This window comes from Athene noctua, chromosome 2, assembly GCF_965140245.1.
Source record: "Athene noctua chromosome 2, bAthNoc1.hap1.1, whole genome shotgun sequence".
NCBI lineage: Eukaryota > Metazoa > Chordata > Aves > Strigiformes > Strigidae > Athene > Athene noctua.
Genome location: NC_134038.1, coordinates 134,152,898 through 134,297,076, shown reverse-complemented (window position 1 = coordinate 134,297,076; position 144,179 = coordinate 134,152,898). Strand labels below are relative to the sequence as shown.

Here is a 144,179-nt window from a genome sequence, read left to right as displayed (position 1 = left end):
CCTGCCCCCCATCTCTGCTAACATTCAAATCCACTATTTCTTCTGGATTTGATTTGGCAGTCGCTTCCCACTCAATATGAAGGCGTGTGAGAGAGAAAAATCAGTCTGCTAGCATACTATATTGGACCCAATTTCTTACTCATCTCATGGCACTAAGACTTCTTTTATCTGCAGGAATGCCAACTGATAGAGCAAATGACAGATGAAGCAGTCACTTGTAGCAGTTTGGCTACAGAATTTGGGATACTTTTTTCCCCATTGTGAAATGCCCTTTGGTATTGGTAAAAAAAGATTCCAAACCAATCCCCCTAAAACCCCCACCCTTGAAAAAAACAGTCACATTTTCAAAGGCACCCAAATGAGTTGACATCTAAATCTCAGATTCCTTTGTAACATTGAATGAGAGCACCACATATATTTTTTTCTATATACACAAATTGTTGACAGCCACCAATCACTGATTTGTTAAAGGAAAAGAGTGGAGTCTCCTTAGTTTCTCAGAGGCTTGGGTAACTCTTATTAACTGACAGGTTTTTTTTACTAGTTCACCAACATGTTGAATGCCATGAGAATTATACTGCAGCATAGAGAATACATACTTTTTTTTAAAAAAAAAAAAATAGTAGGACTGTAGCTTGATCTTTTCCTGTCCTAAATTCTTTTAAATTTATTCAAAAGATTTCTCCCTTAACATTTTTAGGACTTCTGATTTTCTCAAAAAATAAATTACTTGTTGAAAAGCTTTCATAGTAAGCTTTCATTTTTATTTTTATTAGCAATGTACTTCCTGCTAATTTTCATTAAATACTATTGCACAAAATCAAAAATTAGAATCACAGTATAATTTAGATAGATACCTCTGGAGATCATATGGTCTTAGCCTCCTGCTTAAAACAGGTCTGCAGGCCTAACATCTCTGAGGTTAGACCAAGGCCTCATCCAGTTGAGTTTTGAATAACTGCAAGGACAGCGATTCTACTTTGTCTCCACGGCAGTGTCTGACCATCATCTTTGGGAAGATCTCTTCCTAGTGTCTTAACTGGAAATTCACTTCATGCACATTATGTCTTTTGTCTCTTCCTGCTCTGTAGGCTAAACTGATCAGCCTGTAGTTCCCTAGATCTGCCCTTCTTGAAAACAGGTGTGACATCTGCTTGTCTCCAGTCCTGAGAGCTCCCACATATGCTAGTCCATTCAGAGATTGCAAAGTGCATCTCAGTTAAACTTGCTGGCTCCCTCAGCAGCCTCTGAGATCATTCAGTCTGGTCCCATAGAATTCTATGTCCAATTTGTTTTGAGTTTTTCACTCTTCATTTTAAAATAAATATATTTCCCAACACTGTTCCCCAGAACTTAGAAGGCAAACCTGAAAGAAGCCTTTACAAGTTAAAGCAAAGAAGTCATGTTCCTCATAATTTTCTTGTCTTCTGCCATTAACTTCTCTGCCCCATTCAGCAATGAGCCTGTATTTAGTGTTTCTTCCAAGACAAAAAAAGGTTCTTAAAGCTTTTTGCATCTCCTGCCATCTGAGCTTTGGCCTTCCTAATTTTACTACTGAATGCCCAGAAAATGTTTTTTATAACATTTTTTTGGTAGCCCAACATTGCTTCTGCTTTCTGCACAATCCCTTGTAGCATTTGAGTTCAGTCAGGATTTCTCTGTTCAGCCAAACTGTTTTCCTGTGCTTGACATTGGAATGGACACTTCTTGTGCTTTGAAGAGACTGTTGAAGGTCAACCAGCTCTCTTGGCCCCCTTTGTCCTTCAAGTCTTTTGCCCATGTGATTCTGCCTACAAGTTTGACTTGACTATTTGACTTCCTCATGTTTTTCAGAATCTTAAACTCTACTGTCTCCTGTTCAGTTCTGCCAAGGTTACCCTTGACTACCACATTCCCGAACAGTTCTTTTATTTGTAAGTAGCAGCTCTGCCAGCAAGGCATACCTTCCCTGCATCTTCACCGCCTGTGCAAAAAATTGTCCCTGACACACTCCATAAATCTTGTGGATTCTTTGTGTCTTGAGATGTCCCTGTTCCAGCAGATACCAGTGTGGTTCAAGTCTTCCTTGAGAAACAGGACCTGCAGTTACAAGGCTTCTCCCCCTTTTTTTTGAGAAGACTTTGTCCACTACGACTTTATCAAATAGTCTGTCATCCATCCATTGCAGTCCTCCAGTTATGGTGTAATCTCCTGTCATGTCAAAGTGCAATCTTTGACTGTCTCCAAAACTTTTTTTTGTTACTGAAATGTAGAGCACAAATTACTTATTTTACCTATTTGTTTGTATGTTTACCTTCCTTACCCTTTCAGAAAAACAGCTTACTCAGGTTGGGACTTGCTTTAAATGTTAAAATCTATGCACTTTGCTGTCTGGGATGCTGCTTAATGTGTTTAAAGTTTTAATATGATTTGAATTCCCTGAGTTTGTAGAAGGATGCAGCCTAAATTTTCTGAATGATTGGAATTCTTCAGTGACTAGTTCTCCTCGAAAGGACCTATACATAACTGATGTGAGATTGGGAAAGAATATCTTATTTCAGAGAGCCACAGGAGGCACCATGTTCATGAGTGACCGCAGGGACAATAACAGTATAGGAACCAGGATATGGCAATAACAGTATAGGAACAGGGATATGGCATTGCAGTTGGTCTCTCGCACCAGGCTAGCTGCAGGTTCCAGTCAACAAATTATACGGTTCAGGTAAAGATCTTCTGTTCTATAAGGTATGGCTATATTATGCCTTGAAAAACAATATCCTATCTCATGTCATGAAAACATAAGTTGTAAAGATATTCTTTTGTTTTACTGGAATTTATTCTTCATCTTCATGTGAAACAACACAAAAACCTACTCCAGATTGTTTCACAAAACAAAATGAGACCAACAAGATGAGCTTGTTCTGTCTTGAAGGAACCAAAATACTTTCATATACAAGTTCACAGCAGAATAACTGAACTTTGAAGAAACCAAGAAATGGCAGTTTCATAATCCTGTGTTTATGTTCCTTTTACCTATTCTGTTGCTCAAAGCTTTCACCTAGCAGTTGCTGAACATCTAGAAAAAGCTGAGTGATCTCTTGGAGTAGCAAAATGTATTCAATTATGTTGCAAAGACCGGCAGCAGTCTAAGGCAAGAGTTGACTCTGCAAATCTTAGTGTAAAATTCACTTGCAGGCCTCTAAATATACAGACCTCATAGATGATATTTCCAATGGATTCTTGAACTCTGGACATGACAGTATCCTTGTTACTTGTCTTCACTGAGTGGAAAATTCTGCTGCTTTTTGAGCAAACTCCCCTTTGTTGGGATTGTCTTTTCTTTTAAATACTTCAAATAAAATGTCAAATATTTCATCAGCTTGCTAAAATTAGTGCAAGCTCATTGCTAGCTATGGTGATGGTAGCTTGGTAGATAATTTTAACAGAGCATTTAAGTATGTGAATGCTCTCATTGAAGACAATGGGTCTATCACCATTCTTAAAGTTCAATATGTTTTTATGTATTTTGCTGTAACGGGGTGGTTCTTTTTAGATAAATTTCAGGACCCAAATTTTTGTAAGTAATCAGAAGGTACTCAGCTACTACAGATAAAAATAGCAATAATTCTTTTTTCCCCTTCTGTAGAGGAAATAGCTCAATTAGCTATTTTTATTTGGTTGCTTGTATACATGAGAGAGTAGTTACCATCCGTGCAGAAGTTAGATCCATCCAAGACAGTGAGTCCAGCGAACTTCATCATCAAATGCTACCCCTCTATCAAGGTCTCGAGACAGTTTTTGATGTCTAGGAATTTATGGATTGGTGAAGTGGTGAATCGTCGCTCAGGTCAATTTTGTCTCCGTTTTTACAGATTTAAAGGACTCTCTGAGGGCTTTGTTTAGAACGAAATTTCCTTGCATTTCAACTGAGACAAAAACCCCGTTTTTTTATCCTTTTAGACTTCATCTCCGTGGATTAGGTACACAGCATGAATAGGAATACACATTAACTGTCTGAGCAAAGTTAAATCAAATGGGGTTAAGCCAAATAAAACAGGGTTATTAGACAAAGATAAGAAATACAGGTTAAATTCATCTAGCATCAGTCAAATGAAGCTGGGACCCTGAATGTTTATATGTTGATAAATAACTGATAGGGGTGAAAAAGAAAGAGTTAATCATTAGACTAATTTAGTGTTCTTACCTATGTCTTTGACTTAGATCTGTTTACTATTATAGCAGTGGGGACTTATTCCAGCCTATTTCTGACTTTGAAATGGAATGCATGTTGGTTCAGTAAGAAATGCAGGTAACATCCAGCAAATTTTTGAGAATATAATGAAGGTTCTTCTAGTTTTCTGAAACCGGAAGCAAAACAGAATAGTAAAAAAACTGGAAGACAAGCTTCCCAGAAGGTGCACAAGAGACCTCAGGGACAATATCTGAGTTGTTTGGAAGCCCATATGATTAAAAAATTAAACAAGCAGCCTACCAAAACAATAAGGCAAAGATCAGAGAGAAAACTAAAGCTTAGACTTTTTAGGCATGAGAACAAACTACTCCGCTATTCTTACTCTCATTTCTATAACCTCTTGTCTGGTGTACTGTCTGGAACCCTTTAATTCACAAACATCTGGCAATAAAACTTAAAGATTACCTTTCAGGTTTTCATCGCTTTTAGCCTCTAAGTCTTTGAGCACTCTGCTTCCTTGTCTTTCCAGGAATAAATCTAAGGCTTTTTGAAATTTTTTTGCAAAAGTTCATGGAATTGGATTTCACTTTTGTGTAACAACACAGATATTTAATCACTGCAAATGAGTTCCAGGTGTTGTACTCTTCACTGCACAGGCTAAGAATCTCTTTCTGGAATAAGTACACCTCAGCGTTTTTGTTACAGTATATACTATTTGTTTCTGTGTAAAAATGTTCATTTTATTTCTCACCCCCAATCAATTGGTGGTAGCATTTAACTATTCTGGGTTTTTTCATCAAAGATGTCTCTCTTCCTCATACAAAATTTTATTAGTTCCTTATGGATCCAATAAAATGAGTTATACTTTGTGTTTCTTTAGAATATTATTTAATTTTGTCATTTAATAGATGAAGTCTTACAGTTTCAAAGAAGTTGAAATTATTTGAGAATAAAAATCTAGAAAAATTGCAATATTAATAAATAGCTGTTTTCTAATAAGAAAATGTAGTCTTTGACCCCCATGTCTGTATCTCTTAAAATTTAATGTTCCTTTAAAATAAAAAGTATTACAATTCTGGAAACTGTTGGGGAGGATGTACATTCTCTACTTTTTTTTTTAAATTGAGCCTTAGCACTACTGAATAGGAACATTCATCCTTGGAATTATCTGTTACTTATTTCATCCCTTTTGTTTCAGAATCAGCTGCAGATTATTCTTTTTCTCAAGCAAATTTTTAAGAACTGTGTTGATTAGCTTGTTTATTATATGACTCAGTATTGTTTCTGCTCTGAATTTTAGCAGCTCTCTTTGGTCACTGGAAGAGAGCTAAGCCCTGTAGTGCAGTCCAGCTGCTGTCTCGCCATTTTGTACACTACATGCTCCACAAACAGGAGGTAAATCCTGAAAAGGAGCAGTGCTCTGAGGGAACCGATGGACTTCTGGCATGGAATAGACTGAAGATCTATGGGATTTGATTCTCTTCAGTACAAATATATATATATATATTTTTTTTTTTTCTTTTTAATCACTCTTCTAGGTACAAATTACAATTTGACCAGCATAAGGAACATCTTAGCTCATAGCAATTGATAACAAACTACAGCCCATCATTTTTCTTCCTACTCCCACATCCAATGAGGAAGGAAAACATTACATGGCTTCTTTGTGCGAACAGGTTTCTCTCTGATGTACTTGGCCCACTATTCGAGGCAGTGAGCAGAAGTGAAGCCAAAGTGATTCCTTTTCTTTACTTCATTTGGTCCTTTCCCAGCTTTTTATCACTGGAGTCAGAAATCTAATGTTGCTGAGGGAGGGGAGTGCTCTTTCCCTGGATAACGTAATAAAAGCAATGACAGTCTCTCTTTCTGTTATAGAGACAGTGGACTTGTCCTCCCTTGCATTTTTAACTAGTCAACCAGAATCTGGGAAGGATAGGAAAACGACCTGCGAAAACAAAGGACTCGGGGTTTTGCCCTGAGCTTCCGTCAGGTCAGGAGCATAAATAGCACTTCAATAAGGGAGTACAATAAAAACAGCACTCTGTTCACTATTTGCTCTTTGAGATACTCAGATACTCATGCTGTTTACCTCTGAAGTGTGTGTGTGTGGCATGTGTGAGTGTTTTTTTGAGGGGGGAGGAATCATAGAGGCAGCTTTTCTTTCTCTCAGTGAATAATTAGAAGTTCGACTGGTCATATCATGGGCTCCAGGAGAGGACAGACAGATGCTGGGGGAGCAGAGGTGACTGCCCCTGTCAGTGTGGCTGTGATAACAGAGACAGATATGCTCAACCAGGTGGCGTTTACTAACACGTTTTCTGGTGTTCCAGCAGAATGGGCTTGTCCATTCACCTTACATTATGTTATGAGTAACAATTAAGTTTGCATTAGGTTTCTCAATTGTTTGGGATTTTTTAATACATCAGTGCTTTAAACATTTTGTTAATCTAATCCAACATCTATTATTGAATTTTCAGTTTCCAAACCTGATCTCCATTCTCAGACTTTTCTGTCAATGCATTTAGCACATAAGAAAACCACATTTTCACTCATCTCTATCTTAATTTAGAACACAGTGTACTTTTGATCTTGATTTGTTCCTTTTCTTAACTTAAAAACCCAAGCATTTTATTCTCATTTTTCTTTCTGGTTTGTTTTACTTTTTTTCACCTGCCTGTAAGTGGCTTTTTTTGTTCTCATGACTTAAAATGCATCATATTGTGATACTGTTTGTTTTCTATCATCTGTGTATGCATTTAGGCCTTGAGAAAAGTGACTACTAGACCATCCTGTGAAAGGGAAGGTTTCTGACAAGCCATAAAGCAGGTAAAAACAACAGAAACCCTCTTCTATTGCATATCACTTAAGAGTTAATTGTTGGGACGTTTCTAAGATTTTGCTTTATCTTGCTTGTGGACATTAGATATATAAATGATGGCTACTTTGACTGAAGCAAACTAACACGCTTGACTCGTATCTATAATGAAGTCTTACCTGTCAAAAGGAATTTAGATTTTTTTCATGCCAGCCAATAGATCTAAATTCATCTGGTGTAATTTCATTCAGCAGTTCAGGAAAAGATCATTGATTACTCATTCTTCAAAAATTCCCTGTTGTGCTACTTGTAGTAGTTTACACCTTGATATTTTTTTGTATTCAAGAAACTATTTCTGGTTCTAATATGAATACTATATTACTGTCAGCTTAGCACTTTTTTTTAACTTTTAAATTTTTTTCTGGCTTTCACGAAAGAAATGTGTATATGTTTGTGTTTATTGTACTCTAATATATGCACCCAGAGAGTTAATAGTGCAACCTACTGTATAAGACTAGGAAGTTGTAAGAATTAAAAGAGAAGGCAGCCAGTAGCTTTATAGAGAAAAACCTAGAGTTAACAGTGGATAATAAGTTGATGACAACTCTGATAAAATGATTCAAACATTTTACCTTTAAACAAAATGCAATACCAATTGGGCTGGTTTGAGACACCTTAGCTTTCTTGTTTTTCTCTGCAAACTAACTAAACCTCTCACATTACTACATTTTTCAGTACATTGCAGTGTCCACCTAAATGATTTGTCTATGAATAAGAAATCAAAGGGTGTTTATCAGCAGCTGACTAGAATTATTCCTAAAGATTTTTACTCCTTCAAACGGCATAATTATCACCATTTAACTTTTAGTTTGAAAACATATATCCTTGGTTAAAATAAGCACGGTGAACTTCTGCAGTTATATGTCTGTTTTGAATTAAATAATTCCAAAAAGTTATGTTCTTTAATGATAATTTCTGATACCTGTTTTCAGAGGGTTTTTTGTAACTTCTACTATATTAACACTTCTCTTTTTAACGATCATTTATAAAAACACATTGTATACTTAATCTTCTAAAGCAGTTTTACACAATCTTACACAGATCTTTTCCAATTCAACAAGTGTACCATACATTTTTATTTATTAAGAATGCACCTATTCATTTCTTTGGTAATTTCTTTAGTTTGCAGACTGAGGAACTGCTATACTGTATTTATCACTCTGTAGTGGTATCTACTGGCTTCCTTCCTGCTTTCTACATCAATAGGACCATTAGACAAATTTAGTTTTTACTTCCCTTTTTTGGTGATGATGATAACCAAGGAGGACATAGTCTGACTTTTGGATTCCTGGCTGACTCTGGCATCTATTTTATTTTGAGTCAAGTACAGTTGATGTGCAAAATGCTACACAGAAAAGAACTGAGAACTTCAGAATCTTTAGTGTTCAGACTTTAAATATAGATTCTCTCTATTTGCTGAGAATAGCCATACTAGGTTGATAGCTGCTACTTAGTAGGTCAGAAGAAAGAAAGATCTCCCAATCTCTATAGCTTTTGTATTTAAGGTCGTTGAATCCTAAGTATTCTGGATATACAGAACATTTCCTAAAGTCACTGGAAAGTGAAACATGGGGATGAGTTGGGTCTAGTGGATTCCTTGTTTTGAAACAATCACAAGGAAGAGCACTTCCTCAGTCTGCAAACTAAACATTTTCCTCTGGACATCTAGATCTTCTGTAAAATTAAGTTATTAGACTGCACAGATACAGCTCACTTATTCCTTGTGTATATGGGCAACACACAATAGCCTAGTGAGCCCTGTTGTAGTCTGCTTTAGTTCAGAAATTTTACCAACCAGAATATTTCTGAGAATAGAAATATACTATGTGAGTGTACCTTTTATTGGTTCCCTGAAAGAGGGCAAGAACATGCCCTTGGACAGCACTGTTGACTCTAGTATCTGCTATAGTGGGTCACCTAATTGTAAGGAAAAGGTAACAGCACTAGTGTGAGTGAGGATGCAAGTTCCCTGGACAAACAGAAGTTTGTGCATGTGTCAGCATAATAACCACCATTTTCACACAGTTCAGTTCCACTTCTTATGACAGTGAACCTACCAATAGTGTTGGTTATATATAATATATATACACCAGCTGAGGAAACTATTCCTTAAAGCAGTGATACTTACATTGTTTGTGGAGGATTTTGGAGAAGAGCTTGTATTGCCAGCAACACAGGAGAAGGGAGATTTCTTCTTGGAAAGGAAAATATGCTTTCCTGAGATTTCTCTTGCGATACACTGATTTATAGATAGACTTCAATGAAAAATTCAGCCACAAGATTTCTATGCTATGGTATTTCCAAGAAAGTTAATCATGTTAGAAAAACTCTACCTATTATAAACAAGTTATGTTGTTCTCATTATAAAAGTGACACATATATGTGCCATTCATACTCCTACAGCCCAAGAACACGTTGGACCCAGAAACAATGGACATAACAGTGACTCTCTTAAAGTTTTGACAGCATTTGGCAAATTTTGTACTCCAAGTGCAGGCACAATAGATATTGGTACTACTTCAGTTCAAGCTGTTGGTCTTGGGTACAAACTGGCCACTAGCTGTTGAATATTAAGCACGTCAAGACCCAGGTTAATATTGCCAAAGACAAAAATGTAATGAACTTTTAATGTAACAAAAAACCCAACCAAACCCCCAAAACCAAACCCTTGGAGAAAAAAAAAAAATCTAAAACGATGCTATCTTATGAGATGAGGAATAGAAGAAAAATAATCTTTTTTTACTCTTAGATGTTCTTCGAAGTACTTGTCCTCAGTGATTGGAAACTGTCTCAGACTTCACTTCTCTACAATATGCTAAGTAAATTAGTTTGGTAACGAATGTGTAAAGAACAACTGAGTACTTATGCAATGTGACGTGTTGCCCTAGAACTAAACTAAATACCTCTACAAGTATTTCAGTTTAGAAGTACAGTTTCACCTAACATTTCAAATGTCTAACAATGCATCTAAACATTTAAACGAGAACTAAGTGACATTTAAATTTAAGCAATTAAAAGAGAATACCTAACAACAACTATGTGTGTCTGTCTAAAACACTTTGTTATGTTGTTATTATTTTTGTGGAGTTGTACACTATGCAGCAGTGGGATGCCCATACAGGATGGGAGGATGTGTTCAGTAGAGCCTATCTAGTAGCAATGGAAAGGTGTGCTTTCAAAGCAAACACTTCATTTACTTGCCATCAGACTGTGACACATACTTCAACTCTGGTTTTGTGAACTCCCCATATGTTTTGATTGTTATCACCTAATGGTCTATATTTGGTACCTCAAAGCAGAGATAGAAAGTGCTCAAACCACAGAATATATGCTCTATATGAAAGGCCTTTCCTTTTTTAATTCCTTATTTTTTAAACCTACCACTTATGGATGTACAGCTTATTTCACTACTTGTGCAAGATTTATTTTGTTGAGTTAGAAACTTAGCAACAATCTAGCATGATTGGGTTTTTTTTTCCCCTTTTTATTCCTTTTAATGCTTTTTGTTCAAAGAGAAACATGTTCTACTTGAATTTTTTTTTTTTTTTCACTGTGATATGGAAGGTGGATCCAGGTACCTTTTTGTTCTTATGGGTTTCACTACTTAAAGCAGAAGAGTCATTGTCTGTACTGTTATTTTGTCTATATTTCATGATCTTTGATCTTTCAACCTTTACTCTGTTGCAAATCAAGTTTCCTCTAGTACAAACAGCTCCTGAAGCATCCACTTTGGCCATATTCAACCTACATGGGTTTCTCAAGGATGTTCACCCTGTGGTTTCACAGATTCTGAAACGGGAAACAATTTAGTGAACTCTATTCACTGGAAGAGTCAAATGCCCGCTGCTTAGAAAAAGACAACTGACCTAACACACATTACCATCCAAATGGAAATAAAACCTTGGGCCTGCGGCTCAGTAACTTTTATTGTCTTTGTTATAGTATTAAACATGTTATTTTCTGCTGGTCCTTTACTTTTTTCACAACACTACTCCTTTCAATGTGTGTTTTATATAACAAAGTTGAAATTTTAATTTTAAATCTATACACAATTTATACATAATTATGGACTGATATGCATAACTTGTTCTCTCATTCTCTGTGCATTGGGGAAAGGAGGTAGGGTAAATTAAATGTGTAGTTCCAGTTAACAAGCTCAGGAGTCATAATCTTGAAGTTACCATTTAAGCTATGTGAATGATGAGAATATATGCAACTTTGAAAATAAAAGCAGCTTCTTTCAAAGCAGCTTTTTTTTTCTTATCACTGAAGTGGTGAAGAATAAAGCAGGAGGTTTTTTCCAGAAATGCATATGTACACTTTCCCTCTGCTAGAGGCAGGAACAGAACTTTCAGAGATTCATAACTATTGTTTCATCACTATACATTTCAGTTAATAAATACTGCTTATCGATGAAACCTCAGGCAGGCAGTCAATAATGGTTGAATATTAGGTAAGACTATGATGATTGTCTTGATAAATTTATAGGGTGGTGGTAAAAACAACAAAAAACTCTGAAGGCTAAAGAGAAGGGTTTTTAGCATTCTGTAGAGATTAGAGCCAAGTCATTCACTGGAAAACAGGTAGTTGCTTACCCCATTGGGAGACCTAATACTAAAATCCCACATAACTCTTTAGAAATGTTAAAGAACAGTCATGTCAATGGTATTATTTTGTCCTAAAGATTCTTGCTTAGTTCTGTATATGATTTTACTTTTACTTGTTAGTCCCTTTGAAAAGCAAGATAAATGTCTAGCTAACAAAAATCTGTAAGTTACACCTTGCACCAGATGAAGTTTCTTTTAAAAATTCCAAATGTTACACATGGTACCTTAGAGCTAGATACATGCCAAGCTGTGCTTTAACAGATTGTGAACTTAGTACATGAGAAAGTAGAGCAACAGCAGAAGTCACCTTCTGAGGTGTGTTTAGACCATGTAGAACCCCTTGTTTCTAGTTCTGTGCTTTAAACTTAAAACTTTTTTCCTCTATTTATAGTAGTGGATATATATTAAAGCTACTTTTTCTTTCTTTATTGTACCTAACAGGCAAATTATCTATTTCTTCATAGAGTTGAGTGCAAGTTAGACAAAGAAAAAAAATCTAAACTTACATGTTTGAAAATGTAGACAAGAAAGAGAATTTCTAATTTGTCCTCCTGCAGTATAGGGTCACACTTAAGAGATTTGCTATCATACTGGATTTTTTTTTTCCCTTCTTTTGGGTTCGTAGCCATTTGATCTTGCTGCCAATGTTAGAGAATCCTTATTTATCCTCTGTCTGTAATGGGTAGCAAATGTAACATTGTCTAGAGCTCATCTCTGTTTTTCCTGGAAAGTTAGCAGCACAACAAATAATCTAATGCAGAGCAGCCTTTCTGTCCATCTCTCAAATGTTTTCAGAAACTTCTCATTGCTCACCTGTTTTGACTTCCTTCTCAGCAAGTTGTGGATAGCAGAATATGAATTAGTGTTGCTTTGTGCCTGAGCACCCTTCTTGACTTTACGGTTCCATCAGGAAGTTGTAAATGACTTGTGCAAAATAGTATTTTCAAGTGTAGAAAGGTCCGGAAACCTGCTTGTTGTACCAGCACCAAGATAAAACTAGTTCAGGTCCTGTAAAATGGATAACTGAGATCCATGTAGATTTCTTTATAATTAGCTTTATAATTATAATTTTAAATTATCATGATCATTGACTCTCAAGCACCAGGATTGCTAAAATACAATCGTTCCTAGGAATGGAGGAAAAAACATATGCTCAATTTTTTGGTAAATCTGAACATCTCTGAACTACATAATGAGAATATCCAAGTATCATTTAGTCATTAATTACTAATGTCTTCATAAATATGAAAAACTGGAGTCCTATTAGTTACCATTCCCTGTTTGCATAATCTTCAGAGGACATAAAGGGTTTCTTGAGGGGGGAAAAAGCCTAGAGACGAAGGCCATTTAGAATGAAGCTAACCATTGTATTAAAAGGCACATATTTCTACCATTTAGAATGGGCCACCTAAAAATATTATGAGGTGTTTTTTAATCTGTTTTGCACATTTTTATCAACTATTATCAACCAGTTGTTTCTGTACATCTTTTTTACTTGGTCCTAGAGGTCATTCAGTGAAATATATTCATGCTTATTTTCTTGGATACGCAGGATTACTTTACAAATATATAAGTAGTTATCTACCTTAAAACATATAGCGTAGGAAACATGGGAATGCCTACATTCCAGCACATGAAAATAATGAACCTGTTAAAGGTATAATTTTGGAGTCTGTCCACAGAAGACGATGTCTACTTGATAAAAAGAAGTTCATGGCTATTTGCAGCTGTGGCATTTCTCTCTCTCTCTCTCTCTCTCTCTCTCTCTCTCTCTCTCTCTCTGCTTTTTATCCCTCTTTTGTTTTGTTTTGGGTTTTTTTTTTTCCCCTTTGTGTTGTTGAAAGGTAGCAATATATTACAGCATTTTCTGGTATGATGATGTTACTCTGAATCAATAAATGAAACCTCATGTTACACAAAGGATACTGAGCAATTTTATTTTATAATAGGTTGCAGAAAGTGACCACACTTTGCATTTCCTGCCCTTACAGTGGTTTTTGGCTTTCAAAGTCTCCATCAATATAAAGTAAGAGTCAAGTGAGATACAGCACGCAGTGAAGAGACATGAAAACTAACAATATGGCAGGAAGCAGACAGATCTATACCGAGGTTCAGGTTACAGTCATACCTCTGTCTCCATGTATGTTGTTTCACCACCCCCAAATGCTGGAGGCTGCTGCATACTGAGGAAACTATCCGTATCTGAGACAGGTGCTCTATTGGAAGAATAGCACTCACAGATCTCCACTAGGCTTTGCATTACCACATCACATTTAACTAACTAGTAAAATACCCTGAAGTAAAATTAAATTAAAGATCTCACTTAAGCCAGGGAAGGTGAGGAGTTTCAGGGTTAATTTGCTGCATGGTATTTCATTATTTCAAAGATAACCTTCAGCTCTTACAGAAGATCAGTTATGGCTAGCTTGCTCTTTGACATTGTAGAAGCTTTGAATGAGTCTGTGGCTTAAGCAGAATTTCTTTTCTTTTGGACAAAGTAAATTTACATTATTTTCAAAGAGTTTGTACACCAACTTCTATTGGCTGAGATGCATTATGTATAGTATTATGGGAGCAGCAAACAGACTCACCATCTCTCTCTCTTTATTTGAATGGGTGAGATAAAAGTTGTGAAATTCTATCTCCCCCTTTAGTTTTAGAAAATCATAACAAAGATGCAGGAAGCCACCTTGGAGTGCAGAAGGAAGTTTTTACTTACCTTCTATTTTCTTCATGTAATTTTGTATGTGTGTAACCCAAACCACAATCTATCACTCGGGGTTTCTACTGCAGAAGCAAAAAAAGCCCTCTTTCTGGAAAAAAATGAGCACCTGCTATCTGTTCATAACTGACAGAAAATATTGGAAACATAAAGCAAGTTTTCATACTGAACTTTTCCATTTCTGTTGTTTAGATAAGCTATTAACATAGCCTATCTAAATATGCCAGATATTTACATTCTAAATATGAAAGAAGATGTTAAAAATGTCATCTGCTTTTTTCCTTTCCATTCAGTAGCCACATTATGTATAGACTTTTTCCATTGACATCCAAATGGTTGAGAAGTCAAAGGAAGTGTAGGAGGCAGGGATCTATGACAATATCTGTGGAAGTATGTGAACTCTGTAATTGGCATCCTCAGTGGAAGTTTAAAAGTCACTTTTCAGAAGTGTAAGATACATTCATTAACATGTATGGAATACATCTATGGATAGACTTGTCTCATGTAATTTTGAATAATTACTGCATGTCTTTGACATTTAAATCATATAATGTATAAAAGCTCATAAAAATATCTATAGTGCATACATGTTAGCTTTGTTTAAAATGCTCACCTTTCACTATATATCTTTTGTACCTCTTAGAACTTTATCTTAATAAATTCAGTTGCATGAAGAGTGCTTTGGACCTTGACCATTCATGTGAGTAAAGCTACTGACAATGCATAACCAATGGTTACTCTGTATGGCTAAAAGGTGAAGAAATGAAGTAAGGAAAGAAAAAGTGTGTTTAATTTATTTTATATCTTTAAGAAGCTGGTGCAGAGTAAACATAATACTGCATTTGACTGATCTACAGTTGGAAAGATGTCAGTAGAAAGCAATCGTAGAATAAAATCCTATTTTTGACTAATAATTGGCTTCCTGAAATTTAAAGCAACGGCCATATGAAAAACAAAACTTCTGTAGAAGATGACGAGGGTAATGCTGATAATACAAAAATTGTCTAATTGCATGTACTGTTAAGGAGTTGCTTCTAATAAATACTAATTTATGACTTCAAGTTATAGTTTCTTTTGTAGTTCACAACCGCAATAACGTCTTTGATTCATTTACATTATTACATCTCAAATATTTTGTTCTAAAAAAAAGTTGAGAATGTAGCTTTTATCTACATGTTACTTTATTTAAAATCCCATATGCAGCTAATGCTGATCTTAATTTGAATGCAGGTAGCTATAAAAAAAGCTACAGTCATTATACCTGATACTTAACCTTTGTTTCTGTAGTTAGGAGATGATACCTACATAATCAACAAGAAAATATGGTGAAGATTGTATAACTATTAGATAAGTTTGTGTTTGCCTTCATGGAAGAACCTATGTCTAGATAATTATGGTCTCCTTTCATTATTATTCTCAATACATGACTGTAGACTATTGACATTGGAATGACTACTGTTTCATATTTCTATCTGCAGTATTTCCCCTCGTGTTTTACCCAGTGTCCTGGTTCAGCTAGGATAGGGTTAAGTTTCCCCAGCAGTGGGGAGGGGGGCTCTAGCCAGGTTATTAAATACCATGCTGATGTCAGGTCCAGACACCCAAGTGCGGGAAGAGCAGGGACAGCTTTTGTTCATCGTTGCTACCCTTCGCTGCTCTATCCTTGTGGTATATCTCTGTATATCTCTTGTCCTGTTCATTGTTATTACTGTTTATTGTTATTGCTATTGTTGTTATTCAGTTTATTATTTGTTACACTGTTGTATTATATTTTTCCTTATCCCAAACTTGGGGTTTGTATCTCACTGCCTGCCCCGTCTGGGCTGAGGGTGGGGGAGGGACAACGACAGTGTGGTCTCAGGTCCCGGCAGGGCCTAACCCACTGAAATGCTGGGGTTTCAACCCCAAGCCCCAAATTAAGGTTGACCTATGGGTGATTCCCACAGCCCTTCACAAAGGGGGGGTGAGTTTGCCTTTAGGCTTCCCTCCAGGGTGGTGCCGGCCTGGCAGGGAGAGCCATTGGGTAAGTGAGCCCCAGGTGTCTGCATTAAGTAAACAAAGGTCAGGTGTCCCACTGAGGGATAAAAGCTGGGACCACTTGCAGGAAGGGGCAGTGTCTGTCTGTGAGGTGGATGCACTCTGCAGAGTTTCCTGTTGGGGAAGGACCTCCTGCCTCCCTGGGACTGGGCTCCAGTCAGGTCTGGCTTTTGTAAATGTGGGCTGTGTAGAGATCCAGTACGTGGCTTCCTTGGTCTTATGTATTTGGATTGTTGACTTGGTTATCTCCTGTCCCTTCTATGGGAGACTGCATGTTATCATTTATTCCACCCATTATTGGTTGTGCGGTGTCATTGTTGGGGTCAGTGGGATTGATGCCAATTATGTATAATCTGACTGACTTGTTTGTACCCCCAGCGCTCACCTGTGTACCAAATACAATTTGGTTATTGGTTCATCTTTATGCTGGCTGTGTCCTTTATGCTAGGCCTAATAATTGGCAAAACAACCACCGCACCCAGTTACCTTTACTCTAGAGGGCTATAGGATGAGTTGTGTGCAAAAAGGGAAGAATTAAAGTTGTTTAGTTTAGAGAACAGAAGATTCCAGAGAAATGTTAGGGATCCTGTATGTAAAACTGATGCTAAAAGGAAAAGAATAAGCTCTTTTCTCTGAATAGGGCAAGAAGTGGTGTGATTAGTCTGACCATTGAGAATAATCTTACTGTAAAAGAAAGTTAAGTACAGGAGTAGTTTGCCTAGGGAGATTGCAGAGTCTCTGTTGATGGAAGACTTTTAGGAGCTGTTTAGACAAATGGTGTGCGTTTTCTGTCATGTGTGGCTTGGGTCTGGGGATGGACTAGATGGCCTCCTGAGGTGTACTGCAGCCCTGTTTTTCCATTCCCTCTATAAAGCTTCCCAGACATGTTCCAGGACCCTTACTAAAAATCTATTAAAATAATTACAATCACTTTACACAGCAAACCACATCTTTTAATTTTTTCAGAGATGGCTTTATTGTGGCCTGATAAGGTTTTATTAAATTGATCCTTGTCATTTATCATTCACCATCTATTTCTCTCCTAAGTGTTTGCCTATCGATTCATTTGTTACTTAAATTTCACCAAATAATAAGAAAAAAGTAGTCATATTCCTCAGTCTACAGAGCAACAAAAAACTGTAACGGATATCTGTAGCATGTCCTTCCATTCCTATCACGTTTTTATGTTGATGAATCTATTCAGCATTTTCAGTGGTCTAGTCAGTATTGTGATCGGACCTGAGTAGTCCCTCAGATCTCACAGTATGGAGGACTTGTGGCATGCAGTTAACATTAGATACCCTTGACAGGATTTACACAACCTCCACCACCCCTGAGAGCAAAGTACTTAGATTTAGCTATACTTGAGGCCTTTACAATATCAGAAGTTTTAGTCCTTTTAATTGCACAGTCATTTGCTATCTGTAATGTTTATATGAATTTCTTAAAAATAAGTATATTGTACAGTAGCCCTATGAACACTAGAAAGGGAGAAAAAGCCAAGAACAATTTGTCTCAGCTAGCTACTAAAACTCAAAAATAGCAGAAAAATCTCAGCTGAAATCAGCTTTAGATTTTATAAATCAGTGAGTTGAAAAGCATTTAAGAATCCCTCATAATTTTTTTCCATGTGGAGACTGTGATAAACATTTTACACTGAAAAGGATGGAAACAAATTCTGTTTTGCAAAGATAAGGATTAATTTAAAAGACAATTGAGTAGAAACTTACCAGAATTTTGTGACATTATTTTATTTTGGCATTTCTTGTCCTTCTTGTCTCTTATGGTTTGAGTATCTGGTCTCTAAGACTGGCACCTTCAGTCCTGAAATCAAAACCAAGCACAAAGAGTTATGTGTTCCTCCCATTACAAAGACAGATGTATTTTAGGGTTTTGCCTGAACTAGGCATAACTTGCATCATATGTTTACAATAGCAGTATGTAATTACACTAGTAATATTTGCATTAGCAATAAAATTTGAGTCAGTGAGATCTTATTTTTGTGATGTGTGGAGACTGTAGAAACCCAACATTACCATCAGTCAGTCACACACCTGAAAACTGAGTGCACCCTGTTATGGATCCTGTAAAGACTTAAAGAAATTCTTGTGGATTTGTTATTCACAGTTAACAAGTCCTGTAACCCCAAACAGGTATTTTACAGGCATTTGATTGTTCTAATACAACATAACCTTCCAGGAAAACTTGTTATTCTGAATTGAGTTACTGAAGGTTGAAATGTTAACTAATAAAGCAGCTTTGCCTTAAAAATTGCTATGGAACATTTCTATAGAGTCATTCATTAGTGTGTGTTATATCTATACAAAAATCAACTCTACTTTGTTTACCTGTGTGGCAATATATTGTATATTTCCTGAAGGCTTTCCTTGGGAATAATGGATGCAAAGCAGAAAAATGGAACATTGAGTTTAGAGGTGTTGAAATTTGCGTTGAAGTATATTGACATGGTATAATCTATAGTGATTATTAGTTTGCAACATGAATAGACACTCATGAGATAAGAACATATATGTCTAACACATCTATGCTGTTTTCATGACACTGCACCATTTTTGCAATGGAATTCAACTCCCTTCCCTCTGAATATCCTTAGCAATTTACTATGGACATGCCCAGTGAAACAAAGGGCCAGTCTGAAAGAGAGCATCTTCAGAGCGAAAACTATGGAATCACCTTTGCATCCCTTCATTTTAGCTCTGTCCTCCAGAGAAACAGCACTAAACTGGATTCTTAGTATGAAAATGTCTCTCTGTCACAGTGTGCATCCTTAGTGAGAGTGTAACAATCTCCTTATTGTGACTAGTTTATGCTAAGTATTAACAATTACTGGAAGAACATTTATGATATGACAAAAGCTAAGGTAGTTGAATATTCAAAGCTAAATGCTTATATGCTCTCCTCTTTGGTTTATGATTCTGGAGGTGGGGGTGGAACACAAATTAAGCACAGCGTGGAACTTAAATGGATGATCCTTTATACCAAATTGCTAATCTACTATTAGAGCTAAATATTCTCAGGGAATATGTCTTCCATTCCAATTAAGTTTAAAACAAGCAGCTCCACACCTTCTCCTACACACTGCTACAAATTTGAAACTCACTGACGAAGACAAGTTTTACTCTTAATTCCTTCACCATTGTTAATGTAGCGGTGCAGTGTATGATGTATATACAAATGTTTTATGTGTGACATTAGGGTAAATATTCCTTAGAAAATATATACTGGAAGGGTGAAAACAATTGAATGCGTGAAGGTTTCTTTTCATTGTGATCAAACTTTTTTGAAGTTAACAAAAATGTTTCCACCAGCATAATATGGCTTGACATGAAGATCTTATGAAAAGATCAAATAACTTTAAAGAGGGTGTTGGTAGATTTGTTGCCAAACAATTTACTTCTCTGCTCTGTTTCTCAAAGGAATTCAATAAAACAGGCATCTTCTGTCCTTCTTATTTTGAAGTTAGTTATTTTGTAGAATTGAAAGGACAGAGAAGCTGAAGATTCACTGTGCAATGAAGCTTAATGGGCACCCAGAAACTATATTTTCTCTGCCAAAGTAGCAACATGCAATCAGTTCAGTAAACCTCCTTCAAGCCTCCTCTGGAGCAGTAGGAGACATGTCCACACCATTGCTTGTTACAGCTGCTTATATCCCACATGTTGAAACAAACAAAACCATCAAGTGACTTCACCTGCATTTATCTAAAAAGCTATGGCACTAAGATTAAAACAATTACAGTGGTCTGAAATGGACCAGTTTCCATGTATTTGGAGGCCATGTGTTGACTACAGTGCAATGAACTACACTAATTTTGAGAACCTTAGTCTTTTATGGAATTACACTTGAAATACACGGGGATTATATTGTTTCCAAAAGCAATATACCAAAGTTTTCTATATGTCTGTGTATCCAGTAGCTACAGTGAAATATCAGTTATCCTACAAGGAATGCTATTTTGGTATGCAATAGCTATATGTGGCAGTACACTATTTGCTTCAGATGCAATTATTATGCAATTATTTTTAAGATTAAGAGGTGTTTTAATGCTGAAGGTGAGAGGAGTTACACTTTCTCAAGTATTACACAATGACCTTTTTTTAAAGTCCTCTTAAGCCATCACTAGAGAGTTGATGGTGCTCATACAAAACACTCAATTATTGATTTTTAAAGCACTTTTAAGATTGTCAAGATGCAGTTTATATGCTTGCATAGTTTAGAAGGTGCACCACAGCTCATGCTTTGGAAAATATGCCAGATATTTATGGTTGTATGTCACACATGACCTCCCAAGGAAGTACTCCTATAGTTGAAGTGCAGTCAAATCAAAAGAACAGAAGAGATTCAAATGCTTTAGCAATAATTAACAGTATCTAAAAACATCAGTCTCTAAAACCCAATAGACATGGCAACATGAAGTACAAATAGCACTTCTCTTTCCAAGTAATTTCTTTCTTAAAACGTTTGTCAAAATCCTTAGAAATTTTGGCAGACATTACCCTTTTAACTCATCCACGTAGACAGATGTCAAACCAGAAAAAGGTGTTTAGCCTGTAGCATACTGTGAAGTGTTTCTGTTGTTGTTGTTCTTGGAGGTTTGTTATGTGAATTTTTTTTTTTTTAGGGCTTTTCCTTTTTTCTCTTGTGTTAAGGAACTTAATATACAGCACTCTTACAAGCAGGTAGTAGTGCTGCAGTTTAAGACAAGCTGAAGTTTGTATGTTGTCTATTGGAAAATCCATAGGAAAGAGTGCCTTTTTGACTTGCTTAAGCAGATGTGGATTAAATTCCCCACGTAGGGAACACAATCCCATTCACATACACTGATAATAATGTTTTCTTACAAATTGTTGACATTTAGGACTAGATTCATTTTTGTCTTTAGGCTTCTGAATATGTTGGTAATGCATAGCCCCTATTGTTTTCAGTATGGGTTAGGAGCTACATATCCATCTGTCTTAAGACACCTTTCTAACTATCAAAAACATAGTTTTTATTCTGAATATAAGTATTTATTTTCAAAAGCATAGGAAGTAAATCAATTTGTTAATGGGTTATAAGAATTAATGCTCTAAACCAAAAATTTTTTCCTAAGTAAATATAGATCTAAATAATTTTATCAAATAATTTAAAACTACTTCTCAGCTTCATTTTCAGACTGAAATTCAGAGTATAAAAAGAAACTTTTATTAATTTATATTTTGTGACAAAATTTTAAAAGCCTATAATCAAATACATATGAGCTGTACTTATGCTATTTTCATTTCTGTTTGTAGTATGCTATCAGAAATATGTTAATTTTTCTATTTCTTGGTTAACAATCTAGTCTATTCGAATTTTAAATAGAGTTAATTTTATTTTTTGATGTGAGAAAGACGTGTTCACAGACAGGACTGAGGTGAAATCTTTTATTCACCAATTTGACTTATGATCAATGAGAATTTAAAAATTATGTCAACAGTTCTGCAGATTACTATAAAACCCAAATAATGGGCTAACTTTATTATTATGAAATCTGCTACTTCTGTTGGAATATTTTAATGTTACAATTGTCAATTTTCATGGAGGAATTATACTAATATTTTTATAAATATTTCTATACATATTTTTGCGTTGCTTCTTTTCAGCAGAGGGTGGATTGCACAATATATCCATGTTAATAAAGAGGATAGCTCAAAGACAGATAATCTGATTTTACTTGTCCAGACAGAATAGTCCATTTCAAGTCTATATACATATAAAACTGAATGTATATTCAGAGGTTTCAGGGTAAAAAACAGCCATATGTGTGATTTTATGACTGAGAATTTTTCCTCACAGGCTCTTCATCTGCCTTGTTTCTTTGCAGCCCCTATGTTGAATCTGTTAAAACCAGTGTGGTTTGGAAAAGGGATGCTTGTCTGCTTTAGCATGGCTGCTGGATACTGGGTGGGGAAACCTTCCAGATGAAAGGGGAGACTAGACCTTTCCCGGAGTAAGTGATCGTGTACAGTTGGTAGAAACTTCTGGTGTGCAACATAGAGTAGTTGAAGTGCTCACTTTAAAGAATATTACTTATTCAAAAAAATCTATCTTTAGAAATGCAAAGCTTTTCATTTTCAAAGAGTAGAAATGAAAACGCACTTGCTTCAGTGAGAAGTTGCAGGAAAGTCCCCTTAAGATACTGGCAAACTTGGGATGTTATTGTGCAGATAAATAACAGACCATTTTGTCAGATACAATTTTACAGTTGGCTGTCCTCTAAAAAATTGCTCTACTGCTTAAGGATAGTACTTTAAAAAGTAGATCTTACTGAAATGTTTTCCCAGGTTTTCCTATGGATTTAAGGAGCAAAAACCCAACCAAAAAAACAACACACACACACACCCCGCACATTCATTTGCAAACAGCACAGACTGAATGTATGATGCTACCAAGGGTTGATCTCTGTTCTTAGGGATGGACACAGCTACAGTGTTGGAGAGCAGAGAGAGGTGTGCTGTGTAGTACCCTAACTGTCGTTTTATCATACGATAAGGACAATGTATAATTCTGAATAGTATGGTTGGGCATGAGTGACAGCTTTATCTCCCTCCTACTTCTATGTCATCTCTCTCCAATAAATCCCTCTCTAATCTGTATTAGAGATCCAAGACTTGCAGTCTCATTGAATCTCTATGTAGTATACTGGTTTATCACTTACAGAAATTAAGTACTGGCTCAAGTGAAGATTATAGCTGAATGCAGTAGATGCTTGTTAAAATTATCTATTCCGCTCTATTGCAGTTTCATGGCAGAGAACGGATGGATTAAAATGTGTGCTGATTAGTATACAGCTGGGACTTTTTAACAAAACGGCTGCATACTTGTGGTACACCAAAGAGCTAAGCTATGTTCTCAGAAGCACTTAAACTGTAAATCTATGAGGACTCTTACTCATGGGGATGAGGTCCCGGCTTCAGTCCCTCAGCATGCTGAGCTGTCCTTTTGTGGATGATGCTTCTGGGACATAAGAAAGTTCTGGGAGTCTCTTTGGCTTGATATAGTCAAGGGAAATACAATGTATTCTGTTGCTTTTTGTTTCTTCCTGCACACTTGTTCTGATCGTATACAGTAAAAGAAAAATACACTATATTGCATAAAAACCTTACAACCAGTTGAATTGCGTTCTCTTTTCACTTTAAGGAATTAATTTTCTCCAAATGCTAGGCAAATTAGGTGAACTGGAACACACAATTAACACAGCTTGCCAAGCCGAACCGAGCTCAACTCTAAATACGGTCATTGCTACCACCTCATCAGTAGTGTGTGGTGTGCGTGAGCTGAAATCTAACATCAAAATTCATTTTGACTTGAAATGTGAGAATAAGTTTTTCCTGTCATCTTCATCAACATTTTTCAAAACTTTTCACTGAAATTCTGAAGTACATATGAAAGTCTTAAACAGAATTTCTGACTAAAAGTGACAAGTACCTGTTATTTTGGTGACATTATTTTTTACTGCATGCGTTCTTTGTTTTGCCCATCTCCCTGGGGGAAAAAATAATGTAATTCCTGTAAATCAAACTCCTCAGGTTATATTACAGATTCCCCCCATCCTATCAGGAGAATGTTCTTCCTCATCCTGTTTTCAGTGAACATAAAAGCTGCAGAAAATATAAAGACTTGCCTTCTGTCCTGCAGTACAAAACAAAATGCACATGACAAGTATGTGCTTTCCTAGTCCCATCTCAAGACCTCTAGACCCCACTAATATTAGTTACACTGAGTATTACCAAGGACAGCCCTCCAGTTATCATACTAGACAAAAAAGTACTAAACTTATTCTATGTAATTACTATCTTTATGGAAATTTTAGTCAAAACAAGAAAACTAATATGAGTTAGACTAGAAAAATCAGACCATGTAAATGAAAACTGTTGTATCAAATTTGTACTGACAAGGCAAATTTTGGTTTAGAATTAGTGAAATGTGCTCTGCTCCAAAGGTGTTTCCCAAAATTTGACCAGTTAAAAGAAAAACATTTTCTTGGGCTTTTTTTTCCCTTAAAAACCAAAAAGGAAACAGATGATCCTTTCAGGTCATGACAGAAGTCATGAAGATGATGACTATGGAGTGAATTGGTCAGTTCTTGCAGTTTTCAGAATCTCTTCTTTAGGGTTGCTAGATGTGGCTCATTTGATATTTAAGATTTTTGATAGCACTTTCTCTTTTACTATAACAGTTACTATACCACTGTTAAAAAAACCCCCTGCTATTAATAAACAGCATATGACACTATCATCATCAGTCTAAGTAAGCAAGCTACAATTTTTTTGTACTTGTTATTCTGATATTTACTAATTTATCTTAGCAGTGATAAATAGGATGAATATAGTTTTGTATTCATGCTGAGGTGATTTGTGGTTTTAGTGTTTTACTCTAAACCTATGTGTAGTATTTTTGTAACAGTTGATTCTGGAGACATTTGTACAGATAAGAGAGGGCTTCTGAACATGTTTCTCTATACTTACATTGCACCATTAAACATTCAGAACAGCAGATGACATCCATATGGAAAGCATGACAAATACAAGAAATGCTATATTCGGACAGGAAAAAAAAGTTGTGTTTAGTGGTCTTGCAAAAGCACCACTACAGTTGGCAAGAATACTTTTCTTGTTGACAGTCTTTACTCAGAAGTCTAAGCCTAAATGCTCATCAAGACTCAGCTGCACTCTTGCTTTAGATGTGTTCCCCTTGGAAAAACTGAGGGATATTTGTCAGACAGAACTGGCAGCACAGATTTCTCTGCTATATTAAACCTAATATAAAACTGCTACTTTTAAAATGCACAATGTGGATAATTCTTTGAGTTGCCATTCTAGCATTTTCCCAAAGTGTTCAGTTCCCCACAAGATGATGTGTTTTTGTTGTTTGGGTTTTTTTAAGTAAATGCCAGAAGTATTTGGATTCTCTTGGCTTTGATCAAGGAGGTGCTTGTGCTTTCAGGAGAAAACTCTGAATTTAAGCTCTGATAAGGGCTTTCTGAGTGAGCTTGCAAAATTTAATAGGCTGCACGACCCTGTAAGCTGCATTTAGCTGACTGCCTCACATGCAATAAAAGACCTATTGCTAAAAAGAGCCACAGAATAAATGAGAAATATTTCTAAGTTATAATAAACTATCTCTAATAGTCTTGACTTACTATGCTGTTGCAACAAAGTGGCATGAAAAGACTATTGAAGAGACTAAGGTAGTTTATGCAGAAACTATTTCTATATCATCAGTTATCTTCTGGAGAATCAAAAGCCACTAGGAAGCAACCATTAGTTGGAAAATGGTGAAATCAAATCCCTTTTCTAAAGCTGTTGAAGGAATTTTACAAACACTGGCTCAATCTTTTGTGACCTGAGATAAAGTTCTTTCTTCAACTCTGAAGAAATCAGTGCAGTCTACAGCTGCTCTTTTCTAGTAAGGAGGAAAGCTAAAACAATTACAGAAGCACTAGTTCAATCACCCTTCGTTACTGAACCATATACTGGAAATTAGGCCAGCATCCCTCTTCCTAGCTGCTGGTCATTCCAGATTAAATCTATGTGAATAGTTAACTTTTCCCGGGGCAGTTCCAAAAATTTGAAAGGTGAATTTCTTTCAGAACAGCTAAAATATTGTTTAAAATTGTCATAAAAATATCTATAAACTTAAACCCTATAATTTAGGGTAATTTGAATTATTTCTAGCTACTGTTTTCAAACATCTTTAGTGTCAAGGGCATTTCTAAAAGAAACCTAGTATTTTCTTAAGTGTCAAAAGAAAAATGTTTTGATTTTGTTTGGTTGTTTTTTTTTTTAATGGGAGGAAATCGGGAATACCTGAAAAACAAATAGTGCTACATTTTGGTATACCTGAAGCAGGACTTCTCAGCTGAAAAAAAAACCCTTATCTAATAAATTTCACTGAGCACCAGTATAGCAAAATACTTCTGATGAAACTAGAAAAACTTAATGTGGAAAACACCAAAATGTCTGCTACATGGAGTATCCAATCTACAACCTCCAAAATTGGAGCTGCAGCTCAGTCATCCATCCAATATTTTCCATTGGTTTACTTATCATCAAAGCTGTGACAACACAGAGGAAATGTACAATTTTGTGAGGGATGATTTTAAAACAACAACAAATATATCTGCTGTGGAACAGTTTTAAAGTCATGATGGTAACTATTAGAACTTCACAGATGAATTACTATTAGAGAAGAGAGAGGATCATATTTAGAGCCCATGGACTGAGCAGCTTTACACACACACCCCCCCCACACACACACTTGTCCAGAGTATACAATATACAGTGATACAAAGAATGAGTTGAACTAATTAAAAGCTGGACTAAAGAAGAGATATGCATGAGCCAAAGTCTCAAATGTATTTCAAGTTTGTGCTGAGGAGCTGCCCCACACCCAACAGATAAAACAATTCAGGATTAGAGGTGCCAGACAGTCTTGGTTAAACCATTAAAGCAAATGAGATAGTGACACATTTCTCAATGTTTAGCATCATAATATCTATCCATATATCTATCTATTGGATAATCTATCCAATTTTCTTCAGTAACCAGTAAAACTCAGAGCCAAGTTAAATGGTCTGCAGGCAATTCACAACAGCTTCTGACAGGTTCTGATCATGGAGGTGCCTGCAGTAAGAAACCAAGCATTCCTCTTTCTGTGATCTATTACAGAAGCAAAAGGCTAGAGATAAGGAGAATAGATCTGGAAAAACTAGTCAGCACCACAGAAATAAACTCGGGGAAATTTGCAACATTTATTAACAAAATATCTTTAAATATCTGGGCAGTTCTTTACTTTGTGAAATTACAAATGCTTTTTTTATATATAAAAAGGGGAAGAAAACAAAAGGAAGCCATATTGATTTCTCATCTTGCCATATCTTTTTTTTTTAATACATTTTTCTTACTTTCTCTGGATGAGGAAATAAGACTGTATGTGCATAATCCTAGTAAAGAAACAGTGGAAGGAGAATGCCCTGGCAAACCTTTCTTTCACTTCCATGTCCTGGTGCAAGACAGAAGGAGGAAGGGGAGGGATTCTAGTCCTATTTTTAAACTCAGGATGATCTTCGAGGATCCTCATATAGCCCTTTTAGGTAATAATTTTGTTTATAAATGTCTTTTTGAAATTCATTTTTACTCCTCTGATTTCTTTGGAGAAGCAAAATTTCAGTTAAGTCTTCAAGCTGAGTCAGAAATCATAGTTCAGAAATCAAATCTAGGCAAAGTTCCCTACAAAAGAGACTATATGTATAGAATGATTGCTCCTATAGAGAAACAGATTCTCTCATGATCCTCTTTAGACTGTGAGAGGAAATGTGTTTTTAACCAGCTAGTGAAAAAGTCTTTAAGTATAGACAAATCTTTCTATATTCATGTCAGCAAAAATGAGCACAAACACATGGAGATTTCAAGTGCCTAGGAGATATCAAGTAGGTGAAAAGAAAACATTTGATTTCTGTATGTATAAAAAGTTTGTGTAGTGAAAGTTTCTTTAAAGAAGACATCAAGCTGGTGCTTAGTTAGCAATATCTGGATTGAGAATAATTACTCTTTGGATAACAAAGGCCTTTTTGACTTACTCAAATGCAGACTTTTGGCAGAGAGTGGAGTCATCTTGCGTTTGATCAAGGTAAGAGAAGATGCTTTGATCAGGAAATATGACATAAGTGATAAATATGAAATCTGAATGACCTCATAATGAATCATGATGATAGCAACATTTTGCTACACGTTTGTGGAATTGTGGAAAGAAAAAGATGTCCTTTTAATTATGGTTTTTATCAGCAGACCTTAGAAAGTTGGAAAATTGCTTTCACAGAATCTAACAAAATAAATCTCATGGTATGTATTGTAAGGTTGCTGACTGATATCTTTGAGTGAACAAAGTATTCTTACGTCTGAAATGATAGGATCTATAGAAGATGATTTCTTGAGCCTAAATAACAGATTGGTGTGTCTCCTTTTTCTTTTTTTTCTTTTTCTTTTTTTTTTTTTTTTAATTTTCAATGGTAAGTTTGAAATATAAATGCTCTTAAATTGTTCATCAGTTTTGAACATCCAGAATTTCCAAACATTTGCTTCCTAGGTTAAGGTCGTCTTTTCCCTCTTTTATTCTATAAAGATATAGAGAGTACAAATCAGGAAATCTTAATAGTCAATATATTTATTCTATTATTTATGGGAAACTTTCAGCTCTAATAATAAAAAGGTGTTAATACATTCCTGTAAGAATAAATGTGGGATGATATTAAAGGGGGGGAGGGGGGGGGGGCGGGCTTTTCCCCTGTTTTTGTAACAAACATTTATCTGAAATTGGTAGTGTTTAAGAGGTGACACCTATTTTAGAGAAATTAGTTCTAATTTAGCTTTCTTTAATTTTTCAAGGTCTCAACTTCAAGGCTGAGTTTACTCTCTGCTTTTCCATATTCCAGAGATAAATACTTCATGAACATGCATAATTTTACTGTGTGATTCAGTCAAAATATTTACAGATTTTGTCATTTTATCATTGTAATGTGCTGATGGCCTTTTGAACTAATTTTTGTATATATAACCTTGGTGTCCATGTTGTCAATAGTTTGAGCTGAGTTGCATTATACATGACTCTAACAACTTACTGCTTAAGCTTTTGAGCATTGTCCAAGAAACTAACTTTGTTTGTCTACAAACTGACCAGTATCTGTCAAGTACACAATTTTTACCATCCTAAGGGTAGAATTCTGAATGGAGTTTAGTTTTTGAATAACTTGATGTGTGTTTTCAGCAAAGATGCTTCTTTGTGTATAGTACTGCTCCTTTAAATCTATGTCATGTAAGGAACTTGTACCAAAGATGGCATCTTTATGATGATGACATGAACCTCCCTGGAAGGCAAGGATAATTTTCATCCTGTATCTTTTATTTTTGAAATTAATATTTTGACACTCTGTGAAGAGAACTTGACAGTAAAGAATGGCATCCAGCCCAGAGAATGAGGCAACTAAATCATTGTATCAGTTTAGAAGATTGAAAGTCCTCCTTGGAAGGTTTTACTTTGACTTGTGCTAGCCCTTGGTACATGTTTTTGCCATGAATTACATTTAGAAAATGTAATTTAATAACTGGAGTTGATAAAACAAATCAACATTATGAGAAAGCAAGCAAAAAAGTTCCATAATACAGGTATGCTTTCCTTTGTATCTTCCCTGTACGGAAAAAAAAAAAAAAATCACAATGACTCAGGGGACTAAGCTTAGTAAATTTGAGGTTTCCTTTGTAAGATGTGAATAGAAGCCAGCTTTCTTCCTTAGGCCATCATTGAAAGCATAGTGATGATAATAGAAAGAGTCAACAGAGTTTGTAACAGGAACATCCTGAATAAAGTACCAGATTTCAGAGATTGTAACCTTAGATATAAGGAGTCTTACATTCATATGGTTTTCCTACGATCTAAGGACTTTTACATGGTTCTGAGCTTCTGTTCTTATTTGCACTGGATTCTAACTGAATGAGAAGTTGTTGGTTTTGGTTTTTTTTAAATATAGCCTGGCCCTGTTCACAATGGGATTCCAACATTTCCTGTTAGAATATGATTTACCAGGAATTTAATTAATCTCCAGTTCAAACTGTACTGCAGGCCTCTAAAATTAAAAAGAAAAATAAACATAGCAATTAACATTGAAAGAGAGCTAAACTTAGCACTTGAAACTAAAATTACAATAAATAAAGATGAACCCAAACCAAAATTGAAAAAATGAATGCCAGTGAAGCCTATTATGTACAGAAGACAAATATGATTACTGTATTTTAAACCTTAGGTTAAGAAATAAAACGGATCATGATAAGAATGGCATAATATAATCACATAATGAGCCCTATCAAACATAAACTGTACCTTTTATAGTGCTGTTTTTCTTAGAGATGTTTATTTCTTCTCCTTTCCTCTTTCTCAACCAAGATGTGATTTCGAAACACTAGCAAACAAATGTCAAATCCTTCTGCCTCTGTTCTGCCATTCCATTTCTGAAATTCTGCCAAACTGAAAATTTCCATTCAGACTGACTGGCATTTGTTGAACTGATTTTTTTCTTATTATTATTTTATTTTAACATTCTTTTTCAAAAGTAGTGGAAACTTTGTGCAACCCTTGCTGTTTCTATGCATGACATTTTAAGAGCAGTTCCTTCTGTGGATCTTTTTCACAATAGTACATTTTTCCCTGCAGATGCTCTGAAAACCCTTCACAAAAAACTTCAGTTACTTGCAAGTCTTGGTCTATGGTGTTTCCAGACTCGTATGTAGAGCAGGTACCTCCCAGTTTAATACCATGCCAACCTAAGAAATACAGAGACCAAATAGAAAGCTACAGTAAAGAGTAAAGAATATTAGTGGAAAATTTGTTAAAATCTTTACCCCCTCCTTCAGAACAAACCAGGAGATTATGCAGACTTTTGCTTCAAAATCTCTGCTCTACTACTCAGTCACACTTTTTTAATGATAAAACTGAATAGGTAGAATAATATGCACAAGAAAATAGATGGAGCAGAATAACTTATGAGGAACTCCCTATGTAAAAAAGGCTTTTCACATTTACAGTAGAGTAATTTCTCCAGCCTGCAATGTGTTAGAAAGAAATAGAAGACCATGAAATGTCACTATGCTACAAGAATCCTTCTCGCTCTTTGTGAATGGTACACACACTGTTTGCTTATTAAGGCAGCAGGCACTTCTCAGAAGTTGTACTATTTTAGTTATAGAACCATTTTTAAAAATATACAATACTGGAAAGTCACCGGTGAATTCTTCTATGGCTGTGCAGGCCTGAAAAGCCTAAAACTGTGTGGATCCAGAGCAAGATATTTCAGAGAGTAAGATGCTCCTTTTCTGGGCAGTTTCTCTTAAGGTGCAGTCTTGTTTACTTCCCTGTGGTGAACCTGTAGCTGTTACAGCAGCAGTAGCAGGTGGGGCTAGACCATATTTGCCCCAACTGATTCTTGTTGCATATAACGGTGCTTTGATTCCACCTTTTGCTTTCAGTTCCGTTGGTTGGTTGAATGTAGATTTTAAAATATAGTTTATTCTTCAAAACAGACAAAAAAAATCTTTATGACAAAATAACATCCAATGCAAACCAGTAACTTAAAGAATGCCTTATTAAAACATGGCAGTTTAAAAAATGAAATTCCTAACATTCGAAGATTGCATGTTCTTGCCTTCTCCCCTCTTTTTCAAATAGTGAAAACTAATGAATTGCAAAGTTGCGAATGATAGTAACCTTGTGCACTCTATGTGGAAGAAGCCTCTAAAATCAGAGCTGAGTTTGGTGACCCAATATAGCTAGGTCAGAGAAGCAATGAAGCCCTTGATTATGACTGAAATCCTCCCAGCATGCAACATTCGTCCCTCTTATTGATCCTTGGTAAGCTCTCAAGAGCCTAATTTTCCTTTTTGGAAAAACAGTTGTAATTATGCTTTCCTATCTTGCTAACAGATTTTGGGAGGTGCAAATGAAAGTTTTTAAGCACACTGAACTCAGTAAATGTAAAGATTGCTTCCTGTTTCTAAATGTTCTGTGCCTGTTTTATAATCTTAAGGGTTTAAATGTTATTGTGTATATCCTCTGTGAAATTTATTATTTCTATGAAGACTTGCACAGTTCATCTGGGGGACTCCGGCCTGTGCCTCCTGTACATCCTATTCCATCTGTACATGTGATTTTAGGCTCCATTTGTAGGTGATTTCTTCCCACCTGGAATTTCTTCCTGGTGAGGAATTAATTTACCACGTGGCTAAAATAGTTGTGTAGTACTCAGTCTAAACCTTGTTATCATCAGATTTTCCAAGTCACCACCTACCCGCTTATCTCTGAACTTCACTTTCTCTTTTGGCACTTGTACCTGCACATGCTAGGTAGTGCTACCAAGGACTAGCTCCGTATCTGTATTGCCATCCTCCCCCTGGTTTCCATGCTTTCCTCAACCATCTCTCATAGAAGCACTTTGCTTTAGGCTCTTTGAAATGTAGTTTAACCAAACTGCAATACTGTCTGAAGTAGATAGCTGTCTAATAGCTGTAATAGCCATGCAAGCAATAACAAAAGCCTGCAGTGCCCCACACTTGCTACTTACTTTCTGCTTTGCATGGGAAAAGTTCCCATGGAAAGCTCAGGAAACTCATACATCGTTTTCTTTCAAATACTGCCTTAAACCCTCTGATTCAAAATGCCTTTGTCTGGCAGAGATAGAAGCCATACCTACCTACTTCCTATTTCGTTACCTCTGCCTCTCAAGTTTGGGGTGGGAGGAGGGACACACTTTCACTTCAGTTTGATGAACAAACACATGTGCGCTCTATGGCAGAGACAGGCATCTTTCTTTATTCAGCACCTTCACAGGCACAACAGAGCCCTGTTGAAAGGCTGGCATTCTCAGCAACTAAAAATTATGGAAGATAGTAAATATGGCAAAAATTAGAACAATGTCTATGATCCGTTTTCCTCACAGAAGTTAACATAGTCCTTTCCTCCTACATTAGCTACTCTATAATGAATACATGCTCCCTAGTGCCAATGGGCACTAATAATTAATTCATCACCTGAACACAAATGGCAACACATACCCCTCACCCGCTTGCCAGCAAAGCAGCTTCCTAATTAACTGGAGACTGGGGCAGGGTTTGTTGCTAAAACAGCATTTGCACAAATATACTTTTCAACTAATATCAAGGTTTACCTAGGTTTCTATTATTTGTTTCTGCTATTAAGAGATGTCTTTACTATTTAGAAAAGCATTAAGAAATACTATTCACTGTCTTTTAATTTTTTATTTCTATAACTAATCTATATTTGCTTTTCAGTGTCTTGTTATTTATGTGCTTGGTGCTGGACTTAGATTTTAATCACAGAATGGTTTGGCTTGGAAGGGACCTTAAAGATCATCCAGTTCCAACCCCCCTGCCATGGGCAGGGACACCTTCCACTAGACCAGGTTGCTCAAAGCCCCGTCCAACCTGGCCTTGAACACTTCAAGGAAGGGGGCAGCCAAAACTTCTCTGGGCAACTTGTTCCAGTGTCTCACCACCCTCACAGGAAAGAATTTCTTCCTTCTATCTAATGTAAATCTGCCCTCTTTCAGTTTAAAACCATTCCCCCTAATCCTATCACTATACTCCCTGACAAAAAGTTGTGTATGTCCTTCCCGTGCCCCCTCCCATCTTTCCTGTAGCCCCCTTTAAGGCCACTGTAAGGTCTCCCCAGAGCCTTTTCTGCTTTAGGCTGAACAACCTCAACTCTCTCAGCCTGTCCTCATAGGGGAGATTCTCCAGCCCCCTGATCATCTTAGTGGCCTCCTCTGGACCCACTTGAGCAGGTCTATGTCCTTTTTATGATGGGAGCCCCAAAGCTGGACACAGCGCTCCAGGTGGGGTCTCACGAGACTGAAGTAGAGGGGCAGAATCCCCTCCCTTGACCTGCTGGCCACACTTCTCTTGATGCAGCCCAGGATACAGTTGGCTTTCTGGGTTGCGAGTGCACATTCCCAGCTCATAGTCAGTTTTCTATCCACTACTACAGCCAAATCCTTCTGCTCAGGGCTGCTCTCAGTCCACTCATCGCCCAGCCTGTATTTGTGCTTGGGATTGCCCTGACCCATGTGCAGGACCTTGCACTTGGCCGTTTTAACTTCATGAGGTTCACACGGTCCCACCTCTCCAGCCTGTCCAGGTCCCTCTGGACGGCACGTCCCTTTCCTCCAGCGTGTCGACCACACCACACAGCTTGGTGTCGTAGGCAAACTTGCTGAGGGTGTACTCAATTCCACTGCCCATTTTGCCAACGAAGACATTAAACAATGTTGGTCCCAACACCGACCTCTGAGGAAACCCACTTGTCACTGCTCTCCACTTGGACATGGAGACATTGACTGCAACTCTGAGTCCTCTTTCTTTGACCTTAATATTGTTTCTCTTGGAATACCCTGATGATGTCAGAGCTCTGAGTTTAAGGATGGTAGGCATGTAAAGACTAAGATATAAAGAGGAGAGAGTCACAGACAGTTAAGGTATTAATAGTGCAGGTATGATAATGCCAGTAATATGATGTAGTATCAATATAGCCATTGTCTGCTAATAGTAACAGTTTAGTACATTGCTGTAACTGCTAAAGTTCATAAATGAACGTTGGTAGAGAAAGGTCATATTTTTTACTATCCAATATGATAGTAAAAATTAGTAATTTTAATTAGTAAAAATAGTAATTGATGCAGTTACTAAAAAAGAGCAGATAAACTTAAGGCCCTTCTTTGGGTCCAAAAGTTTGTTCAGTTTTTTGTCGTTATAGCCACTTGTTTAATAAACGGCACTGCTTTTTCCTACAGACCTCTTGCTGCTATGTTAATATCTGCGCTCAGGCTCTGAGCATGTCCAAGAGTGATCCTGAGTGAGAGTCTGTGATTCTGAAAGGAGACTTTGTATCATCTTTGTGTCTTCTGGATTTCAGGCTGTCAGGAGAGCTTAAATCATGACTAAAGCCATTTAATGTGTACTGAGCAACTTCTAAACAACAGATTTTCCATCAAACTTAGTAAACACAATCTTTAAGCATTTATCTTCCTTTTCCTTTCCTCATGTTTGTCTTAGACTATAACTGCATCAGGAGATGTGATGTTTTCTACAGCCGCTATGAACTACAGTGGGGCAGAAATCTCACATAAAGTATGTGAAGGATTCTGAAGTGTTTGCATGATTCTCTCTTGGTATTCATAAGGGAGGACATGCAAATTAAGCCATCTGTGAGATTAGGCGTTGTACACAAATTCTTTGACTGGCCTGATATCCAAGTGACTTCTAGACTATTTATTATCACTTAATCACGGCTGGCCATTTTGTGAGTTTAATTGCAAGGAGAGCAAGCTGGGAACTTCACTGACCCTGCAAGAACCTATTACAATTTACAGTGTTTTTACTTGGTTTGTTCTTCCAGTGATTCATTTATTGCTGTGTTAGGTCCTGGGCTAGTGTCTTTTTTATTTTATTTTGATTTGCTCAGTTGGTCAGGAAATGAGCATTGTTGAGATGGGATACTGATAATTTATATGAGTCAGTCAAACTGTCATTTAACTTGTTCTCTGGTAGCTTGTGGTAGAGGATTGCTTACTGCTTTGGTTGCGGTGGTGTGCAGAGCTGAGCATTCTTTCCTGAGCATCAATTCATAGGTCTAGATGATCCACTCCTGTTTTGTAGCAACTGTTATTGAAGTTAATATGTATGTGTAACACAATTTTTTGCCCTTTACCAATTCAGAAGGAGCTAGATTAGGACAATCCAAGGAGCTAGATGCAGCTAGGTTTGCCACAATCAATAGTAATAGACTATTGTTTTCAACAGTAGACTATTATTTTCAAGTTGAGAAATTATTGTCTCACTTTACAGTCACAAAAAACCCCAGTGAGATGACAGGGGTTGCCCATACAGGAATTACGCAGAAGACTACTAGCAGAGCCAGAATGATACTAAGGCTGCTTTGCTCCAAGAAACAGGCCAGTGCTCTAAGAGAGTTGCCAGGCCTTCTCCTTTCTAAAGCTTTTACAGTCAATCCTAAATTGGAAGTCTTGGTTATGATGAAGGCTGAAAATACTGTTAAATTTACTTTTCACCTTTCTGTAATAAAAGATTTGTTTGGGCTTTTGGTTTCTTGCACTGTTTGTGGAACATCTTAATTTTAGTTTTCCCAGCTAGCATAATTTTCTGGTACATAAATGTTTACCAAAAATTGCCTTGCATTGCATTAGCAGGTAAATGGGCATTTAAATGCAGTTACTTATGGAGTCCTCTAGGTTTGTGCAATGTTAGTTCTAAATTACAATGATGTGTGCAATGTGTTATTAATCCATATGTTAAAAACATTTAAACTGGGATTACTTCTTTGTTTTCTTTCCTTCTTCCTTTGAAGAAACTTGTTTGCATGTACTTTTAATTCCACATCTGATAGTTTAGCATATGGATATAATCATCATGTGTTTTCTTCCTACCGGTACTTTCCTTTTTCCTAATTTAAGGTTCAGTCCTAGATGCTGCATCCGAATCACAGGCTTTACAGAAAACCATGCTGTTGGGCAAGTATCTGCCCTATTCATTTCTCTGTTTTTTTTCTTTTTTATTTTGCTATTATATACTACTTTGTTGTATGCCAGTAGCATCATGATAAAATAAGCACTGTTAACCTGCTGAAAGAGTCAGCATCAGGAGGTTAAAATGTGGTCAAGGGTTAATTTACCAGACAGAAATCTCATTAGGTTTTCATGGGTTTGCTGTAGTCCTCACATACTTAGTTGTTATTTTATTGAGTCTGCTATAGACTACGTTTTAAAAGTTGCTGCTTAACAGTTGTTTGGATTGATGGCATCCCTTTTGTTTTGTAACAGGCCCATAAGTACATCACATTTACTGGGAAAATGCCTGGAAGGAATGGTTAGGCTAAACAATTTCAGAAAAACAAGTAGGATTTTTTTTTTAATTCAATGTTGTTTTGTAATTTACTTGCCTACTATATTTCAACTGTGACTATCCTTTTGCTGAAGGATTTTCTTTGGTGTAAGCACAATTTTATGAAGGTGTCCAAAAGGTTTATGTTTTCAGCATAAAGCATTTTTGAGTGTAATTCTCTGTCTTGTTATCAAGTTGGTTCATTTTTTTTTTTAAATATTGAATTTAGTTTTTATCATGGATTATGATGGTTTATTTCTTTTTGTGAAAATGCGGTTAAATTCTTCTCGCATTTTTCCAGGAGAAACCGGTGTTTATCAAATCTTCTCTTTGCTCTGTCTGTTTGGATTTATTTCTGTTTTTTATGTTACAGCAATTATTTATAGCTTCAAAGTGTGTCAAATCAAGCTAGCAATATATATATATTTCATTGTTCTCTTTCAGATAAGTGTGTGAAGTATATATTGCTATTATGAAATGGAAATTATATATAATTTTCAATATATAGTGGAGCTTTATAGTCTAATTGAACATGTCTGTTTCTGAAACAAGTATCTTGCTTCTAAAGCAGTACCCTTAGAAAAGCTGTCTTTTTTTAAGCAATTTTTGCTAGTAAAATAAATTCAGCATCTTTTTAAGAATATTTTCAATTTAGTATAAACTGTTCAGTCCTAAAAAACAAAGTGATTTTGATGTTACTTTTTAGTTTTCTAAGGATTTTTTTAAAATGTATTTAAGAGCATGTTTTCTGAAAACAGTAGTTAAAAACTTTATAGAAAAAAAAAAAACCACCAAAGCTTCAAGAATCTTGAACAAACATGTAAAATTAGAAAGTAATTATTGCGGCCACACCAGTTTACATGTAAGACAGCTATGACCAGTGATGGTACAAGACTGCATTCCTGCACACAGACCTTGGAGTGGGTTGCCAATAAATACATGGGTTGTGTTTTGTTTTGTTTTTTTTTTTTTTTTTCTTTCCTGTAAGCATCTACCTCTTAATAGTTAATGAAGTTTCTCTGAGTACCACTCAGCACAGTGGAAGAACAGAGATAAGGATAAAGAGGGCTTCAGAATAGCTCTAGGCTTCCTTTCCTCCCCAGCATGTGTGGAAGGGCCAGCTAAGGAGAGAAGGAAGAGGCGTATGGTATGAGGAGTAACAGCAAGCAATACAGTGTGTCTCCTGCCAGGACACCTTTAATGCATGGCTTCTCTTGGAGTTACAGCCCAGCCAGGAGCATGGAGAGCTCGGCTGTTGCAGAGTGCTGACCTCCTCCGGCTCTGTAAAGCAGGGTGCCATGGGGGTGTGTGTGCTAAAAGGTGGTCACTATGGTGTAGGGAAGCACAAGGTGGGATCCAGTGGTGCAAATTGCACAGGCAGTACCAAATACCTGATTGGTCTGAGGTCCCTTGGAAATTCAGTTGAGGTTGGTTTAATTAGCTTGTCTGACCAACACACCAACAATTTTTAGTGCACTGTTTAAACACAATGCATCACCGATTTCGGTTTAGAACAGTAGGTAGTAGAGTCTAGTGCTTTGAGAGCTGGTTGATGGGTGGCTAAGACATCCACTCAGCAAGGTGGGGTGGACAACTGGAGATGGTAGCTTCATCTGCTCTGCTGGTCCAGGGGTTAAAGTGGCCACGTGTTTTCCAGGGAAAGCTGTCTAGCCACAGCCTTCCCACAAGGCCATCACTCCTGTCTCAGCGGCTGCTCTAGTCTGGACATGGGTATAAAAAAGAAAATGATGGCCTCACTGTCCTGGAAATTTCACTTATACCTGGACCATTTAGTAGATTTTTATTCCCCTGTTATAGCACAGAAGTGGCCTACAGGACCAGCAACTCAGAGACTTGGCCAAGAACATAATAAAATGATTATAGGTTTATACAACATTTAGAATACCATTACTTTCTTGTAATTCCAGGTGTGCTGGCATGTGTGTCTGGAAACAGAAGCGGCAAGAACACTGAAAACAAGTTGCTGGTGGTGGACATTTTACTTGACAAGGCAGTACAGAAAGGACAGATGTGGTGGGAACATGGTGCTTCCCTCTTCCTTGGCTGGACAGGACAAGTGGCAAGTGAGTATGAATAGTTAGATCAGAAAGGGGGGAAAAAAAAAAAAAGTAGAAAGAAAAAAGGTTGTGGCAGAAAGTAATGTGCTCCAGAATAGAGTGTAGCAAAACAAGTGTAATTTTGAAAACAAAGTAGTACAGAAGAAGTAACCTGCGTATTGTTAACAGCGCTGCAGGCTATTTATGCAAAAGCAGGTTTCTTTAGTTGCCTTTTACACCCCTAGCTATAGAGAAAGCACTCGGAAAGGGCCGAGGGCAAAGTTGGACTTGCTAGCTTGGGGCTCTGCCTGTTAATTGCTGAACTACATCAGATCATAAAAATCTGAAACTTCATATCTCGCAGCAAGACGGCGTCGTGAATGCCTAAATTTACCACCTGATTCCTGTGATACCTGGAATTCAGTGCTCAAAGAGAGGACAAATATAGCTGTTATGAAACCACACAATCTGCTTTGGTGCATTTTGGCAGTTCAGAAAGGGAAGAGTTTTTGGACACAGCCCTCCAACAGCCACTTTATTCAGAGAAAAGCTTACTTTCTTTGAGAAGTCCTCAGAAATCCTGAGCTTGATGGGTCCTGGCACCACTGCACCAAAAAAACCACCCTAGATCCGGTGCCTGGATGCTGCCAAATTCTGTCCACAAAACCTAGAAATTATGTCATCCTAGTAGACATAACAATTGCTTTCTATGATTCAGCTGAAAAAAAACCAACCCAAAACCCCCCAAAACCCCAGCAGAAACCCAAACCCAACAACCCCGGCTCCTGCCAGAGCGGTGCAGAGTCTCCGCCGGTGTGGCGTGAGCCCCTCGGCCGCGCTCACCTCTTCCTCACCCCTGGGCTCCCGCGAAGTTTTGCGGGACTGCGCTGCCACCAGAAAAGGCGCGCGTGTGTGCGGGGGGAGGCGGCTGATTTTTGCTTCTCGGAGTCAAGGAGACTAAAGTTTTCTTGTTTTTTAAAAATAAATTCTGTAAGGGGAGGGGGTTGCTTTGCCACCGGGGGGTGGTGGTGTAGAGGACACGGTGTGCCCGCCCCAGGATCCCGAGATCCGTCTGGCGGCACCGCCGCGCATCCCAGTTGCAATTTCCGACCCCCCTCGCCCCCCGCCCTCCCACCCCCGGCGGAGGGGCCGGGGGGAGAGAGGAGGCTCGCCCCCCGCGCCCCCCATCCCCTCCTCCGCGCCGGCGGCGGGGCCGGGGCCGGGGGCGCCGGGGCGGGGGGCGGCGGGGCCGGGGCTGGGTCCGGGTCCGGGTCCGGGGCGGGCGGCGATCCGGCGATCCGGCGGGGGGCGCGGGGAGCCAATGGGCGGCGGGGATCCGCCGGCGCGGCTCGGGGGCCCCTGGAGGAGGAGGAGAGGAAAAACCACAGGATTGAGCTCTGTCAGTGGCGCTCGCCGCTTCCAAGGGGGAAGTGCCGGGGAATAATTAATGTTTTTATTAAATTTGGAGGGAATTTTTTGCAGCCGATCGCCGCGCGTGGCCTTCAGGTGGGTCTTCCCCGCAACTTTGTCCGCCGCCCCGCAGGATTGCGTGGCGGTGGGCTGCAAGGGGGAGCTGGGGGAGAAGGTGGCCGGGTGCGTGGGGGGAGCGGGGGGAGTGCGCGGGTGTACGTGTGTGTGTGCGTGTGCGTGGCCGCGGCTGGCGGGCGCTGCCGCTGCCGCCGCCGTGAGGTGCGCGGCGAGCCCCGCCGTTCGCCATTACGAGTTGAGCACACGTTTTGCGAGAGTCGGGGCTGCCACTTGCGCGGATCGCTCGGGGGATACGGCGGGGAGTGTAAATAAACCCCTGCCTCTCGCCTCGCTTTCCGCCGCGGCCGCGAAGTGCTTTTGCTCCGTGTTTTCCTGGCAGAAGCGTGTAACCCAGGTGAAGCCAGAGAAGGGAGGGTTGTTTTTATGAATGGGACTCTTTGAGGTTAATTAGCTATGCAAATTCAAGCAGTTCATTCATGATTTTTTTTTTTTTTTTTTTTTTTTAAATCTAAAAGCCATCTTGTATTCCCCTCTAGGCTGATTGGAGTCCAGATCCCGAGGAAATCTCCAGATCAAATGCCCAGTAAATAAAACACTGAGCTAAGACTTGTGGAAGAGCTGCAGAATGGATGGATTTTATGACCAGCAAGTGCCTTACATGGTCACCAATGTGAGTGATCAGCTCAAAGTTGGTGTTTATAAACTTGACTCCGACTTATTGCTGTGGGGGAGTTTTGCAGACTGAGAGTATCTGCTTTGTTACCGCCGTAGGGGCGACTCTTCATCTGGGAGCTTTGCCTGCAAGATGAGCCTATCTTCTTAGTTATTTCAGTAAAGCATCATGTTCTTTTAAAGACAGTTTTGGGATGATTAAAAAATCATGCACATGATTAGCGGATGAGAGAGGCAAGAGCAGCAGCAGCAGCTGCATTCAAAGTTTCTGGCTGCGTTTGCCTGCAACGCTCAGAAGAATGAAGTTGAGGCAAACATTAACATTTTTTTTTTTTTTTTTCTTTCAGGACTTTTTAAACAATGTTAGAAGTAACACAGGGAAACAAAGCATTCTATTATAATCTCATATCTGGGTTCTTCTGCGCAGCTTATGCAGAGAGGATTTATGTGCTATTGTGTAGGTTTGTGTACTTTAGATGCTAAAAATACATGGTTGGTATTGTGTTGCTGCTTGAACACATTATAATATGTGTCTGTACAAATAGATGTCTACATAGATAGAAATGTGTTGCATTTAGACACAAGAATCTTTTGGAAGACCTTAGCTGCTCAGCAATATCTTCTGCAAATTGGAAGCTGCAGGACGATCATTTCCCTGTTTGAAATGTAAAGAATTCATGCTGGTGTTGAGTATTCTTGATTAAATGAAAAAAAAAAAAACCAACCAACCCTTCCGATTTCTAAAGTAACTGATCTTTCCTGTTTATAGAATCCGCGTGGGCGAAACTGTAATGAGAGACCGACAAATGTCAGGAAAAGAAAATTCATTAACAGAGACCTGGCTCATGATTCAGAAGGTGAGGGCTTGTTGTGTGTGTGTGTCCCCCTTACTTACTAATACAGAGAAGCTTTTTGAGAGCTATTTATTTATTTATTTTGGAGATAAATATATCTAGATCAATCTGAATAAACAAGACAAGAAAAATGCATTTACTACTGTAAAAAGACCTGGCGAAGATGATAAACTGATAAAGTTGATATTCTTTCCTTGATTTACCCTGTTGCATTTTAGGTACTGCTGCACATGTGGCACACGGATGTTATGCACTGAGGCCAGGCCTTTGCAGCATCTGACACAAGCCATGGCACCTGACTTTTTCACCTCTTGAGATTCAGGGCTTTCCTCATTCCTCCCGTGTTTTAACATCCTTTTCACTGGTGTGTGTTCACTGATGGTAGCAGGAGCGAAAATGCTGGTGTGAAGACTGTTGGTTTTTACTCTAGCTTTACTGCAGAGCTAGTAGTCCGACTCCTGATGTCTGGTAGACTGTTCCTGTTGCTGGTAGGGTTAAAAATCCTGGGAAATTCGGTTAAGGAAGTCTAGAGTGGACAAGTTTTGGAAGGCCAAAGATTTGTAACTTAGTCCCATCAGTAGCCACTCACAGGATTGTAGCTTGAGAACTGTAGTCTAGCAATACCTGTTAGCACTTCTTTAGGTTACAAGGTCGTTAGAGATGCTACACCTACACCCCTGTAAGTAAGAGGACATATAGGAAGGTATATAGGGGCCTACAACTTACCCCTATATAAATCTTACCAGGGTGAGGACACATTGCTTTTCAAAATCCCTGCTTACTTGTTTGGACAAGTTTATTGTAGGGTAGATTGAAAAGAAAACAACTTTCAGATTTTCAGTTATATGATTTCCCAACATGAACATGAGATACCAGTCCACAGGATAAGTGAATAGCCTCTGTCATTTAAGTGTATGTAAATAGTTATCTGTCAGCATGCATAAAAGAGGAAGTCTCTCTCAAAATACAGTAAATTAAAAATAAGCCATTTGTCAGCTCAAATATCCTACTTAGTAAACAGAATTTTTGTAACTGAGCTTCTGAGCTTTGCAAGTAAGCCGAATGCTACTCTGGTTTACACTCATTATGTGCAATTGATTCAAGTGAATTGCAAAAAAAAAGATAAGCTCCTGCAAAACTCAGTCCATGGAGAAAGTGGTTTCACTTTAAAGTATAGTGAGTACAGCATAGAGGAAATAGTCGTGATTCTCTTGTCGTACAAAATAAAACATAAGGGGTAGTACAGAAGATTTCCTCTTTCTCTTAGCTATTGCAGCAGCTCAGGTCTTTGCTTCAAAATTTTTATATGATAGTTACGACCCTGCTAATAAAAGTACTCGGTCGTTCCTCAGGCAGAACTCTCGTTGAAGTCTGAGAGCGCTTTATCTGGGGCAGGTATTGCAGGAGGAGGCCTGAATTGTATAAGGAGAAATAGTTCACCTGTAAGAAAGATTATAATTTTTAACTTTTCTATGTATTGCTGAGTGAGCCTTTTACACTACAGAGCTTGGTTAAGATTCTGGTTATTATTTCAAGAGTTGATAAAATAATACAGTAAGTACTTCTTTTTTATTAATAGATGTGGAAAAATCATTAACTTCAACCTGAAAATACCTATTTTGTCTGTATGTTTGACTGCCAAAATAGAATTAATATATGTTGTTTTTCAGGAAAAATACATTTTCAAACATATTTTAATCTTATGAAGTGTGAGTCTTTTATCCATGTCTTCATCTTTTTGCAGAACTCTTTCAAGATCTGAGCCAATTACAAGAGACATGGCTTGCAGAAGGTAAGGGAAAAACTGCTTGTAAAAAGAGGAAAAACAACTCTGGAGGGGAGGAAAAAAAAAAAAAGTCCTGAACTTGCTGTCTTAATGTTCAGCCCAATTAATTGAGCTCTAAAAGAGCCACCTCATGTGTCATGCATACATTAGAGCCTCTGATGAGTTTGTCTTTGGGGACTCTGGGGCTGCTCTACCCAGTGTCATCACAAATTACCAGGAGAAATTGCTTCCAGCTCACAATCACATCTGCTTTTGGCAAGAACTAATGCACCAAGACTTCAAGTTCTAAGCCTCTGTTCAGATTTTAATTGCAATTGATCAGGTTTATATTATTGTACCTCGAGAGACTACATACAGCCAGAACTGGGCTTGCTGTTTCCTTTAGAGCAGCACATATAATTATTTGGTGTTCTGGTGGAGTACTTTTCTGATGGCAGAAATTAGTTTCTCTGGGTTCATCGGGACGGGATGCTTCAAGATTTAAGTGCAAGTGTCTTCTTTCCACCTTGTTCACAACACAGAACATTAGGTGTGTATGGAATACTTAAAAAGTACTATTTCTTTACTTTTTTTTTTTTTTTCAGAAACCTTTAAATATTTTGCATGTTATTTTTGTCTTCGTATTTGTAGTTGTGAGATTGTGTACTGGCTGATTAGAAAACTGACATCAGTCTGTTTTACACCTGCTTGTGCTTTTAAGTATTTCAAATAATCTTGCAGAGCACCTTCTACTGAAGAGAGAAGGTTTAAGAACGATAATGTAGAAATCTGAATTTAGAGTAGCTGTTGAGAGATTCATTTGACAATAACAAAAAATGAGCTGCTGCATTAAGAGAACTTTAACAAAATGCAAGGTAGCTTGCTGCTTGTTGAAGTGTATTTGTTCTCTTCAGCAATATTTTCTGATTTTTTTTCCTTTGATATTTACGGTACTGTTTATTTGAAGCATAAACATTTTTATGCATTGTTCATAATATTTCTGGCTGAAATTTTTATGTAAACTCCTGCATCTGAAATAAACATGATTTTGATGCAAGTTAACATAATCTCTCCAAATTTATCCTGATTTAAATGAATGTGAGTATTCACATATGTTTAATTTTTATCATGTACTGGACTCTGCACAGCTGTTTATAGAATAGATATTCTGTTTTTTTGGAAAGGAGGGATCTTGGGGTTAAATGCTTGCTGTTAGTTTTCACAGAAAGGGAAATATTGCTGATGGCTACTTGACTACATACTGATTCTGTTTTAACAGTTTTATATGTAGTTAGTCAAGTTCTTAACCTATAAGTAAGTTGTAGGGTATTATTTATTTAAATGCTGACATTTTTAGTCTCCTAGCATTATTTTTAGCATGTGGTTATTCTGTATATAATCAAAAAGTCCTTTTTAAATTAATGGAACAGGGGATATATTTTCTATGAATTAGTATGATTCTTTCCTAATCATTGAAAACAGGATGTCCTGTACTAAGATCATTTTTGTAGTGTAATGATCAGATAAAACTCTGTCTCCCTGTGGTAATTTTCCAAAGGTTCTCTTTATTTTGTATCATCTCATTCATTGTAACAAGCCAGAAGTATGTTAAAATACTACTCAAAAGATACTGTTTCTTGATGGAGAGGAGAAATTCCAGTTTGATTTTTCACTGGAATGGATGATTTTGTTTCTGAAAATGATTACATTTCTTTGGTCATAAGTCAGAAGAATACAGGCAGATTCATATTGCATGTGCAGATAATAATGTAAGTTTGAAATATAATACAGAATTTAAAACTGATTTAACCATTTCTGTAGGTACATGAGTTACTGTAATGGCAATTTTTATTCTGGAGGCACTGCTTATTTTAGACTAGAATGAATTGAGAGCCTTTTTTTTTTTTTCTATAGCTTGAGTCTATTTTACTGAATAAATTTAGGTAGGTTTTGAGAGAGAAAGGTGTTTAGTCCTGTGTCAGCTAGGTTGAGGAACCTTTGTAAAAGCAGATAGCATCATCTGGTAAGTATTTAAAAATAAAAAAACCAAATCAAAACAAACTGCCTTTTCATCTAGGAGAGGATAATAAAGCTAAGTAATGTTATAATTATGTTTTTCCTACAGCATATTACAAAAAATATTACAGATTTTGCAGTGTTCTAGAAATACTTTAAGAAATATATGTGTTTCAGGCCATGCCATGGCTTTAGCTGTTCTACAAAATACAAACTTTGCACAGGTTTTCTAAAGGCTAACTAAAACTGAAATAAAAAGTCAAGATGAGAAAATCAAATATTGAGCTGTTAACTTGATCCCAAATTTTTATTAAACAAATGCACCCAAATAAACTTTTGGTAGTCTTTATAATATGCCAGTGTTTGAGGATATTGTAGCTTTGCTCAACTGTCTACATGGATGATCTTAGCCAGGAAACAGATTTTGAAATCAGACTTGTTTACCCATTGCTAGATGTGTCCATTTATGTTCTTCTGGACCTTCATAGGCTAGAAGTCTGCCAATTTGGCAGCATCAGTAATGTTTACATATTTCTTTTCATAATGCTCTGGAGCCAGGGAAATGACCATGAAATTTTAAAACATCTTGACCCTTTTTAAGAAAAGCAGTGGCAGCTGACCAGGTTTCTCCCACGAGTTCAGATCCCCACTGGGGAGTAACCAGGTCAAAAATCTACTTATTAGTTAGGAGAAGAAAGTGAGTTGCATTTTATGACACACACAAAAAATGCTTGTGGATTTTTTTGTTGTTTTTCCTGAAGCTATCCTTACTACATCACATATTTTAGCCTGGAGGTTTTTACAGTTAGTGTCACCTGTGACAAGTTGGTGGTAAACAAGTAAACAGAAAAGAAAGGTATTCTTTTCCTATTGAAAATGGTGGAGCATTCACATGGATTAAAGCACTAATCCAAAATGTAAACAATTCAGTAACCTCTTTAATATTTTATTACTCCATAATTAACAAGCTGAATACTACTTACAGAAAACTTACAAAGGTATTCCACTAGCTGCATACTAGATTTTTATGGAAATGGGTTTTGCTTCTTACTCTGTGTAGTATTAAATATGTAAGAAAGAATCTCAATTATTTTGATGTAAAACTTAGTCTGAATTAGGTTTCCTCATGTCAGTTGTTACGCAGGAGAGAAGATAGATTATAACTGTTTCCTGATGCCAGAAATTGAAAGCGGGAAGCCTTTAATAGTTGTTTAAACCTTCAAACTTGAAAGGAAAGAGTTAAAAATGCTTATTGCTAACCAAGGAAAATATTATTCAGACATTATCTTTTGTTTTATATTTAAATAACTTGATGGCAACATTTTGTCATGATAATATTGTAAAATGACTTTATTGATTCCATATATTTGGAATCAGATTGGTTTTGGCGGATAGCAATTGTTCAGTGACTTGAAAAAAGTGGTTCAAATATTAATCTAATGTTATCTTGTCATGGTAGCTGTTACTTTTTATTCTGAAATAAAATGAATAGAGAGAACAAATTCTTAGTGAGTGAGTATCTCCTTTCCATGGTGAAATAATTTGGTTTTGGGAGAATAATAGATAAACAGAAAACCAGATTTTTCTTTAAAATTAGTCTTTCAGATACTAGTTTCTGCTACAGTTTGTTAAAGATACATAAAAGGCATCCCATGCAAAGACAAATAATGAATTTATGCACTAGATCTGCTTCTTAGAGCAATAGATAATACACTTCTTAGATGGTATAAACAGAAAAATAAAATATGATGTTCTTTCGGTGACTTGAAAAAATACAAAAAGATTAAGTGAATACGTGGTTTGAAACAATAGCTGCAGGTAATGGGGTTCATGCTTCTACTGCAGTTTAGCTAAATTGAGTGGATAGCTACTACAAGCTACCAGTATTTAAAAGTCAGTTCTTGGTATCTGAAAGTAAGTTATTTCTCTTAAATAATTAATACCCAAATTTGGAATGAACTTTAGGAAAGAAGTTTCTGCACTCTGTCCTCTTATTGTGAAGAGTGCACCAGCATCGAGGTGATATCTAAGCTAGTGTTGACTTCTAGTTTATTTCTTAAATGAGGAGATATGAAAATTAGATTCTAGTTCTCAAAGGATTATTTTTAAGAAAAGAAAGTACATCATCTTCAAATTTAGTCTAGTTAGAATGGCATTGTTTAAATCAATGAAGATGTGTAGCAGATTACGCTGGCTAACTACCTTTCTTCAGCCAAAAAAAAGTTGTAAAATTTACCCAGTGTAAGGCAGATGCTGTGTACCCATATTCAAGAGCTATCCACATTTTTATAGGAGTAAAAATAGTCAAGAAATGATAATGTAATACTTCTGTGACTGAAATCTGTCTGATGGGGACTGACACTTTAAAAAGCAGTGAATTTGAAAGGCAGAGAGTAGCTTTTTTTTTTTTTATTCTAGTGATCTGACAGATTTGGCTTTCAAAAAGTGGTAACTCTTGATCTTAAATATCTGTGCACAAAAAAGAAGAAAAGTTGGATTAGGCAAAATAGGGGGGAGGAGGGAAGGGGTGTTCTTTTAAAAAGAAATAAACACACTGGAAATCTGTAACTCTGAAAGTCTGTGTAGTAATAAACCTTTTGCCATTTTTCTTGTTTTCTGGAAAAGTAAATGCCTTTTACTCAAAATAATAGTTTTCAAAGGCGTAGCGGGGTTTGCGAACCATGAGGGATGTAGCGAAATGTTAAATGTGAGTGTTCCTTTTAAGCTAACTTTTTTGTCATTTTTAGTATAGCAGCAAATGAAGAGCAGATTCTGCAAACCCATCTTCATATTCCTAGGGATTATTCACATAAGGAAGAATTTTGAGATCTGGAGCTAGTTTTGAACTGCATTTAAGTTTATTAGTCAGAGCTTCTCACGTTATGTAAAAAGGGTTTTGGGTTGTTTTGACAGCAAATCCAGTGCTTATGGGAAATAATATTTTTTACCATCTTGAAATTTGTCACTGTTTTGCCTTCTGAATGCTCCTTTGTTAGAAACAGTTGTTCCCGTCAAAGAAAAACAACCAACAACCAACCTCCCCCCTCCCCGCCCCAGCTCTTTCAGGAATACTTACAATTTATACAATCTTTCAGATATTCAGAAGTGACAATGAATTAAAGAAAACTCAATAGACTCATTACTGTTGAGGCCTGAAGTCTTATTTTAGCTGAAGCCAAAATATTACTGTTCATACATAATTTCCTGTCAATTTCAGTTTCTTTTGCCACTTTGAATAAATGATTGATGCTTTAAAATGAAGTGCTCTTAGCTCTAAAAGTGAAGCGTGAGGTCAGAGAACACAGTACCACAGGAAGTGTTCTGCTACCCAAAATAAAGTTTTAAGTGAAGCGAGGAGGTTTGCAGCTTCTTGTTTTTCTGGAAAGTTTCCATTTTTTTAACAGGAACACCTTTCCTTGGAGTGCAGCTGAGCTTTTGGAAGGAGTTTGTGATTGGGGAAAGGAAGAGTTAAATTTAAGCCCTTTATATTTTGCTTAACTTTTCATTTATTAAATAATGTTCCTCAGCAGGTCTGTGCTGCATCTTGAGACAAAGCAGTGAAATCAGTGTGTTTATGCCTAAAGTTCAAGTTTACTTTGCTGTAGCTTTCTGGAAGGGTGTGACATGAAAAGCTTGTGGTTGGGGCCACATGGTTCATGCTGGACTGTGTTTTTGTGAATGGAGGCAGAACTCCAGTTCTGACTGCTTGTCTTGAGGAATTGCTTCGGAGATCAGCTGTCTCATTCACTGGCAGAAAGAATGACTCATACATCTTCTGCCTTGTTTGGCTCCAGGTCATTGTTACAGTGGATAGAGCTGGTTTTAATTAAATATTAACTCCTTTTGTCCTGGATGCTTGTTAATGGGGACTTTTAATTTTTGTTTACATGCAATGAAAGCAAGCTAAGAGGCCCTAGTTCTACACTTTTTTTTTCCTCCCCAAATTGCTTTCCCTTTGCAAAATGAGCTGTCAGTTCAGCTTTTCAAAGGCTTTTTAAAGTGCTAAAAACTACAAACAAGTATTAAGTATTTTTGTGCTGTGAATGTTTGCTTTTGGCAAACTGATTTTAACCCAGTAGGTAGTGAAACTGTAAACTCTAAACTGATAACATCCTCGAGATCATCATTAACATTTCTGTACACTTCCCGAATCCTCTTGAGACATTATAGCTATAATCAGAAGAAAAAGAAAACTTTTGGTAATAATCTAGGCTGAGCTGGATAGTTTATGCTGCAGATGTTGTCTGGTTCAGGAGTCTGAGACTTGATGGCTCTGAATGTGGAATGAACTAATGTAGCTGCTTCTGCTATTAGCAGTAAAAGCCACGTGCTTAATATCCTTCAAAACCTTTTATTAGTCTTTTGGAATATACTTGCTTTCTCAAACCCCCATAATTAAGTAGCTTAGGGAAATACTCAGTTAGATGATCATTTCAGATATCTTTTTCAATTTTCCTCTGAATGGCAAAGTAAAAAAAAAGTTTTGGTGATTTATGCATTGTGTCTTGTGTTGAGTATGTTAACAGAAGACCAATGAAGATTTTATGACAGCCTTGCTGAATTGCAGTATTTGTGAATAAAAGAGGAAATGAATGGCATACGTGTATAAATGCAGACAGTTGCAACACTGCAAGTTAGATTTTCCTTTCTAACATTTAGGTTGAAGTGTCTTTACCTGTTTAATTTACTAAGTCTGCTTATAATGCTGCTTATAATGCAAACTCAAGGTACAAAAGCCCTCTTCATTTTAAGTAATGGAATGATGTATCCCAGTTATTTGCCCTCTCACAGCAAGATGCTGGTGGAAGAAGTCTGTCTATTGGTCTGACGATGGTTGCTTGCATTTTTGCAGTATGATCATGTACGAGTTTCAGTTCTCGTATCTTAAAAGTAGTATCAGATTAAACAAAGGAATAATTCTCATTTCCAACAGTTAGCAGTTCCTTTTAATTTCTTTGTATAGGCTTTTGGGTTTGTTTCTAAGGTACTGATGCTACTAAAATTAGACTCCAGTAGGAAATGCATGTTCCTGAGTTGAACATTTTGGATGTTATTTGTTTTGTTTATATTTGGCAGGGTATTAAACACTTCTTAACTTGCTGTACTCATTTTCTTACAGCGGCTTTTAAGGCTATGTCACTATTGTATTTAAAATACATTTTGACGGTGTAGTATCCACCTATTTCAAGAGTACTGATAAAGTGATGTGCTTTTATCTTTATTATATATGCCTTCACACATTTGGGGGATCCATGAATGAAGTAGATTTTTCTTGTTTACTCTAAACCAAATCGGGGTAATGACAGTATCTCTAAAGTAATACACCGGTTTTCCGTGACAGTTCAGCCGGATGTATTTTATTTTACACTTTGGAAAAAAAAAAAGGACCTCATTTACTGCTATATACATATATTGCTACAACAGATTTATTCTGGAGTAAGTCAAGTTAAACTGATAAAACCAGAATAAAACATTGGTGAAGCAGTCTGGTGCATTAGAGTACACTCTAGAAAGTTATATAAAATTGCTGTCCCAGTTCTACAATCACTAAATGTAGCCTTCTGATTGCAACAGAAGAGTTTTTGTTTTCTTTTAGCCTTTTATCAGATATCGTGGCGTTGCATATTAACATATATATATGTATATATAAAAAATGCACGTGTGTGTGTTGACGCGGAAGTCCTGGACACAACCTGTGTGTATAAAAAAATTAGTCATACTAGCCTCCTTGCTGCATTTGACTTAAGAATAATGTGGGATGTGTCTTCTGGAAACAAGAAATTGCTTGATACAATTGATACAAATTACCTTAACTCTGAATGTACTCACAAACCCTTCAAAAACAATTGGAAATGTAAGAAATCCTTAGGAACTAATTTTTAAGTAGGATACCTTGATTTCATAATTGGATTCTTCTGTGACGATCAAATATTTGGCATTTTTGTAAGGAAAATGCCTAATGTTCACATGCAGTGAATTGCATGAATGTCAGAAATTGCAGAGCGTTTGCATTTGGGCTCATATTGTCCCTGAGTTAATTTCTGGTAAAAGTCCTATGGTTTCTCTGGAGAAAAGAGAAATTTAATGCATCAAAAATATTGGTAAAATTTGGTTTGGTAAAATACATGTTTTATACAACTTCAAACTTTGAGGAGATAACATGTCCTTAGAGGTACTGGTTTCTTCTAAAAGCATAGCTATTGTTGCTTTGTTGTTCGATTTGTTTTTCTTTTTTTTTTTTAATAGCTATGCTTTTTTTCAGAGTAATGCTAATTACACTTTTGTCTTTATCTTTGTATTTATCTTACACTTCTTTTCAAATCTGTGTTTGGTTTTCCAAGGTCATTTGTTCTTAAGGGGTATTTGCTGCAATTAAGACAGTAGGACTTTAAACATTTATTTTAAAACCGGGAGCAAATAATTTTTCAGTATAATGAGCCTGATTCTGAATTCTTTACCCAGGAAAAAACCTCTCAGTTAAGTCATTAGAAGTACACCTTGAGTAAGGAGTGGAGATCTGTTCCATGAAGAGTACTGTAGTGCATATTCAATATAATTGAGTCATTATAATTAAATATGTATTTTTATTTCAAACAAATTATGTGAAAACTAGTCGCAATTGCACCTATATAAAGGGGAACGTATTCTTCCTAAACTTAGAAAGTGTTCTGAATGGCATTAAAATTCTATTTTATCATTTAACATATTTAATGGTGTGGTATTCACTGTTTTGATAAATGATTATTAAACCAGTATTTACCTCTCAAATCTTGTTGGGTAACCAGATCATGGCAGATGTTAACTTTTAATTAAGATCATATGAATTATTTGCTTGTCTTTAGTCAAGAACTGTGTAAATTAAAATATTTTCAAACAGATAATTTTATGCAGCTTTGCTGTGATAATTCTAGTTAGTGTACATTGAGAACAAGATGACAAAGTTCAGAAACGGCAAGCTGGATCTCTCTTGGGATGTACCCAGAACCATTCCTGCTCCGAGAATGCCGCTTCTCAGCATAATGGTCTGCAGCTATTCGAATGTATTCACCTTTAATATACGTTCAGTGGTATTTCAGCTTAAATGGTTTAAATGAGTTTACAACACAGTATGAGAGAAGGCTGATGTCTTAGATATACAGTGAGAAGGAACTGTGGTACCACAGATGCAAAATTATGTATCAGCAGACCGTGAAATGATTGTATTTTATAGTTTAGGTTCGTGATGAAAGTTTCCTAAAAGGGAAGACTATACACAAGGTGAATGGGTGTTAATAGTGATTCTTGATTTAAGTAAATTTTTTTTTTTTTTTTTCCCCAATGTCTGAAATATCATTGAACCAGGAATTCTGTGGTCTGGTAAAATAGTTCTTTTCAAGTATTTAAAACAGTAACAAAAAACCCCTACTGTGCTGGCTGACTGCCATGAAATATTGGAATCAGTTTTAAGTAAGCTGAAGGTGTGGTAGTTTGGGGTTAAAGATGCATAAGTGTTAAATGCTAGGACTTGATTTTATGCAGACTTTCCATGCAGGTAACTTTGAAAATGAGCACTGATGGGTTTTTACCAGTAGCGTGGTAGGTCCAGACCCTCGTGCAGGGAGTGAGGCAGGGCCAGTGCCAGCGCCAGCCTTCACATCCTCCTGTCCCCATTGCTGCATACTGGGGCTGCTCTGGACTTCCACTGCATCGCACAGCTTCACCCTAGGGTTTACGTGATACTAAAATGATGCACTTGCCTGATTCTCATACTCAACAAGAAAAAAATTCCTAGTTTTAATCTTGGCTGTGCTTCAAATTAAGCAGAATAGTCTTTATTTATGCTTTAATGGCTTCTTTTAATTCTTTCCTTGTTTTTGTCTTTTATTTGTTTGTTTTTTTGTTTTTGTTTTCCTTTCTTCAGCTCAGGTACCTGACAATGACGAGCAGTTTGTGCCAGACTATCAGGCTGAAAGTTGTAAGTATAGTATGAATCATCACTTTCTTAAAAATATGTATATTTATATTTGGGTCTTCATATTTGTTATTTATTCTGTCCTCTGTGGTCATGTGATAGCTCCTTTCGCTGGTTGGTGACATCAGCATGATGAATAGATAAAGCAAGTAGCGTTTTGACATGTAGCCAAAAGAAGTTGTTTGAGATGAAGGTATAACCTTTAGTGGGGGACCATCTTCTGTAATTCTCACTCCTCAGCCCCAGGGAAGCAAAGAAAGACTCATGTTGTGGAGGTGGAGGGAATTTCTCTGTCCGTAGAGTGAGGAGCGTGTTGAGCGGGTACGGATCAGATATTGTGAGACATAGGAGGCAGCTCTGCTGAGCAGAAATCAGGTTGCTGGATATGTTTTGTGTATAAATAAATAAATATTTTTCTCCACATAATCAATCAAATACAGCCACTGCTAAAGCATTTTTAAAGTCATCTTGGCATGTGGCATTTGTTGCTCAAACAAAATTTCCCTTTGAATTAATGGTGGGAGGAAGCTGGAGTTATGTTAAGCTTTGCATTGTTTGCTACTTTACTTAACATGTGCCCAACTTGTCTTTTTAAGCCTGTACCCCTCAAATCTTGCCTTTAACTGCTAAAGTGCTACTATTCTGTTAAAACGCTGGCTTCCCTTTGCTGTACCTGTCTGTGGTTTTGAGTGGTTGCAAGGGTGTAGTAAAGAAACGGCATTAGAAACATTATCTGACAGTGTCACAGATTTCTTGGAGCTTCTTTATGCATCTTCTTCCTCATGGCAAGACTTCATCATTAGAGGTCTCTTCTAAAAAGCATCTGCTGAGCAGGTAGAGCGCATGGTAGCTTTTCCGTTTTCTAAATAACTTAAATAATTTATCCAATCGGAGTGAATTACTGCACTTCACTAAACCAGATAGCTGTTAAAAACAGCATTCATGTACTGAAATGTTAGGATTAAGATTAGAGAGATTAAAAAGAATTGCGTTAAAAAATAGTCACTAACCCAAGTTCAGACTTGTTGAGTTTTATTATAAATCTTTTTGAGTTTTTTTTCCATTTACCCAGTAACTGTTTCAAGAAAGATTTATTGAGAGTATTCATAACAACATTTTGTGGGGAAAAAAGAAAAAAAAATTTTTTTCTCATCCCCAGGACTCTGATAGTATACCTGTACAGAAACAATTTATTTTTGTTTTTCTCTAGAAGTTCCTGTATATATACCAACCAACAATCATGGTCACTTTTAAACTTTTAAAGTTGCACTTTGTAACAGGTTTTTTTCTTTTCACCTCTGTCTTCAAAGACTTTTTTTTTTTTTTTTAATTATTATTAAATTACAGTATTAAAGCCAAAACTATTCTATAAGTTGAAAATCAGATATGTTATCCTTCATATGGAGCTGTGTCCAAATATAGTCATGTATGCATACATCCTTTGTGTAAGAGTACAAAGTTCAGTTAGGGCTTCTATTAACCCACAATTATCGTTACACAACAAGTCAATGATTCTTGGAAAATAATTTGTGAACTGTGAATGAAAAGCCCCATTGAAGCTGGTCACTGCTTTTGGTGATAAAGAAATTCTCCTAATATGGCTATTTTATTAACGCTGTTGTATTTCAAAGTTCCTTAGCCACAGCTTACACAGTATTATCAAAGGAACATTTATTTCTTCATTTCAGTTGGTTTCTTTATCTTAAATAAAGGTCAGGAGAGCTTCCTGGAGAGTTACTCTGGCAAAGGTTATGGAGTTTCAGAGATGTACTTGGATACAGCGTACGTAGCTGTGGGCTCTGTGAAACAGGAACGGAGATCAACATAACCAAAGCCACAGGGAAATTACTGCGGCAGAAGTAGCACAATTGTGACTGTTTTCTCTAGGATCCAAACCTGCCTTCAAACTCTATTATAATGACTTACTATATATAATCTATAAGTCTGTACAGTGCTCACCCTGTTACTGGCAGCAGCCTGGCAGGAGCACTTGGCTTTTTTTTTTTTTTTTTTTTTTTTTTCCCCCAAACGTGGGAGTGGGTGGAGAAGCCCCCATAGATTCAGTGTTTAATACACTTAATTGTGCCAGAAATGGTGAGGGACAGAAGTGTAAACCAGTGAAGGAGGTCACAGCTACTTTAGTTCAGAGACAACCAAACTGTAGTTGGCTGCACAAATTTCATTTATGGTCTGTAATATAGGTGGGGGGTGCGTGTGTGATGTGCATAGTATGAAAAAAAAAACAACCCTGAAGTGCTTTCACTGAAACAGTTACAGTCTGCAGTCCAGGTACAAAAATTAGTGACATTTTATTTCTAGCTTTGTAGCTTGAGAAATGGGCTTTAAACCTGTGGTAATTTGTGGTCTTAGATTGAAACTTGTAACACTGAAAGAAGTCGTAAGAAACCTTGGTAACAGTAGCAGTGCTGGAAACCTGTGGTTAAAACTTCCTTGCCTAGAAATCAACAACTTAGTCAACTCTTGAAGCAAAGATGTGGAAGGCAGTGGAGGAACTGATACTGCCAAGATCATGTGCTGTGTCCTAGCCCTAAGCAGGATTAAATAAATGCCCCTTAAAGTGCCATGGGCTTTGCGTTACTTTTCTGTAATAATGATTTTAACTAGTGAAACTGCACTGGTGTTAGTAACTAACTAAGGGAAACATTTAGTTTAGATTAGATATACAGTCCACTTTATCCACTTAGGGATTTAACTTCAAAGCTTAGCTTGGGACCATGAATATTTCAGTTATGAGTTGCTATTCAACTTAATTCAGTTTTCAAAAGCAAACATAATATATATATTTATAGTTAGGTGTGGGCTTTGGATATTATGAGATCAACAGCTAGCGTAACTTCATGTGATATTATTGATGTTGCTGGAATTACGCATATTTCTACTAACTAAGGATCCAGTATGACAAGCTTCCCCTTAATGCTTTGAACTTCAGTGTACCTGTTTAAAGTTGGATTTATTTTGTTACTCCATTATGTCTTCTGGAAAGAAGTCCTTCCTACCATAATGATTTTAGAAATGTCTGCACTTCGAAACCTTTCTTTTTTGTCTCAATGTCCAAAGCCCCATCTTGTCCGTCTTGTATTACCTTTTTATTAAATATTTTTTTAACTTTACCTATCACAAAGAATGTTTCTGTACTTTAGCTCAGAGTGAGTGGAATGAAGAGTAGCTAACAGCTAGCCTGTTTGGATGAAATTTGAAAAACAAATTGCAGTTTAGTTTCTTTTAACCTTCTGCTTTCTGCAACAACTGAACATTTTGACTTCTAAGAGAAAAATGTGTATCAGATATTTTTTTTGCTTGCAATTACACTGTGAAAATATCATAATTGCGTATTAAATAGTGTAATTGTCTTACTCTTTCATTTCCATTCTCAGAAGAAATAAGAATTCCACAGAAAGAGGGAGGAATCACTTTTACAGGCATTTACTTGGAAATTCTGTTAGGCAGGTTGGTTTTGCCGCATTCTGAATCTGCTTTTACACTTCAGCTGACCTGTTTGCTACATATTCAGTGAGTTCCTCATTACGCTTCCTTTAGCAATTAACATGAAAAGTTGTGTAAAGCAAAAATGCAGTCTGTTTCTCCAAAAACGTGAATGTTTGCTGTTTTGGTTTTTTTTTTAATCACCATTCCTTATGTGACACTTTTTCCAAATTCTTATCTAATTCATAATTCATAGGTAAGCTGTTTTTCTGTCTGTACAAAGTCAGTATTCGTATGTGGAGAAGGGTGACCTGTGTTAACTTCCTCAGATAAAGTTTCCTATTGTTTCAAGTTCATTTTCATATACTGAGGAGGAGCCAGATCCTGAACTGGTTGTAATCAGTGGTGAGGCTTTCAGATACTGTAGAACAGCAAGGACTTTCCAATCCAATCTAGGAGTAAAAACGAGTAGTGTTCAGTTTGCTTGGAGTCAGTAGCTGTTGAGGTGAAGATTGCTTGCTCTCATTGTTTGGATGGTTTCTATGACAGACATGAGGAAGTAGGTAGGATTTGCTGATGTTTAAAGGATGTAGTTGGCAGAGAAAACTTGGTATTGTCAACAACAGGTTGATTTGTAATTCAACCTTGGTACAATTGGTTATAAATGGGGATTACCCTGCACCAAACCAGATTGCCTGTTGTCTTTATAGCATTTTGTGTATATAAATGTGTATTTACATTGGTCTGTTCTTCCAGAGTTTTTTTCCCTCTTTCTTCTTTTGCCCTAAAATGTAGGTTACCCATTTAAAATCATCACAAACTCTAGCTTTTTTGCTTTTTGTTATTGAATTTCTGCTAATGAGCATTTGTGCTATGCTTCACCTTCTTGATCAGTTTCCTTCCCTCTCTTTCATTTTGTTCCTGTATCGTTTCCCCGACCATCACAGTCTTGTCTTAACACTGCCAAGGGGTAAATGTTAATGTTAGACCACAGCTGTTGACAGTAAGTGGGAAGGGCAGGCTGTAAAATCTGTGCTCCTCCATGTCTGATTAAACTTTAAGATCGGAAGAATACTTTTTAGTAGTGATTTTGTTGCTGATCTTTCACGACCTTTATTCTTTCTCTTACCTCTGTTTTTTTTTTTTTCCTCCAGGTTTAGCAAAGGCACTCTTTCAATGTAGATGCCAGGAGCCTTAAATTATTCAGGGATGTGCTTTTTAGATGCTCTGGCTTGCAATCTTTAAAAGCCTGTTAAAGAGAGATTCTTTACATAGGCTTCAGGTAGCTGTATTCTTCTGTCATTTTAACTAATGGCCTAGGATATTCCAAATGCAGTTTAAATTAGAAAAAGCTTTAATATTTATTTACATGTTTGCAGTGTACAGAATCATGGTGGTTGGGTGGTTTTTTTTTCCACTGTCAGGTGAAAAATGCTGTGTTTTATTGTCTTTTTCTTTGTGTGACTTAAGTTTCAAAAGTGAATTTCAGATCTAGAATAGCATTTCCTGTTTGCTTTAGTTAAGCGAGAGCTGATGAGCAATTGGTAGAGATTAGTTTTCACTTATTTTGACATATTTTGGAGAAAAAAATCCCACACAATTAAAACAAAGTAGAAAGCACCAGAATAACGTGAGTTCTGATGGGCCTGTGAAGTCAAAAGGAGATCTGTTTACTGGGTTTGTTCTTGTTTATGATGCAGAATAGTTTAATTTTTTCATCTTCTAGAAAAATTTTTAGTGGACTGAAAAAATGACAACATCTTTTAACGTGATGATTCACTACGTAGGCAGCTGGTAGTCATGTCTTGGTAGTGCACAATGTCCTAGAATTTGCAGTTGGTAGTGTTTGGGTTTTCTGTGTGTGGCAAGTTGCACACACCAGCGTGTTTTCGCAGTTTGTTTTTTTTTTTTTTTTTTTTTTTTTTTTTTTTTTTTGGTTTTTTTTTTTTTTTTTGTTTTTTTTTTTTTTGTTTTTTTTTTAAAAAAAGAGCCTGTGTGGCTGGAGTCTCCTTTTTTTAAGTGTAGCTCTGCAAGTGTGGTACCACATCAGGCATTCTGACAAATATCCTACAATGTGGTGCTAGTTATTCTTGGTGCTTAGCTATTCCCTTTCTGCTGCCGCTGTGTTTGTTTCTTGCCACTTGTCTTGAAACTACTTCCTTTCATAGGTCAGACATTGTCAGATACAGAGACATTTACTTATTTATTTTAGTGAATGCCTGACTGTGATGGATCCTTTCTAAAGGTCTGTGAGAGCTGGGGCTCTGTGGTTTGTTCCTGCCCTTAGCTTTGCATGACCTTGGGCATGTTGCTTAACATCTTTGTTTCTCGGTTTGAAGTAGGTACAGAAATGCATGTATCACTCTGCTGTGAGATACACAGCTTTCTTAATGATCACTTATCTGGAGATCTCAAAAGCATTTTACAAAGAGAGTCCAATGCAATTGCTTTTGTAAGAGCTGGAGAGGTCAGACTGAGGAGTCGGTGCTGACCACCTTATCTCCCTTCATAGTTGCCTTAGATAGCCTCACTTCTTTCATTGTGTCCCTGAGCACTTGTTTCCTTTGTTTAAAGCAGGACTGAAACTGTTACCAGCTGTTAACTTTCTTTTTTTTTGTTTCTTTTGTTTTTAATTCTCATTCAAAAGAAATTAGGAATGGGTGTCTTTCAGAGGACTTTGTGGGCTCATTCTGTGGTTCATCGCAGGGCATTAGTCTGTGCTAATATGGATTTTTACGGATTTTTTTTCCTCCTCTTTCCTCTAGAGGATTTTTGAAAATATTTAAATCTGCCATGCGACCTTTTCCATAATTGCAAGATTTAGTTCTTTAAAAAGTTTCACCAAGAGGCAGACTGTTGACCGTAATGCCTTTAACTTGTGATCTTAACAGTAGAGAATTTGTGGGTTTGCTTTGATTTTAATAAGCAGTTTCTGTTTATTTGCTTTTTTGCTTGTATTTTTATACTAAATTGCCAGCTTTGAAGGTGCAAAGGCTTTAGGTTCTCCTGGATTGCATTAGTGGTAGTGGCTCACAGGTTATGTAAGCACTGATGGTGGTAATAGCACTGTGAAACAAATGACGAGACTCCATCGAGTGCATAGCTTTTCATTTTAAAAACTTTTAAAGTGGAAGTTATTCCTTTCAGAGTGCCTTCCATGCCATGATGTGAATTTTATTGCTTATGAAAAGGTACCTCTGGGCACCCGAGGAGAGACAGCAGCCATGTTACGCAGATGGGGTTTAACCTTGTGACTGCTGTGAACCTGATGGTCTCCAGCTCTCCAGGGCATGGAGGAGCCCAAGCAGCTGGACAGGGCTGCTCTTGTGGGGTTTTGTCCCCCTGTCTGCCCCCTGGCCTTCCATTGGCATGTCCCTGCTCAGCCAAGCTGACTTAGTTTCCTTTTCTCAGAGCACCATCCTCATTTGCTGTTTTACTGCAGATTAAAGGCTTGGGTTGCATGTGGAGGTTATCAGCTAATGAATAAACTTCAGTCATCCTGTCCTGTGATAAATCTGTCTCGTAGATCAAAGATGAAGCATGTAGACCTTTTTTTCTTTCAAATGGTAATTTCTTAAGGCTGTCAGATCACTTCCTAAGGTCTGTTTACATAAAAACAAAAACATTAAACATATTTTATTCAAAATGTTGAATTTTCAGTTGTGAAAAACCCTTCTATTTCCTTTCTGAGGAAGCCTCCCCTCCTCCCTTCCCCATAAGGACTCTGTGAAGATCCCATCTGTGGAAATACAGGCAAGCTTCACATTGTAACTTGTAGTCATGGCAGTATTTTCTTAACACTACAGTTATTTCTGTTTTAAAACAGATAGTTGTTTAGTTAATTTCATCAGGAGTATGTATATGTATTAGAGCATCTGCTCAGTTCCAGTTGTATTAAACAAAGTATGCAGAAATTTATTTCAACTGTATTTTCACACAGAAACTAAACAAGGCAGATTGAAGGGTCTTTGTGATTCTATTTTAATACAAAACTGTTATTCTCCTTAAACAGCTTTCCATGCAATGTTTTCACAAAATGTGTTTTGTATTCCAAGAGCTGCCTAAATAATGATTTGAAAATCCATAAGCTCTGGGATGGTGTAAAATAAGGAGGCAGTCTGCAAGTTGAGTCCATCCACTTCTATTTATTTCATATGTTTCTTTAGGTAAAACGGATGTACAGTCTGTTATCATTTTTTTTGCCTCAGCAACTGAAGACAGAAGTCAGGCTCTCCCACAGACTGCGGTGAAGTTTTCAAAGGGTATAGCAGGAAAAAAAGGGAGGAGAGAGTGACCGTCTTCAAAACATCAGTTCAGCATTGGAGAGTCTGTGACACATTCATGTCATGTAGGACCAGTATCGCTAGCCTTCTGTAAGCATACAGGAAAAATAGCCCATGTTTCAGGTTCTGTGTCCTTTTGTTTTGGTCTTACGCATTTCAGTACTGGGAAGGAATTACAGTGGAGCCATTTATAAGCTATAAATATGCATAAATTTTTTTTTTTTTTTTGAGTTTTAGAAGTCATCAGTGTTTTTTCTAGGAATGAGCTAAACCTAGTCTAAACTGGTAAATGGAAAACTGACTACTTTTTCAAGGCACGTGTTCCAGTTTTTTCTCTGACAGTGATTTTTTTTCCTTTCACTTATTCTTCATGTTCTCCTTGTCTTCAATACATTACTCTGACCTGTTCCTGGATTATAGTTTGACCTTGATGAGGTGAACAGAGAAGTGAACTGTCTTGGTTAAGGATATCTTTATTCTTATGTATCTATTTGTTCTGTAAACTGAGGATTATGCATGTTAGAAAAGAGTGAATCATTAGCAGCTTTATTTCTGGTTGTCTTTTTTTCCCTGTGGCTGTTTATAAACTTATTCAGCAAATGTGGTTGCCAGTAAGTTAATGTAGTGAAATATTTTTTAGCAGTGACATTTACTGCCAAGTCCTGCAGTCACTGAATAGGAAGGTTACTGACTGGCCAGGTTTTTGTCTTTAAATTTATATATTACGAGTCGTCATCAAGGACATTTGAAAAATAACGTGTGCAAAACAATTCCCAGTCTTGCTAATTTGATCCTCTTTGCTCAGATGTTGTTTCCTTTCTGTTTCTAATGTATACCTAAAAAAGATAAACAGTTTAATTTTTGTAATACTCTGTCTTCATGCTGAAACAGAGTGCAATGCTTCCTTATTAACCTATCCATAAATAAAATTTCACATGACTAAAGCACTAACATAAATGGAGACAAAAGAGACTTTGGAAAGTGTCAGTATTCAGGAAAGACAAAAAGTTTCAAGCATTTGGGATTAGAATTTGGGAGCTGTATTTATGCAAGTGTACGAGTATATGCACGGTGTGTACTCCATGGGTGTGTATATATATGTATTTTGTATATACATGTTTGTATGCATACATGCATATAAGAATGTCATGTAATTGTCAGCCTTACTGATTGCAGGCATGTGTAAAATAATCATACAACTTCAGTAACAGTTGGCTTCAGAAAAAATGTGCAGTGCATGTATTGGTAATGTGCGTTCAGTTGTGAGTCTTGTATACAGTAAGAATTCTTTAGGTAGTGGCAGAAGCCTTAAGTATCTGTTCTGAGAACCAGAGCCTGGTTGCAGGTGGTCAAAATTCCACCGGCTCCAGAAAGAGCACTTTGCTAAGAGTCTTTGAATACCGATCTACTTATTTAAGTCCCGACTTTATGTTCCCAGACCTAACCACTTCTGACAATGGCTTCTTTGTTTCCCTGTTGAATCAGTGATAAAACTTGTGAGCTGAATTTTATTGTTTACTTATTTTGATGGCCCGCACCTTTTCCAGTGGAGACTGCATTTTTTGAAGTGTCTTTTGGTAGTGAACTAAAGGTTTAGATTTCAGCTTTGCTCTAATGAATTATAAACTAGATCTGTTAAGAGCTGCCTTACTGGTAAGCATTTGTGAAAATTTAACATTGAAGCATGAAGGACACATGTAGTTAGAGTGGTGACAGTCTCATTCTTCCAGTGAAGTAAACAAAAATCTCATTAGCTACCTTCAGTTAGTGTACACTTGATTCATGCATGTATACCTATTTTTATTGTTAAAGGCAAAATCAAATTAAGAATCATCTTCTCAAAATACAATTCTGTTCCTTTTAGTGCCTATCAGAGTTGCTAAAATAAAAACAAATTCTAATTAATCTCTTAAATTAGTTAACTCTTGCTAGAGAGTGCTCACTGTGTAGTCCATTTCATTATTTATTAGCTTCTCTTGCTTTTGCATATTCTTGATTAGCTAACTGACAGATGGGCATGATTATCCTTAAGGATAATCTTTATTATGATGCTCTTTTATTATGAGGATATTTCTATTTTTGTAGGGAAGCAAAGTGACACAGTGATTATGAATCTCTGAAGGTAGCTCCTAAGACTGAGCTACTTCAAACTAGAATCAACCTTCTAACACCAGTTGTTTGTTATGAACAACGAATGGCAGAACCAGAGATTAAATCCAGGTTCTTTCACATTTTGTCCAGCTGCAAGTACAAGATCAGCAGCCTTCTCATCTGTAGCTGACTATTGGCTTTTTGCATGAATACATCACAAAAGAACCACAAATAATATCTAAATAACTAGATTGATGTAACTTGAAACTTTACTGTAAAGAGGGGAAATGAGGCAGAAACAATTCCTGTTTGTTTTCTGCTGTGGGTGTGCTTTCCTAAATATCAAGTGGATGATACCTTTAAAACAAATACAAAAACATATGAAATGATTTTATTTTAAAGTTCGTTGTTACTTCTGGCAAAGTAGATGTTATAATTACAACAGTTTTCTTCATAATTCTGTTTCTACAAAACCTATTAAAATCAAGTCCCAAAACCCTCAAACTGCAGATTTACCTGAAGTGGAAAGTGTATATGTGTGTGTATAAAACACTGGGATATGATCTCACTTGGATATTCTAGTAAATGGAAGTTACGTAGTACTTAGCCATTACGTTTTACAATTTAAATTAAATTTTGGAAATTGCTGCAAATGGAAATCCTGTCCTCAGAAAAGTACACAGAACCTGATTTAGTGGCCAGCTCTTCTCTTTGCATTTAACTTGATTGATAATTCCCAGGTAGGAATACAATTTGAGTTTTCTCTCAGGCTTAGTTTTACATTAAGACCTTCCTTTTTGGCAGGAGCTCTAAAAGGTGGATCGCCTCGCACCTTGCTAGGAGCTTTTGGAGCCACATACATTATAAGTAATTGTAGGAACAAATGCCCCATATCTCCTCCCAGGATTTGAACACCGAAAGCTAATGCAGATGAAGAGCAACCCTCTTTCTCTGTGGGGTCCTGGTTGCAGATGCAGTATAGAGGGATTAAAAATTCTTCAGATTCCCCCCCCCCCCCCCCCCCAATCATCTTACGCTATCCACAGATTTTAGATCAATTGCTACAGAACCCGGCTGGTTTAATTTTTATTAGGTTACTGCTTCCTCCTCCAGAGAGCCCTAAGCCTCTGTTTATTTTGGGGGCAGGGGGAGAGGGAGAGCTTTTCCTCCTGCCTCACCTACTCTCCTCAGACGTCAAAGCAAGCCAGTTTGCTCCTTCTAGCCTAATCCTCCCTTTCTCCCTCCCACCAATGTTCTGCAAATTTCCTTCTATTCTTCTCAGAGTTATGCAGTGTTCGCTGTCTTTGTCAGCAGGTTAACTTTTGCCCTGGCTGTACTTGCTGGGAGACAGAGCCCTTCTGGCAGCACTTTCCCTCCATTGCCACTCTCACACAGCTGGACAGGTAACTGTCTGGAAAGGAAGAAGAGCACTGCATGAAGGGGACGTAAATCAGAATAAAACAGTGCCCATGACAGCATTTCTGTGAGATTGCTGCTTTCAGAGGCTAAGAAACTGCCGGTAACTGCAGCTCCCACTGCATGAAAATACCTTCTCGACAATTGTTAACTAGAAAGCTGAAATCTTTTGGGAGTGGAGAAGAGGGGCCAGCTAACCAAAATATTCAACCCCCCATTGCTTGGGGGTAGAAGAAGAGTAGAGACAGCCTTCTAATACAATGTGGAGTTCAGCTGGTTAAGAGTGGCCCAAATACACTGTCCGTTGAGGCCAAAGGACCTTTAGTGTCCTATCAAGGTGTTTACTATCAGCCTCTCGAAAAGTTTGCCTTGGAATTACTCCATCTTTGCATCTTTGGGTTTAGGGAGTAAGTTTTATTGGTATTTACTGAAAGATTCCCCTACCCCCCCTTCTCTAGCCAGGTGGCTTACCCTTTCGGGTGGGCTTTTTAATTTTTGCTGTACTGAACGTAGTTGCAGACTTCAATTTTCAGCTGGCATGATCCTTTTAAATGAGAAGCCGAGTGGCTACAAATATTTGAATTATCTCAGTCGTGCTTTCAGCACTTCCAGCACCAGAAAGCTGCAGGTGTACCCTCAGTAACTCTAATGAATATTTCAGAAATTGCAACTGCACAGACAAACAACTGAGGGATATCTTGCACTAAAACCAGGGTTTTATAGCACTGAACCAATTATTAAGTATGGGTGCAAACTCTAATACTGTGCCCCCTCTTCCACACTGGCTGGCAACCCTTCCACCTCTCGGGAAGGCTTCATCCGTCATGGTGGGGGGGTCCTGAGTTAGCTGCCCAGAAATAGCTAAACTGGCAAAAGTTTTTACTGTCTTAGCACACAAAATTTAGAAAAACACATTTCGGTTAAAGAATGACATTTATTTCTCTTTTTGAAGAAGCATCTTGAAGAATTTCTTTGTTGAACAGGGGCAGGAGTGTGGTGTTTAGGAGTCAAATATACTGTGCTGTAGGGAAGTGGCATATGTCTGCATTAAAATGATAATTTTTTTGGTCACTTTTCTCCATGTATTAATGCCCTCATATAAACGTGCCTTATGGATAGTGATGCAACTTCGATTTGCGGTAGGTACAATGAATCCATCTCTGTTCTCTACTTCAACCTTTTTTTTTTGGCTTTACCTGTTCTCAAAGGCTTTATGTTAGTGTCAGATCATGATAAAGATAGGGAAAAATTATGGTGGATATATAGAATTAACATAATCTAGAGATGAACAGGTGATTCGATTAATTTAAAATTTATTTTAATACTCACTTTTTGTCTTTTAGTCATTAATCTGTAATGCTTTTTTTTAAAAAAAAAAAAGGAAGGAAGAAACCTTCTCTTACTCCAAAGCAAGATAAAGTTATTTTAACAAACAATGCTTGTTAATACGGATTCATTACTGCAGATTTTAAGGTCCAGAATTTCCCAATATCAGTTGTAGGAAAATGTGCTGTCATTTCCCATCTTGAAACTCTCTAGTAGTAAACAGGAAGAAATTCCAGCTTTCAGTGCATCTTCACCTTCAGGTTCATCTTTACCTGCTTGCTACTTTTTCCTAATTCAAATTCAGAATCAATATTTTTTTCTTCTCGTACCATGTCATATGAGATCAGACCATGCAGACTTTAGGCCAAAATTGTGGGATCTTGTCCTCATCTTTTGTTCTTATCCTACCACATCCCTTCCCACCCCCTGAGGATTTTAAAGACTATACTATTATGTAGCATTCGTGCAATGCAGTATTCAAGTAGACCGTTAATTGACATGCACAGTATTGTATGGTTTAGGCTGGAAGACAAAATAAGCAATTTGCTTTATTTTGCAGAGTGAGTTCTAACTGTTATTAAAGTGATTTGTAGTTGCATATTTTCCAGTAAAGGTGACAGATTACTTCAAAGCTGGTATTTTCTTTTTGTTAAACAAGGTTCTCAAATAGATCCATCTTGCCCACGTATTCTATTCTTGCCAGTTGGCTTTGAAAGCTGGTGCTTGGGCTCATCGTTCAGAACTAGCTTCCAAAAAATGAGGTCCCATGCTGTTTCTATCTATTGAGCTGGTAGGGACTGGAAGGATCTGATCTGAAGCCAAGGTGAAGACTGAATTGATGGAATCATATATAATGGGTTTGCCAAGTACTGCCCAGTCATGAAGTTCCACTTTCTGGGAATGAGTGGTGAGACGAAGGGTGGCAGAGCACTTGCTATGATACCAGCTATCCTCAGATTTCCTTCCCTGGACTTAAAGCCAGGCCACCACGTAGGAGAGAACTAGCTTTTCACGGAATGCATTTTTACACATTTACATCTTGTTCCTCTCTTTTGCATGCTGCTTCCTCATTTTCTGCCCAGTTACACATATGCATTTGAAGAGAAAAAAAGCTTACTGCCCTTTATTATGGTATTACACGTAATTTGACCATACATAATAAATATATCATTGCAGAGGCATGCTTGCACACTTGGTATGCATATTTCCATTTGACACACACACCCACAAACGCATACACAGACTCTGTTTCAGGTGAATGGTCACCCCTCAGTAGGGATGGAGGCCAATTGTCTTTAGGGCCAAATTCTGCATCTTAAGCAAGTTCTAGCTTTCTAGATGCAACCATAATATGGAAAATAATACCGAGATCATGCGCTTCTTCAAAAATCTACCTGACAGGATTGCTTAGATTTCCCCCCCATCCCCCTTTTCTAGAAGCTTTCATTTATGCGATATTGAAAGCTCAGGTCTCTTGTCTATGTTCAGTTTTTAGATGAACTGCCTGGAACTGACTATACTCTCTGAAACCACAGTGATGATGCACATCTGTGTCAGATATCCAGTTTGACACCAGCCCTTTCCAATATCTGGCAGAGAGCAAGACCTAAATGAAATCCAGTTGACTGGAGCTCAGCTAAGATCTGATTGAGGTGACTTTGATAGATCAGATAGTTCAAGAACTTGGTGGAGTCTGCATAGAATCTGTTCACCCACTCTTCTATCAGTCCACCATCTTCAAGTCTTTCTCATCTTTGCAGCTGTTGCAGTGGTCAGAAACAAAAGGGTTTTTTTCCCATTGTCTAGGCAAGAGATTGCCTAGGGCAAAAGCAATTGCAGATCGTGCCTCAGTCATCTGTGCTTGCAGTCACTTCTGTCTTTCAGCTGTTCCAGTGGTCTGTATGTGTAGGCTTTAATTCAAAATTATATTGGGAACACTTTAGCTGGGAAGACTCGGTAACCAGCCTTTACTAAAGTCTTTGCATCCTCCTACCTCTCTTCATCTGTCACCTTTCCGACATTATGTTTTTATTTCACTTTTTGTTAGTATACTAGTCTGCATGCCACATTCAGCTGCAGCAGTAGTAACCTCCAGAGTATGAAGGAACGGTCAACTGGGTCTAGTACCTGTTTCAGCTAACTTCTTTGCATCCCAAAGATTACCGGTAAAATTAACTTATAGTGGAATGAAATGGAAAAAAGCACCCTGCTTTGGCATCCCATTATCTTTAATCAGATGTCTATTAAATGGTTGTTGAAATTCAGAGTGCAGCTATCTACAAGGGTCTGTAGCTCAAATTGTAATGAGAGATAAATAATCAATAAATAGCTTCCAGAATGCAGAAGGCTATTTTTCCATAAGTTAAATATGCATTTTTGAAACATCTTCATAAAATATGTGTAAAGCCTGGAATTCCCATCGAGAAGGTCATACAGAAAGTATTTAGTTTTGTAGTCATTGCATCAAATATGCAAATACCTATACTGAATGTATGTTTCAAGTGGTAAGTAACTGTTGCAGAAATAGAGCATTTCAGGCCTCATACGAACTCACAATGTTGTGTTTGGATTTTTTTTTTTAAATGTCTACTTACAAGAGCACCTAGGTCATTACTATCACCTGAGAGGTAACCAGCACTTTAGCCTCTTTGGTGAACTGTTCAATAAACTGTTACTTTATTGAAAGTAGATTTTTTTTTTATTAAAATGTCTACCTGTTGTACTTACAGCATAAATAATTTGTTTGAATCATCAGGTGAGTGCTGTTAAGTTATAGTGAACGAGGAAAATTGCAAAAACACGAATTAGGGTCCCTGTCCTTAAGTGTATTTCAGTTTGCATTTTGATAGCAGTTTAGAAATGTTATCGCCTGTTTTGTCACAGACATAATTCACATCTTTCTTCAGGCACTGTAAACAAGAGAAATGGTTTAATGGCTCCATAAAAGGCACTCTGTGCTGATAGCTGAGATTAGACCCTTTAGTAATGGATTTTTGTGTGTTGGGGGAAGGGGAGGGCTTGGCAGAGGTAAATGTACTGGAAAAGAATCTTGGAGAGACACTGATGTATCTGAAGTGCCTGCTGCATTTCTGTGTGCATTGGGAGATAGATTTAAAGTATGACAGTGTTGGCTTTATCAGTATGGGGCCTTCTCTTCTTGCTTTTGAAATTTTACCAAGTACTAACTTGGGTCATCTCAGTCAGTCTAGCACCTGGAGTTGTAGTCGTATTAACTTAAATATTTTTACATCCTGTCTTTTCATCTTGCTGTTAGAAAGTCGAATCTCCCTCCATTCAAATGTGTTCAAGAAATCTCTCTAAACTTACATTGCGTATTAACAGTTTTGCTTCAATCGATCATAAAAATGAGTAAGTGTACTTGCTAAGTCAGGTTTAGAGGGTAATTTAAGAGCATAGATGTGAAAAGCAGTTCAGAAACATTCAGCAGCAATCTTTAGGACATGACTTACTGTGACTTCCCAGTTACTTCCTTTTCTCTGCAGGTACACAAAATCCTTGCACTTAATACACATGAATGTAGTATGACTTAGGAGATGTCAGAATTCACTAGCACAAGCAAGGTTACTGCTGTAAGTTGATTTTATTCCGTATAGCAAATGCTCTTGCCCCACAAGTGTTGATAAGACATCTTTGTCTGTTTGGTTAGTGGAGTCAAGATTGCCTGCCATTAGCCAGCATCATTGAATTACTAGTAACATTTCATGCCTCTAACAATATGTTTAAATCAATCCTCCTTAAGAAAATAAAATCAGATTTTGCTTTGTGTTCTATGCAGGAATCTGAAGTTTGAAAATTATAAAATTCTTGCTCAAAGGATAAATGAGTTGCAATTTCACATAAAATATTTCCCATTTCTTCATCTTGAATAATAATCTCTTGAATTGAAAAATATTTTAAACCATGGCTTTTATATTTGATGCAGTGCATTTCTGGGGCTTTCTCAGAAGAAAAGATTCAGTTCTATCTGTATAGAGGTGGTACATTGCCTGTTTCACAGGTTAGAAAGTATACCAGTCAGTGTCCTCTGAGACAAACCGATTCCTCCTTTATTTCAGAGTTCTTAATAAAATTGTTCTTTGTTTGAGTCTTAAACTAGATGTTATTATGAACAAAATGTTTGGGGATTAGGCTGCTGACAGATAGCAAAGGAGAACAGCACTGCAAAACAAGGGGTGGCAGGTTTCACCCTATGGTTTTGCATGTTCTGTGTGAGTTTGCTTTGTAGTGAAATTATTATTGTTTCTATAAAATCTAGTTCTGTGCAACAGCACATTATGTATAACATGAAAGCCCTCTTACTCTGCAGATATAGATATATTTATGCACAGATAATACGCATACAGTAACATATTATACCTTAATCAATTTGCTACAGATGGCAGCAGTCTTTCTGCTCGCCTTATATTTGCATGTTGGTTTCGAAGGAGCTCCAGACAGGGTCTGCGGATTGAGTGCATTCTGATACTGATAAGACTGACTTTCCCCAGTAGTTGAGATGAGGTGTTGAAGCCATCCATCTAAATACGCGTTGTAAGGAGGTAGTTATCTGTAAGTAATCACTCGGGATGAAATCTTGGCCCTGGTCACTTCTTAAGAAGATCATTATTAAGGCAGAGTGCCCGTTACTTTAATAGGGTTGAGACTCTGTTCTGGGGTTAAATAAAATGAATTTGCCATCAGGAAGAAAGAAGTGGTGTGGAGCTGGTTGTTTGAAATGTCATTTTGTTAATTTGGATGTGTTGGTAGCTTGGTATGCTGCACTAAAATTAGATTGTATAAATAAGCAACCTTGCTCTCCTCAGAAGAAAATGGATTGAAAACATAATATAAAATCCAGTTTAGCAAAATGGTGTATGTTTAAAATCTGTTTTAATAGGTGCACTATAAAATGTGTCATACTAAAATGAAGAGCGACGGGTGGAGGGTTTCAGTGATGACACGAGAACTGTTTTGAATGTTTGAAATTTTATTGTTGGAATAAGTCTTTCATCTTCAGCCACACTTAAGATGTGGTTTGAAAGGTCAAGTAGCCTTCAAGAAAGCCCCCCCCCCCCCCCCAATACAGTAAGTATTTTTCTCAGACTTTTTTCCTTTCTGCTTCTAAAAGTGTACACTTAAGGAGTTACAGATAATGCTAAGCGTGGTGACTGTGTCAGGGAACTGCCTGAGGAAGGCTTTAAATTTTACAGCTACATTATCTTTCTGGCCGTAGTTAAGATAAAGATCTAATATAAAATCACTTTGGACTGTAATGCTTTCCCTAAATGAAATGAAGGCGTTAACCTACTTGATTTGATACACTTTACCCTAGCTTATAAAGCTGGGAGGAAGGTGAGGTAAACTTTAATTAAAACTACAGCACAGATGCCTTCTAGCACTGTGCCCTGTACCTTGCTAGGACTGTACAGTAAGCAAAATAAAATGTACCTCGCAGCCGAGGCAGCAGGCTGGAGCCGTGTTCAGTGAAAGTAATTTAATTAGTGTTGATCATGACTCCAGATGATGGTGATTTGATAAGGAATAATTTAGTACTTAACAGCCTTTTACATGCACCAACTCCATGTGGGAAGGTAAAGCAAATTGCACAAAATGAATGTGCTGCTTTCACTTGTGCCTGTGCCAGTGAGCTGGAAAACTGCCTGTTAGCAGACGTTCAGGCTCTCAGCGCTGTGATGAAATACCCAGCCAGTTCTCCGCACAGGGCTGTGGTGTGGGAGTCTCTGTACTCCCGTTATTTAAAAATAAATAAGGGAAGTAATTTTTCATAACAGATTAACTCCGAGGAAGTAGCAAAGTTAAAATAAAAAAAAAAAATTAAAAGAATGGAGCAGCATGTGGCCTTTGTGCGAATATGTGATACCGGCTTTAAAAAAGGGTCTTGCAGTTGTGTTTTAGTTCTCTGATTCCAGTCAAAGAGATTGCCTACCTTTGCATTGGAACCACCATTCTGGAGTCGTGGGGCCTATCATATGTATTAAATGTGTGGCGTGCATTATCTGACCAAGACATGCAAGGAGAGTCAGCAGTAAAAGTTCACCAGCAAAAACCCCAAACAAACTACTAGACGTCAGCCTGCTTTACGATTATGGGGGAAAGCTGACTGGGCTACATTTTGCGATATTATTAAATTTGAGAATCTTTATTCAAGAAGTCCATATGGTCTTTTATTTTAGTGAAAGTTCAGACGGTTTTATTCAGAAGGAGACCTTTCCTTTTTGTGATGTTCACTTTTCATCTCTGTTTCTTAAGTTACTGTGCTGTGCGTATGTATTTGTGTACCTGGTTTACTGTCTACTTTTCCTTTGTAATCTTTCCATATAATTGACTATTACCTACCAAATATAATAGCTGGATACCAGTTTCAGAGACAATTCTTGTGAGTTTTGTGAAAATATGTGGCAAAATAACATAGTGCTATCTTGCAGTTGTCTCAGTGAAACACAGCAGTAGAAGCTGTCATGTAATAGAGCATGAGAGGACCTGTTTGTGAAAGAGCTCTCTGAACGTTGCCCAGCAGTGGGAAGACTCATGAGAATCTGGAATCCAGATCTTACAGATACTTATAAATCAAAGTTTGTTGGTTCTGATGCTCACTTCTTAGACAGCATTTCATTTACCTCACCCTCCCCACCAAACACATGGTGTATGAAGGTTCATTAGCATCCAACATGTAACAAATTGTCTTTCCTAAGTTCAGGTGCAAGGGAAGGGCAAGGTGCTACCTGATGGTATACAGTAACGGCCTGATTTTGTTCTGAGGTTCTCTAACAGGGACTGCTGCACATACATGGATTTCTACAGAAGTGCAAGTGTCTGTGTCAGGATGTTCAAACTACAATATTTTGGTGACAACATCAAAAAATGGTGATAAAATTGATCTCTGAACTTTAGGCTTCTTGGAGTTCAAAAATGTATTCACAACCTCATTTTATTTAAAACTCGATGAGTGTGCTTTCAAGGTGTTACATACCTGTCTTTTAGTCCCTTGTCCTCCAAGCTGTTTACTTCAGATTTGTCTGTGTGAGGTGAACTTTGAATTTTCTTCAGCTTTAATTTTGGTTAAGGTTGAATATGAAATAAAGAAAGTTGGCTGGCTTAAACTAATATGCTGGTTAACCTTGTCTTTACCTTTGGCCTTTTACTTAATCCAAACCAACTTGTGCTACTAATTAATGCTGCATTTCTGTCACACTCCTTCTGTTCTTTTTACCTTTTTAAAAAAAAGATTGGTTTTTTTGTTTGTTTGGTTGGTTGGTGGTTTTTTTTCCCCCAATTTATATCTATATCACATTTACTATTGAATTTGGTGAGGCCAGGATTTTATCTTGTGTATTTTTGAGAAAAATTACTGAAGCCATTCCTTGTGTATTTTTTTCAGACATTACTTATAACTAAAGACTCATGTCATCATCCAGTTTCATAAGTTTCACTGCATATTTTCATTCATTCTGTGGGACAAAAAGCTTACTGATTATATACTTGAGGCTGATATATGAGAAATTTATTTTGGTGTCATTCGTGTGGCAGTCTTTGAACTACTATTGCATTTATAGCTAAAAGCTACCTCACTAATATTACTTAGAAACATTTGGTGCCTGGGAAGTATTTTGCCTCTGACAACATTTACAGTAGTTAAGCCAAATATAAGTGGGCTGTTATTTTCCTGCTAATGAGATGGGATCCTGGCCATCATTCTATTAAACAATAAAAGTGCTAATAGCCAATGCAAAGGATCTCTGGTGTCTATTTTTCAGTTGACACCCAAAGAAATATTTGAAATGTTTATTTCCTATATTGTTTTTAGTATTGCAATGGTTTAATTAATCCTGTGTTTAATTAGCAGTGTCTAGCTTACTTGAGAAGGCTTATTGTTAATATTGTACTTGGGTTTTAATTACATTTTCTTTCTCCTTACAGTGGCTTTTCATGGTCTCCCTGTGAAAATCAAGAAGGAACCCCATAGCCCATGTTCGGAACTTGGCTCTACTTGCAGTCAAGAGCAACCATTCAAGTTCAGTTATGGGGAAAAGTGCCTGTACAATGTCAGGTAAAGCTATCAGGAGCATGTTTGCAGTGAGAACTGCTGATTTAAATGAGGATTGACTAAAGAGTAATAAAACCATAATAGAGATCTTATAAAAGTTACCTCTTCAGCAGATAACAGACTGATGAGATAATGCATTTAGCTGATGAACACTGATGGAGTTGTTTACAGTTGTATCAAACACTTACATAACCTTTTTAAAGCAGTGTTTCTCATCAAAATGCATATTCTTCATTCCTTCTCCATGGGAGATAGATAGAATTTAAAAACCCAGGGTGCAAGTGTGAAATAGAAGGAAGGAGTGTCTTGTTTTCTGCGAGTTGTGTTGAAAGTACTTTCAAAATGCATTACACACATTAGGAAAGAGAGAGAGAGATCTCTGTAACAGGCAAGAGATTGGCAGGTCTGAGCAACACATTAGGTATTTGTCAAGTTTTGCAGATGTTATATGTGTGTATTCATGGGTGATTACAATTTAAAATAGTATTTCATTAGGCCCTGCATCTTGTTACCTATTCAAAAGCAACTTGTTTTATAGGGAGAGATAAGAAAAGCTTTATTTGTTGGGGGTAGAGGGGCTTGATGCTACTGTATTCTTTATTGACTTTCTTTTGGTTTGCACTTGCATGTCACTCCATCCTTTAGTGTCAGTAATGAAAGGTTACTTATTGACATTTGTCTATTTTAGAATCTTTCATCTAGCTTGAGAGTTTTTATTCTCATTAATGTACTACCAAAACTTAGCACTTAAAGCATTTACATTTAACTTTCTGGATATGAAAGGGAAAAAAAAAAAAAAAAGACTGGCACCTTTGCCAGTCATAGAGGAGTGATTTTGATTTAAAAAGTTAAATGCATACATTGATGGATTTCATGGGTGCTAGTGGACCTGACATAGGAAAGTATGCAAGTTGGTGCTTTTACTGTCTGCCTAATATCTGCGTTTTTCCTGTTTAGAAAGAGGGCTGATCAAAGTATCAAGCCGTTTCCTGATTTGGGACACCTTTGAAAATAGCATCTGTGTTTTTGTAGGAGTAGCACTTTATTGGGGGGGGGAGGGGGGAAAGAAAAAAACCCTGTTGGGAGAGGCTGCTGACATCCTACTGTGGGTAGCTAAGCCAACATACCATTGTTTTTCTGGGTCAGATCCCTTCCCTCTAGCTGTATTGTTTTACTGTCTCACTTTGTAGTTTGTGTGAGGTTTAAAAAAGAGTCTTGACAGGCACTGCAGGCTCTTCATGCTCTAGTCCAGGTGTTTCTACTTTTATGTTTTTTGTATACCTCCTGTTAGAATGTCATTGTAAGACTGGATACTTTAAAAATACATTTCTGTGCCCCAGAGAAGAAAATGCTGTGTTCAGCCACTTGCTTCTAACATCATTTTTTTCTGTGTTCTTTGCAATGTAGAGAATTTCTCTACTCCAAACTGGTTAATAAGGTAACTATAATAAAAAGCTTATAAATGTGACACTTGGTTTTGTTGGTTTTTTGTTTTTTTTCCTGGATGTAGATGCTACTTTTTTTTTCCACCAGAGAAAACAACCTAACCTTCTTTCCCTTTGCCTTTACTGATAGTGCCTATGATCAGAAGCCACAAGTGGGAATGAGGCCCTCCAACCCACCAACGCCATCCAGCACTCCTGTGTCACCACTGCACCATGCCTCCCCAAACTCAGCTCAGACTCCTAAACCTGACCGGGTTTTCGCTACACATCTCCCTCCATCCCAGTCTATTCAAGACAGCAGCTTCCCTATGGACCACAGGTAAAACATGAGACACGCAAGGGACCCATGCAGAAGGTATTTCAGTTGTGGCTACAGGTTTCTTGTATAAGGGTAGCCTGGCTTCCTGCTCACAGCTATTCCCTTTAGGGTTGGAGGATCAAGGTGAAAACCAGCAAGGTTCCGTGTGTCACAAGTATGTGTGTTATGAAAGGCTGGCACCCAGCTTGGTGCACTTCAGTAGGAGTTCATGTTGGCAGTGACAGAGTTTTAATGAGCTGCTGCTTCTGTCTTGTGAGGGTGATTACAGGAGGCTAGACAATCTCATCTAGGCTCCCTTTCTCACGAAAGTTTGGACCAGATGGTCTTTCAAGGTCCCTTCCAATCTGGGCTCTTCTATGAGTGTGTGATTCTTGAGGCTAGTAAGCCCTACGAAGTAATGAAGTCATTAGCAGGCATGGTCCTGGCTATAAATATCTGGTCACTCGCTAAGCAGTTCCCCTACCTAAGAAATAAGTGGCCATGTTACGTACGGTGTTACTGCTTCAGAATATTCTTTGGAAGGGTGGATCATTTTTCCAACCCCTTTTGAAATACAGCATTTCAAACAAACTAAGATGCCAACATAAACTGTGCTTAAATAACATTAGTCTGAGTAAAAGCCACAAGAGCTGCAGACTAGAATTAAAGCTTAAACTGTCCTTAAGTCACCCTGTTTTGTTTTGATATGTTAGAAATCCCCAGACAACTGACTGTCTATCTTAGTTCAGTTTTGCAACAGACATGCTCAGTGGACTCCACTTTTTGTGGAATTCTGTTTATCCTAACCTTTATTGCATGAACCTGGTTTTGTCTGCTATGTTGTGTGATTGCTCAGAACATTTAAAATTTCATCTGTATGTAAAGATATATATATGTTCAGAAACTCAAATTAGCTCTTAAACATTAGTAAATTAAGAAGCACCTGAAAAGAAAATTGTAGTTGTTGGGAGTGCAACTTGCATGTTTCTGCTCTAATAAGGGCCATTATCTCCAGGGATTTGTGCAGATCACTTTTGAGCAGGGTTGCTGAGGTTTCTATTGCTGTTTCTGTGCTCTGCTGAGATAGTTCTAAATATCACCCAAGGTTCTCTCAAGCCCTTCTGGTGGTGAAGAAACACTGAATTGGCCCCTTCAGTGCCATAGTCACAGTCTTTTCCCCCTCCATGGACTGTGGTCTAACCACACAGGTCCCTGGTGAAGCCAGGCAGTGGTTTTGATTACAGGATGGTGGATGAATGTGTTTCTGTATATCCACCAAAGTCAAGTTGTCAGGAGACTGAAATCTTCTGTCAGAGCAGTAATAAGATTTTTCAAATGAAAACATCTTTTGTTTTAGAGCAACTTGTAAAGAGAGTACTGACGCTGTATGTCAGCCTTAATTTGAGTATTTATAGAAATTTGCAGAAACCTTAGTATGTTTTTCTATAACCATAACACTTGCTCTGCACAAGCTTTGTAGACTCTCTACATGATTCTCACAGCCGCCCCCATCTTTGATATTCATGTTCTTTAGGGCATTTTGCACTAATGCTGCGCTTCTGTACTAGAACATCATGTGTTCTAGTGAAGTACAAAATAGCTGACTCAGGCCAAAAAAAAATCTCATTTTTCTTCTTTTTTAAAGAAAGGTATAACTGTAGTGAAAGACATTTTTCCCCACTTTCTTATTTGTTTTGATTCTTCTCACTTCCAGTTATTTGAAGCAAATGTGTACTTCATTAATTTTATGAAATTCAAATCTTGCTGATTTAGAAGGTGATATGCTACTACAATGAGTGTATTCAGAAAATGTCATTTGAACAAATGACCTACCTACATGAGTTCATATATAAATCTGTAACTCAAGGCACATTTCTTTGGAACCTGCATTGGTGGCTTAAGATAGCATTAGCATCTAGAACATAGATCCCATACATCTTCATACAGGGCATGAATATATGAACGATAAGTGGTCCTAATAAGTACCAACAGGAATCAAATCCACTTGTATAAACAAATGGCTTGATTCCATACAAAGCTTCCAGTACAACAAGTATTATTAACTTCCTTTGAGGCTTTGTGAGTGAGCCTGTTTCTTATTTTAACTTCAAGTTGCAATTTTCTGATTCACTCCTTGACAGTTCTTAATGATAATTTCTGCTTCTTTTTTTGGCTAATGAAAAAAGGAAAAGAGGGAAATGAATGCAGTGCCAGTCAGCCTAACTGTTTCATAATACATTTGAGTTTCTAAGTTTATTTTCTGCAGGTGTAGGTGGAATTGCTAAACCCAATGTTAGTGCAGTAGTCTTTCTACTGCAAAATACAATATTTACAGCAAAATTAAAAAAAAAAATTAATGTTATCTCCACTACTACATTGTAAAAGTTTCTATCTCTGTAGCTTCCACAGTATTCATAATTAAGCTGTGACAGTAAATATTTGTCAGACCAAGTTCACCTCAGTATTATGACAGACGTTAGTAGAGTTTAAACTGTTTCAGGAACGTGTACTACATATGATTTGATAGTCAAGGATTGTACTGAGTGAACAATCAACCCCCTGCATTCTTTGCTCACCCAGTTTTCTCTAAGAGAACGTCTGCTTTTGCTTGTATGAACCAAAGCTGGTTCAGACCCAAAGTACAGGAAGCTGAAGAATAACTAGTTCTTGATTTATTTTTTTTTTTTTTAGCATGACAGTGAGAAACTTGCAGAGAAATGCACAGGTTTCTTTTTCTTTCTTTTTTTTATTTAAAGAAAAAAAGTATGTCTTGTTCATGATGAGTGATAACAGGACTAAGCAGTTTGTTGCAAGACCAGTGCATCTGCTGTGGATTTGTGCAGACACAACATTACTACAGTGGTGGTTACCACTACTGGCAATCTGCTGGAGATGATAGGAAGACTTTGTTCAGTTCATCAGGACATGGTGGGAAAATAGCATCCTTGTATTCTCTGTGTTTCTGAACCTGCAGATGCCCAAGTAATTACATTCAGGCCTTTTAGTTCAAGTAGGTATGTTTTAATGGAAGAAACAAGCATAGGTTCTTGAGTACTGCTGCATGTAAATTAAGTTAATTTAAAACTTAATTCTCAGATTTTATGCTACTGAAGAGCATTTAGGAATGATGAGTGGCTTGTATGGATGATTTCTTTCATGTAGAAATGACCAAGGGAACAGGTTAAGGCAGGAGAGGAATCCTTGGGCATTGTTTCTCTTAGCAAAATTTGCACCCTCTCCTTTTTCTGGGGTGCTTACACTTCCTTCTTCTTAGAGCTGGAATGTAGTGCCAGCATTGCATGTAGATCTCCCACGGCGCTATCCCTGAGAGGGCAGAACTGTGGACTTTTACCCTGGAATGATTCCAGATGTTACAACAGACAATACTCTTTATTCGAAATGTTAGTAATTGTTATGGTCGGAATGGTTTCTGTGTAACAGTAAGAATGGAAAGAGTAAATCAATACAAACAGTATGTTGCTAATACTCATGAAAGAACAGAGAACTTGACCTGAGCCTCCTTCATGTTACTGTGGTAGGATGTCAATCTTCCTACTGTTTTGAAGCTGGTACATTTCCTTTTTGCCTCTTCTGTTGAGAGAAGATACTGAAAGCAAAGAGGGTGGTGGTGGGGACAGGACTTAGAGCTGGCATTAATGGGTGTGGGGTTTTGTTTCTTTGCTTGTTGCTGTTCTACAATGCCAGTGATCCTGATGGGAGCACTTGGCATGATGGTAAACAAAATGTTTGCTACTGAGAAAGTGATACAGCCACTAATCATGACCAGTGAAGATCTTTGGGAAATAGAATATAGCTCAAGTCCTTTACATGACCTCTCTAACTTGTATCCTAGATTTCGCCGCCAGCTCTCTGAACCTTGCAATTCTTTCCCACCTTTGCCTGCAATGCCAAGGGAAGGACGTCCAATATATCAGCGCCAGATGTCCGAGCCAAACATCCCTTTCCCACCTCAAGGTTTTAAGCAGGAGTACCACGATCCAGTTTATGAACACAACGCTATGGTTGGCAGTGCAGCCAGTCAAAACTTCCCCCCTCCTCTGATGATTAAACAGGAACCTAGAGATTTTGCATATGATTCAGGTAGGTGAGATTCTCCATTAGTTCTGCATTAAAGTAATAAATGAGTTGAAGCCAGTGCTATTGATGTTTTGATCATATGAATTGAAACTCCCTCTTTTGGCTTCAAAGTCTCCCAAAGTAATTTACATCTGAGATGATAGTTTACAAAGTAGTAAGCTTGCTACATAGTACAGTGTGACTCGTGCTGCCGTTGCTTGCTCTGCAAAGGATTTCATTTTCCAGAACTCTCTGTCCAGAAAGTGCACAGGTTAAAGAAGCTGGAGAAGAAAAATTCATGGGTGCAAAATTGAGTTTTGCTTAAGAGGGGGCTTGTTCTGTACTATCTCATCTCTGACCTCTGAATTTGTATGCTCCATTTTATGAGCTCTTTCATTTGTCTGCCAGAAATAGAGGACTCTTTCTCCTCTTGCTTGCACTACTTTAAATCAGGAGTAACTCCGCTGAAGTGGGGTTTATACAGCTATAAAACCAGTGAGGGAGAAGAATCAGCCAAATTGGTGTCAGCTTCTCAGATTGTGCATACTGCTGTGTTTTGTGGACGTACATAATCTGTGATGCCAGGTTGCTGATGTAGAGAATACGCTGTTGCTATTAATAATGTTTATTATGATTGTGCTTATAGGGCAACTGGAATAGAGCCTTATTGCTCTACAGACAGTACAAAACAGAGGAAGTAGTGGCAAAGCCTGCTCTCCATAGCTTCTGGTCAAAATAGAAAAGATAAGTGATAGAAAGGATAAGAACATAAATCAAGGGAATAACATTGTAAATGTTTGCTATGATTTAAACGTAATATTTATATTATACTTGGGAAAATAGAGAAGCAAAAGAGGAGTTTAGTAATGAGTAAGTACCAAGTAACACGGAGAAGGAAGCTGTAAGGGTGGTATGGAGAGAAGCTGAGATTAAAACAGCATGGAGTGGGCTAGGTGGGGTAAACAGTTGATCAGTATGGAGTCAAGAAAATGCCATCAAAACACTTTTTTCAGTTCCAGTGTGATTTCTGCAGCTCCTCTTCAGTCTCTGCTCTGTCCTGTTTTGTGTGTGCCATGCTGTTGAAAGGAGGGATTTCAGTGAGTCCTTACCATGATTCTGGAGGAGGGTGCATTGCTTTTGTACACATGCACGCTGAGTTGGGCAGGGGGAGTGGGTGGCCCTGTCTGACTTTGGTCCGACTCTCTCTTCTTCTGGGTGCTGCAGTACAGGCAGTGCTTTCATGTTTGTTCAGTCTCTGGCTAGATCCTTTTGCAGTTTATTTTCCAAAGGCTACATAGCAGCTGAGTTGAGGTCTGCTTTGAAAGTTCAGCCTGTGACAAACTATCATGCAATTTGATACAGTGTAGAACTGGTTTTTATTGTCTTCTCTGTAGCTGACTTAACACTGTCTATTTAGTGAGGTATTTTGTGGTATTGTTAATGTAAAGTGCTTGGTTTAGAATTGATCTCTATGTTAGGGGAATTTGGAAAGTAGAGTTGCATTCTCCTTTCTTACTCTTGATAAGCAAAACACCAGTCCTTAGGTAAATTCAAGCTAGGCAGAGGGGATCAGGGGTGAAATACTTTTCCAAGTTGAAATATTAGGCGATGAAAAAGAGTTCACATTACAAGGATCAGATCTAGAAGTCATCCCGTTCATTGATGAAGGTTCTGAGATATGTGGCTTTGACAGTTGTGTATCTTCAGTCTTACGGAGCAGCATGAGAAAGACAGCATAGTTAATGTGGCAATGGATAATAAATGGAGGACTGCAGCTTCAGGCACTGCCAGTCCCTTGCAACCTTCACAAGCACCGTTATTCATCCTGCTAAATTAAAGGCTGAAGAAGGGCCCTTTTGTAAGCATGCTTCATATTTGGCTAGGAAGTGGGCTCTCCTTATTGCATGCTATTACTTTAAATCTGGGTTGACTGCTAGCATTCATCTTTCTTTGGAATATTCTTTATGGAAAAAAGCAGGAAATTTTATTCTGAAAGGAAGATGTGCAAACTTATATCCAATCCTGTCATGCCTTTTTTTTTTTTCGTGCCAGTAAGAACAACATTCCACTTTATAGTAATGATGTTCAAGCAAAATTGTTGTTTCTTTTGTAGATGAATAATTAGTTTTTAAAAATGTAATAGCTGTGTAACCAGTGGTCATGAAAAATTAATCTGTTGGTATCAGGAAGTACTTTTATTGGCCTCAGAATCACTACATTTAAGTTGACACATCTGTACACTCCATAAATTGCAGTCAACAACTGTGGTCTGTTGATATTTTGTCTTGTTACCATCTGTTCTCTAGAAACCATCATTTTCCATCCTTGCTAAGAGTACATTAAATAACCCCTTAGGAAACATAATGTATTTGTCACTGAATCATTGATTTTATTTTTCACCTATGGATGTTCAGGGAAGGAGGAATGCCAGAGTGAAAAGTCTTTTTTGCATGATATTTTATTGCAGCTCAGTTAAGAATATAGACACATATTTAAAAAGTTCACTGTAATACACCGAGATGTTCCTTTTGGGATGTTTTGAAAGAGCCTCATAAAAGTTCATTGCTTTTGTGCACTATACTTTTATACTTTGTGGGAAGCTGGTGTATGAAAAGCATTATTATGGAATGATTATAACTCTATTAAAACATGACATTAATTATGACATGGGAAATGGCAGATCAATTAGTTGTAATTGTAATTGCAGGTATGCAGTTTCTACTGCAGAATGTTTGAGATAATGGAAAAAGAAAAATGTCAACAGAGTAGCGGCTCTTCCTTATCCATCCACACTTCTAGAAGTCACAGAGCATCATACATGTTCAATCAATCAGACCTTATTTTCTGCCACAAATTGATTTTTTTTTTTTTTTCCATAGCTGACAGTCAGAGGTACTTAGTACTTGATGCTATACCTAGCAGCTTTAAGCAGAAAGATGCAGACAAGGACATACAGAGCTTTGAGATTTTGCATCATTAATAAATATACTTCAGAAGGCTTCCCAAGACCTTTGTTTATAAGGGCTAACAGCGAGCATTCCTGTATAGTTAGTACTTCTAGAATTCAGTTCATGTATTCAGGTATTTAAACAAAAAGGCCGAACTTGAGATACCTCATCTATTCTGGGCTTTATTATTAAACAGGATCTTTGCAGGCTTGATCATCCCTACTTAATGTGGTGTATTTGCAAATATACTAAGGTATGACTCTAGCTATGTGTGTGTCGATACTAAAAATCTAGTTTTAAAATTAAATCTTAAATAGCGAAGTTTAAATCTCATCTTTTGTTTTGCCCAATTTAAGTAGTTACTTTGGTTGGAAAGTTCTTTTGTGACCATGTCTTGGGGAACTTTGAAATTTGTCACATTACGGATAAGTAGAGGAGGGATTGTTGCTTGCGTATACGTATTACTGATTGCCAGTAATTTATCTGTTGAGATCTAGACAGATTCAGTCTTTCCTGAGCAGGTTAGAGGCATTAGCAGGGCTATTCTCACAGTTAAATTTCAGGGTAGCCTCACAATTAATATGCTTGAATGGACTTTAGAAGATGTGGATTCTCTCCCTGTCACTTCCAAAGTTTTCTTCCAAGATACTGGTCACATCACTTGAAGAATGAACTAGCCAGACAGAATTATTAGCTGCCATGTCTTGCTTTCTGAGTTGCACATCCCTTTAAATCCTGAGACCTCCCAAGCAATAAATACCTTGTGTTGGCATGTGAGAATGGATGGGGAACTGCCCCTCTGTTAAGAGAGATGAGCGGAGGCAGAGAAGCATATCAGATATATATACTTGTTTATTTTGGGTACTCAGTTAGGACTGGATAATTTTTAAAGAACATTATGGATTGCATATGTTCAAATCTTAGCTCCTAGGGACTGACTTTGTATTTCTAGGCAAGGAAGTACAGGAACATCAGATTAGGGTCCCTGTGTAAGCACTGCAAAAATAAGAAATACATAATACAAAAAATCTGGCAGGTGACATGACTACTTTGGAATACTTCACTGGGGCTGGAATGGGCTTTGCTGGGGCCTGAAACTAACCATTCAGCTGTATTAATCTTGAGGTCATCTTTTCCTTTCTTGAGATGTTCTGCCTCATTACGTACACTACTTCCAGCCCCTGTAACAAATGAAGCAGTGGCTCCACCTGCAAAGCTGTTTACAACATGGCTCTCCCTCTCCCAAACAATTTTACCTGTGCACTCAAGAGACAAGAGTGCCACGGCAAAAAACTATCATAATTCATTTGCAACAAAGGAGTTGTATCAGGGTTGCACAGGAAGTTGTAATTGTGACACTTCTTAACCTCCTAAGGTTGCTTTTAATAGGTGTAGGATGTTGTTAGCATTCTACCATCCACGTTATAAATATGTATTTACCTAATGACCGGGAACAGAGTAAAAACCAAGAGTCCTTTCAAATACCTAATGTGGTGTTTTTTGAAAAGCAAATCAGTGTGACTTAACCTGGGAAAAGATCCCTAGTAGCACATTCTTCCCTAGAGATCAGCTGACATGTCCTTAAATATGGGAGTTTGCAGAACAGCATAAGAGTATGTGTTGAATTAAAATTCAAGGGGGAAAAAAAGTTAAATTTATTTATTGGAAGTATACTTGTTTGCAGATTGCCTTTTTTTATCTTTTTAAAACAACAGTTAGATATTCCATTGTAGTTCTTGGAGGTAAAGTTTTAGACATTTGGAGATGCTAGTATGAAGGAAAAAGGGAAAGCTTAGCTGCCAGTCAGTAAGTGCAGGTTTGCTTTTTCCAGGATACTCTCTAGTGCAGTAATCAATGCAGTATTTAAAATGACAACTCAAGGTGCTTCTACTACTGTCTTTAATTATATTGGCTAATTTTTGTACAGTGCTTTGAAAACATAAAGTGCTGTATGAGTGCTAAGTATTATTCCTACAGTTATTCCCCTGGGAGATTATTTCACAGACTAATAGACTTCACAGTTAAGAAATATTTCTCAGTCATAAGCCTAAATTTTCCCTTTGATCAATTCCATTCCCTTCCTCATAGCTACACCTCTTTGGCTCATCCTAAACAATTCCTTGGTATTAATGTACCTCTTCTAAATCTCTGTAGACAGTTTGCATGCATACTCTTAGTGTGTCGGTGTGACTCGTTGAGATCTTGCTTCATAAATCCTCCAGCTGCTTAATCTTTTCCTCAAATTCTCTCTAGGTTTTCTTTTTCTTTCCTTCATTTTTGGTCAGGCTGCAAATACTTGCATAACTTTTGAACACAGTTTTATAAAATGCTCTGTGAAACAGAACTGACTCTATCCTTTTCCTGTCTATGGTGCTTTAGTACACACATCTCAAAACTGCATCTCCTTGTGGCCTTAAAGGAATTCTTTTGCACAGCAGTACAATTGTTCTCGGTGAAAATCCGGCTGGCATAAAGACAGGAGGGAAGAAGGGCTAGGGGATTGCTCTTGAGTTCAGTAGGTTTAAGAAGTCTCCCCTCCTTGTTTTTGGTTTTGTGGTTTTTCCTGAGTCTCACTTCTGTGGTTTTAAATATTTTAGCCTCTTGTTTCAGGAGCTTGTCTTTGCTGTGTCGGTTCAGTGAATGAGCATGGATTTTATTCAGTAGTTAAGCTGCACTGCACTTTGTTCTTGCTCTTAAAGCACATAAACACAAATCTACTATTGGATGGTGTAACAGTAGGAAATAACAGCATCTGAGGGGGAAACTTGGGAAACTTGGACTTCAGAAGATTGCTATGAAAGACAGAATTTCAACTTTTCATGTGCTTTCCATCTAGTTAATTTCCTCTATTCACTAATTCTGTCTGAAAGAAATCTGTAGTTAGAATAGAATTAATTTTGTAATATCATCTTCATGAACAAAGGAAAACCTGAATACTAAGTTAATGTGAGCATACAGGCAGGAGACCATGCATCTATTTTTCCTTTCAAAGCAGACAATACTATATGAAAAATTGTCCTGCGATCTCTGTTTTTCAAAGAAATGGATAAATATCCTCTAAATCTACAGTTACAGTAAGTGGCACTGGCTAATGATTTGATTTGAGGATTGAGAGCGCAGTCTGGATTTACTCTTTGTGCATTAACGCAGGTCAAATGGACACAGGCTGCATTTTAAATCAGTAATGGAAGGCTGAAGCCTGCCTTAAACCAATCACATCAGCCTTACCCAAGACCGATTGATCCCGAGAGACTGAGCCCTGTGAGCACAGCTTTTATATGAATGGACTCTGTGCAGCCTGAAGTTTCATTCATAAAATGGATGCTGAAGGGGAAAAAAAAAAAAAAAACAAACCCACACGCCAAACCCTGGAATGTCCATTTATGCGGAGCTGAAGGGTGTAGTGTTCCCTCAGCTGCTGCTTTTGCCAGTTGCCTTAAAGTAATGATTAATGCTTCTTGGCCCTGCCTGCCTGTAACCTGACACCATTTATGGCCTTGGTGTGTTTCTAATGTATAGTGAATGAGAAGGCTACATTCTCAAATCAGAAACATAAACAGGAACTGGTTGGTCTGAATTCCATTCAAATATGTCACTTCAGCCGTGCAGTGTTTGTCCAACTTCGATTTTACAGGCAGGGGATGGGGCGGGGGAGAAAAAGCAACACAGACATTTTTGCAGTAAGATTACCAACAAAAGGAGTTTTTATACTGCTGTCTTTTGTTGAATTCAAAGAGAAGCGGTGTTTAAAATACATTTTACCGTTACTGAGGTTAATAAAAGCAAATACATGATTTTAAAGTATGCTTAAAAGATCAGCTCCATGTGGAATTTCAATTCAGAGCTGAATGTATGAGCCTTTGTTTTCCTGTTCTGCTGTATAAAAAGTTACACATCGCCTAGACAGGCTGTTGACATCTGCTCTCAGAAAATGCATTAGATGCTGTCATAGATCTAAAAACCAAAGTTGTGGAAAGGAAGCTGTTTGCTTAAGGTTTTTTTTCAGTATATGTGTAATAATTCCACTTAGACATGAGCTGGTGGGGCCAAATCTAGTTCTCCAGTAAGTTTTTGTCAGGTGGGATGTAAGAAATTAAGTTTAACAAATTTTATTTTTTAGAAGGGAATGTATGTGTATCTATGAGTGCACATACTTGTAGATTTTTTTTTTTTTTTTTGTAATTGCTGGTACAAAGGCGATGTGATAGACAAAAAAAACCCCTTCCATTCTAAATGTTTCTAAACAGCATAATGGTTGGGGAAAAGAATGCTTAATTTTTAGGTTGATTTTTAGAGAAGATAGTGACTCTGTTTTTACCCATGTAACTTCACTGCACCTGTATTTTTCATTCTGAACCTGCTAATGAAAAAATAATGCTGACTTCTGTATTGCGAGGATTTTATCAGTTTGTAGGACTCTGTTGTACTTGCATAGCTTCTGAGGGGATAGTGCTTTTAAAGGTGGCTGAAATAAAACCTGATCCACCGGCATCTGAGTTGTGAAATACGTTCAAGCGATTCCTGTATAGGGAGATTGTCAGTAGTTCTAGTATTTCCACCTGAAGGTCTCTTTGGAGAGACATACGAGTTTTAATGAAAATGTGTTCTGCAGGTTTACAAAATCACCATTTCACGATCAAAAAGAATCATTTGGTACTTCTCCTTGCAAAACACACAGATCATGCATTTTTCTTAGTGATGCCTGGTGCCACCTTAGCCACTTGTTGCGATCTAGTTTGAAGAATTGCCTTTCTTACCTAAAAAGCCTTGTCTGTTTTTCAGTGATTTCAGTGTTGCTCTTCACCCTTGAGCTGGTCAGAGCTTCTGTGGTGGTAAACAGCTGGTTTCCACCAGGAGGCTAAATGTGTTTCAGAGGTGGATGAAGCGCTTCTTTGTAAACAGTTTGTCAGTGCTCTTGGAAATCCGTGAACAGAAAAGTTACTTGCAGTGTGACTGTAATGTTTTAAGTTGGAGGCCAAAAGTATGATGTGTTCTAGCTTGAACATTTTATGTTCAAAAAGGCTACCTTTGTCTCTGCACTTGGTAAAAATCTCTCCCACTGCACCAAGCATCTCTCCATGTACCGGAGAAATGCTTGTCTTGCTCAAGTAAGCACTTAGCGAGGCTCTGCAAGGCACCAAAGGGGGGGACTGGTGTACTCACACAGTGTGTGTAGCACAGAGTCAGGCAGATGCGTGTGCGGTGCCTGGGAGCTAGGTTGGTCCCAGCTACCTGAGGGGCTTCTGTGTACCCTTATGTGTCCGGTAGCACAAAGGGAGAGAATCTGCATGTGCTGTGTTTCTTGCCGATGGGAAGACAAGTGGCACAGTACTTTTAAGTCTGTCTGTATAGATAGACCAATTCTGAGTTGCTGAAATAGGAGCCAAAACCCATGTAATTACTCTTCAGTCCAAAAGGACAATTGAGGAGGATATAGCTGTATCTACTGCCAGTGGAGTCCCTCCAAAGTTTTGGGGAACTGCTCCTTTGGGAACAGTTCCATTTGGAAACTGTTCTCAATATGACTAAGCTGGTAATAAAGTGAAGTCCGAGAAGTAGGCAGCCAAACAGTAAGAAGGTTCCAATTTTAGTGTCATTACTTTGTTTTAGACCTGTAGGGAAGTGGACAAGTTTCATGTATGAGTTGAGGTGTTGGATGAATTTGAGTGACTTTTTATCAGGCTCGCTAGTGCACTGTACCATTCACCCGAGCTGCCACGTGGAGACCAAGGCCAGGCAGGTAGCTCAATTTCTTCATCCATCCTGTTTCAGATTGTACATGCCTTCTAAGCCTCGATCTCTCCATTGCTCTCTCTCTGCACATTGCATACGTATGTAATGCAATACCTCTGTATCGCAGTGTGCTTTGTCACATGCACATGGGAGTGCCCTGGAACTCCAGACCTTCAGATGGTGTAGATAAAGTGAACTAAAAAGTAATTCAGTTAGAGTGTAATGTAGCGACATGTCCTTTAGTTAGGAAGGCTATGTAAGTTTGGAAACAGGAATGGCCGAAGAATAAATCCTGCTTCAGGTTTTCAGTTCCTGCTTTGCTGTGCTTCATCATTCACTTCATCGTATTGCCTGCAGAAGCTTTGTCTTCTTCCTTGTGTCTTACCTGGCTAGGGACGTGGGCTGAAATTCTGTTTGTTTCTGCACAGGTTGTGACTGTGGGTCTGAAACCTGGTCAGAAAAGAGGATTTAAAGATTCTTTACCTGCTTTGAGTTATACAGGGCTGAGACAACCTAATCCTTTAAAATTCTGATATGCTAATTAATATGAAATGCTTCCTTGCCAAGGGGCCGCTCAAGTGTCTTACTCAACGTAGAACCTGTGCCTGCTAAGTTCAGTAGCAGATTTTTCTTGTCCTGAGGAAGTCTCTTTGGGCTTTTTCTGCTTTGATGTATTTCGATTAAGACACAGCAGAGCTTATTTCCAGTATTTTTCTCTGGGACAGTCCCAGATGAAAAGGCATTTCTGCATTGTCTAGATTACACATAAATTTAAAATAACACCTCCTCAGAAAAAGTGGATTCAAACCAACATGATACAAGGCCGTATTAATTGTTTTAAGATGACTGCTATGATGCTGTTAGCAAGAGTAGCAATGAAGAATGACCTCTAAGTATTCCAAATTAATAACAAAAGATGAATTAATTTTTTTATGTCTCCCTATTTTTAGTTAGCTTGATTTTTTTTTTTTTTTAAGGTACTTTGCTGTTCTTGAGATGATGTAACTTTATAATGTGTATTACTTCATTAAAAGTCTGAAATAAGTTTCCTGTATGTCCTACATCCAGGCACATTTTTTTTTTTCAAAGACTAAAAATTGCTAAAAGGTGATAGAATCAGTCACCTCAAACACTTGAATCCTGCCCTGGAAGTATTTTATGCCTCCTGTCTTATTTGTTTTCTTGAAACAATGCTTTAAGGAGAAGAAAACATATAATTGCTCTGTAATTTCTGCACTAAAATGTTTTCTTTTGAAGTAGCTCCGCTTAGCTTGTAAAAATACTTCTGGGTCTTAGTCAAGCATTTAGTACAATTTAAAACTGCAATGCTAAATTTCATTGGTTGGACTTTTTATTAGATAAGGTAGAAATGAAAGCAGCAGGCAATTTAATTAGCAGTAATTTTTCTGGGCAAGTCATTACTTTGATGAACTTCAGAGCAATGTTTATGGCTCCTAATTAACCATGTTAGTCATTTGATTGAATAATCACTTTGGAAATGTTTCTACAATTTGATTAGAGTCTGACCCACTCTGATAGTCATAAATTAACTGATAGCACTTTAGGATAACAAGACTCTAGTTACTTTACGAGAAATAAACTCTTCCTTGCTGTATTTTTCGGTCCTCTGTGGACTGTTTAAGCACAAGCTAACTAGAAGATTAAGTAATGTTGGTACAAACAATGCATGCCTTAAAAAGACTCCAGATGTTAATTATAATTGACTTAGGAGCATGAGAGATGAAACCCCAAATTGGCTAAGAACACAGCTTCTTGGGTGCGTACATAATTCTTTATTCCATATACTCTGCTGTATCACTTCGCAAGAGTGGAGTTCATGAGTCAAAAAGGGGTTTGCTGCCAATACTAGTGAATTTTTCCCTAAAATAGAAATTAGCATCTGTTTCAGTTCTACAACTTCCTCTTTTACGTAGATTTTTCCATTCTCCTTAGAATTCAATCTACTTGGTAACATGAGTGATTCCTTGCAGGTGAACCACTACTTATAGCCTTGACTTCTAGTCTACAGAGCTATACTTGACTCGGGTGATCACTGAATCACTGATTCCTGTGGTTGCTCAGAATAGCTGCCTGAAACGTTAGAGATTCTCGAGGCCTGAGGAGGCAGGCGCTGAGCGTTCCATCGAGAGAGGAAGTAATGAAGAGTTTGGCACAGATGTGCAAGAGAGTCTGTGGACTGTTAGAGGAAAGTTATTATTACTGCCCTCTGTTTCACTTGTTTTGTGAAGTCAGTGTAAAACCTCATTTTCTTATCCTGCCAGATCTTTGATACTCATCACTAGTCAGTGAACAGTAAAATTTGGAATCACAGTCTGAAAGAGCCAGTAGGCAGTGTTGGAAAAATAATGTCTGCTCTTTCGACCTCTGTTTGCATCTCTTAAAGAGTTACAAGTTACTGGTAAAAGATTGCATAGCTTAGGGTAGGAGTTTATCACAAGATCAAATAGACTTTGTTAAGCAAGACTTTTGATATCAAAGAAGTGGGTTAAACATGGTCTAGAAGGGCAAACATTTACGGTGTATGTCTGTTTGCAACTGGCTGTGCACAAGATATAGCTACTTGGGAACAGAGTAAGGCACAGGGAAAAAATAGACATTTAAAGAACACCATTTTCATGAGTTCTGTTTGTTTTTTCTCATTCTTCTTGCAGATTTAAGTAGAGGTGGGAAATAGCAAATAAATATTTGTATTAGTTAGAATGTGCGCAGTCACTTTTTGTTTTGTTTTTTGGGGGGTATCTATTTTTGCTTCAGGATGTATAGGTGGAGGGTGAAATTGATGCATCTGAATTTATAAATACTTAGGAATTGCAGAAAATTTCATTAACCCTTCAAAACCTTGACTGGAGTCTAAAAAGCAATATCCTACTCTAAATTCACTCTGACATTCCTTGTATTAATGTAGAGTTTATAAGTCTCCACTATGATTGGCAGGCTTTTCTGTGTAATTGATTAGAAATGTTAGGTCGAATTAGTTGCAAAGACAGATGTACAAGCACAGGGTTTAAAATATTTGTACTGTCTTGTGTGGATTTTTTGGTCTATGAATGGTCTATAAAGTGTAATTGTCATGGGAGTCAGCTTTTAGCAAAGTTGATTACAGTAAGGGTTTGAGTTCAAGTGCCTATGATAGGTGGGGTCTATGATCTGACTCACATTGTTTTTCTCCTCCACCATGCCTTGTGCATGGTGCTCTGAAATGCTGACTGCGTTGATAGGTTCCCCCTCTGTAAGTTGCCTTCTTTTTGTTTCTCTTCTGCCTGCAGCCTGTCTCATTGATAACCTGCACACTTTTAATTCCAGACAGTCTTTTGACTAGCATTGTCGTCTTCTCCTTTCAGAAGTGCCTAGCTGCCATTCCATTTACATGAGGCAAGAAGGCTTCCTGGCTCACCCAAACAGAACAGAAGTTAAGTTTTCTATTATGTATCACTTTTGTATGAGAAAAACGTAAAAAATTAAGCCTGGAGGGATTTGGGGTTCACTCGTTTAATTCTGCTGCTGGGAAGACTCACATCATCTTTCTTGCCCTTCCCGGTCTCGAGTTTCTGATGCACTGATTCTTTTGTAGCTTCTTTTGGTGCCACAGGTTGATCATGTTAAAAGCAATTTTATTACGAATTTACTCATTCTGCTTTTCAAGGCCTCTAGCAGTTGAAAGGAAGAGACGCTTAAAAATTTGTCCGTTTTACCCATTCTGCTCAAGTGATATTTTCCAGGCTATTGGTGTGACAGGCTCAGTTAACTATCAATTAGTCCATTTTATACTTCAAATTCAGTGAAGGTTTTTGGCTTCTCTTTTGTTAGGATTTTTGCAGTGTTTTGGTGCTGCTTAGGCCCAAATTGTACATCCATGTGATACATGCTCCCAGTTACTTCAGTAAGGCAGAGCTTAGATCATTGTCAAAATTAATAATTCTGAGTAAAAGCACTTTGTACATATTAAAAATAGGAAGGCCAACAGAACTAAGAAAAAATGACCACTGAAAGAGAGGTTGTATCCTCCGCTGTCCTGGTTTGGTGTATCTTTGTTCCAATATATGATATTTTGTTTGGTTGTTTATAATTTATTTGGTTTTCTTCCAGGGGGCAAATTTCACAAGCATAAGGGAAATTGGTTTTGAGATTGATGAGAATTCAGACAGATTATGAATCAAAGTTATCTAGTAAGACTTCGTTCACTAGTGAAAAGACACAACTGGAAAGATAACAAATCTGGCTAAAAGCCCAAGTGCTTCTGGGTTGAAATAAAGGCAGAAACTAAAAATAAAAGGTAGTATTTAACAAGGAGGGTGAAACAGGAGATAGAAATTTATAACAGTCTTGGTATAGGAAATTATACGAAGTACAGAAGCTTAATAAAGGAGGGAGAAATACATTAGGGAAGGATCCACAAACTATAGGGCTAAGGTGAACAGATTTGAGTTTTAATCACAGCACAGGTAGGAGAAAAACAATTTTAGCTATGCTATGCACTCATAAGTACTTGGAGAAAGTAAAATTGTTATGAATGATGTAGAAAAAAGCAGTGATGTTCGATAAATATTTGTTTTCTGTATTTGGAAATCAGTCAACATGATTTTATGGAATAAAGGTCATGTCAAATCTGATTCTATTCTTTGCTGAGATTAAAAGTTTGATTGATAAAGATACTTGTGTCTTATAGACTTTTTATGGCATTCAATTTGCCACTGCATTACATTCTGATTAAGAAGTTAGCACAAAGCAGTATCAATAAAGTACACATTAAATACATTAAGTCCTGGCCAACTGACAGATCTAAAAGTGGCTGTCACTGGGCAATCAGCTCTGAATGAATTGTTTCGTTATAGTTCTGTAAGAATTGATATCGGGAGTGTTGCTATTCAACATTTTCAGTAAAGATATGGAACAAAGTTAATAGATAACTTTATGGCACAAAGATAGGCAGAGTGGTAAATAACGGGCAGGACAGGGCAGTCACACAAAGCAATTTGAATTGTTTGGTAATCTGGGCACATTAAACAAAATGTTTTTTTAAATATTCTGAATGGCCTATGGTCTAGGGAACTGGGAAACATTATATTGGAAAAAATGATGTTGAGATGGACCTCCTCCTCCTCCTAGACTTCACAGTTGGGAAAACAGCCCAACCAAACACTGCAACTGCATGGCAAAAAGGCCTCCTGTAACATTTGCACAGTCAAAAGGAAGGTCAAAGGGAGGCAGGAGAGGAGGAGATGTTTTGTCTTGCTAAGTAGCACTGCTGAGGTTGATACCGGCATGCAATACAGTTCCGGTTAAGCAAAACACTAAAATAATACTGAAAAGCAGGAGTGTGTACAGAAGAGAGTGCTAGAAGGAATGCAGGGTTGCAGATAGTGTCTTCTGATGACAAAGATTAAATTTTACAGATTGATATTAAATGGAAGAAACATCAAGTGGGGTGACTGCTGTGAGTGTGAGGAGGAAATACCAAGTAGGATTTTTTAGTCTTACAGGGAGAAGACCCACAGAAACTAATGGTTAAAAGTCAAAGCTGTGCTAGTTCAAACAGGAAATGAGACAAACATTTTGGAATAAATCACAGAGAAAAATGGGTGCTTTTTCATTTTTGCAGGTGGAGCTTAACAGTCTTTTGGGAATGCACACATTAATTAAACACCCCTGTACTGAGGCCAAAATGTTGCAATTGGGCGGTGTGTAAAGGATGTGGGATATTAATCTGATTCCTCTATGACTTAGTGTTCCTTCTGGCATTAAGCCTATGATCTCTTCTTTCTCCATGCATCTTTTATATAAACACCTCTCTCTTTTTAACTTACAGGCTGTATGTATGAAAAGGGACCTAGGCAGTTTTATGATGACACTTGCGTTGTTCCAGAGAAGTTTGACGGTATGTATGACACATCTCTCCTTCCTTTTCTTGTGTGGGAGATGAAAAGGGAAGACATGAGGGACTTTTCTCTGTTGCTGATCAAAAAAGCTCAGTAACATTCCAATTTAGGATTCCTTAACACACCATTTGCAGTGCGCCCAACCAAAGCTGACCTTTGTCTCTTGAAACCAAAGTCTCCTCTTCAATAGGATGTCGTTCGACTTTTGCCAGCGAAAGATGCTGTATCCAGAGTTGCGGCAGAGGAGCTCAGTTCCTGTACTGTTGAGAAGTAATAGGAGGATTTCCATTGCACTGATGATCACATACCACTTGTTGTTTGAGATTTAATGAAAGCTGTTCTTATAATTAACAAAACGGCAGAGAAAGCAGCAGCTTTGGTTTTACTGAGACTTAAGCCTCTTGTCTCGCTGTCTGTGAAGTGATGAATAGTGGGGAGTGAGTGTATAGGGCATTTTTGTGTTTGTGTCAATGTATTTGCACGAGGTTAAACATTGTACTAGTGTTTTATTTTTCAGTGGGATTGATAACAAATCAATGATCTTTTCACAACACTACCCGTTACAACAGGTTCTTTTTTTCTTTTTCCCAAGAGGGATTCTGAGGTCAGTTAAAATAAATGGCCCAAATTATCCTCAGTTACTCTGATGTAAAATCAGTTTCCTGATGTAGCTCAGTTGATTTCAGATTTATTTCATTATAGACAAAGTAGATGGATTCAGTATTTCTTGCCGGTGACTCTGTTAGTCTGCAACTTTGGAAAGCAATTTGGAGACCAATTACTTAAATTTGCTAGAGTGGCTTCTTTGTGTTAGTGTGTGTCCAGCTTTATTTTAGCAAGAAAGATTAGATACTTTCTGATAAACTTGTGAACAGCTCTCTGACCATAGCTAGAAGTAGAGCTGGAGAACTCTTGGGGTTTTTCTTCTGCTTTATTTTCCTCATTTTTCCCTGAGAATGACTTACATGGATTACAAAACTATTGCGTATCAAGCAGCATTTGTTTTGTTTGCTGAAGAATGGGAGACTCTAAAATGAGAGTAACCTGAATAATTACACATTCCTGAAAAGGAGGTATCACATGCATTTTGGTGAAGAATATCAAGAAATAAAGAGAGGATTTTAAATAATATTAGCCCTAATTGAAGATTGCTCAATCCAGTATTGCATTGTTACTGGATTGACGTGTTGTTGTGGATGAAAGTATTGACACGGTAATGATTTAGTAGGAAATCTAGATTTATTAATAACTAACAGCAATTTATTATTACAAAATAATTCAGAAATGATGAAAGAAAGAAAAGTGACTTATTTACAGATTCTAAAATTACAAGATTCATACTAACTTACTTAACGGTACCTTAATTTGTGTATATATATATATACATGCGCATACACAAAATGTACAAACACACAGACAAAAGTATTTGGATCCAGTAGAATGAAGTACCGACGCACCAATAAACAGAGAAAGCGGGTGAAAGAGAAGCTAGCTCAAAGAAAGTTTCCCTCTTCTTGAATTTAGAGCAAATACTCACAATGCCTTGGCATTCGTCAACGGGCGATAATTGAGACTCGAGCAGGTTGACTTCGTCCTGGCCTTCCGTCATCTCTGGCAGCAGATGACACCATAAGGTGTTTGGTACCTGAGAGGTGTCCCAGCTTGGGGAGATGCTGGTCACAGGCCCACTGTGGTCCAGGAGAGCTCAAAGGGTCTCAGCCCTTGTGGTCACAATTTATAGGGTCCAAGATAATTGACTCTTGTCAGATACCTTCTGGTGCCTTCCAGCAGTTGCACAAGAACTTGATGAATGTGCAACTCTTATTGTTCCCATTGACCACATCCCAGGCACAGGTGTGCCAGGCCATCAGGAGATGATGGGTCGTTTTAACTGTTTTTGAGCAATCTAGAGGGTCAGGAGCCAGGCTCGTTAAGGGGGTGCCTTAACCTTAGCAGTCCTTATCTCCACAGATTGGTGTATAGCTCGGGGGAATGTGGGTGGAATCACACCTGGCACCAAGCAGCCCAACAAGGAGGGGTGGGGAGGGGTAAGAATTGCATCACCACACATGTTCGCTGAAAGGGTGATTTATTGAAAGTCTACTTTATACCCTGACTTCAGAATATATGCTTTTTTCTTTCCTTTTTAAAGCACATCGTGTTAGGCTTTTTTCCCTCCCCAAAAATGATTGTGGATCCAATCTGTTTTCCGTACCAGTGGCAAATTTCGTATTTATGTTTATGGGAGTGGAATCATAACCTGTACTACAAGAAGTTAAAATTCTTCAGGAGTAGCATTTGTCTGTGTCTTTCTTGAAAATTGTTTTTGTTTGTTTGGGTTTTGTACAGGGAAGGGAATGAAAATGGAAAAGAAATACAAATAAAGTAAAAGAAATAAACGTTTAGAAATATTTGTGTGCTTGCAAAGCAAGTGGTTGCTGCTAGCTTCTGTGACTGTCCACTGAGACAACACCTTGTACTCTAGAAGATTGGTGTTGTGATACAAATAGGTGTGTTTCTGCTTGTAGCATGATGACTTTTGAGGAGAAAATAGCACATGTGTTGTCATGTTTTGGACAGTAAAGCAAGAGTGGCATAAGCCCAGGACTAGTCTTGATGTTTCAGAAGCAGATTCTCAGCTGCTTCATTTGAAATCAAAGATCAGCACAGGCGAAGAATCTGATCCTCTGTAATACTGCACTTGCTATTTGCGCATTGCTCGGATATCATTAAAAGAAAAATCCTGTCCTTGAAAAAGAAGGCCTTTCAGGACTGGAACTTGAACCTCACATAAACCAAAAAGCCTTGTGTTGATTTATTTGTTTTCCACAGCTATTGACTCAATTTTCTTTGCTGATTACAAAAGGAAGCGCTCCATTTTTAATATTATTATTCTTACTTTCACTACACAGAGCCGTTCTGTAATGGCCATCAGAACATCCTAATGTTGTGGTTGAATGTAAAGTCCTGGCTTTCCATATTAAACAAGTCACACTGCTTATTGGAGGGTATTGCTGCTCTGATAGTTGAAATGAGGAGTTTTACCAGCGTATCAAGGATTGCTGTCACTGTGTGCAGAAAAAAATACTCTCTGCTTCAGTATCAGACCTTTCAGCTGTTGTTGTTTGCATGAATTGTTTTGTATGAATATGATTTAAAAACAAGAGACACAGTATGGATGTAGCAGGATGTTTTTTTATTCACAGTTTGTGGAACAGCTGGCAGAATATTATTAATCTTGTTTTTTAAAAGCTTACCCTGGACTCGAAATTTTAGAAAAATGAGCCTACTCTTTTCAGGGAGAATACTAATCTAATATGTAGGTATGAGTAAAAATAATATGTGCTTATATGCAAGTGTAGTATGCCACAGAGGAACTTGCATATCTGCAGGATTTGCATACCTATACATAAAGCACATGTTGTTTAAGTCCAAGTCAAATACTTTGTCAAATTTTCCTTAGAAGCATTTGCATGCAAAAGAAGTTTCCCTCAACAGGGTTTTGCAGCTTTATGAAGATACATTACATTTCCAAAACTGGGGCTTGTGCGGAGTATAGTACGCAAACGCAGTTCTTCAGACATCAGAGTTGCTTACAAAAATAGTTCATGCTCTTTCAGAGAGGATGTTGCAAAATGGTTTGCAAGCGAGATTTGCATGTATCAGAAGTAAATGGGTATAGGCTTAGGGACACTTACATAAATCGTGACTGAATTTAGGTGCTTTTTAGTATATTAATGTGTTATCGTAAGAGTATTTACAATTAACAGCAGACAGGGGAATGTTGCTTTTGTGGGTGGCTGGGCAGTAAGAATTCTTTCCTTCTGTTTTATTAACCCTAACGATTTCATTGTCAGTTTATCTGACAAACTGAGTGATGATGCTCTTTACACATTGCTCATCTAATGTTGTTGCGATTCTGTGCAGGTGATGTCAAACAGGAGCCAGGCATGTACCGTGAGGGACCCACATATCAACGGCGAGGCTCGCTTCAGCTGTGGCAGTTCTTGGTAGCTCTTCTTGATGACCCATCAAACTCTCACTTCATAGCATGGACTGGCCGAGGCATGGAATTCAAGCTGATTGAGCCGGAGGAGGTGGGTTGGACAGACAGCATGTCCTGACATCCACTGCCCCGTCCTGCAAATTTAATAGTGCTCCTTTGGACTTAGGCCTTGTTTTCCTTCAATATTTTGCTTCAGCAGGGCTTCAGAGGGCTGACAGAAAGGACTGGCAAGGGAATTGTTTCAGTGAGGAAGCACAGACTTGATTCCTTGTCCAACAAAATAATAAAAATACTGCAAATACTACAGTTAGAAAATACTTGGCATTATTTGTGGGGCCCGGATTTTTCAGAACCACTTCATGGGTAAAACTGTGTTCCAAGATCCTTTGAAAACTTTTCCCTGAATAGTCTTTCAATACCAGATATTCTTCAGTATGAAGATGTGGGAGCTTGGGACTTTTAAGCTGTAGAGTGAAAGACCCCAAGTCTGACAGATGGCAAAGGAGGAGGTTAAGATTGTTAGGCAGTAAAATCCCATCAAAATCATAGAAATACCCCTCTTTTTAGAGTCTTCCTGCTTATCTGTATTGTTAGATTGTTTAGTGCACACTTAGATCCTAGGCTTGCAAACACTCATGTGCATGCAAAGCTCTCCTGAGCCATGAAGGACTTGTGGGGCTGATAAAATTACTTGTATTCATGAACATTTGCTGAAGCATGTCTTAGTTCATGTGTGTGCTAAACAGGAATAAATTAAACATTTTATTACGTAAACTTTTTTGGACTAGGTAACATTACATAATCTACCCTGTGTTCTAAACAGCCATGGAAACTGTTGGAAAATCTGTTGTGTGTGAATTTTATTGTAATATTCATGTGGATGATTTGATTAGGGTTGTCAAAAAGCAGTATCGTTTTGCTTTACTTTTTTGCCCCTTGGACAGGGTTGGGTAATAGAGGAGACCGCAGCAAAATTTCCATCAGGATCCCCTCTGAGTTAGAGCTGAGTAGGAAGGTTCGGGGGTGTAAGGCTGCTTTTGCATTCCGCCAGCTATTTCTGCTGTTTGCCATCCATCTGCTGGTATAAACAATCTGAAAGCTTTCTTGCATTTATGTTACATCTTCTGCCAACAGCCCTAAGAGGGTGGTAGAGTAGTTGGGGTTGGCGACAGGACTGTTGTCTCTTTCCTTCCTGACATGGTCTGGCTGAGGGGCAGGTTGCTGAGGGACCCTTGTGCTGGCTGTCATTTGTCTGAGCATCCCCTGCGCTATGAGTGATAGTCACTGTAGCAGATCCTGGCATTGTGCATCTGAGGATTTGACCACAGAACAGTCTTAGTTGATTTGATACTTAAACTTTGCTGGCAAGTCCGCAGCTGTAGCAGGTTGCATGGACTTCTTGGTTGTGTGACCTGGCCCAGAACACAGTGAAATCTTTGGAAAGGCTTTTGTTTGATTTTGGTGAATGAAGTATCTAATTTTTCCCCCTTCTCCAGTCTCAGTGTTTTTTACCCTCTTAGTTTTGTTTTGTATTTAAGGTACGTCCGAAGCTTTTCAGAATTGAAGAGATTTACTGAAAAATGGTTTCCAGCAGATGGTGCAAACACTTTATAGATTTTATTAGCTAAGGAAGGGAAAGTAGCAAAACAAAACCTTAAGGTTTCCTTATTGTGTAATGCCCTGAAGAACTGGATATTCTGATTTAAGTTAACCAGTCATCTGCTTGTCTGACTTTGTAGCAGTTGCTTTGTGGTTTTGAGCAGCTCTACATCCAAGATCTGGAGGAGGCAGGCTACTTGAAACTTGCCTCACTCCTTTATGCTCTTCGGGAGTACAAAGGAGCCTAAGTTGTTTTCATATGAATGTCAGGGACCTGACAGAAACCGTTGATTAAAATAAGAATAGCCTATGGGAAGTTGCACACTTCTGTTGGTTGCCAAGTGTAAATTGGAGGGAAATCAAAGAGTCTGTTGGTTCAGCTGTGGCAGGTTAGGATGTCAATGTCATGACCTTTCCATCCCATCACTTTCTGGAGGTTTATGCCCTTGCAGAAAGGGTGACAACAAAAATGAATATGTATCAGCTCCTTGAGCACCATAGTTCATTCAGAAAGTAGCTAACTGAACTGTGGAGGCTAAGAATTGGGCGTACATCCATTTATGCTGCCTTGTTACAGGGACAGCAACCTTCAGCAGGAAGGTGGGGTGGAAGGCTAGAAGCCTGAATCCCTTTCACAGAGCAAGACTTGATAAAACGCTGTGCACTTCAGGGACAGGAAGACTCACTTACCAAGACTACTTCTGGACCTCCTTGTTTATTTAGGATTGTCAAAATACCACAAAATATGTCCTCAACTATTATTTTGTTGTAGTTATCTTTGCTGTGTACTTATTTATTATGCAAGCCTGGTATGTTGGGGACTTTCAGGACTCTGATTAATGTAGAAGAAAACTTGGTAGGAATAAGCAAAGAGTGACCTAAGCATGTGTTACAAAGATGAATAGGCGAATCAAGGTTACGCATCCAGGCCAAATCTTCATCTGGAATAAACTGACTGGGAGGTGTGTTTCGATACAGTTCTAACATATCTGAAGTTAGCAGAACCATGTTAATTTACATAAGCCTGAAAAGCTGCACTGCTGAAAGGAAAGAATGCTTTCAGAAGAAATTTTAAAAATTATTGCCCAAATGGAGGTCAAAGTCGTGGATTTTGCTGTTGTTTAGTCCCCTTCAGTTCTCAGTGTTGCATGTCATCTATGGTTTGCATCAAAAGGCTCCAGACACCTATCAGAAAGTTTTGTAGAGCAATGTGCAGAAAAGCTGCTTGGCTACTTTTTTTCCAGAGCTGTATGCTTGTGCACCTCTCAAACATTTTTATAAAATGGGCTTTAAAGAATTCATCAGCTCTGACTCTTCATCCCTTTGGTGACATGATAGTCATTTGTACAGCCGGTACTTGAAATGCCACCAACAGCCAATTACAGTTTCAGGTGGGGAATAAGCAGTTAAGCTCTTTAAACAAAAGGTCTCTTTGTCCAGAACTACCTCTGGCAATAAAACAGGAAGTGTAAAGGCAAGTAGAAATCATAAGTCAGAGCAGAAGACGTATTGTTCTCCATGGAATGGCTTCATGAATTGCTTGCAACTCCCTTTCTACTATTCTCTTTTAAGGGAAATTATACAATTGCAGTTATGAAATTTCTGTCCCATTCTTCACACTACCATATAGTTCTTCCAAGAGATTACCCTGACTCCTCTGTTCATTTTCTTTGATGAAGTAATATTTAAGACTGGGAGTTGACTTTTGACTTGTATCTCCTAATAATCTCAACATCGCTATCATTCCAAATACAGTCTGTATTAGTTCATGCACTAGGTGTGTATGTATGTGTGTTTAATTTAAGTGTTCTGACAGCAAGGAAAACACAGGAATAGTACAATTACCCACAGCATCAAACTAAGGAAAAGTTTTCATCTTTTCTGAAATTTTTCTGGTGAAACTTGATAAATATTTTTTGTGTGTCATCTCTTCGTGTGGCTTTAATTTTTGTTGGTTTTCTTTATTAAAAGCAAAGAAAAAACCCCCAACCTTCCAACACATTTTAAGTAAGTCTGCTTCAAGTTTAATGGTAACTGTGTGTCCAATTAAAAATCATAGTAGCATGTGGAAAATTCAGATCATGGCAACCTTTTCTCTTGTGTTTATTCGTTGTACCTGCAGGGTTCCCTCTCCTCCACCCCCAAATAAAGTGTCTGATGATAAGATCTACTTGTTAAATGCATTTAACAAATCAGTGCTAATCCATTTTTGTGGCAGGTGGCACGTCGCTGGGGTATTCAGAAAAATAGGCCAGCTATGAACTATGATAAGCTTAGCCGATCACTTCGCTATTATTATGAAAAGGGAATCATGCAAAAGGTGAGTAGCTAACTTTGTATTCAATTTCACCGGAGTGTTGCATATTAATCTATAAGTTAGTTTATGAGGAGTACTTGTAACTGCATTGCTTAGGTAGGTTTTTCATCTATTTAGGCAAATAGTAAGCTTTTTTACCTACCAGGTCCAAGTATATGCATCAAGATAGTTTTTCCTATGTAAAAAATGTCTGGTTTTAGTTCACACAATGCACATCACGATTATAGGGAAAGAGGTAACATTCAAAAATATCCAAAAGAGCTTCCTGGCACCTGGGAAAGGCAAACAGTAGAGTATGGTATGAATAATGTTTTGCAGACCTAAATTAGCTGCCCAGGACTTGGGTACTTTGGTAAGTGCAAGATAGGGGAGAAAAATGATACCTATTAACATACCAAATACTTTAATATTTTACCAATAGTGTTGTAGTAATACCATTTTAAAGTGGAATTTAATATTTTATAATAGGCTGAATTATGAGAAATATTTAACAATAATTTATATATAACAGTCTGGTCTTGCTGACAGTATTCAACCTGTCCTTCTACTGTGGCTTCCTGATTTACATGTACGTTTTTAAATCTTGCTAGGTGGTACTATGTAGATTGACTGAAAAATCAATAGGAGACACCTGTCTGCTGCATCTACAAAACTGGCAGGTGTGATCAAAGATCATAATGAATAACTTGTGCTGTAAAACTTGTTCCATATCTTTTCACATTAGTTCTGTGACCTGCGATGACTAACATGTTTAAACCTGTCATTTGCCAATCCCATGAATGGATACAATGCTCTCAGCTCAAGTTACTAGGCAACTTTTCCAGTAGATTTTATGAAGTCTCAGTTTGGAGTTGCCTGTTACAGGTTGTTTTGCTTTGATTATGGGATCGTTGTAGTGCTCTCCTTTTTCACTATCCAGGAGTCAACCTGGACAACAATCTGAACTAGTATGGCCTTGTGGTACTTCAGTAGCACAGTGCCTCATCCATTTTTTTGTGTCATGTAACTGTGCACTGAGTCTTTTTGCAAAGTGGACTGGAGACTGAGTCTGGTTGAGGAGAAGCAGAAACGCTTAATTTTGTTGGGTGGTGCTTCAGGCAGAGGAGTTCCTTGTTGAAGGTTACAGCTCAGCTGCACAGGCAGTTGTGCTGCCACAGTTCAAAGGCAGCACAGAGGCAAGAGTAAGTAGCAAAGAAGAGTGAAACAGTTGAAAAGGTGGGGATGGGAATACCGTAAGGCTGATAATGCTGTGCAACCCACACACGTTGTTTAATATGGAAAGTTTGGATACTTATTTTTTTGACATAGCAATGTTTGAAGTTTGCTCTGGGATCAACCTATCTGGCCAGTTAGTGTATGTTAAAAATTAATGGTGGTTGCAGATTCATAGCAGGTTTCTTTACTGCAAGGCTTGTAGGCACATTTTTTCCTCTTTTGTTTTAAGCAATGATAATAGGTTATGTAAATACCCAATTTCTGAATGCAGCCTTCAGTTTGTCAGACTTGCTGACATTAATTTAAAAAAAAAATTCCACTGCAGATGTAGCCTCTACCAAGACTTTACATTACTTGTAGAGTAAATAAGAAGAAAAATTAAGGATATCCTTCAGACTATTTTGCACCTATAAGAATAGAGTTAAGTTTGCTACACTTTTGCAACCTTCGTTCACTCACTTCCAGTGCTGTGCTAGCTGGAGTTGCAAGAAGTAGACAATATGATCTTTATTTTAAAATATTTTTAATAAACCATGAGCATGCAACATGGTTCATATTTTTTAAATGAAATTCTTTAAATAAGGTGCTTGAGAAGACACCATATTGACTTATTTTTTAAAAAATACAATAATTCTGTACGGGTTTTATCATTCTTTAGTTTTTAGAAGATGAAGCACAGATATTTAGTGCTAATCCTGAATAAGGGAAAATTGTAGGATCTTTGGACAAAATGCCCCTCCATAAGCAAATTCAAATGTCCCAGCTTTGCATGAGCAATTGCTAAGTACATATTAGCCTATGTATTTGCTTTAGCTGCCCCTGTACAATCAGCATGCACTATAACTAAGTGCTTTTATACTTAAGTACGAATCAGTCTGCGTGAAGTGAAATTCAGATCTCTATCATGTAACGTGATTCTTTTTTCCACTTCGCACACAGAGTGTTGGACTTAGTCATTCTATTTTGCCATTGCAGTGACAATTTGTTTACATGTTCCAATGAGAACAGTTCCATTTGTGGTTAAGTATAGGAAACAATCGCAAACAAATGTTTAGAAGTTGAATACCTAGTCCATCTTCCAACAGGATATCACATGTGGCAAAAGCAAGAGTGTTCTGCACAGTCTGCTTCTGCAGATCCCTGTTGTCTTTGCTAGGTCATTGCTTTACCGGTTCTGCTGCCGCGTTACTAATTGTGTAACAGAGGTGAGTTCTTCACAAGACTGTTGAACTTGGAGCTGCAAAACCACAAGGCCTTACTTACACTGCACCTTTTTCTCCCTTCTGTTGTCCTAAGGTGGCTGGAGAAAGATATGTCTACAAGTTTGTTTGCGACCCTGAAGCGCTTTTCTCCATGGCTTTTCCAGACAACCAGCGCCCCTTACTGAAGACTGACATGGAGCGCCACATCAATGAGGAGGACACTGTGCCTCTGTCCCACTTTGATGAGAGCATGGTCTACATGCAGGACGGTGGCTGCTGCAACACCCACCCCTATAACGAAGGCTATGTCTATTAACAACAGTGACAGTGAAGGGGATGTTTTCCCCCTCCCTTAGGCTTCTCCTCTTTCACAAGACCCAGAGGAAAGCTGAAACGACTTCAGTTTGTTTTTTAAATAGTACACTAAAAGGGGCTTTTCCTGTTGCATTACTCCTATGGTCTGCCATGGACAGCGCACTTTATTTGAAAGGGGAGGGTTGGAACCTAAACGTTATTCTGTGTAACAGGAAGAAAAGGGTGGGTTTGCTTTTTACTTAAGTTTGGGAAGGGAACATACAGGTTTTAAGTACAAAAAAAGCTATTATCATGTCTGTTTTGTTTCATATCAGCATAAGATATTGTACATTTTCTCTGGGTATCCGTAGTACAGTTAATTCTCATTGTGCAGAATAACCACTTGATAATGATATCAGCACAGCATGCCTAGGGCATTTGTTTCTTGCCATTCTGAATTGTCTTTCTGCAGTTACAAAAGAGAAGCAAAGCGTATACCACAACATTTAATTTAGAAGCTTGCAGTGGCAGACCTTGCACCTTGCCTCTGAAAACAACCAGATATCTCGATTTTCTTTTCTTTTTTTTCTTTTTTATTTTTGGTATGGCCTCAAAAAACCTCCTGTTTAATGACAGAGTGGACATCAGTACAGTGACCAAGCAGCAAAATCCCTGACTTCAGGCTGCAAGCCGCATGCTGTATCTGTTGTCACGTCGCTATACATACATGGCCCATGCTATGGCTTAGACCTTTCAAGATCCATTTGAGGGTAGTAATTACATGCGGTAGGCTTTCAGATGATCGTGTCAGCATTAAATACAGGATCGTGATCGGGAGGGAGAAAACATTTTGTATCCTTCCATTTCCTTTGGTACATAAATAAGTTATTTAATCGATAGGAATTAACTGTACTAAGTCACATATCTAATTATGCTGTTTAGACACAGCAAGCACTCCTTGAGAAAAATATCCAATACACTAAATAGGTACTTTAGTAATTTTTAGACACGGTACCCATTAATATGCATTTAAACCTTTTACTGCTGTGTTATGTTGATAACATATATAAATACTAGATAATGCTAATGCTTCTGCTGCTGTCTTTTTCTGTAATATTCTCTTTGATGCTGAATTTACTATGACCATTTATAAGCAATGCTGTAACTACAGGTAGCATTTCAGGACAAAATAGATGACTTGAACCATTTATTGCTTAGAAAATAGCTTACGCCATAGCTGTGCTATAAGCAGCTTTTATGCGCATCCACAGATGACTAGTAAGCTTCAGCTTGCTAAGGAAAGCTCTGCAGAACCTTTTGTAGTTTTCGGTGGAACGGAGACTTAGACGAACTGTCAAAGAATACCATGAAGTCGCTGTATGACGTTGTAGTGCTGGCACTGATGTTACCAATCGACTTGTTTTGGACACTAAATGTAAATGTGATCAGAAATGCTCGGAAGACAATTTAAATTTTGAGGGTTTTTTTTTGTTGTTATTTTTCAAATGGTTTTATTTTTTGAGAGGGGTAATCTTGAACACAAGCCACACGCTACTCTGTATGTAAAAGGGGGGGGGGGGGGGAGGGGGGGGGCACGACCCTGACAAAACCACAAAAGTTTTAACTATTTATGAGCACCTTTTCTGAAATATAATATTTCCTCGTTTGATGGGAGGGTGAGGGGGTAAGATCTGGATTCCTTTTTTTTCCCAGTGACATTTAAATAGGTGTTATATGGAGTACCTAGTTTTCCTGTATTCCTGAGAAGTGTGAGGAAAATGAATGCATAACCATAAAACAACAATTTTCATCATAATGGATGGATTTCAAAGACAATCCTAGGTGGTGGGTTAATTTTCCATCCTCTGTCAGTTAAGACACTAGTTGAGCTATGAATATTTTAATACGCGATTAATCAAAAGTAAAGAAGTGGTGGTCACTAGAAACCACAGGTGCATAAAAAGCATTTGGGCAGGTATTTAATTTACTCAGACCCATAGGACAACATACTTTGTGGGAGTGTATATATGCCTTAATATGTCACCTAATTCTGTCATCCTTAAGTCTCAATGGCACTTTTAAATTTTCAGTGATCAATCCAGAATCAGAAGCCTAAAATTTCAGAATTAGCAAAAAGGAAAGGGAAAAGATTGAGTAAGATTGTTTAAAAAAAAAAAAGTGGTTTCGATTGAAATAAGGTTCAAATGAAACATGCTTTGATGAAAAGTCCTTGGATTGGTTTTGGTTCTTTAATGTCAGCATGGAGCGCCTCTTGCCTGTGGCAGGATGTGGGTATTTGGGAAAGGGGTTGGACAAAAGAGGGGGGAAAAAAAAAAAAAGGAAAAAAAAAAATGCATCAAATGTGTAATATTTAAGAAGAAATATATATATATATCTGTATACGGTAGTGACTCACTGAACAAAACAAGCAATCAGACCAACATTACATGATCTCTCAGCAGAAGATATAAAAGTCTTTCACTGAACTGATTAACCCTTTTTAAAATGTACCTAAGAGGTTTATTTAAAGTCTGTTTTTATTCCACTTTTTTGTTTGTTTGGGTTTTTTTTTTTGTTTGTTTGGGGTTTTCAGGTAGAATAATAAATCTGGCAGCTGATTTCTGCAAGATTGTTGTGTATTGGATTCCTAAACATTTGGACTGGAGAGGCCCCAGCAGTAAGATTCTTCTTTTGGATGAGGAGGTGATGGTCTGCTCCCGGTGCCTAGAATGGCTTCCTGCAAAATGTAAACAAAAAAGAGAAGTGAGGGAATATGTACAATTCATGTATATGTATATATGACTTATAGCCAGGAGTTAGATTACCAAAGCAGAAGCGTTGCATTTGACTGACAAAAGGGAGGACAATGGTATATGCACATTTAGAGAAAGACCGATTCCAACTAAGAACACTTAGACATTTTCACAGGGCATTTTAATACCCTACTGAATTTGAATATGGGGGTTTTGGGGCTGGGGTGGGGCTGTTGGGTTTTTGTTTCATTGGGATTTTTTTGGTTTTACTTTCAAACTGCCACGAGTAGAGGGAAAACACAAGCTTCACCTCTGTTTTTAGGAGAAGCTGTAACGGAGTTAGCTTGTGCGTGTTTGCTTGTGTGTCCTTGCTGGCCAGAGCAGTGGGCAGCCCAGGGTAGTGCTACTGTGAAGCAAATCTGGGAGGCATTACTGCAAGACCTGTTCACTGAGGTACAGCTGTGGGTGCTGGGGGTTTCCTCTGCCATGACAGTGCAATTGCACCGGTATTTTAACAAAGGTGGAACTAAGTCAGAACTTGGCAGATCCCCTCAGAATAGGCACCGCACAAATTTTGGTTTAGGGATATGACTTTCCATGACGGAGAGCCTAAGCCTACCTCTCCAAGGTAACACCAGTCTAACTTTCCCACACACCAACTATCGTGCAAATCTTAACATTACATTCTTTGAGAACATGAATTTCATATGCTTGTCAGACCAAATCTGCCTACTTTACTTAAAGTTGGTTGCTGTGGCAGCTAGGGGAACTTGGGATACAGGAACATTAAGGATCGTTTTCTCCAGTAATTTTCTGCAAAGAGCCCTTTGCTCAGAAACTTTCCATCTTTGGGAATCTGGTACCTGGGACTATTTCCCAGGGATTAGTGTTAGAGTTTTATTGCTCTTGACATCTGACTGGCTTTGGCTGCAAGTCCAACTTCACAGGACAATTTCATCTAGCAAATATTTTTGTCTAGTTTGTGGTTTGTTGTTTGTTTGGTTTTTAATAGCAGGAAATAGATCAATGTGTGCAAAAGGTATTATGAGGAAATCTTTGAGTTAATGGCTGTACTTTCTCCTCTGAAGAGCATTAACTTCAGTTCACGTACTACAGGTAATAGCACCCATGACCAATGCTATTCAGTGCTCACATTAATAGCACTGAGGGCTTTTCCAAACAACTTCTTTCTAAGATGTTTTGGGAGTCTTAATTTTTATGGTATCTTACACTCTAGGAATCATCACTCTGAAATACCCCACTTGGATCTAGCTGTAAGAACCTAGGAGAGTAATTTCTCGGTCCTCTTCGCTGGTTGTTTGGGGTTTTTCTTTGCTGTGTTTGGGTTTTTTGTTTTTTGTTTTTGTTTTTTTCTTTTAAATCAGAGGCTACTTTACTTGGAAAGGGGGTAGCAGATGGGAGCAGGTGCCTGTTCATCAGAAACTCCAGTTCAAAGTCCCCTGTGTTCTGCTAAGATACCAGGCTGAGAACTGAAGTTTGTATCTGCAATACATAACTGAGCCCTGCCCTACTTGTACTCTTATGGAAGAGGGAACTACAGTGCATCGTCTTCTGTTGCTTCTGCTACAGGAGTGGTAATCTCTGCGAGAGCAGGGGTATGGAAAGCCAGGGGCAGTAGCATTTTAAAATCGTAAGACTACCCAGAGGATATCTGTCAGATCCCTAAGAATCATAAACGCATCAGCAAAGCACTGTACCTTACCACCCAGCTTTCATGACTGCGTAGGCAGGTAAAGTTAACTACATCTTTTACTTCAGGAGGTTGAAATATTGGTTTCCCTTTTGAACACTGATTTTTCTGTGGGAAGGAAATATTTGTACCAACTTCTTATATAATAGTCTGAAAATGCTTATGAAGAGTCTCACTGGCATTTTCCCAAAGAACTATTTTTGAGTGAAAATGCCACAAGAAACATCACCAAAAGAAGGGGTAAATAAACTCCAAGAAAGTATTCAAACATCATATTCTCCAAAACTATAGCATTATTTACCCTAGAAACCTATCATGTCTAATACTGCTGCAGTATTATTACATAATTTAATTGAGCTGACCTCAGAAATACACAGCATACCCTGAAGTTTGTTTTTCCTAAATAAGCTTCCTGCTGTTAATAGAGGTTACAGGAAGTTACTCCCGAGGCAGGGTCACAATCAAGCATTTGGATCTGGTAAGCCATAATTCTATGTCTTTCCTCTTGCAAAGCTCTGTGGGTATTTCTGCCCGTGTCCATGCTTTTTAGTTGCATCATAGAGAGGTAATTACAGCCATTGGTTAGGGTTGGGTTTTTTTTTTGTTGTTAGTTTATGAGTAGCTACGATGTGTTTTGTTTCAGAAGAAACATATCTGTGTATCTCTTTCCACACTCCAGGTAGTCAGGTGGATACCTGGGGTCCAAAATAGCATTTTTGCTGTGTAATCCACAGTACAGGCTATGGCAGTTCCTTGCTGCTGCCCTAAAAAGGAACGAGTAGAGGACACTTCACTGTTTTCTTTCCCCCTTCCCTCTGTGATAGGACCCAGCTGATCTATCTGAAGATATTTAAACCAATTCTTCACTCACCCATGATATTTTAGTGAACAGTGTGCTCACTAGTACAGTGACACTTTGCAGAAGCTCAGGTACAGAGCTGAGTTTTTTAGTTTTTGAGTTTTTAGATGCAAAGGACTTGCTAGGTGACTTTCAGTCAAATCCTTGCATGGGGAATGACATGTGGCTACACGACCTAAATAGGGGCAGAAGAAGGTGTTTTTAGAGAGGTGCCAACTTCTCAGAGCTTGAGACGTTTGCTGACCAGCTTGGGTAAGCCTGCCCTGGAAGACCTGGTGAGGAGCTCTGCATGCATGTAGAAAGCCAGAGGGCAGAGCCAGTGGGTGAACCACAGAGATGGAAAAAGTTTTTCGAGGGCAATCTGGCTCTACCAACTAGCTAATCCAGAGCTGATTAGCACAGAAAGGAAGAGGTTTTATGACAGATATAGTAAATCACAGAGATAATTATTTGAAAGACATGCTGCAGGAGAATCAAAGGAAATGATGGAAAGTAATAAACTCTGTAAACAGCAATGATTCTTTAAGACCCCAGTGCTTGTGGGAGTGCTTCAGGAAAAGGAAGAGAGAAAGTAAAATGCAGAAAGGGACAATAATATTAGATGAGGAGTCAAATCATGAACTGCATTAGAGGACCTGGAAGATTGCAGTGTTTTAGATAAGGAAGGGACTAAGATAAGTTACAGTCAGTAAACTGAGATAAGAGCAAGAGAGAGAAGGTAATTGGAGGCAGTGCATTTTGTGGTCAGTGGGGTCAAACGTGTTAGGCTAACAGAGCTGCACACCAGGGATGTATTTGGCCCTGGTAGTACAAACCCAAGGACAGGAATATCAGAACTGACTTTGGAATGATTGTTGATAATTTAGTGAAACCATCTGCACAAGGTTTGGTAGCTGTTAAAAGAGCAAACAAGATATGGGAGTGCAGAGAATGTTCTGGGCTATAAATGTAGTGAATTTATTGTCACTATATTAAAAAAAAGAAAAAAGAGAGAAAGGATACCTTACAGGATAATGGATCAGACTGTGAGTTGATGCAAATCAGCTTGGTTTCCTTGAAGTCATCTAGGTAGCTCTATGCTAATAGAGTCTGTGGCCTGGTTTTAGTAATGTGTGTGCCTATGTAGTGTGGTATATACACAGGACACTTGTTACAGTATTCAGAAAGATATACAAGTGATCAAGACCTGGGATATAGTGTGAGACCAATAATAAATGATGAAATTAAACAAAAATGTACATCTGCATTCTACTGATGCATTTTTGCATAAAGCTCTCTGCTGGAGTTTTATAGAACACTTTAATTCTTACAGGGGTCTTTTCTGACCAAATGTGGGCAGACTGTACATGCTGGAGTCCCTGCTATACAGCTGGCTCAGACTGGCTCAGCATTGGTCTCTGCAAAGGTGGCTGGGTTTTGTAGGGTCATACTGCCTTCCCAGCTGTTCACAAAGATCATGTGGACATTTAGGAGTCTTAAGGAGTGCACTAAGATTCCAGCTATTCTTGAGACTAGCAAATTTCAGGTACATTGCAGATTTAGCCACGAAGGCTAGACTTCCAAAGGAATTTCAGCCATTGCTCTGCTCCATATTACAAGACTCTGTGAGCCCAGCCATAAGTATTTAGGATATCTAAACATAAAGCATATCCACAAAATCTTTCAAAAGCTGGTCAGCTGAACCAGAGCTCCTCTGCTTCCTGCAGGAATGAAACGGGGGAGAAACAAAATGAGTGAAGACCTAGATCTGCATCTACAGAGAAATAAAATAAAGAACACCTTTGTTAGAATTTCAGCGTGACACTGCAGGAGGGAGTTCATAGGAGCTGAAGCAGTCAAACGTTTCCTTGCAGCCCAGAATACATGCCTACACCCAGAAAAGGACTGTGAGTTTTATGCAGAGCGTGCATGTGTCTGCTCAGCATTAAAACTTTAATGAATTTGGTTTTGGTGTTTAATTCTTTGTAATATGTAGGGGAATATGTTGCTCAGTAACAAATTATCTTTTAGACACTCTAATGCTCCACTTTATAGTACGTCAATTTTCTCTGTGAGTCTAGCCAGAATGATTGAAGAAGCACTGCCACATAAGGAAAGGTCAATTCCTGGAACTGTGCAATCCATTAAACTGAGTAGTTTCTGTGATCGTGATCTAGCCTTGGGTAAGTTATGTAGCCTGGCTGTGGCAAAACCAGTCCTTGAACCTCAACTTGGCTTATTAATGCTTTATGCCAGCTAAATGCCAGGACAGTGGCTCCACACATCATGTAACCTTTTCTTGCCCCTCTGACCACTTCTGCAGTTCTGATCCCAACATCTAAGCTTATGGAAACCTAGAAAGATACTGAGAGATGTCGTAAGAATAAGCAAGGCGTACAAATGGTTTTTATATTTAAGTGGAAACTTAAAAGAGTTCAACTTGGGACAGATAGTAGAGAAGGAATAAAATCAAGGTCTATAATATGATGAACTGTTTGGAGAAGAAGAATAGGGACTCAAAATTGACTGAGTCTCATAACAAGAACTTCTTTGGGGGGAGCAATAGAAAAAAAAGCAGTTGAGGCATTTAAAGAACATTAAGGAAGTACTTTACCACACAGCACAACCATTTATTTGTGAAATTTATTGACATAATCTGTTTGGACAGGCACAAGTCTTAATTAAGAAAAATTGCTTAGACAAATTTGTGGAAGAAATGGCTAACAGTGATTCTCAACTGTGATGATGAAGTTGAAGTCTCTGAATCAGGAAATCCCTAATTCAGAGACTGTCAGACCTTCAGAGGACATGCCAGAGTCACCCTTGTGCCATGCTCCCCTTCTAAACGCTGATGCAAGTCTATCCTGGGAGTGGATGGACCTTTGGCTACAGGTGACTTCGTATCTCCTGGAGGTGAGTATTATTTGAAATGAAGGCACAAAGTTCTGGTGTCACAAGGTAGTGTTCAGTATCCTGCATTTTGTTTGGATCCTGTGATTGAACCAAAAAGGATGTAACACAACTGGCTTAAGTAGTTTGGGTGTTTTTACACTAAATCTGTAAATTTGAACCTGGAATCCTTTGCCTCTAGAATTTGTTTTCCTTGTTAACAAACACACTCTTTCCAAAAAGCTATTGTCAGCTTATGCATGATTACTAAGCTGCTGACAGTGCAATCAAAGTTATTTTTAAAGGGAGAAGAGAAACATTGCTACATTTGTGTTTAACTGGGAACTGCATTTCTTTTAAAAAAAGAAGAAACAAACAAACAAAAAGACTAATTAGTGAGTAATATGCCCATTTTATATCCCTGCCATTTAACACCTAACATCTCACCATGATGTTTTCTCTCTGTGTGGCATTTTTGCATATGAAAACTACGGTTATTTAGTAACATGTAGCGTTGAAGTAGGACTCAGAACATATAAACTCCCAAAATAAGGAGAGAGCGAAACCCACAATAATTAATGTCTTTCCCTTCTCATATTGCCTCTAACTCTATCAATATCATATTCCATAATACTCTTAAGTTCCATCCTCAACAGATAACATTAAGCAGTACATATCCTAATTTCATCAGACTTGGGCTCTTGCTTAAAACCTTAGGTGACTTCATGCGTTTATATCAATTGTATCAACAGACCATTGCATCTGTCTCTGGAAGCAGGTGCGGATCCACACAGAGATTTCTTATGACAAGATGGTTTGGATTATGATGGGATGACAAACACAGGCAGCAAGAGACCCAAATCTCTCATGAAAAGTATTAGAAAAAGCTCTGAAAATACTGTGTATGTGGTGTCTTCAGTTAGTAATATTTTTGGAAGACAAAAGGCAAGTTTATTTGGCTGATTTGTGTTACTTGGGGATGACCTGTGCATAAACTGTAATGGGAAGTCAGTATTTCTGAAAATTTATGTAAGAGGATCTAGCCATAGAAGCATGACCTGCTGACTCATTGTCCCAAAATGGTATCAGTCGAAAATATCATTGCAGGTGTGAGCTGAATTCTCTTACAAGCCCTAAATGGAACAGACAGCAGTTCCATACATTACAAGGACAGTGTGTCATATACGGCTGCATCCAGTAGCGAAGAACAAAGAAAGAATCCTGAAGCCACTGAGCATAAGAAAATATTATAGCTCTCAGTTTTGCTGCAAATTGGCAACTGCAAGCTGTAAATTGTAGCTTATGAGAAGTAAAAATTACCTTAGAATGACTTGTTCTGAGACCTTTAGTTCTGGGACATCAGATGAGTTTAGCTTCTGTTGGACTGCACACCCAGGATCCCCTCTCTGTCTAGAGGTGTAAGTAACTCGAGCCAATGGAGTTTTGCACTATATGATCTCAATTTCCTAAGAAAAAGTCCACCTGGAATGTTCAGAATGTGTTAAAGTCACCACATTAAAAACCACACCTCTATATTGATAAGATAAAAACAAAAGAGACTCAGTACATAGACAGGAACATTATTGCTAAAGAAAAGGATCCAGAGGGACTTATGTACATAGCAAAAAGGACACCAGGAAAAACAAGCCAGTCTAAATGTGTCAGGTTTTTATGTTTATACAGGTACAGGGTAGCTTCCTATTTTTGCATGACCATGCTCTTTGAGGAAAAAATAAGCTTCCCCTCAAAAATTAAATAGCTATCAAACTTTCTCATCTTTTTCTTTATTCTTACTGTTGAGAGATGAAATATAGATTTAAAGCTGAAGCCCGTAACCACTCTTTACTGAATGCAGTTGTTACTATGCCATAATTATAGAATATATCATGGAGCAATGTGGTATAATGTTTTTGTTGATACGGATGTGAAGGAGGTGTATTACTATGCCCAAGCTGCTTGTTATTTCCATGTTGTTTATTTGTGAAGGTAGAAGTACATTTTACAGCCCCTCCCCACAAAATAAACAAGGCTTTTATAGTAACGTTCCTAAGCATCTTTTATTTTCTCTGAGCTTCATATGCTGAACAAAAAAAGAGAGAAAACTATTCTTCAAATGTTTAGAAAGTTTTGATTAATGACACAGGCTTCATCATTTGTCTGCCTATGAAATTAATGACTAATGGAGAGTCTCAAGTCCTAAGGATATGAAAGGAAAATCAAGGTAGAGTGTCTTAGAGAAGCAGCACAGATGTGTTAGCTAATATTTGTGCACTCATAAATACAAAGTGCTTTTATCAAGAAAGTTATCAACAGTTTCAGACATTTATAAGATAGAAGTTCATAGAATCATAGAAGGGTTTGGGTTGGAAGGGACCGTAAAGATCATTCAGTTCCACCCCCCCTGCCATGGGCAGGGACACCTTCCACTAGACCAGGTTGCTCAAAGCCCCGTCCAACCTGGCCTTGAACACTGCCAGGGAGGGGGCAGCCACAGCTCCTCTGAGTAACCTGTGCCAGTGTCTCACCACCCTCACAGGAAAGGATTTCTTCCTCATATCTAATCTAAATCTGCCCTCTTTCAGTTTAAAACTGCTACCCCTCCTTCTATCACTACCCTTCCAGATAAAGAGTCCCTACCCATCTTTTCTGTAGCCCCCTTTAAGTACTGGAAGGTCTCCCTGGAGCCTTCTCTTCTCCAGGCTGAACAACCCCAACTCTCTCAGCCTGTCCTCATAAGGGAGGTGCTCCAGGTGCCTGATCATTTTCACGGCCTCCTCTGGACTCACTCCAACAGGTTTATGTCCTTTTATTGTGGGACCAATAAGAGCTGGATACAGTATTCCAGGTGGAGTCTCATGAGAGTGAAGTAGAGGCAGAGAATCACCACCCTTAACCTGCTGGTCACAAGTTGATGGTTTCTGTCTTGTTTAAACTAGTTCTAGAAGCTGAACTAATGTGGTTGAATCTATGTCAAGTTGTTTTCTTGCTCTGTTTTATTGAAATAATAAAAATTATCTTGGGTGTTTCTTGTAATGGGTTTCTCTGGGCCCAAGTTGTCTGAGGAAATCCAGAGGTGCTTCAGCAGTAGGCCTATCCAAACCTTCTGCAGTTGTGTTGTGGCTGTGGAAATGGAGAAGAATGGCAATGGGAAGGAAGCAACCTTCCACCTGCAAAAAATTAGGATTTTGAAACTTTTATATTGTACTGTTGTAATCTATTTTCTGTGGAAAGTCTCAGAAGTAACCACCTCGTGTTATAAATTTATTATGATAAGGCTGTAGGAAGCTCTAAAAATGCCTTGAGAATGTAAGCTTTCAAAACCTGAAATTGCATTTTCCCTGTCTGAAAATCTCAGGGTCTAAAAGCTTACTAAGATGTTAGTTATCACATTCTTAAGGATTTTCTAGATGTAGAAAACCGTTTGTAAGGAGGATCTGAGTTTTAGCAAAATTAGTCTATTTTGATCTTTAGTCTGTTTTAATTTTGGAAGGAAGCTCCAGATTTTGTGGAAAAAGGAGGGAAACTTTATCAGAAATGCAAGATTAAGTTTTCCAGGGTGCTGGAATGTGAGGTTGCCCAATGGAGCAGGAAAAATAAAGTTTAAAATGCATGGATAATTACAGTTGACATATAGCTTTGTGATTTACTACATGGATACTATTCATGTACATAGACTCTATAGGCACTTTATATAATAGCCATGTAATTAATGTATACATTATTAATATATAAGTGCTTCTATTAGGAGATGTCATTAATGATCCTGCCATCCTGAAGCTGTAAGATCCAGCTTAGTGTGATCCCCATAAGACATTTGTTCCAGTCTGTCAGAATTAGACAAAAAATTCTTCCCAGTACCTAAAATCTACTAATAAAGCTGTATGATATTTCAGAAGCATCCAATCTCATTGCCCTGGAAAGGGAGCACACAGGCTGATTTTTGGTGAGGTGGGTAGAAAAGATCAAGGACGATTTAACTGACAACTGTCAGATCTTTAGGAACATACTAGAGGAAGAACTGCACTGATATAAAATACATTCAGAGTAAAAAAACCAAAAACTTTTTCTTTCCACTTTGTCCAGTTTTAAAATGGATGTAGAATTCAGAAAAGGACTGAAAAGCAGTTCTGAGGAGAAGAACATTTAACAGATTCCTGTTACTACCATAAGATAATCCATTTACTTGCTGCAAGTTTCGGCATAACAACAGAAAAATTTTCAGCTTCCCATGAGAATTGTAAAACAGAATGTCTTCACTAGACTTCAAGAACAAGGATAATAATTACTGTGTTTAAGGTTAAGTGTAATAATTATGACAGGTAGCAGAGATTTCAGGATTGCAAATATAATCTACTCTGTCAAAAGAAGTTCGACGAATATTTAGTCACAGTGTTTCAATGTACACAGTTCAAATGCTTTCTCTGAGTCTGCCTTAAGGTCTACAGACTTAATGGTCCTTTGCCTTGTTTGTGCCCATACATGATGCATGGTTTCCTCCATTCTCTGAGCAGGTGAAAGCCTGACCTGTGAAGAGATGGAGATTGAGGGCCAAAAACAATCTGAAGCATTAGTTTTTGTCAACAGCAGAACTCTATATAATGGCTTGGTAAGATCTCCAGCACTTCACAGTAGTGCTGTGAATCGTTCTTTATAGTTTAGATAAAACAAGAACCCTGAAGTCTGTTGATTTCAACAGGACTGGGACCAAGATATCACTACTCTACCTCATAATCATATGGATGAAGATAATCTTGTATGCTTTATTGGGGTTTTTGTGTTTGCTTGCTATGAGGACACTGATTCATTCTGTCTTTGCCCTTTCTTTATACCTTTATTCTTGTATAGAGGGATTGAATCAAGCAAGGTCAAACCAATCAGTACAAATGCAAATGAGATAAAAAGTAAAGAATTGGTCTGTGGCATCCAGTTGTTTGATCGTCTCCATGCAAATCCAAGAGGTTTTCTTCCTATGTGGGGGAGCTCTAATAAGCCATTACTTATTTTTATTCTGTAACTCTGTCACCACCAGAACACTAATCTGCTGTTTCTTCTCTTCAGATGAGAAAAATCCTTTTTTCTTTTTATCCTATGTACTTCACTTGACTTGGGTTCTTCTTGCATGTTTTACAACTCTTTCATTGTGAAGATCCTCTTTTCAGGAAGCTAAGGCAGACATATCAACTTATTCAGATGGGTTAACAGATCTTACAGAGAATCCTGTGGCAGAGAGACAATATAAAATGCAAGTGTCTACAATATTTGGTCTTAGCATATGAAATATTTGAACATGAAGGCCACCATAAGTCTATACAAGGATATTATGCATTATTAAATACACCTTTCTTGTATGGACAGAACTGTTCCAAAACTTTACTCGATTTGCCAGATCGAGAAGAAAGGTGTTCATCATGAATTTGTAACCCAGGCAGCCTGAGTTGTATTTCAAGCACTGCTGGTGAACTTTCACAAAGCTTCTTATTTTTCTGTTACCCTTTGTGACAAACAGGATTCTTCTGCTTTTGTAAAATACTTTGAGATTTCTAGATAGAAATACTCTGTTGCAGCTAAGAATTAATTCCATTGACAGGTTATATCAGCCTTTGATGTTTAATTTACAAATTTTCAGTCCTGTCTAATACCTTTGGATCATGGGTTTCTTCTTAAAACAAGAAAACCCTAAAAGACCTAAAACTAACATTGTATTTCAGGCCTCAGAATTTTGGGATATAAGGCCACCTGCTGTTGCATTTCAGAGGAATTGAAGCATATAGTTTATATATGTAAATAATTTTACTGAACCTCACTCAAATCACTTTTTTCTTACCTATTAATAGAGTCATAACAGTGTTTCTTCATGTCCTGCTTACACCTAAAGTATTACCTCCCTAAGGTCCCTAAGGAAATATTAAGTACCTATTTTTGTAACTAATATGTTATAAAGATTGCAAGAGAAGTATAAAAATACGTTTGCATCAGAGATGATGGGAAAAGCCAATTCCTTTCCTAGCATGTGTTTCAGCACACGATTAGCCTTCAGCCATGTACAAAGTTATTTTAGAGGACATTATCTCACTGAAAGTCACTCAACCTCAGTTGAGTTGAGGTCAGCTGTGTACTTTGGAGATACAGCCTTGTGAAAAAGATAAGCAATTACCTGAGGTTCTCCATAATCCTAAGCAGTTATGAGCTTCCTAACTGCACTGAGTGCTATACATTTTTTCCTCACAATATTATGGGGTCAGAAAATGTATTTCCTGCTTTATAGGTACGTATTGAGATACGGGTGAGGAATGATCCCACAAGGATTCATTTGATCTGGGGCTGGATCCAGCTGCATCCAGTTCAGCGGCTTTGCACTGGATGCAATTTCCTACTCTCTCACACACAGAGTGTCTAAGGAATTCTGTTGATGGGGGCTATGTGACCCTCATAAGGAGTGGTGCATTCAGGCAAAGCTCCTGCACTTGAATCCCAACCCCACCTTGGTTATCTGCTGTGGAATTTAGCAGCCCTGCAGAAGTGGTTTCCTAAAGTACAGTTCTTTCCTAGACTGGAGGTCAAGATAGCTGGCAGGAGTTTAGTGTGAAGGGAGAAATACGGGTCCTGTGAAAAGCTCAGTGCTGTGTTTCATTTAAGCAGTGGTTTCGTGCCACTGTGTGATGCAAGCAGTTCTGGGAGCCAAGTACTCATGTTTTGGTCCTACTCCTGTTTGAAATTCCCACAAGATGTCTTGCCATCTGATACATGGGCCAGTCCCTGGTTTCTTCAGGAGTGCTGTCAGGACAGACATTTCCTGCTAACCAGGACCTGTAATGGCAGCTCCACTCAACTGAAAAGGATAGAATGAAGTTGATGATTTTGGAGACTTTGTAGTCTTAATAAGAGAAAAGATCAAGAAGAGTGCTTGCACATCAGAGATACTCTGTGTTTACTAGGAGGTTGTTCTCTCCTTGTACAATTCCATCTATTCCTAAGGTATTTTGTAGAGTCAAAGGAATGATGGAACAATACTGAGTAAGTAACTTTTTTACTACCGTTCCCTGGCTCACAAACCAGGATCTGTCACATTTGCATAGTTTTTATTAATAAAAGAGGGGAATTCAGGACAGTTCTTTGTTTTTCACTCTTACTTTTAATAAATTGATTTAATAGTTAATAAAAGCAGTGGCCAAAGTTCTACTATGTGATCCAGCTAAATCACAATGACCTTTCTTTGAACATATCAAAAGTACAGCATGAGCACGTCTTGTATGAGACCTCAAAATTTGTTTGTTTTTGCACCTAAGACCATAAGTTAAACTCCATTCTCTGAGGGCTGAAAGGCTAACGTACTAATTTACAGCATCATGCAGCTGCCTGTTTGACTGAGTTTTCTTTTCTTCTCACAGAAGGTTAATTTCCATAAAAGGGATTTTGATTTGACTGGGCTTGTTTGGACAAGATTTTATGGGATTTGATTTCAGTCATGATGTTTGATGTCTCATTGCATAAAGAAATACAGCATGAGGACAGAGAATACGGTTTAATTTTTCACTGAACAAGCCTATCAAATATCTTTTTGTATTAAATGTGAGTGTAGGTATTTTGTCCTGGGCTAGTATTTTCCTGTGTCTAACGCTTAACATTATGTTAACCTAGAGCTCTTTATCACTCTGGTCTTTGTGGTGCTTATTTTCAAGGAATATGTAGCAGAAGATAAAACTGATTAAACTAGATGGTAGTCAGTAGTTCCGCTTATCAGATCCTGAGTTCATAGTTATCTGGGGAAAATATTTGATTGCGAGAAACTCACTGCAGAAAATTTCCACAGCCATGTGTTATAAGTGTGGTGACAGGCACACAACCACTCCAATGAGACAAAACAAAGTTAAAGTAGTTGTTACATATGCACTTGGTCAAGGCATACAGCTCTTGAAGAAGTTCATTTTTAACGGCTGTTTTGTAATTCGAGCTAATAACATTGATTAATAATAGAAGAAAGGTGAAAGAACAGGTTGATTGTCATTACTCAGATTCCTTTGGAGTTCTGGTCTCTAGCATGGAGGAATCAAAATGTAGAACAAAAATTTCCATCAAGAACCTGTAATATAACTAAAGTAGAGGAAAGAAAATTCTCAAAGCAGTAAACAAATTCGTCTTCTTTAATTCTTCTGGACAAAATCCAAGTATAATTCAGCCCTCTACAACCTTGCTGAATTTAAAGCCATCTGCAGGGGGGTAACTGATGGCAGCATTTGCCCCTACAACTCATTTAGAAATACATCTTCATTTGGCACAATCCAGCAGAGATAAAAGGCAGCAGCACTTTGTGAGCTTTACTGAGCAAAAAGGTTTAAAGCAGCTGACAAGCGTCATAAGATATTGTTGTACCAGTTTGTATTGATTGTGCTGGAGGGCACCTCCTTGTGGAGGAGGATTGATTTTTGTGTGTTTTCACAAAGAGATTTTAATAGTCTTTGTACTTGCTGTCATGTCACAAAGGCCCACAGCAAGACATGTCTGATACCACAACTTTAAATGATCAGCCCTTCAGCCTCCAATAAGCATCAATTAATACTGTATAAAAATATCTCCAGTGCAGTTACACTGAAAACCAGTTTTTATAAGGTCAAATTCTGCACTCATGCAATAGCAAAGAAATCAGTGCCATCCAGGAATTAAATTAGCTCAGCTTCAGAGATAGATTAAGAGAAAGAGTACTCAGTTTCTGATTCTTTTTTAAGAAGGTAGAACTCTTTCTTAAATGTGAAAGCTGTTAACTGCAATCTTTTAAGTCGCTGGATAGAAAATAGTTCCTAGAGCTTTTTGTTTCTTTACTCAGAAATTTCATGCCCTATTCATTTACTGACATAAAAATTACTAACTAATTAACTTTTTCAGCTTTGGGCAGAAAAAGCACAGAAGAGTGTGTGGTTTTGTGCCTTATGTATATAGACATGGTCAAATGACGATAATATTCCTAAAGGTTTATCATAGGTCAGTGATACTTCTATCAATACAATAGTAGTTCTCTATATGGAAAACTCCTGTAGAATTTAGTAGGGTTGAAACCATTAGGTTTCTTTTGACATTATTGTAATATAAAAAAGTTGGCATGTAATGGAACATGAAATATTATATATAGGTTTTTTTTAAAAAGATCTTTTCAGTAACAGAATAACTACAGTCATTTTCAAAGGGTGTGTCAGAAAATTTCTGTTCACTTCTATTGGGCTTCTCCAGAAGATGAGGAAATCCTTCGTTTGTAAGCCTGTGTCCAACTTACCATCAGGTGCCAGTTCTGTTGGGCTGCAGTGAAACATCTGCTCCAGTAGAACTGAGGCAGTGATTGTCGCAGCTGCTCCAAACAGTAAGTAGTACATTTGTGGTCTCTCATGACTGCCCCATCCTTGTGTCAGTACTAACTGCTGGAACTGCTTGGCTGCTGCAGGTGCCATCATTCAGTCATGAATGTGCTCATGGTGTGTGCCACAAAGTGCTGAGCCCTGAATCCCAGCTACATGCCAGTCTAGATATCATATTCTCTTCTACTTCCATTCCTTCTGTAGCTGTAATTCTCACTTTCTTACTTCGTGTATCTTGCACAGAAACCAGGGTTTTGCCACAGAGCCAACAGGTAGTGCAATGCTCTTATCTTTGCTGTTCTGATTTGGCTTTTAGAAGCAGCACTGACAATGCACATGCCTAAATTAGTTGCCCATAGTTAGATAGGGAAAATATTTGCTGCTGCTTTATTTTTTGTTTTGTCTTAGCTGTGCTCACAAAAGCCTTTTGAATTTTCTGGAGGTGTATATGTGAGTTGCAGCCATTATAATGCAAATTACAGATTAAGCTCAAATCAACATGGAGGAAAATAAAATTAATAGGACAATTTCTGCTGATGTCCATAGTAGGTTGATATGAGTTAATAAGATTTCTGAAGTAAACACTCTCTTTTACTGTATGCAGTATTTTGTGAAGTGGGCTATGGAATCTGTTTTTTCTGCTGCTGCACTAAAAATAGAAGTGATGTAATGTACTTTGCAAACACTGAACTTTACTATGGAACCTACAGCTGTAGCTTCTAACTTTTTCTAGTTTTTCACTTTTATTTGTAACTCTCCTTGCATTTTCACACAAGGAAAGCTCAATTGTTTAAGTGTTGGGAAAAGTAAAGAGCAAAGACATGAGAAGATGGAAACTGTTGGATAGTTCTTAAGAAATAAAGATGGCTTCTATCCAAAATAAATCAAACAAACCTTAAGTTAGTTGCTTGTTTGTATAGAACACTGAAGATGTGAGGGTGGACAGAAGTGTCTTATTTTTATTGAAATCCAAATCTGGAATATTTCAAGACAAATCTTATTTTGGACATTATCAGAACCATCGACACTATTTTTTCCAGAACAAATATGCAAACAAAGAAAAGACTAGTTCCTTTGTACACTACTGATCAGAAAAGTAGAGAAAAGAGTAGACAAAATGTGGAAGACAGACAGAGAGAATGAGTAACATGACTTTGTGAATCAGCAAGTATTGGCAGTGCTCCTTAAACTCTTAACCAGCTGCAAAAAGTTGGCTCTGACTGTAAGCTAGGATACAGAATATTTATATTCTGAAAGACAGCAGAATAAAAAAGAAAATATATTAACTAATTGTTTGAAGATGAAAAGAAATTATAAGATTAGCCTATATACATATAAAATTACTTATTTATATACTATATGTTGTATACTCTATATTTTGCATCCTGTATGTGGGGAACAAGTGCTATCTCCTCCAGGCATGTGAATCTTAATTTCTGATGTAAGGTGATGGTAGGGCTTCCATTATAGTGCAGTTTTCAGCTTTCCTTCAGGAGCTTTTTTTGTGGAATGAAAGGATAAATTCATTTGAAAGAGACTAGCTGAACAGTAGAAGAGTATTGAAGTGATGAGTTTTTTCCCATACAAGCCCTGCATGAGAACATTCTGCCTCAGAGTTAATTTCAAAAGTGTGTGTTGTTGTTTCGTGTGTATATATATATATATATATATATATATGACACAATATGAGAAGGTTTTAAAACAAAGATGGAATGTGAGAACAATTCTGATATTTTGGGATAAAAGCAATCGGATCCAAAGCATTTTGCCTAATTATAATAGTGGATCTTAAAAGTCAGGTTAAGATGTTCAGGGATCAACTGCATAATTCTGTCACTCAAGGAGTACAGAGCCTGATCACAGAAGCTTATAAATAGAGACAAGAAAAATACTGTGCATGGTGTATCTCACCCAGCTCTCTGCTATGTGACTGTTTCTTACAATATGCATTCTACTGTTTCAAAAATATCAATATTTAACTTCTAACTCTGCCTTTAAAACCAGTGTTGACTAACTGAGCAAATGTTCCCATGCAAATATGTTTTATTCTTATAATTAGCATGGAATAGGTAATGAGAGCTAGGTAATGAGTTGTTATGGTTGTATAGTTGATACTGCCTAGAATTTAACAACTACTATTGCAGGTCTGAGATAGATGTCAAATCTTTTCTTATGTAGTCATGAAGCATTTCATGTGATCTTATACAGAATCAAAGAAATCCCTAGTGATCTCTTTCTAGTCCCTCTGCACCATTAGAGATACAGCTGGATTGTGGTTGTAGGACCTCGCAAAGATCTGTGTGTGTGTCAGTAGATACATTTCTCTGACAGGAAGGTAGAGTGATGGCAATTACAGGTCAAGAAGATTTGAGAAAAGATGAGAAATTAATGAGCCCAAGGGCTCAATTCTTAACCCAGAAACATGAGCATGTATGTTTGGTTTGCTGTGTTCCTTCTCAGTTCAACTCCTTTGGTTGCATGATATTATCAATGATGCAGTATATTTTTATACTTAATAGTGGAATTGGCAAAAAGAAAATGGAGTGCAGGGAAAGTAAAGAAAAAGAGGGAAGGATCATTCTGTGACTACAGCCATAGGAATAGTAAGGGTTGTTGGAGAAGGAATAGAAGTTAGGACAAAATCTAGGAAAGACTAAGAATGTAGAGAAGAGAAGAGAACTGGAGAGTCATAAGTGAAAAAGAGGCAGATACACATGAACGAGGACTCCTTATCAATTATTTTTTTGAAGCATCTAGCCTTGCAGCAATTTGTATACAGAAGTACTTACCTACTGCAGGAGGGTGTGATGTGGTCATGAAAAAGCAAATGTGGTTCTAGATTGAATGAAGGAAGTTATCACCATCAGAAATTGAAAACCGTTAGTCTCATTGCTGCATTGTTGGTTATATGCTTCCAAAAGGACCTGTAACTATGATGGATGCACAGAAAGGAATACTCAGGGGCTGTTTTTTTCTAGATTGGTCACAGGACTGGAGAGTCTGTTATGGGCCAAAAGACTTGAATGAGTACAGTGTTTACACAAAAAACATATGATTAGCATATATAAATGCTTTTTGTCGTTCTAGGCAGCAGCTAGTGCCTTGAATGGCTCCTTTGTTCTTGTTCCTTGGTTTCTAGTTCTGGTCCTATGTGTCCCATAGTATCTGTTTAGGATGCTGATGGAATAAATGACATTTTCTAGGTGGTGCATCCACCACTCTCCTTGTGGAATTGAAAAAAACCATCAGAATGTGACTCATTTAATGTTAGGAGTCTTTTGGCTTTATCGTCAGCAAATTTTACTAACTTCCATATATCCAGTAGATTTAGTTGTACGAAAGCTAAATACAGAGCAGGACAGCATTGTTAATGGTGGATGAATGCTGCAGTTGTGCATGATGTATAGTTTTTCAGGTGAGTCAGTCATGGTGGAATCCAAATAGTGAAACGCTGCTAAAAGATACTTGAGACAAAAATCTGCTGATATTACATGAGTTCAAGTAGGATTTTAAAAGGGGAAGTATTGGGATTGTGGAAGTTATTAGAAGTTGCTATTAGGTAAATGAGGTGGATTTGTATAAGTATGTATTTGGAAAGTGAAAAGCCAGCAACATTAACCTACTTGTTTGTTACACTTTAAATAACTGTAGAGCATTCTGGGTAAAAAAAAAAAATATTTAAATGGACCATGGGAACTAATTTGTAGCTAGAACACTGATGATATTTTTATGCTTATTAGCTCCTATCATTTCAGAGGAAGATTAAGCTTTCCACAGAACCCATAAACATTTAGTTTGTTGTAACTACAGATTTTAATCGTTGAAAAACAGGCTCATCCATCTGTTGGAGACCAGCAAAACAAATACCTTGAGTTACCTGTATAAGCTGCTTTCTCTGTAAATGTAGTTCTAAATAGGCACAACTAGAACTGATAATACTGCTCATTTTTCAGACAGGATGTCAAATTTAGGGTAAATGATGCTAAAAAATACTGTAAAATATTCCCTAGCCTCTGTCAGCGCAATAAAATGATCACAGCAGTTTTTTTTCTCATCAAAGCAGATGGCTTTAATGATTTTTGAAGCCATGCTTAATTCATCTGCAAACAACAGAGATCGGTTTGCAAATGTGTACTGAAAGAGAGAGATGTTACTGTTCATAAATGCTCTGCAAGTTTGTTTTGCCCTATCATTAGTGGCAAATGGTGTTTACTTAAGGTAAATTATTTTTGTGAACTGTCTCACTCAGTGTTGCAGTTGCAATAAATTGCCTGTAAAATGAAATGAGCATCACCTGGCTAATGTGGCTAGTACAACTGACCTGATGGAATAAGTAAAATTATCTGTTTTCTTTTGAATTAAAATTGCATTATAGAAATGATTGCTGTCTTTCCAAAATACTTGTTTACTTTGCACTATAAAACTGAATGTTTTCTTTTTTTATGATTTTCTATTGTGAGATTGTTATTGCTGTAATGTTGTTCTTTAACACTAGGCAGATAAAAACACATGATCAATTCACATATGGATTCATATTTTAAAAATAGCTTTGGTTTTGTATAGGATCAGAAGTGAGTCAGAGAAGAACAACTGAAGAACCAGTCTGTATATGATAGCTTACAGGAGGGAAGCTTTAGAATACACTGAGTAAATAAAAATGTTGATTCTGTCTTCTTTATGTTCCTAGAAGGGGAAATTCAGTTATTCCTAAAATTGTATCTTTCCTCCTAGTGACTGAAATATAACTGTAAAATAATGTTTGTGTTTAATGAAACAACGGATGTATTTCTGAACACTGAAATTTAGCTCTGAAGAAGCTTTCTCCCATTAAAAGCTTTGGATTTATCAATAACTGTGTTGCTCCAGGTCATAAAGAAACTGAAAATTTTGTTTCTGTCTATAGATATACGCCAAAACTCTGAAAAAAAGAGTTTTCTTTTCCAGAACAGGCATTTATCACATATAGATGTGAGTAATGTACTCAATTAGGCCATACAAGACTTGTTTTCTTTCTAAACTGATCTTAGTTGAAGTTAAAATATGTCTCATGATTTATGATTGATGGCTTGCCAGCTAAACCATTTAAAATGTAGCAAGAATAGACAAAGGTGTTGGGATGACACTGACTATAATAAATAACATGAGATATGTGTTAAGAAAACTGTGAAATTAGATATTGAAGAGCATTGATGCTTGGGGTTGTAGATGTTCTTGATTTCAAACTGGAATTATAAACAAAAGAAAGTTGTATTAAATCATTTAAAAGAAAGTTAGTTGCAGGTGGCATTCCTGATATGAACATTATATGTTTCTTCATAATGCTAGTCTTGGACAGTCTAAACATTTGCGCTCAAACCTCACCAAAATGTTGAAGAGTTTATGCAATTAATATGAATCACTCAGTTCCATTTTTATTTCGTATTCTGTACTCTTCCAAGTGACTCCCGTCTGAGGGTGTTGTAAAAAGCCGTGGTCTACACCCTGCTCAAGTAGAAAGGGAGCTCAGAGCAGTGCCTGCATAGAGAATATGGATATGCAGAACACAGCTAATCTCAGAGGTGAGGACACTTAACTAAATCAGTAGCTGCAGAAAAAGGATTTATTGACCACCCTAATTTCACTCATTACAGTGAGTGGTTATGCAAAAAGCCTTTTCTGATTTCGCAGGGCAGATTTTTCAAGCCTTGTCTTGCAGTCCTGATAAGGTTGGCAGTAAGATATACACAAGCTTTATATGCCAACATAAAATTTTCATTAGGCGGACAATAGGAGAGGTATCTTCCAAAGAACCTTCTTGTTTCACTGTTAGAAAGAATATTTTAAAATTATCCTTGTTACAAAACCTTGCTGATATATCATTATTCATGATGTCAGTTCTCTGGGAGGAAGATGATAGCAAGCCCCTACATGCAAAGTTGTGACATTTTTGAGTCACAGCAATTAGTTCAGTTAGATAACACAATACAAGTGAAAGTGAAAAAGAATGGGCCAGAACAGGAATAATCCACAACATGCCTTTCAATTCAGACAGGGGGTCAGGGTTGTAAAGATTGCATTCAAGATGTCAGAAAGAGTGTTAGAGAGCATAATTTAGCAGTGATGTTCATGCCTAGTGCCAGGAAAGCAGCTGGCATCCTACAAGAAATATACTTGAATAGAACACAGTTCAAGACATTCAAGACCTTTCTAAGAGGTGAAAACCTAGATGAAAATGCAGCCTCAGAGTATAAATGGAGGATCTGTCTAGCACTATGCTGTTGGCATTCTGTTAAAAAAAAAAAATCCACAACAAAAACCACAGTTGGAAGGTGGGAGGAGGGGATTGTATCCTGCTAAACTGTGAGTTTCAGTAATAAGGCTTCACTAAGAAAAGTGCAGCATAACTAAATTTAACATACATTCTAGAAGAGCAATCAAATCATATAGCCAGAGCTTCAGTGAATAATTCATGTGAAACCTGATGAGATAAAAGGACTGACATGAGAGAACACCATAAATAACATACTGTAAAAAGACTGAAGACCAAAGATCTAGTTTTTCATCAGCAGATATAAGGCAACATCCCCCTTTGGAAATGATAGTTCTTCTTCGCTCAGTGTAGTCAACTTGCATTTTCACAGTTTTTAGTTGGGAAACTGACAGAAGGCAAATTTACCAGCAGACAAATTTAGTATTGCTAACTCGCTACTAACTCTAATTCTTGCCAATTCTTTAATTTTCTCCAATTGACATTTTGCTGAACAGCATAATAAATACAGGACCTTCTTTACATTTCCAGCCACTGTGAACACTACAACAGTCTCTCCCGTCTGATCTACAATCCACATGACACCTTTAACTATTTATTCTCTTAGGTGTGCACATCTATGCCTCCTCATCTGACCCTCAACGGTTTTCTTGATCTGGTCTTCTAGGTTTGGAAAGCAAGATGAAAAGGACACACACACACACACACACACTCTGAAAGACTGAAAAATCACTTTGCTGGGAAAAAAAAGAACTTTTTTTGGATATGTCTCTGCTGCAAAAGATTACTGGAAGTGAAGCAGCACTTTAAAAATAGTGATAATCCAGCACTGCAATGGAACTAGTGGCTGCAGTATATCTGTTGCATTGCTTAAAAGCCCATCTGTGTCTCTTCCACTGCCACTGTGTTACTCTTACCTGGGAGTATTGGTTGTGGCATTATAAATAAAAGAGTCTGATTCTTTTGTCTTCCCTCCCCCTCCCCCCCCCCCCCTTTTTTTTCCCCCCCTCCTGACCTTTTCAGGAACACCTGCGTGACCTTTGTCAGTATACACTGAAATGCAGCAGTGTCAATCTCTGTCATTACTTTTCCTAATCAAAAGGACACCTATGCTAGCATAGTTTACCACAAAGCTATGCTGAAGATGACTGTAAAATTTCTTTATGTTGTAGATGTGTTACGCTATGGAGTGAATGTTCTCTGAGGTGCAAACTGCACTCCTTCCCAAACATTTCCCTTAGTCAACATACTTCTGACTAGGTGTTGGAATGGGATGCAGGAGTGGTCCCTTGTTTTCTTTGTAAAGAAATACTGATATACAGGCAATAACAGAGCATCTGGGACTCCCACAGGTTGCTTTGGTGTAAATAATCAGAAGACCAGGATGTATGGTGGCCCACTGAGTGTGTTTCCACTGATGGGAAAGGGTCAGCTCGAGACCACAGCGAATTGCGAACTATGCAGGTGTGGTATACATGCTGGATTGTACTTGTGTTTAAAGTTAAATATACTTATGTGCTTTACTGGACCAAAGACAAGATGCTCAGCACTATGCAAACCCAAAGTGCTTATAACATTTAAAGTAGATCTAGTCGTGCTATTTTCATGTTAATTCTGTTGAAAAATGCAGATGTTACTAAAAAAAAAAAAAAGAGTATTTTTTTTTAGAGAAGGAAAAGGAATCAAAACTGCATATATTATTGTGGTATGATAACTCTTATAGTCTCTTTACAAAATTTTATTTTGTTAAATTAAATAAAATTAATTTATTTTCAGATAAGCTTAATATTAAATAGAAGTTTCTGTTTCAGCTTTATGGGAATGATAGTTCACGCAACTCACTTTTACATGGTCAGGGTGGTTTAGGGTATGGTCCATGTTGGAAAGTTGAATTCCACTTATCACAGCTGCTTATAGCATCTTTGGAAATCCAGAAAAGAGTGGAACAGTATCACATGGCTCTGTGAGACATAATCAAGCTAGACAGACAATTTCATAAAAGAAAAAAATGTCTGCCAGCTTAATTTCTACTCTTTATAATGAAGTCTCATACCGAAATTAAGTTTGATGATGAAATGACCAGAAACAAATTGCTTCACCTCTAGTACCACGAATGAAAGTTTTTTGCACTATACTGTTGTGAGAGAGACGTGACAACTGTATGAGTAGTTACGTTTGAAGTTGTCACCCCAATCTGGAACCATGATAAATGTTGACATATGTCTATTGCCTATACAGCATTTCCCCACACCTACTTAGTTCTTAAAACCTTTTCTTCCTGGTCTATCAGAGCCATTGCATCTTAGTGAGCATTTTCTAGACCAGCAAAATGGCCTCCCACAGTCCATATGGATTGCTGTGGTGGGCCAGTGTATGGTTCACTTCAATGCAGTGGTAAGCCACAGTGTCCCAAGAGATACTGGACTTTCTGGAATGCAAAACCAGCGTTTGTCATTTTATCCTCCTTCTTGTACGTTGCGCCAGTCCCAAGGAGAAGGGCCAGAAACTAACCTTAATTAACCATTGGATTAATTCATCTGACAGTTTCCTCAGCTGATAATTTCTTTTTTTGTCTGTGAAGTTATTTCCCAGGCTTTCTATTTATAATGCATGTAATGTCCCCTACTGGTGGTTTATTCATGGAGTATAGTGGTACAAAAACATGTATTCAGAACAGACACTATTAGTCCTAGACATACTGATTGTCTCTGAATTTTATTGAGCAATTGTTTCTCTTGCCTGCAGGCACTGATTCATTACAGCCCAATCCAAAAAACAACCTTGGATTTCAAATAAGTAACTGAGGTCAGAAATTTGGCATGAAGTGCTTAAACCAATAGTGGAGGAAATTACTTTATTATAGAGTTAGGCTGATATTTTCAGAGGCAAGAATAACTCCCATTAACATTGTTGGCAATCATGCAGCCTAATCCCAAGCACGTAACTTAGAAAACTTCCCCCTGTGTGGACAAGTGTTCTCAATGAGTTTCTAAATTTATAGAAGCCTCAAAAGCCCATAGTCTCTACGTTTTGTCGTTAAAGTCCACAGTTAACTCCCAAAGGTGGGACTCCAGCATAGCAGCAAGCAGCATTTTTACTAGGCCAACAATATTCAGCAAAGAAACATTAACATGTGTATATTATACATTCTTATTTTTACACATAATTTTCATGATTCCTTTTTAGCTCTATTCCCAATAGACGTCTGAAGCACCATTGCTCTAATCTCTACTGACTAAGAAAACATGCAGTAGATTAGGCAGTAGTAATGATTACCAAGTGCGGGGCCCCTGCTGTTAAACTCAAATGACAAGCTCATCATGAGCTCTGTTTCTGATGTTCAGCTGCTTTTCTTCATTATTCTCTGAGAAGCAAAGTTGGCAAGTCACCACTCTGCTCTGAGAATAGAGTGAGAACATAACAAGAAAAGTCAAGGCTTAAATCATGATTTTCAAAACACAAAAGCTTCCAGCAAAATGTCTTCTTGGTTAGTATTTTCTGTTTGTAGCTTTCAAGGACAGTATGAAAATTACTTATAAAACATCAGCAACACCAACAAGTTGCCATGACCTATAAGCTCGTGTTATAATATGCATTCTCTATAGCTCAAACAATCTGTCTGAAATCTGAATGCAAGTCAGGCTCATACTACTGCCATGTTTTCGAGTTCATGATGCAGAAGTTCTTGTTGAAAAATTTTGTTCTTGAATAATAGGAAGTTGCAAAAGCCGTTAACATGTCAGAAAGAGAGGAAGCTGGAGCAAAAGCCTAACATCTGGATATATCCTGAAGAAGCCCACTTTCTCAAGGAGGTGAAGGTATTAATTTCTTTACCTTTTTGGTAGAACGATTGCTATTAATATTGTTTGGATAAAATTCAGCTGCTCACTCTCCCCACCTTCAGAGCTTCCACACTGTTGAGAAAACTTGAGCCAGAGAAACTGGCAACTCCTCCACGTTTATTGTCTTCTGGTTCTGAGGCCACAATCTGTATACATTTGTATGTAGCTACATTAGGTATTTTCCAGTGGCTCCTGAAGCATTGGTCTGCTTGTTGCTGGCAGACAGCCCCTGTATTCAATTACCATAATTTCTTCCTGGGAGGGAAAACGTGGACGAGAGACAGTACTGTCTGCAAAATGAATAAATAAATAAATAAATAAATGAAATGAAATGCACAGAACAGTCCTCTAAAATCCTCATCTCCCTCTGTCCTGGTTCAAGCAATAAAGACTATGTGAGCCATGAATGATGGATATGCCCCATCTAGTACCTGCAACATGGTTGCACTCATTCGGCATTTTAATATGAACACCAACACAAAGATTTCGTAATCAGGAGTGCTCAGGATCCCAGCTTCCTCCAAGGAGGTAGAGGTTGCTACTCATTAATAATGCCTAGGTGGCACAAAATCTCTCAGGAGATTGATGTAAAAGCAGTTTTGAAGATGTGTGTCTTCTCTTTGGTTGGTGTTTTGGGAATGAAGAAGCAATGACTACAAAAAGCTGTTAATACCTGACAAGAGCAGATCTGGTATGGACTACAGAGCTAACCTAGATGGTGACATGAAGCAGGGGTGGAGACCTACAGGGCTCAGCCCAGTCCGTGAATGAGAGTAGTGGTGTGTTGCTGTTGTTGTCTGGGTTTGGCCGTGATAACAGAAAGGCTATTTGGTCTTGATAGAGTGAAAGACAAATATTTAGAGTGAGATAATATTTGTCTGAGAAAGACAAATAGGGTGTGAATGATGAGTTATGTATGAAAGAAGATAGGATATCTGGATAAGTTATGGTGGTAAGGACAGGTGGGTAGACCAGGGAAAGTGGAAGAAAAACAATTACTATTTGGCCATTGGGAGGCCAGAGAAGATAATATAATGGGAAAAAAGAAGGCGAGTGGAAGCCTTTATAGGGAAGAGGCTGATCAAGCTATTTTCCCACAAATTATTTGATAAAAAGAGGTACATGGCTCCTATAATGCTGCTTTTTTTTTTTTTTTTTTTTTTTTTTACCCCAGAGAAGTCATTTAGAGATTAATTTTCACATTGCTATTCCAAAGAAATTTTTTTTTTTTGAAGACTCTCGGATATGCAGAAGTCCATTTTTTGATCCACTTATACTGGGTTTTAACCATGGTGTTCTAGAGAGGACATAATATTTGTAGATTAGGAGAACCAGATACTATACCTTACTAAAACTTTTGAAATCCCCTTATTGTAAGTTCTTCATTAATTTGATAGTTTCACCTATCCAGAGCTGCCTTCAGAAAGAAATGCATAACCAAAGAAAGTCAGTTCTCTGGCACCAAGGTTAGATGAAAAATTTATTGTGTACCTGTGGCAAGAAAGAACCACTTTCGTTATACTGGGTTTTTATCTTATTGTCAGTGTACAGTTTAGATTTTTAAAAAGTGAAATATATTAACCCTGTGCTTCAACTTTTCTATGTATACAAAGAAAGGTGATGTGGAAGGACCACTCTGAACCGAATACACAGTCCTACTTGTGACAACTGCACAGCTTCTTCCTGGCAAGTCCAGTTCTCTCTGTATTCATTTCAAAGCTGATATGTGCAAATTGCTTTGCAGTGATAATAAATGTTTTATTATAATATATTTATTATTTTTAAAAAAGTAAAAGAGGAAAACCAAATTAGTTTCCTCTTGAAAGCTGAGGTTGGTGTTGAACTGTGCAGGCTTATAAAGTAACTTTCTAAATTCTGTTACTTCTAGGAAGGTGGTTCAAGACCCATGACTCTAAGATACTGTACCCCTAGGATTTTAATGAGCCTAGTTAAAGAGCATGTACTAATTTGTAAGACATCCCAACAGACATGAGGCTCAGACGTATAGCTGGAATAAAACAAGGTGCTATGAACACCACATTTGGAAAACAGAACAATACCAGAGTATGGGTAATTTTCACAGAATCAGAGTGGCTAAGGTTGGAAAGGACCTCAAGAGGTCATTTGGTTCAACTATCCTGACCAACTGGGACCACCTCAAGCCAGTTGCCCAGGACATGTTCGGACAGCTTTTGAATATTTCCAAGAACAAAAATATTTAATTAAATTTTCAATTTATCTTTTGAGTTTCTGAAACTGCTCTTCCCATTCCCCTTTAAATCTGTCAATGAAGCAGCAGGCTATACACTAACATGTATAATGAATAACTGGGAACTCACAAGTAGACTCAAAAGCTTTGGAGTGAGTATGTATTTACCCCATCACTCACGCAGTTTTTTCACAGCAGTTTACATCAAGCCAAGGCCACAGGCCTGCCTATCTCTCTCTCAGCCTTTAAAAAGACAGTGATTTTCTGCTGGCTCAGCTCCATGAACTAGCTCACTGTCAGATCACAGAAGCACCAATATAGGTGGGAAGAAGGGATTAAAACTATATGGCCAGGGCAGAGATGAGGGGGAGACAGGACTGTGGTAGTTTGTATTTGGGTATGACGTAGCAGACCCATACATTTGATGTAACAGGGAGAACTGAAATACCACGGAAAAAGATGAAGTACAGATTATTCTCATCCTGGTATGTGTTGATGAAGAACTGATTCCTCTATCAGTCCATAAAGTGCCTCTGACACCTAAGCAAGGCAAATATTCAAGTATCTTTATTGAATTTTAAAAATAGTCTATTACAATTGCAGAACACAGTATAACGATGGCAATCATATTGATATCTAGGTCTTTCCTATCCAAGCTTACTATCGTCTTTGGTTAATACCTTTAGGTTTTTATTGTAAGAAGTTAAGTATTTTTCTTCATAAATCATGGTCAAATTGAAGCTAAAGTATCTTCTCTCATTCCATGTCATGCTCAGCTACAAGAGTCAAGCTAAGTTACTGCAGTGACTTCAGAAGTAATGAATTATGTTATTAATGTAAGCGAGTAAACATTGTAAGAATATAAAAATGAATTAGATTGAAGTGATTGTTGAATTTGCTGTTTCAGCTGTTCTGGATTTTATCAGACGAAATTTACATATGTCTTCTCTTGTGCCATGTATATTCCAGATTGTTTTTCCCACCTGTTATTTCTTCATAGAAACATCAATATTTCAACCACATCACTTCTCAGTGTAGAGCCCTACATGGGCAGTGATTTGTGAAGTATTACTTGAAAAGCTTACACTATAATTGCCTGAAGTAAAAAAAAAAGGAAGGAAAAAAAAAAGCTTACAGTAAAGTAATGTATACTGGTAATATCAAATTGATTCTACATGCAGACTGTCAAGCCTGCTGTCTTTGCAGAAAAAAAATATTGTTTCAGTTACTGTATGTCAAAGAGCAATAATCCATCTGCAAATAAGCATTTGCTTTAAGCTATGTCTTATATGTGAAGATTTCATCCTAAAACTTATAAGAAAAATAAAATTTGTAACTTCCACTATTATTATTATGCTTAGGGGTAAAGGGGCCATTTTGAATCAATGAAACCAATGAAATTTCTTATTATGATTAACGTATTGATAGCACAACTGGTTTTGCATCCCCCTGTATCACGGCATACTTTATAAATCCTGAGGCTCAATCATCCAAGCTATTGTTCACTGTGTGCCTGACCAAGGGGACTGTGTACTACGTTATTCATACAAGGAAAACAGGTAGAATAATTACACTAATCTCACTAGCTATATCATTGTACCCCCATCAGGTACAACCTACATTCAGTGAACTGAAGCTGACAGTGAATGAGTTTTGCTCAATCCTGCACAAGTGCTGCACTCCTACAACTGGAGGAAAAACACCACGTTATGCATCATTCCTGTAAATATAGGGGCTGTTAGAAATGTAAAAGAGGAGTATGCAGTAAAGCTGATACATGCAACTGGAAAGCATATGTGTAGGGGTAATCAGGCTCTTTCTAAAGTTAATGCCATAGGAGGAGTAAATTTATCCGTGCACCACAGTGAAACACTGGTGCAACACAATGTGCTGTTTTGTACTCTTTGACTTCTGTGATATTGAACTGCCTTTATGAAGATTAGCGTAATTTCTGTTTGTTTGACACCGCAATGTACTGAGCTTCACATGCATTTTCTCTCTATGAGACAATTTTTTTTTTTTTTTCCTGTAGCTATGCAATTCTTCATACCAGTGTCCAGACATCATAGGTCTTAGGTAGTCCTGTCTGAAGCCTTCAAAAACAAAATTAGTATTTACTGCCTTCCTTGGTTGTGCCAAGGATGAGGAGCTGACAAAGTTCAGGACTCTCCTCACAGAAGGGCCAAAGGGAAAAGCTAACAAGATAGGCTATGGAAAACTGGACTAGCTGCTTGTGATGTTTCTGGAGAAATAAAAGCATAGGGTGGGGACTTGTGCTACTTGGAGATACCTCCACTCCAGAAGTCACAACCCATATATACCAAACACTTTCTAAATGGCAAGTACAAGCCTGGATTTCTTGTGACTTTGCATAAACAAAAAAGGCAGTGTAGTCATGGCTGCTCCAGTCTGTTGCTGTAGTTTTACACCTAGATCTGATCTGCTCTATAGTGTCAGAGTTCTGTAATAACACCACCTTTTTTTTTGTATTTCTTGATGTCTTTGATAATTTTTCTGACCTGCCAGTTTTCTTGGCCAGATCCTCAAAGGCCTTTATATGCCACCTCACTTTGAATTCATTTGCTGCAAGGTCTGTTCTGGTGAACTTCAAATTGGAGACATAAAGCAGTTTTCCTATTGATTTAACTTAGCTTCAGGTCAGGCCTAGATGTAAGGGGAGGGGCATATATATTTTAAGGATAGAGAGTTATGCAAATTCTGCCATTTGAGTAATGAGAAAGTTGGAGATGATCCTTTCAGACAGTTACCTGCTTCTTCTGAGTGATGTGAAAGATGCTCTGTGTTCTGCATGGTGCTGTACTGGGTACCTGAAAATGCCAGTTCTGGTGTTTTTAGTTCCTGAATATGTGTATGTAAGGTGCATGAGGATGACACTCAGTTTTTACTTGAAATTGTATCATTTGACATCAGTGGAGGTGCCCAAGACAAGATCTTCAGCTTTCATCCAAAAGATTTAGAGATGGTAAGTGTTTTAAAAGAAAGCCCTTCAATTCAGTACTTAATTCCCCCTGTTAGTTTCATACAGCCTAGGGCTAGGGGAAAGGGTTGGCTTTTTTGCATGTAACGATGTATCTGTGAACTTTGGATTTCCTTAGAGGACTGGCCAAGGCCTAAGTGTGCTGTCCAGGCAGAAAAAGTCAGGGTAAAGGGAAGGAAGGATGGGTAACACACTGAGCGGCTAGCAAGTGGAGGGACAAGTGACTAATAACTCTAAATCTTTACAGCTATAAAACCATTTGAAATTTTGAATGAACATTTAAATATTTGTAAAGCTGTTAATGTTGCAAACAGGGGTTTTTTTTACAGTGAAACTGAAGCAAACAAGCAAATCAAATACCTCTCTTGCCTCTAAACATTCAGATTTTGATCAGCAGGTCTGAACTTTTGACAGCCTAAGGATTAAAGTTTCTTGTTTGGACAAGCTGATCCTTTCCCAGAGAATAGAGAATAGACTTGAGCTAAAAAAAAAAAAAAAAAAAAAAGGAGAAAGAAGAAAGCAATATAAACTGCAGAAACCAAGCTAAGTTTTTCTGGCTTCTATTCTCTCTCCCTACTTTCTTGCTACACCACTGACTGTATCATACTGTGTTGCTGGTTGCTGAGGTGCTGCTTCACCTTCTGCAATGTTGCTTGATCTTTGATTTCCTGTGAAGCACAATGAATCTTACATTAGAGTGTGCAGAGTCAGGTGGTGCACCATCTGTTCTCAAGCTCCGAAAACACTGAGTAGCAGAGAGCAACAGAAAGCAACAGCTACACCAGTTTAATCAGAATATTCATATTCACACAATAACAAACAAGCAGATGACTGTTTTCAAGCACAGAAGAGTATTTTAGTTTTCTAAAAGTTAACTACTAAATCTAACATGTTGAGATGGGTTTTTTAAATTTTATTAAAATACATCTAATATTCATTAACGTAGCTCAGTCATAAGATGTGTTAACCAATTCATACTACGTAGGTGATTTGATGTTACGGAGACCATGTGATATAGACTGCGAAGTAGTGTTAATTTAACTGTATTTAATAGCGTCTGTGCATGCAGCAACCAAAAGATAGTTGAAACAGCTGCAAAACTGGTACTAATATAGCGAAGTGCAGATAATGCAGAAGATTGGTGAATCCCTAGCTGCCAACCTATGACAACACTTTTTTTTTTAATGTGCACTAACATGCCGTTAAGAAAGCATTATGTGTACCTGACTTGCTGTTAGAAATCTCTATACTACCTTACTAAACATTGATTACAAATCACAGACTACAACTGTTTTGAATATATGTTTTCTTAACTGCTATTTAATCAGACAAAAAAGAAATAACTTGAGTGCCTTGATGCTTATTGGTTGAGTTCAGTTCAACTATAGAGTCAAAGTTGCTAAGACATACGCTTCTAATTCTTTAATGTTCCTCTCCATATTAATGCTAGAACAGCTTAAGTCAGATTTACAGGAGCCCAGAATTGCTTTAACTACTTCACTAAACATTGTGCTTATTATAGACGAAACTAGAAGAAAGATTTATCACATTTTTAGAAACCATTTAAAAAGCTTCATTGATCTTCCTGCACTTTAACTTTCCAACATGCTTGTTTTGAGGCACTATATTACAAGGGGAATATAGTTCAAAAAAAAAAGTGCTTCTGCCAAAAAATGAGGAAATCAGGGAAAGAAAGGAACAGGATTGTTTGACACTGGTATATCAGTACCCTCTCCAATGCCCTCTGTCTCTCAATATATATAGCACTGAAAATAAAGTATCTCATGGCTAGTCTTTTCTATTCCCAATTGTGTTCATGATTTGATGAATGATCTTGAGAAAGTTACTATGTGCTATAGTTTTCCAGATATGAATAGGGACAATGATGATGATTGTGTATATACAGGATCTTTGACTCAGAAATGTTCACACATTTTACAACCATGCATTTATCTTGCTTCATAATTTCCTTGAAGGTTTACATATGTCTGGCTGGCATCCACATATAGAGTTGTATAATCATATAATACAAAAGTACACTAATATTTGTATTATTTTACATATGTGCATGTGCATTTATGAGCTGTATGGATTATATATTGCTGACACGGAAGTCTCAGACACAACTATATATCATGGGTATAAATGTAACTATACAGATAGACAAATATACAAACTGCCCCATCATGAAATAAGGTAACTACACAGCTGTAAAACATTTGAAGATATCTGCATCAAAGATGTTGTACTAGCAGAAGTAAAAAAAATCCTGCCTAAAAAAATGCTGAGCCCCTCTGTTGCAAACAGGGCAATAGGGAAAAAAAAGATGTCTTAAAAAAGCTGACACAAAGAGTCTATGGGCTTGGCAAATGTTGGAAGCAAAATTGATTTTGCATTGTCTTGAGTTTGGAATGACTGATGTTAAGATCTATCAGTGTGCAGAGGAGCTAAGGCTTTTGGCAGATAGGGATAAACACAGAGTAGTAGAAGTAAAATGTAGTAGAAGAAAAAGTAGTTGTTAGACATGACTTCTGATTTTCAGCCTGGGCAGAGCTCAATGCCCAGCTGGCTCAGCTCTATGCCTCATGTCTAATTGGGATGATCAGTTAAAAGATTTCTCTCCCATTGCTTAAAGTGCAGGTATGGCCTAGATCAATGAGTCTTAGAAGTCCTGCAACCAGATGTCCTAAGCTTCTAACCTTCGATAATTGAGCTGTAAGAGATGCTTGCTCCTCATTCTTCTCCTTGAAGCCTTCAGGAACATGTGTCAGTTTATTTTTTGACTGTTAATTGTTTATTTGAATGTGAGAGAGTCTGACCATACATTCACTGATGTAAAAAGAGATATTTCCATTGAACTCATTGCATTTGACTTCATTGTTGCTGCTTGGGGCTCAGTCCTCTCTAAACCAGTGTAAACACGTGGGTGTCATGTATGTTGAAAAAAACCTGACAGCCAGACAGAGATAAGCTGTTAATAGGAGAGTAGGTCTGATGTTTTTTACTGTAGCAATGTCTGTGAATATAAAGCACAATGTAGAGAAAACTGAGCTACCTCTAAACAAAAAATTATGATCAGTCCAGCTGCAATACCTTCAAGTTGCATCCTGGCTAATTTATTTTGCTCTGAAAAGTAAACGAGGGCTGTCTATCTAATCTGGATCTCCTACAGCTATAGGAGGGCTGCAAATTATTTACTCCTTCAGATACAAGGAAGCACAGCCTCTGGCCTAAAAGCAGGCTGCTGAGACAGAGCTTGTGTTATGAAGTTGTCCACACACCCACTGGAGGTCTGTGGCAGAACTAGAAATCAGGGGCGAAATAGTGCTCTGCCAAGGTGACTGGGGCCTTATTCCTGTCCTTTGTATGTAAGCCATCTTTAGGCTGGCTAAGGATCCTTCTTCTTGGTTAAGAAATCGACACCCCACATTCGTGCACATAGGTTCACCAAGCAACATTTGTCTTCTTCAGCTGGGGCCAAGTTTTTAATTGATCCTGCTCATACCCTTTTTCAGATATGAGAAGGATTTTCTGAACATAGTGATGGTTACAGCTGTTAATGTTTTTCAACAGCTAGTCTCACAATCAAACAATCAATTTAAGGTTAACTGAAGTGATTACTACTTTTTTCTCTTAGAGTGAAAGGGATGTGTAAAGCTGAACAGGAGCCTGTAAGTGCAAAAAGCAGTCCTGAGGGTGAAAAAGAGGTTATCCTTTAGGTCCTTCAAGGTGCTGTGGGATGTCAGCTTCTGTTCAGGAACTCCTGGAAACATGTCATATCAGTGATTGCTATGGACTGGCCTGAACTGGAGTGCAGATGCATCTGGGGACAGACTATGTACAAAGACCAGCCAGTTATCAGGGTACTGGCATTGAAGGCAGGAGAAAGTGAGTATATGCTTCCAATAGAACATGGACAGATTTGGGAAGGGGACCTGGGATGGTGTGATATTGGACTTGATGTATATATAAGTTTGGATTTAGAACTTTAACTATGTAATCTTTTTCTCTGCTGCTTTTAAAAATTTCATTATCCGTTGCAATACAAGCCTAAATTAAAATTAATGCTGACCCATTGACTTGAAAGGTGATGGCTCTAAATTTCAGGGAGCTGAATTTGCCTATATTCACATTTCCTTCAATTACAGTGACAGGGGTTTTAATTTAGACTAATATTATCTGGTACATATTTATTTTTCTGCTGCCAACTAGGATCTCCATGGAGAATCTGAGAGATTGTGACATAATTAGTAGAGATAATTTCCAAAATGCCAGAAGTGAGTAAAGTTGCAGGCAATCCCTTCTTGAATTTACTTGCCAATTTCTTTTGCTGAAATGTGTTATGATTCACATTTGTTTAATATTTATGAAAGACTACAAAGTACTTACCAGTATCTATACTCTGCATTAATCACATTTTTACTATTATACCTGTTTATGACTTCATTATTTAATTAGCATTAATGTTAAATAATATTTCTAATTAATATTTTGTAAGTGTATTAATGTATTAAAGGCAGTTTATTAAAGAAAGTGGCAGTGAAACACTTTGAGGCCCACATATCATTGAAATAGATGTTGCCCATCTGCCTCTTAAATATACTGTAGAAACTTGCAATGATAGATGCAACCTGAAATTATCCCACAGCTGAAAAGCTGTCATGTAACAGATTTTAGACTATACAAAATGCCAGCAATCTCTATCACTATGTACCAGCCTATAAGCCCTAGTTGAGATTTCACCAGACTGGATATATTTGGTCTGAAGTATCAGAATGATACTGAATCAGAGTTTAACATTTCTTTTATACAAACTACTGCAAGGATCGATCCTGCTCAACATGAGATTTATGAATGCAGAAAATCATGCTAGAATCTATGCATTAAAAACTACATTAATACAAACAGAGGCTGGAGGCTGGCTTCTCATTGACAAGAACAGTAGAAAGAATTTTGCTTTCTTCTTTTGACCAGATTAAATAAATGTCCCACATCACCCTCATATTTTGGAAGGTAAAATAACATCAGTTGTTCATTCTGCTATAAATTACCCCTTGAACATTATAACCTCATTTTGTGTTCTACCACCTGTGCTTAAGGAGAAAAGTGCATCTAGATTCAAGCCCAGTTGTGAATATATATCAGTCAAAGGTTTTATACACAGTTGACAAAAAATCTTATTTGTCAAGATATCACAAGCTAATAACTAGTTTCATTTTCATCATCTTCAGACAGAATGTGTGAAGCTGACACTGAGATTTTGCCTTTCCTGACTGAAAACAGGCAGGTGAAAAAAAGGTAAAAAACCTCAACCTGTAGATTTTAGAAAAATCCTGACTGGATAGTGTTCTTCTTGCTGAAGAAAACTCTTGCTCCGTTTGTAAGACAGTTGATCTTGACTTCTTTTTTGTCATATCATAAATCTTTTCAGAAGTCACAGCATATCTCAAAATTGATATTGAAGTATAAAAAATATAATACTGCTTTACTGGGGGAAAGCAGCAGTGTGCGATACATTGGCAATGCCTAATAACTTCTCAGCTAGGTATATTCTTATGCCTTCACATCGGGGTGATAGCTTGTCCATCAGCAAGAAGGCTACTATATGAGGTAATATGCTTTGTTGCTTAACATGCCTATAGATAAATTGGAGTATTTGAAGCTAGTTTGATTATACTTACTGCTTATTGTATTTGAATAGTAAGTGGGTGTCTTTTTTCAAGAATTAAAACATACAGATGCATTTTGACCTTGTATGTATTTCTTAGTGATGTTTGAAAAATAACTAATTTGCACTGTACTTACCTGATTTATTTTAATGGTTCAGGAATTTGAACTAGTACTTGCAGCCCTCTTGGTTATAAGAATAGTGTTAGATATGAAAGAATGGACAAAAATATTTTTTTTTTACCATTTGTTAAAGTTACAAAAATGCTTTAGATCTGGCTAAATCTGATAATTGTATAACTTAAAAAA

The 144,179-nt window shown here is 37.7% G+C and overlaps 1 protein-coding gene across 6 annotated transcripts; it reads left to right on the top strand.

Moving 5' to 3' along the window:
- Positions 1-40,361: 40,361 nt before the first annotated feature.
- Positions 40,362-106,912, top strand: ETV1 (ETS variant transcription factor 1). 6 transcript variants are annotated; one of them, XM_074898021.1, is made up of 13 exons: positions 40,362-40,476; positions 40,995-41,128; positions 41,900-41,987; positions 43,729-43,776; positions 53,666-53,719; positions 74,215-74,344; positions 75,917-76,105; positions 79,938-80,185; positions 92,205-92,273; positions 94,670-94,738; positions 98,667-98,836; positions 102,563-102,664; positions 105,173-106,912. In XM_074898021.1, exons 2-13 carry the CDS (start codon positions 41,084-41,086, stop codon positions 105,392-105,394), a joined length of 1,434 nt encoding a protein of 477 aa, XP_074754122.1. In that variant the 5' UTR covers positions 40,362-40,476; positions 40,995-41,083; the 3' UTR covers positions 105,395-106,912. The 6 variants fall into 6 exon arrangements, with proteins under 6 accessions (XP_074754122.1, XP_074754124.1, XP_074754126.1 ...); XM_074898023.1 differs by lacking the exon at positions 92,205-92,273; XM_074898025.1 differs by lacking the exons at positions 40,362-40,476; positions 40,995-41,128; positions 41,900-41,987; positions 43,729-43,776 and adding exons at positions 44,206-44,299; position 93,155 and having other exon boundaries at positions 92,205-92,272.
- The last annotated feature ends 37,267 nt before the right edge of the window (positions 106,913-144,179 follow it).

Coding starts and splice junctions, on each gene's coding strand:
- ETV1 (XM_074898021.1), top strand. CDS start 41,084: ATGGATGGATTTTATGACCAGCAAGTGCCTTACATGGTCACCAAT. Junction 43,777..53,665: donor AGAGACATGGCTTGCAGAAG/GTAAGGGAAAAA, acceptor TCCTTTCTTCAG/CTCAGGTACCTGACAATGAC. Junction 53,720..74,214: donor AGACTATCAGGCTGAAAGTT/GTAAGTATAGTA, acceptor TTCTCCTTACAG/TGGCTTTTCATGGTCTCCCT.